The sequence below is a fragment of the Emys orbicularis genome, chromosome 20 (genome assembly GCF_028017835.1).
Source record: "Emys orbicularis isolate rEmyOrb1 chromosome 20, rEmyOrb1.hap1, whole genome shotgun sequence".
NCBI lineage: Eukaryota > Metazoa > Chordata > Testudines > Emydidae > Emys > Emys orbicularis.
In genome coordinates, this window is record NC_088702.1 from 23,263,306 (window position 1) to 23,384,121 (window position 120,816).

The following is a 120,816-nucleotide window of genomic DNA, read 5'->3' on the forward strand; positions in this document are numbered from 1 at the left end:
CCACAAGTACTCCTGTTCTTTTTATTTAGAGTATATGAAATCAGGACAGCTGTTGCCAAGCATTTCAACCAATAGAATGAGTGCAGTATGCAAATAAACTAAAGTTAACTAGATGTGATTGACTGAGTTACTGCTGTCCACGTACATATGGATCTAATATAACTGTCCTAAAATAACTTTTTTTTAAATGTGCGTCTTCCTCTCCAATGTCTGTGTCTGTCTGTGTGTTTAACAAAGCGATGTGTACAAAACAAATATGCAAATTCTCACCCAAAGCTTTGGCACTGACTCTCGCTGGTGCCTTTCCACTTCCATTGTCTGAATTCTCTTGGCCAAAGAAATATAAATTAAATATAAGAACACAATTCAGGAGGTTTGTTTCAAACATTTATTATTTTCAGTGTCATATAGGTACGGCCCTTTGTTATTAGTATTTACTGATTTCCTTCACTCTTCCCCCCGCCCCCAACCACAAAAAATTCCTGGGTTTTTGAAAAAGTCAGTATTTGGGTTTTACTGACTTCTGACTCCCTCCCCCTTCTTCCATAAATGTTGACTTTTTCAAAAAACAAAAAACAGGATTTTTTTGCAGGGGAAGCTCCTGGGACAGAACTGGAGGGCTGGGGTCAGCATAGGGCTGTGAGCAGCAGGGGGTGGGGAGGGAGAGAGTTTAGGGGGTTTCAGTACTCCTGGGGTAAAGCCTTCTGCTCCCCTCCGCGCAACCCCATTCACTTCCTCTGAGTAGTGGGGCAGCGAGACTAGCAGCTGAGACCGACCAATTGCTGCAGCAACAGGCCTGTGGGGAGCAGAAAGGTGCACTCCACGAGTACTGCTCCCCATTCCCTTGCGGCTGCATTTCTGCACTTCACAGAGCCCTCTTCTGACCCCGGTCCCTCAGTGCAGCTGCAGTCACTTCCTCTGTGCAGGCGGGGAGTGAGAAGGACAGGGAAATGGGTTCCAGCAGCTGAGACCGTCCAACCTCTGTAGAGAGTGGAAGGCTTCCTCAACTGCCACGTGGTGAGTCCTGGGCACTCCTGCTCCTTGCCCTTTGTTCTCTGCCTTTACCAAGTTTTCTCTCCATTTTTAAACAAATCACAATACATTCCTTGGAAATTAAAAAAAAAAGTGAAGGCTTGTATGTATAGGGAGCCCCCTACACCGCTGGGCTCCCTCTAATCCAACCCTACCCTGGTGCAATGGAACTATGCGGCGAGAGAAGCTATAGGCATGGAAGGGAGAGTGGATTTCCCCCCACCAGCTGAATGTACTTAACAATGGGAAGTGGTTTTGTTCTGGTTTGTTTTTGTTTTGTTGAAGTTGCTGGACAAAACCTATATGCTGCTCCAGAAAGTTCAGGCTAAATTTTCTTCTCCATTCAATCTCCTTTGTGCCACTCCTGGGGAGGACGAATTCTCAGCTGGCACAAAAGCTGATGTACCAACATCTTGCACTACCTCCTCTACTTACATCCAATGTTGGGGGTCTGCAATGGGTGGGGAGGTTCAGAGTGCAATGCATTCCAGTTATCCCCCGTTGGCATACTATGCTTTAGGGACCATTGCCAGTTGGGGTAAGTTAGAGCAGCCCATTAGCAAGGCACAGCACAGTTGTACCATGAAAATCAGGATCCACAACTCTGACTTGGTTCCTGCCAATTCAGTATTTTGGCTTCTCCTGGGGCCTACAACCCAATAATACTCTTTAATAAATAACCTATTTGTGTTCTTGGTCCACATTTGATAAGTTAGAGTGTTTGTTTAAATCAAAGTGCTTATGATTTTGCTTAAATTTTCAAAAAAATAATTGGGTCTATGTACTGGAAGATGCAAGAAGAAGTATAAAAATTAAGTTAGGGTTGCATTTGTGCGGCTCATGCACTGCATCAGAAGATCTTTTTGTTTAGTGAGATCTTGGAGAGCTGGAGACATTTTTCAGAATTTGCCTTCAATGACTGATTTTCTTTTGGAGATTTTTTCACAGAAGGACCATTAGATCATCTAGTCTGACCTTCTGTATAACACAGACCAGTAACTTTCACCCAGATACCCCTATAAAGCCCAAAGACTTTAATTAGACAAGACCATTTTAGGTGCAAATATGTAATGCCCTAAGGGGCATAGGAGCACAAATAAATGCCCTAACTTTTGAGATCAGAGGTGAGTCTGAATCAGAACCTTTCCTCTGCTCACTCCTTTGCCTTCCCTGTCAAACATTGACAATTCAGATAAAATGAAATTTGAAGATATGAAGTGCCCTTGATATTTTTAGGTTTTGCAAAACCAAAACTGGATTCTCAAATTTTGTACAAACCAAAACCCACCCTTCTTGGCTCATCTTGGCTAAAAATTATACCTTTTCTATGAATAGACTGGTCATGTCCAATAGCATACCATTAATATTTAACTTTCTTCATATATTTGATGGTATCCCTTTCCCTCCACGCATGTAATTAGTCTTCTTAGATTGTAAACTCTTTGGGGCAGAGACCATGTCTTCATATATGTTTGTATAACACCAAGCCCAATGAGGCCCTGATCCTGACCAAGGCCTGCCTGCACTACAGTAATATTTGTATTAAAAACAAATAAATGTAACATTCCTATTGACATACATGGGAGTTGTGTTCAAAGACTGTGTGTAGATCATAGCCCATAGTTTGCATGGTTTATACGATGTGATAATAGACTATGACAATAATATGGCATATTGATGTTAATTCACCTCAAATGCTAACTTGCAATACTCTGTGAACACATTGGGGCAGGGTAGAGGAACAAACAGAATCTTTTAGAACAGACACCTAAAGGGCATTATTATTGTTGTTGTTTATTATTTGTATTATCTTGGCAGTGACTATAAGACTATCTGAAGGCGACCTGATGATCTACATGAAATTAATTTGATTCATTCCAGCTCATAGGGGGCAAGTGCACATTAAAAAAACAGGTTTCAAAGTAGCAGCCGTGTTAGTCTGTATCCGCAAAAAGAACAGGAGTACTTGTGGCACCTCAGGGTATGTCTACACTACGGGATTAATCCGAATTTATATCATTCGAATTTTGGAAACAGATTGTATAAAGTCGAATGTATGCGGCCACACTAAACACATTAATTCGGTGGTGTGCGTCCATGTACCGGGGCTAGCGTCGATTTCCGGAGCGTTGCACTGTGGGTAGCTATCCCATAGTTCCCGCAGTCTCCTCCGCCCATTGGAATTCTGGGTTGAGATCCCAATGCCTGATGGGGCCAAAAACATTGTCGCAGGTGGTTCTGGGTACATCCTCCCCCATCTCTAGGGAAGCAACGAAAGACAACCGTTTCGTGCCTTTTTCCTGGGGGAACAGTGCAGACGCCATACCACGCCAAGCATGGAGCCCGCTCAGCTCAAGACAGCAGTCATGAACATTGTAAACACCTCGCGCGTTATCATGCAGTTTATGCTGAACCAGAACTTGCAAAACCAGGCGGCAAGGAGTAGGCTACGGCAGCGCGGCGGCGAGAGTGATGAGGACATGGACATGGAATTCTATCAAACCGCAGGCCCCGGTGCTTTGGAGATCAAGCTGTTAATGGGGCAGGTTATAGCCGTGGAACACCGATTCTGGGCCTGGGAAACAAGCACAGACTGCTGGGACCGCATAGTGTTGCAGGTGTGGGACGAAACTTTCGCATGCGTAAGGGCACTTTCTTGGAACTTTGTGACTTGCTTTCCCCTGCCCTGAAGCGCCAGAATACCAAGATGAGAGCAGCCCTCACAGTTGAGAAGCGAGTGGCGATAGCCCTGTGGAAGCTTGCAACACCAGACAGCTACCGGTCAGTCAGGAATCAATTTGGAGTGGGCAAATCTACTGTGGGGGCTGCTGTGATGCAAGTAGCCAAAGCAATCACTGAGCTGCTGCTACGAAAGGTAGTGACTCTGGGAAATGTGCAGGTCATAGTGGATGGCTTTGCTGCAATGGGATTCCCTAACTGTGGTGGGGGCGATAGATGGAACCCACATCCCTATCTTGGCACCGGAGCACCAGGGTACCCAGTACATAAACCGCAAGGGGCACTTTTCAATGGTGCTGCAAGCACTTGTGGATCACAAGGGACGTTTCACCAACATCAACGTGGGCTGGCCGGGAAGGGTTCATGACGCTCGCGTCTTCAGGAACACTAATCTGTTTAAATGGCTGCAGCAAGGGACTTACTTCCCGGACCAGAAAATAACCGTTGGGGATGTTGAAATGCCTATAGTTATCCTTGGGGACCCAGCCTACCCCTTAATGCCATGGCTCATGAAGCCATACACAGGCAGCCTGGACAGGAGTCAGGAGCTGTTCAACTACAGGCTGAGCAAGTGCAGAATGGTGGTAGAATGTGCATTTGGCCATTTAAAAGGTCACTGGTGCTCGTTACTGACTCGGTCAGACCTCAGCCAAACCAATATCCCCATTGTTATTGCTGCTTGCTGTGTGCTCCACAATCTCTGTGAGAGTAAGGGGGAGACCTTTATGGCGGGGTGGGAGGCTGAGGCAAATCGCCTGGCTGCTGATTATGCGCAGCCAGACACCAGGGCGATTAGAAGAGCACACCAGGAAGCGCTGCGCATCAGAGAAGCTTTGAAAACCAGTTTCATGACTGGCCAGGCTACGGAGTGAAAGTTCTGTTTGTTGAAAACCCGCCCCCTTGATTGACTCATTCCCTGTAAGCAAACCACCCTCCCCCCTTAAATCACAGCTTGCTTTTAAAGGAAATAAAGTCACTATCATTTAAAAATCATGTATTCTTTATTAATTGATTATAAACATAGGGAGAGAACCGACAAGGTAACCTGGGTGAGGTTTGGGAGGAGGATAGGAGGGAAGTAAAAGGCCACTGAAAAAATTCAATATAATGACAGCCTTTTGGTTGGGCTGTCCACTGGGGTGGAGTGGGAGGGTGCACGGAGCCTCCCCCCCTCCCCCCCCCGGGTTCTTACACGTCTAGGTGAGGAGGATATGGAACATGGTGAGGGGGGAGGGAGGTTATACAGCGGCTGCAGCGGCAGTCTGTTATCCTCCTGCCGTTCCTGAAGCTCCACCAGACCCCGGAGCATGTCCGTTTGATCACGCAGCAGCCCCAGCGTTGCAGCCTGCCACCTCTCATCTCAAGCGTCCCTCATGACCTCACGTTCACTGGCATCTTTCCTGTATTTAGATACCGTGTGCTTCCACTCATTCAAATGAGCTCTTTCATTGCGGGTGCATTCCATTATTTCCGAGAACATCTCATCTCGCGTCCTCTTTCTCCGCCGCCTTATCTGAGATAGCCTTCGGGACGGAGGAGGGAGGCTTGAAAAATTTGCAGCTGCTGGAGGGAGGGATGAAAAAAAGGAGAGAAGTTTTTAAAATGATACATTTTACAGAACAATGCTTATACTCTTTCATGGTGAACAACACTATTCACATTACATAGCACATGTGATTTCAGTACAAGGTCGCATTTTCCATCTTAATATTGAGTGCCTGTGGCTTTGGTGTTAGAGATCACAGACGCAGGTCCGGGCAACAGAATTCAGCTTGCATGCGGCCATGGTAAGCCATTGTCTTTCGGCTTCTGCGCCCTCCTTTCCCACATACCAAGCAAAGCCCGTTGACTGCTGCGGTTTTCCTGTTAACCTTCAGCAGCAGAAAACAAACTAACCCCCCCGCATCCAATTCTCTGGATGATCGCTTTATCCCTCCCCCCACCGCGTGGCTGGTATCAGGGAAGATCCCTGCTAGCCAAACGCGAAAAGCTCAGGGCCAATTCCCCGCCCCCCCCCCCCCCCCCCCCCGTGCTTGGCTAACTGCAGGGAAGGATTTCTTTTCAGCCACAGGCAAACAGCCCAGTAGGAACGGCCACCTCTGTCCCCTTAATTAAATTCCCATATTTCAACCAGGTTACCATGAGCGATATCACTCTCCTGAGGATTACACAGCGAGATAAAGAACGGATGTTGCTTGAATGCCAGCAAACACCGGGACCATACGCTGCCAGGCTTTGTCATGCAATGATACCAGATTACTTGCTACTAGCATGGCGTGGTCAAGTGTCCTACCATGGAGGACGGAATAAGGCTGCACTGCCCAGAAACCTTGTGGCAAGGCTTTTGGAGTATCTCCAGGAGAGCTTCATGGAGATGTCCCTGGAGGATTTCCGCTCCATCCCCAGACACGTTAACAGACTTTTCCAGTAGCTTTACTGGCCGCGAATGCATCCCAAGTCCTCAGGGCAAAGTAATCATTAAAAAACGCTTGCTTTTAAAACAAGTTTTATATTTTAAAAGGTAAACTCACCTGAGGTCCCTTCCATTGGGTCATGGTCTTGGATACTAGGTTGGGAGGGTACTTCAGTCAGGCTGAGAAAAAGATCCTGGCTGTTGGGGAGAACGGAGTGCTGTGTGCTCTCCGCAAGCTCGTCCTCCTCCTCCCCGTCCGCAGAATCCTCAGGTATAGCTGATGAGATTACCCCCGCCTCGGAATCCACGGTCAGAGGTGGGGTAGAGGTGGCGGCCCCCCCTAGAACTGCATGCAGCTCGGCGTAGAAGCGGCATGTCCGCGGCTCTGACCCGGAGCGACCGTTTGCCTCCTTTGTTTTTTGATAGGCTTGTCTGAGCTCCTTGACTTTCACGCGGCACTGATCTGAGTCCCTATTGTGGCCTCTCTCCATCATGCCCTTGGAGATTTTTTCAAAAGTTTTGGCATTTCGTCTTTTCGAACGAAGTTCTGCTAGCACTGAATCCTCTCCCCATATAGCGATCAGATCCAGTACCTCCCGTACGGTCCATGCTGGTGCTCTTTTTCGATTATCGGCCTGCATGGTTACCTGTGCTGATGAGCTATCTGTGGTCACCTGTGCTCTCCATGCTGGACAAACAGGAAATAAAATTCAAATGTTCGCGGGGCTTTTCCTGTCTACCTGACCAGTGCATCCGAGTTCAGATTGCTGTCCAGAGCGGTCACAATGGTGCACTGTGGGATAGCTCCCGGAGGCCAATACCATCGAATTGCGGCCACACTAACCCTAATTCGAAATGACAATATCGATTTGGGCGCTACTCCGCTCGTCGGGGTGGAGTACAGAAATCGATTTTAAGAGCCCTTTATTTCGAAATAAATGGCTTCGTTGTGTGGACGGGTGCAGGGTTAATTCGATTTAACGCTGCTAAATCCGAATTAAAGTCATAGTGTAGACCAGGCCTTAGAGACTAACAAATTTATTTCAGCATAAGCTTTCGTGGGCTACAGCTCACTTCTTCAGATGCATTTAGTCTCTAAGGTGCCACAAGTACTCCTGTTATTAAAAAAACAGACAGCACAAAGACAACCCCCTCCCCCCATAAACACATTACCACCACAATTGACACTGTTAATGGCAGCATTAACAGAGAGATTAAGGATTGAACAAAGCAATGGGACTGAACTAACTTTTAAGTCATAGAAGCTGCCCCTAAATCAGGCACGTGGGTGGGGGGATGGCAGTTGTACATTTCAGCACTGAGCTTTTTCCTGTTGATAAAGAACTTCAGTTTCTTTTCTAGTGCTGCTAAACTGGCACATTTCACCAGGACTAAAGGGGAGATTTGGAAAGGTACAAAGCTCAGTTAGGCGCCCAATTTTCATTGACTTTCAGTGTCAGTTGGGCACTTAATTCCCATTTGTGCCTTTTGAAAAGCTCCTTCTAAACTCATTTTAAAATGTAACTAGTGAAAGGACTATAGACTTAACAAGGAGACCTGGCAAAGGATTTGTTGTTGTTCATAGGTAAAGGAGGGCTTAAATTTCCTTTAAAGATTTCTTACTGCTTGTTTTTATCTTAGAAAAATCAAGACGGGCAAGTGTGGTCTGCCTTGGTTTTGCTTGGAGGCCTATAGAATGTTTATTGTCCAAACTTAACTGAAGGGATGATAGAGAGAGTTGAAGCTCTAATAAAGGCTTCCTTTATTCAAAATGTTAACTAGTAATTAACAGTTAAACAGGTATTATTTAAAAACAAACAAACAAACAAACCCTACCCTGTTTGACACAAACTTCCTTCCCCTCTCAATTGCTCAACTTTTACTCTCTTAACAAATGTTACCAATGGTCTAGTTCTCCAGGCTTCTTGTGGCACATACAGGACCAGATCTTTTTGTGTGTTTAATAAAACAAGCAATAAAACAAAGAGAAAGCAAAAACCTAGCCACCTCTGTACCATAAAGAAGGAAACACGTAAGAATCACACATGCAAACATTTTCCTTCCTTTGCATATCACCTTTTAAAAAAATAAAGGCAGAGACACGAAATCTTCACAGAGTATGAACCTCTCAGAGATTGAAGTTTGAGATGCTTCCATTTAGCTTGTAACCTTTATTTGTCATATCAGAATGCACAGGTCTTCTGTGTTGTGGATTTGAATGCATCATCTCATAGCAAAGGGAAAGTGATCATTACTGAAGCAAGGAGAGGAAGTGGGGCCGCTGAAGCATGCAGATGGAGTGGAGATTAAGGATAATCTAGGCATGGCACAATATCTAAATGATTATTTTGCGTCGGTCTTTAATAAGGCTAATGAGGGGCTTAGGAATAGAGGGAGCGGGACAGAGGGGAATAAAGGAGGGGCGATTGACATTACAGTATCAGAGGTGGAAGCCAAACTTGACCAGCTAAATGGGACTAAATCGGGCGGACCAGATGATCTTCATCCTAGAATATTGAAGGAGCTGGCGCGAGACATTGCAAGCCCTTTGGCGATAATTTTTAATAAATCTGTAAACTCGGGGGTGGTACCGATGGACTGGAAAATAGCTAATGTGGTTCCTATTTTCAAGAAGGGGAAAAAAAGTGACCCGGGTAACTACAGGCCTGTTAGTTTAACTTCTGTAGTATGCAAGGTCTTGGAAAAAATTTTGAAGGAAAAAGTAGTTAAGAACCTTGAGGTGAATGGCAATTGGGACAAATTACAACATGGGTTTACGAAAGGAAGATCGTGCCAAACCAACTTGATCTCCTTCTTTGAGAAAGTAACAGACCTTCTAGATAAAGGAAATGCGGTGGATCTAATTTACCTAGATTTTAGTAAAGCGTTTGATACTGTGCCGCACGTGGAATTATTGGTTAAATTAGAAAAGATGGGGATCGATATGAAAATCCAGAGGTGGATAAAGAACTGGTTAAAGGGGAGACTGCAGTGGGTAGTACTGAAAGGTGAACTGTCAGGTTGGAGGGAGGTCACCAGTGGGGTTCCTCAAGGTTCGGTTTTGGGTCCGATTTTATTTAATCTATTCGTTACTGACCTCGGAACCGAATGTAGGAGTGGGCTGATAAAGTTTGCGGATGACACAAAGTTGGGAGGTATTGCCAATTCGGAGAAGGATCGGGATATTCTGCAGGGAGACTTGGATGACCTTGTAAATTGGAGTAACAATAATAGGATGAGATTTAATACTGAGAAGTGTAAGGTGATGCATTTAGGGATGACTAATAAGAATTTTAGTTATAAGTTAGGGACGAATAGGTTGGAAGTGACGGAGGAGGAGAAGGACCTCGGAGTCCTGGTTGATCGCAGGATGACTATGAGTCGGCAATGTGACGTGGCTGTGAAAAAAGCTAATGCGATCTTGGGATGCGTTAGGCGAGGTATTTCTAGTAGGGACAGGGAGGTGCTGCTTCCGTTATACAAGGCGCTGGTGAGACCTCATTTGGAGTACTGTGTGCAGTTCTGGTCTCCTATGTTTAAAAAGGATGAACTCAAACTGGAACGGGTACAGAGAAGGGCCACTAGGATGATCCGAGGAATGGAAAACCTTTCCTATGAAAGGAAACTCGAGGAGCTCGGTTTGTTTAGCCTAACCAAAAGAAGGCTGAGGGGGGATATGATTGCTCTCTTTAAATATATCAAAGGGATTAATACCAAGGAGGGAGAGGAATTATTTCAGCTCAGTAGTAATGTGGACACGAGAACGAATGGATATAAACTGGCCGTGGGGAAGTTTAGGCTTGAAATTAGACGAAGGTTTCTAACCGTCAGAGGGGTGAAATTTTGGAACAGCCTTCCGAGGGAAACGGTGGGGGCGAAGGACCTCTCTGGCTTCAAGATTAGGCTTGATAAGTTTATGGAGGGAATGGTTTGATGGGATAACGTGATTTTAGTCAATTAGGCATTAATGTGCCATCGCGGGTAAAATGAGGGTCCGGCCGTAGAATCTTGCCTGTATGCTCGGGGTTCTGCTGATCGCCATATTTGGGGTCGGGAAGGAATTTTCCTCCAGGGTAGATTGGCAGAGGCCCTGGAGGTTTTTCGCCTTCCTCCGCAGCATGGGGCAGGGGTCGCAGGCTGGAAGATTCTGTTGTGGGTGGGTCAGCTTTTGTGGCCTGCATCATGCGGGAGGTCAGACTAGATGACCATATTGGTCCCTTCTGACCTTAAAGTCTATGAGTCTATGAGTCTATGAGTTGTTTTCAATTTAGCAGTTGTCTTCTATGTCAGATTTGTAATTTCATTTAAAGTTTGCATTGCTTCCATCCTGTGAGAAGCCCAGTGACTTAGAAAAATGCAGGGGACTTTTTCAATAGCAGAAGATCAAATGATGTTGATCAGGCAGTGTGACCTAATCCTTTAATTCATCTGTCTTTTTACATTAGAAACTTTCTGAGCATGTAGGATTGATTTGCTCTTAAATTTAGTTTTTTGTTCTCTTTCCTCAAGGTCTTCTGGTAACCTCACCTTTTATCCACTCCACTGTTACTCCTCTGTATACATAGGAAACGGCAACTTTTTTTTTCTTTCATAGGTCATGGTAACTTACTCCTTAACTGTCCTGATAAAATCAGAGGGTTAGAATCTCCATCTATTCCCCCCTCTTCTCCTCCCGTCCATGTTCTCATGTGGCAGTGATCAGAAGGACACTTTGCTCCATGCTAATCATCATGCATGTTTCTGTTACTATGTCACCTGCAGGTAATGCAGTTTCCTAAATGATTGTTGGATACAATAACACTACATGCAGGAGGTTTGAAGTGCAGGCAAGGATCTCAGGAACATGTTAAACAGCAGCCAGGGTTGGCGGGTTATATGGGCCCGTGGTGCCTGTGGTCCAGCAATATTCAGGGCCCGGGGGCCTGGCTCCACCAATGTTCGGGGCTGGGTCTCTCCCCCGGCCCCGCCTACTGCCCTGCGCGCCTCCCCCAGAGCATTGTCCAGCCCCGCCTGCCACCCCCGCTTGCCTCCCCTGGAGCATCCCTCCCTGGGCAGTGGGTGGCCGCTCTGCGCTCCATCGCTGGCCGCCGCTGCTGCTGCTGCTGGCTACAAAAGGGAGCGGTGCTGGCAGCAGGCTGAGGCAGCGGCTGAGCCGCTGCCTGCGGAGGGAGGGGGTGCACACGTGATGGCAGCCCCCACCCTGGCACCCACCACAGGGGAGCAGGGGAGGCGAGGAGGCTTCCTGGACCTGAGAGGTGCTCTAGGAGCACATGCAGGGTGTGTGTGCTACCAGGGGGAGAGGAGCCTCCCCCCCCCCCCCCCACCGAGCTCGCTGCTGTTGGCAGGGAGAGGGCTGGGGGGAGTCGTCCTCTCTGGCCCCAGGCCCAGGGCAGCCTGCCTGCACCTCAAACTCCTCATCCCTGGCCCCGCCCCACAGCCCGCACTCCTAGCCAGAGCCCTCACCCCTCCCCACACCCCAACCCTCTGCCCCAGCCCTGAGTCCCCTCCTGCACCATGAACCCCTCATCCCTGGCCCCACCGTCCACCCCAATCCTCTGTCCTAGCCCTGAGCCCCTCCCACATCCCAAACCCCTCTCATGGGGGGGAAGAGGGAGTGGGCCTTGGACCCGTTCTGGGCACCACCAAAAATTATACAAATCTGCCGCCCCGACAGCAACTACAGAAATTAGCATTTTTAAATCAGCAGGTCCAGACAACTTGCACCCAAGAGTTTTAAAAGCTGTCTGTAGAGCTTCCTGGACCATTAATGTTGATTTTCAATAAGTTTTGTAAGACTAGGGAAGTTCCAGAAGACTGGAAGAAAGTTAATGTTGTGTCAATATTTAAAAAGGGTAAATGGGATGACCCGGGTAATTATAGGCCTGTTAGTCTGATATCGATCCTGAGTAAGATAATGGAGTGGCTGATATGGGACTCAATAAAGAATTAAAGACGGCCAATATAATTAATGCCAATCAACATGGGTTTGTGGAAAATAGATCCTGTCAAACAAACTTGATATCTTTTTTTGACGAGATTATAAATTTGATAAAGTTTTGATTGATAAAAATTTGATTGATATTAGTGCTGATGTAACAGACTTCTGTAAGGCATTTGACTTGGTATCGCATTTTGATTAAAAAACTAGAAAAGATATAAAAACACATGAAATGGATTAAAAACTGGCTGATAGGTCTCAAAATGTAATTGTAAATGGGGAATCATCATTGAAATGGGTGCGTTCCTTGTGTGGTCTTGAAAGGATCAGTTCTTGGCCCCACGCTATTTATAACTTTTGTAATGACTTGGAAGAAAATATCAAATCATTCCTGATAGATTTTGTAGATGACACAAAAATTGGGGGAGTGGTAAATAATGAGAGGGCAGGTCACTGATAAAGAGCAATCTGCATTGCTTGGTATGCTGGCCACAAGCAAGCAATATGCATTTTAATATGGCAAAATGTGAGTATAGACATGCACATATGTAGGTAATACTTATACTTACACAGGTCTAAATGGTGTATATCACCTATATACAGCTTGACTATACTGAAGCACTGCACAGGATCTTTGACTATCTTCAGTCCTAGCTTTAATGGGCACAACTCTATGGAAGTCAATGAAGTTGCACCCATCTATATCAAGACTGAACTTGGCCTGGTATCTACAAAAGGCATTACTGTACATTAATGCTCTGCAGCTGTTCTATGTGGCATGGACATTTTCCACATCGTAACATTAACTTTGCCTACCTGCCTGCCCTGCAACGCTCCACCCCCATCAGAGGGGTCATCATAACAGAGTTATGCAGAGATGACTGCAAAGGGAAGAGCCAATATATGAAGCACCACAGATGTAAGGCCAGCCATGCTACTAGCAGTAAGGTGCGGATAGGGGGAGATCAGAGCCACATCACTTATATGTGTAAGGCCTGGTATCCATATTACTTGGCCTGTTTGCACCTGCGGATTATTGGAATAAACAGATTTTGCGTTAATCTCTTATGCACTGTTGCTGAGATTGCCTCACGAAAGGAATAACACAGCACTACTGTGGGAAGTAAAAGACTGCAGCGAGCGTCTTCTTCAATGCTTTTTTAAATGCAGGATGAGAGGCTATTGCCCCTGGTTATTAAAGCCTATGAGATATCATCATAACATGATATATAACAAACTAGATAACCTCCCTTTCTGTCAACTGGCAACAAATGATTCCAAATGCCTTTTTTTCATGAATCTCATCAGGGAACAGTTAGATATATCCATAATTGCCGTATACAGAGTTTTTAGCCTCTGGCTTTGCTTTTGGGGCTTCTATATATTGTTTGAAACGTGTAAAGCACAAACCAAAGTTATTTTGTTAGAAGGATTAAAAAGTGATTTAAACCTGGTAGTCTTGTGACAGCTAGTAGATATCTGAGGTAAAGATCTGTTGGCAGAGAGCGCCATCTGTCATCATTAAACACGAATTACCTCAGCACAAAGCACTGGGTTAAAAACTTGAATATTGCATTTTGGTATTTCTTCATCTGATGTTCTCTTTATTCAAGAAGAAGCAAAAAATAAAAATAATCTGGGATTAAAGAAACAAGAATGAGCCTTAAACCTTTCAATTATCTTTACTGCCTGTAGGGAAAACTTTAAAGTCCACTGCCAAGGTTTCTGCATTAAGTAGCACATTAATCACAAGAAACCAGAAACCCTGACTGTGTTTCTATTGTTAGGTTACCCAGCTCAGAAATTGGGTTTCACATGAATAGGGAGCTGTCACATGCAGAGAGGAGAATATGCTGTGCTCAGTAGATAATGCAGCATGTACACTCTACCTACACACTCTGGAGTTCAGAGAGAGGTTGTGCCTCCCTGGCCTTCTTTACACTAGATATTTTTCTTATTATTTCCCACAGGTGCCGGTACTGATCCTCTGAGGGCTAGTGTAGTCCAGATGCTAATAAGCACTGACATTTTAACCACGTCATCCTGATTGAACAGGTTTAGACGACATAGTAGTTAAAGTGCTAGTGGACAGTCAACATTAGCATTCTCATCATCACTACCATTGGTGCAGAGGTTGCAATGAAGAGGACTTTAAAGAAAAAAATGTCTAGTGTAGACTCATCCCCCAAAACACAAGTCCTCCTGGAACTTAGCCCAGCATTAGCCCAGGTCAGTGCTCTTCATGGCAAATTCAGGGCCTGTAGAATTAAATAAGGGTACCTTAAAAAGAAAAGAAGCTGGGGATTTTCAAAAGGATAATGATTACTGGGCATTGCCTTTCTCTGAATGCAGCATCAGGACCTATACTTATAAAGACTTAAGTATAATGTGATTAACTTTAAGCATGTGAGAAGTTCCATTAAGTTACATGGAATTACTCACATGCATAAAGTTACAGACTTACTAAAATCTGTGTGTGATTTGACCAAGAGCAGATCGGAAAAAAAATGCAATTTTGCTTACATACAAGTTGTAAAGAATATTAATTACAAGCATATTTCACATGCTTTTCAAGGCAATTTTATCCTACATAAGTTGCATATGTGTTTTAATTGATATAAACTTTGGAAGACTAGTTTTATTAAACACTTTAAAAAAATCCGTGATTTTGCTGTTTAAAGGAAATGGATTTATTTCCTTCTGTAAAGTGATGAGAGAAATTGGTCACAGCAGTGGCAGTGCTGTTAATAGCTACCCTTAAAGATAAAACAGGGTTGAATGAGACACATCAGCCTGGCCAACCTCATACTATTACATTCCATGTCACTTCATAACAGCCTAGAATTCAGAATGTACTTGACAAGTTTACAGAGAATGGGGGAGATTTGGCTTGTGTCTCGTGTGACTCTGTAAGAAACATGAAAATCTAGTGAAAATGAAGTCAAATATGATGGCCTTTGGGTCTATGATTAGAGTGACCAGATCGCAAGTGTAAAAAATCGGGATGGAGGTGGGGGGTAATAGGTGCCTATATAAGAAAAAGCCTCCAAAATTGGGACTGTCCGTATAAAATCGGGACATCTGGTCATCCTATCTATGATACATGGCCTCTACTTGATGGAGTGACAACATTTAAAGGATTGACTCTATAAAAAAATAAAATAAAACTTGGATTTTATAATTCATTCAGGAGCACTGTTTAAATATGCATGCAAGCAACAACAACAACAACAAAAAGCGTTACCATCTGTTGATGGCTGGATATTTAGAAAAAAACAGATCCAACTTCATCAAACTGTTCGTGAAAGCTAGTGTTCTGTTTTAAAACCCGGAAAAAAATTGCCACATGCAGACCATTGTCTGACATTTTAATTAGTAATGTGAAATTTAGCAAAGAAATCTGAGGGCTTAAAACATATTGAGTGTGAGGTAAAATAGTGTATTTATTTCAGTTTATAGAAGTGCTAAAAAGGATGCCTGTAAGGAATGTATTGTAAGGAAACAGACAAGGAGCACTTGCTCACTTGCTTTTCCCCTTGATGTCCTATTTTTTTTAATCTAAACTGTTTGTTCCCCCATCAATACTGTCTTTTCCCTGTATTATTATTAACTAGGTGCCAGCGCATTAGATGCTTGACATTGTACAAAGAATGTAAAGAGACATTGTCCTAGCTCTAGGGTGACCAGATCACAAGAGTGAAATATCAGGACACATTGGGCAAGCGGGGCGGCGGGAGGGGAGAGGACGACAATGACAGACACAGGTGCACAGAGCCATAAGAGGGGGCCCTAGGAAGCTGCGAGAGGGGGCCCTAGGAAGCTGCAAGAGGGGTTGTACGGCCCCTGCTGCAGCCCGCACCACAAGCCACAGGGCAAGGACACCTATTGAATTCAATGAGAATTTTGCATGTGAATTGATGTACCTAGTTATGATATTATAAAGCCAGAAGGGATCCGGTGATCACCTGGTCTCACCGCCTGTATAGCACAGACATAGAACTTTCCCAAAATAATTCCTAGAGGATAGCTTTTAGAAAAAGCTTTTAGAAAAACACCATGACCCTTAGTATATTGTTAATCGTTAATTACTCTTACCATTGAAAAGGTATGCCTTATATCCAGTCTGAATTTGTCTAGCTGCAACTTCCAACTGTTGGCTCATGCTCTACCTTTCTCTGCTAGACTGAAGTGCCCATTATTAACTATTTGTTCCCCATGTAGATACTTATAGTCTATAACCAAGTCACTTCTTAACCTTCTTTTTGTTAAGCTAAATAGATTGAGGGCCTTGAGTCGATCACTATAAGGCATGTTTTATAATCCTTTAATCAGTCTTGTGACTCTTCTCTGAACACTCTCCAATTTATCAATATCCTTCTTAAATTGTGCACACCAGAACTGGACACAGTATTCCAGCAGTGGTTGCACCAGTGCCAAATACAGAGATAAAATAACCTCTCTACTCCTGCTTGAGATTCCCCTATTTAGGCATCTGGTCACCCTATTTCTGTATGCATTTCCCCAGGTGTTTTTGTAAAAATCAAAACTGAACTGCCCCAGAAATTCTGTCATGTGGAATCATCATGAAACTCGCATGGCTCCAACCCTACCGATGAACCTTTAGATCCACTGCACAGACTTCTGCCACTTGAGTTAATGGAGTAAGTGATGGCAGAGGCAGTAGGTTGTCATCCTATATGTGATAGATCAGCTCTATAGGGGGATGAGACACTTTTTGCCACTGGGTTTCACAGATATCTGCTGACAGAAGAGGAACTGTGAAACTCAGGAATCCTGGGTCTATTCCAGGCTCCTGAACGGAGTGGTTTCTAGTAGTCAAAGACCCTTCTTCCCCGTCCCCTCCAGTCTATGTCTATCCTATTGCTGTCTAACCCGCCCCAGCTCCTCATCTGATTTCAACTGCCCCCCACTACCGCTCTGGATTCCTTGTCCCAGTTTCCTGGTCCTGTCTCACTCTCTTCTCTCCCCGCCCCCATCCCTCAGATGGGATGTTCGTTACAGACTGGCAAAATTATAAGGCTTCCCAACATTTCAACACTTCCCATTCTAAATTTTTGGTTGCTTAACTATAGGCTAGCTCTGCCTACAACAAAGCATATTCAGAACCTCCGCGCTGAGAGCTCAGCTGCGCGCTGCCCCAGGGCCCAGGGGGAGGAAAGGTGAGTGGCGCCGGTGGCGCCGGCTTGCTGCGGTCCCCCTCATATAGGGTGACCAGACGTCCCGACCAACATAAGGTCGGGACGCGGGACAAGTCCCCTAAAATTGGGACTGTCCCGATAATATCGGGATGTCTGGTCACCCTACCTAGCTCTGAGAACCTTACACTTAATACTGGCAATTTTAATCATCCTCTTGCCCTTTCTGATTTAGTGGTCTATTGTATAGTCCCCTAGTAATTTGCTTCAAATAATACTACCTAATTTCAGTCCCACTCTGCTTCCTGGATGCTGTCCACCTCTGCTCCTTTTTTCTTTGACATGTAAAGATTTCCCCCTTTCATTTTGTGGCCCCAGTGTTTAACTGTACTTGACTCCAACATATTTCAGTTTTATGCTCAGAATAACAGCACAGTTCTTATTTTTTGCATATTGTAAGGAAGGAACCTTAACTCAAATGACAAGAGCCAACTAGTTAAAACAATAGGATCAGATCCACAAAGGGATTTAGATGTCCAAGTCCCAGTTTTAGTCACCACTGTGATCCACACAACCCCTGCTCAGCTGCCACCTGACCCTGTACATGCCTAAATTGTTACAGTAAAAGTCCCTCTGGGCATGCATCCAGACACCTGTCTCCTGCCTAAACCCCAGTGTGACCCTCTAATCAGGGGAAGATAGGAATTCCTCTGTTCAGCTTGTCTGTGGAGTTAGGAGTGCTCAAAGCATGGCTAACTCCACACAAAATGGGTGAGTACCCTAACCACTGAGCTAAATTCCCTCCCCGACCATTTTGTGTGGAAGTAGGCAGGTGCCTATGCTGTTTCTTGCAAGGGCCTAGGTGCAACCATCTGACTCCAGGGGAGGGGTTCCCAGCTGTGGATCACAAGCAGAGATAGGTGTCTCCCTGCAGCCCAGATATCAGGTTGCCAACTGTCCTGTATTATAAGGGATGTTCCTTGTTTAACTAAAAAATGGTTTGTCCCTTACTAAATCAGTATGGGATGCCATTTCACCCTTATTTCAGCCAGGGGTGTTGTGGTACTGGAGCATCGAGCTGGCATCTGAAATCCAGGATGGCGCAGCAGTCCGGCACTTTGCAAAGTGCTGCTGGCTGGCAACTTGACAAAGGCTCCTTGTCTAGGCACCGACCCTGGGGCTGGAGCTACAGGCACCAACTTCCCAATGTGCCAGGGGTGCTCACTGCTCAACCCCTGGCTCTGCCACAGGCCCTGCCCCCACTCCACCCCTTCCCTGAGCCTGCCATGACCCCGCTCCTCCCCATCAGAGCCTCCTGCACGCCACAAAACAGCTGGTCGGGAGGGAGGGGGAGGCTCTGATCTGCAGGACTGCCAGTGGGTGGAGCTGATGGGGGGCTGCTGACCTATTACTGTGGCTCTTTGGCAATGTACATTGATAAATTCTGCCTCCTTCTTAGGCTGGCCACCCCTGGTTTAGTCCATTCGCCACTGATCCGAGCTGCATTATAACCCTCTGTTATTACACACTGGTAACTTTCTGCAAAGGTCGGCTTTGGTTAGGGCGGAAATGTTCCACCCTTGGTGTTCAGTTTCCCAGCAGATCGGTGCAAAATGTGCTCAGCCACTTCTGGGGGCCGGGAGAGGAGCCCAGCAGTTCTTCAGGTCCGCGGTCACAAGAGCGTGGGGCGGGCGCAGGGGGCGGCCCGGCGGCTCTCTGGCGGGCGGGTCCTCACCGGCCCGCCCCAGCCCTGCACTAGGGTTTGTCGTGTCTCGGCCATTGGTGGGCTCCCCGCCTCGTCTTCCAGGCAGCAACGTCTCGCTGCAGGGGGCGGCTGGGCCCAGCGGCCTTCAGCGGGGGGAGAAGGCGCCGGCGGGTGCTTGAGCTCGCCCGGGACAAAGCGGAAGGGGAGGGGCTCGGTCCCCCCCGGTGCAGCGCGGGAGGCGGTGACTAGCTCGGGGCGAGCGGGGAGGCGGGTCCCGGCAGCAGCTGCAGCCCCGCGCGAGGCGGACTCCGCGAGCCCCGCTGCTTCTTCCTCGGCCCGTTCCGCCGGCAGCCCCATGGCCGCGGCCCCGCTGGGCGGCGCCGCCGGGAGCCTGCTACAGTTCCTGAGGCTGGTGGGGCAGCTCAAGGTGATGGCGCTCAGGCCGGGGCGGGGGGAGGCCCTGACCAGAGGGAGGGAAGTCCAGGGCCCGGAGATCCGGGGGTTTAGCTCAGCCACCCGCGCTCAGGATGGAAACCAAGCCCTGCGAGACTCGCTGCCTGCCTGGACTTTTTAGCTGGGCCTCGCCAAGTGCCCGCCGGGTCAGTGTGCTCGGTACGGGGCTTAATCCGCCGGTAGCAATGCCCGGGCCAGGCTCCAGACTGCCCCGCGAGGGGGTGCTGGGTATCATCGCCTCCCCTTCGCTGCCCGGGGGGAGCGGAACTGACTTGGCCCAAGGCCACAAAAGCGAGTCGGAGGCAGAGCTGAGGCTAGAATCGGGAGCTCTGGGTTCCCAGTCTTGTGCTCAGTTAACCAAAGCCTGGTGCCTGGTTTCCTGGTCAGTTAATAGACCCCTGCGAGGAATTTGCTGCAGGATCACACTTGAGTCCACATCCCTTTCTCCATCGACTCCCATTTAAAATGTCGGTAGGTGGGTCTTTTCTAGCGCTCTTGAGCTAAATGTCAGTGCAAGTCTCTGGGTAAAAAAATGAAATCAGTCTGTGATCTGTTAGAGAAAATTCTGCTTGAGAACCCCACTGCTGCTGTATCTCATTTTGTATGTTAGTTTGTTAGCTTCCAGGGAAGGCTGAGTGCAGCAGCCCATGTCGTCTTTTCCTGCAGGAGTTTGTGTGCTTGAGCCTGCCTGAAGCATATGCTGCTCCTAGGTTTCCTTGACTCGTTTGTGTTGCCTGCACCACTGGTCTTGTGACACCTCAGGGGGTTATAGGACTACAGCCTGGATCCAAGTCCCTATAGATAGCTACACACATGCAATATATTTTTCTCTGGACTTGGCTTTAACTACCATGTCGTATTAAAATATGAGATCAATTGAAAAATTCTTTAGTCCCAGCTTTAACGTTTTTAGCCCAACCCAAAGATTTTTGCTCCCAGTATAGAACAGAGTGGTCCTGGCAAAAACCATTTGAAGCAGAAACACGTGCAGGTTGGCAGACAGCTGAGGGATGGAAGGCTGATCCAAAAAGTGTCATTGACTGAGCATGGGGCTTACCTCAGAAGCTCTTGAATCTAAGGCTACGTCTACACTACGGGGGGAGGGGGGGATCGATTTCAGATACGCAAATTCAGCTACGGGAATAGCGTAGCTGAATTCGACGTATCTGATCCGACTTACCCGCTGTGAGGACGGCGGCAAATCAACCGCTGCAGCTCCCCCGTCGACTGCGCTTACTCCTACCTGTGCTGGTGGAGTACGTGCTTCGATTCGGGGATTGATTATCGCGTCCCGACGAGAAGCGATAAATCGATCCCCGAGAGATCGATTTCTACCCGCCGATCCGGGCGGGTAGTGAAGACAAACCCTAATTCTAGTTCCTCTGAACAAGTAATTTAACTGTACCTAGTATCAATTTCCACCTCTGTAAAATGGGGATAATACAAATTACACCTACATTGCAGAGATGGAGTGAAGATTAATTACAGTAGTTAATGTGTGACCAATGCTTTGAAGAGGTATAGTGCTATTTAAATGCTGAATATTATTTATTCATACTGAATGCGTGTGGTTAATCAAGCTGAAATGGTCTCTGAAAGCTGAAAAGGACAGATTTTCTGGTGGTGTGTGCTGTGTGTGTAGTATATTGCAATAGAGTTTTTCACAGGATCAATTGCCTGTACTTTCAAACTAACTCTGGCTTTGTAACATTTATTTTTCACTAACATTGAGGCTTCATTTATGCATGAGAAGGAAATGGTTACCCTTAATGGAACAAATTTCCATTGGTATCTCTTAAGCTAAATTCTTCAGAACGTTTATTCAAATGTTTTATATTGTTAAAACTATCTCCAAGCAGAGAGTACCACGAACAGGCTGGGTGTACAGGAATGTAGAGAAACCAGAGAGTGTATCAGATCATATGTACAGGATGGCAGTCATGGCTTTGGTAACTGAAGATAAACAACTTAATTAAGACAGGTAAGAATACTAATGGTAATGATCAGGCCTGTCTGGAGATTTGGGAACTGAGAACTAATTATTCATTACACCCTGGCAAGGAGTTTTAGAATACAGAGGGGGAATCAAAATTGATATTTTTTCCATTCTTTCACAAGTTGCTATGTGCCTTCTGGAGTTGAAGACTGAGGAGTTGTTTTATTAGCTAAAAGTGGAGGCTTGGACAGGCTGCTAACACAGAATAGTTCCAGCTTGATTTCTCTCAAGAGATGTACATAAGAAGGCTGAAGAATCCCGTTCAAAGAGGAGTTTGAAGTGCATGGTGAAGCAAAATCCATATTTTATGTAGTTTTTGACAGAGATTCTAACAACACTTGAGAGAAATAAAAAATGTAATTAATTTAGCATATAAAGGAAAACAGAATTAGCATTGTATCAGCTGTCAAGAGTGGTACAGTATCATATTTGCTTTGTCACCTTTCTGAAGTGATGATAATAGACTTCTGTAACTTGGAACTCATCTTTTCTAATGAAGCTTCAGGAAGTATAAACCACTTTAAATCATGTTACTGACACTGACTCCTGCACTGCCCACCAGAATGGTCCATTGGCCTAGCAGAGAACATGCATGGCTCCTTTTTCAATGGATAACTCAGAAACACAGGGCCTGATTGTCTACTGCCTTATACGTTGTGTAGTTATTGACATCAGTGAGAAGTGAGTGTGAAAAGGTTATAAAACAATAGCATCAGAATGGTAGCATTTTAGACTTGCTTTGCACAGGTGTCAATAAATTTGAGGTGCAAGGCACTGTAGAATCAGGCCCAGAGAGTTGACTGACATGGCAGAAGTTCCATAGCTAATTTGTGGCAGAGGTGGAACAGATTCTTGATTTCCTCCTACGGGCTGGGGGAGAGCCAACAGGTGCAGAGGAGCACACAGTTTGGACAGAGGCATCCCTTAGGAGATGCTCTGTTAACGGGGACACTCTAAATCCTAGTGAAGAGGAGAGGAGAGGATAGAAGTTGACAAAATACAGATAGGAACTGAAGAGAAACAAAGGGAAAAGTCCCATTCATCTCCACATGGAGGCAGACAACTACATACTGACAAATTTTATAAGTGCTTGTATACAAATTCTAGAAGTCTAAATACTAAGGTGCGTGTACCTGAATGACTGGTATTAAATGAGGATATGGATATAATAGGCATCACAGAAACTTGCTGGAATGGAATGTGGTAATACCAGGGTACAAAATATATAGGAATGGCAGAGTAGGTCGTGCTGTTGGAAGAGTGACACTATACGTGAAAGAAAGCATAGAGTCAAATATAGTATAAATGGGAAAAAAAAGGTGAATCAAACTATACCATAGAAACTCTATGGATAGAAATTCCATGCTTGAATAACAAGAGTATAGCAGTAGGAATATACTACAGTAAAACCTCAGAGTTACGAGCTGACCAGTCAACCACACACCTCATTGGGAACCAGAAATATGCAATCAGGCAGCAGCAGAGATCAGAAAAAAAACCCCACCCAAATACAGTACAGTACTGTGTTAAACATAAATTACAAAAAAAAGGGGGAGGAGGGAAGCAGCATTTTTCTTCTGAAGTAAAGCATCAAAGTTGTATTAAGTCAATATTCAGTTGTAAACTTTTGAAAGAACAATCCTGTTTTGTTCAGAGTTGTGAACATTTCAGAGTTACAAACAACCTCCATTCCTGAGGTGTTCGTAACTATAGGTTCTACCGTGCCGACAACCTGACCAGGGTGGTAATAGTGATTGTGAAATGCTCAGGAAGATTAGAGAGGCTACAAAAACAGAAAATGTAACAATAATGGGGGATTTCAACTATCCCCATATTGATTGGGAACATGTCACCTCAGGATGGGATGCACAGATAAAATTTCTAGACACCAATAATGACTGCTTCTTGGAGCAGCTAGTCCTAGAACCCCCACGGGGAGAGGCAATTCTTGATTTAGTTCTAAGTGGAGCACAGGATCTGGTCCAAGATGTGCAGTAATAGTGACCATAATGTAATTAAATTTAACAACCTGGGGGGGAGATATACCAAAGAAACCCACCACAGTAGCATTTAACTTCTAAGAGGAGAAGTACACAAAAATGAGGAAGCTACTTACATGGAAATGTAAAGGGACAGTCACAAGAGTGAAATGCCTGCAAGCTGCATAGAAACTTTTAAAAAATTCTCTCAAACTAAATGTATTTTCCTGCCTCTCTTCTCCTGCCCCTCCCAACCCCCCAAAAAGCAAGAGGGCCAAAAAAATTCAAACAAAAAAAGCCACCATGGCTAAACAACAGGGTAAAAGAGGTGGTGAAACCAAAAGACATCTTTTAAAAACTGGAAGTCAAATCCTACTGAGGAAAATAAAAAGGAGCATAAATTCTGGCAAGTCAAGTGTAAAAGTATAATTAAGCAGGCCAAAACGAATATAAAGAGCAACTAGCTAAGGATACAAAAACTAATAGCAACATTTTTTTTTATGTGCATCAAAAGCAGGAAGCCTGCCAATAAGTGGGGCCACTGGATGCTTGAGGGTACTAAAGGGCGCTCAGGGAAGAGAAGGCCATTGGGGAGAAGCTAAATTAATTCTTTGCTTTGGTCTTCACTGCAGAGGATGTGAGGGAGATAAAATTGAGGACTGTCCCAGATTGAGGTGTCACTAGAGGAGGTTTGGGAACAAATTGATCAATTAACCCGTAATCAGTCACCAGGACCAGAAGGGATCACCCAAGAGTTCTGAAGAAACTCCAATGTGAAATGGCAGAGCCACTAACTGTGGTATGTAACCTAGGGTTACCATACGTCCGGATCTCCCCGGACATGTCCGGCTTTTTGGTCCCCAAATCCCCGTCCGGGGGGAATGGCCAAAAAGCCGAACATGTCCGGGGAAAGAGGGAGGCTAGGAGCTCCGAATTTGTGTGTGGGGGTCGCCCGCTGTGACATCATCTCTGTGCGATACTCGGCTCCTGCCCGGGGCATGCTGGGGGCTGTAGTCCGGCCGGGCCTCACGCTCCAGGGAGAGCTGGGAGAGAGGAGCGGCCGAGAACTACAACTCCCAGCGGCCCCTGCGACGCGACCAGCCTGCCCCTGTGAGGCAGCAAGCCGTCGGGGGAGGGGGGGCGCGGGCCCCTGTCCTTTGGGTGGGGGGTGTCTCTGGGCGCCGCTCGGCAGCCATCGCAGGGCCGGGGGGCGCCCCCGGGTGGGTGGGTGGGGGGGGCGGGTGTGGACGCCAGCGCGTTGCGGGGAGCCGGCACTGTCCGGATTTGCGTCCCCCTGGGGCTGGAGCTGCGCCCCCGGCCCCGGGCCCCAGTCACGGGGCGAGCTGGAGGGGCCGGGGCGGCTGGAGAGCCTGGGGCATGAGAGGAGCCGCTAGTCGGGTTGAGCTGCCTGGAGGATGTTGTTGGGGTGTGTCTGTCTGCGGGGCAGGATCCCGCCCTTCCCCCCCGTGTCTCCGTTTACTTTCCTGAATGGAACTGGTTAGGGTTACCATACGTCCGGATTTCCCCGGACATGTCCGGCTTTGGGGGACTCAAATCCCCGTCCAGGGGGAAATCCCCAAAAGCCAAACATGTCCGGGAAAATCCGGCGCCGCTGGGCCGGGGGCTGGCCCGGGGCCAGGGGTGCTGGGGGGCCGGGCCGCCAGGGGCCGGCGGTGCTGGGCGGCCGGCGGCCGGGCCGCCGGGGGTGCTGGGGGGCCGGCGGTGCTGGGCGGCCGGGGGGTGCGCCGGGCTGCCGGGGGCCGGCGGTGCTGGCCCGGGGGTGCTCGGCCGGGGGCTGGCCCGGGCCGGCACCCCAGGGCCCGAGCCGAGCCAAGCTGGAGACGCCGGGGCCGGCCGCCAGAGGGGGCCAGACTGGGCCGCGCCTCCCCCCCCCGGCAGCTTACCTGCTGCCTGCTTCAGGCTTCCCGCGAATCAAATGTTCGTGGGAAGCAGGGGAGGGGGCGGAGTTGGGGCGGGGACTTTGGGGGAAGGGGTGGAGTTGGGGCGGGGCCGGGGCCCCGTGGGGTGTCCTCTTTTTGGACACTCAAAATATGGTAACCCTAATGTAACCCATCACTTAAATCAACCTCTATACCACATGACTGGAGGATACCCAATATAAATGCTGATTCTTAAAAAAGGTTCCAGAAGTGATCCTGGCAATTACAAGCTGGTAAGCCTAATTTCAGTACCAGGCAAAAGAGATGACGAAGGGGGGGGGGATGTGATAGAGGTCTATAAAACCATGACTCGTGGAGAAAGTGAATAAGGAAGGTTTATTTACTCCTTCACATAACACAAGAACCAGGGAGTCGCCCAATGAAATTAATAGGCAGCAGATTTAAAACAAACATAAAAAAGTACTTCTTCGCACAACTCACACTCAGCCTGTGGAACTCATTGCCAGGGAATGTTTTGAAGGTCAAAAGTATAACTGGGTTCAAAAAAGAATTAGATAAGTTCATGGAGGATAAGTCCATCAATGGCTTTTAGCCAAGATCATCAGGGATGCAACTCCCTAAGCCTCTGACTGCCAGAAGCTGGGACTGGATGCACTTGATAATTGCCCTGTTCTATTATCATGCTCAGCACAGTAGTATCTCAGTGGGTTAAGCAACATTACTAACAGCTGTCACATGTTTTTCTTCTCGTTCTTTCCTAGGGGGGAAGTGCGTGCAGTGGAGTGTTTTGGTTTGGAGTTTTTTAAAAATAAAATATACATTTTTTTTCTCCCTCCTCTTCCTCCACCTCCTGGCCCCGCTCCCACTATAGGTATATGCTAGAGAAGGCAAAGTGGGGGGAAAAATGTGCCTTGCATGTAGATCGGAAGGTGGTGAGGTTTGTGATGGTTCTTAGATTCTGGGGGAGTTCATTCCACAGTCTTGGGCAGGACCCTGAGAAGCTCTGTCTTCTGCATGAGCAAGCTTCACCCTTATTTCATTGTGCCAGAGGAATGAATGAACTTGAAGCCAACTGAAAAATCAGACTAGTAATACTTACCCACCATTGTAAAGTGCTTTGAGATCTACAGGATGTGGTCAGAGCACAAAGCATCATTGACAGCCACGTTTTTTTGGATGAGGTTGCTACGGCACAGAGAGGATCACTGACTTGGCTGGAAGCCTGTGAGCCCTAGTGCATTACGTAGATCTGTGTTCTAGTCTTGCAACTTGCACTTAATTTGCTGATTGCTTTTAATGCTTTTTACTGCACTCTGTTAAAGAAGGCTGGGCTGTGCCACCATGAGTTGCTAACTTAGCTACATAATATATGTGTATTTTGTCAGGTGGCATTTTGAATTTGGCAGGGCTCCTTATATCTTTATACTTAGTAAATGCAAACATTGTTATCATGTGAGTAGTGTATAATGGATAATATCCTTAGCTTTTATGCGGTAGGGATTGGTAAATGATATGCTAGGTAACTACACTGTTGTCACTTAGTATCTTTTGCTTCCCCCCCCTCCACCCGCACACCTCCCCCAAACAAGGCTTTCTGGTTTTGGATATCTATCCAAATATCTTTTCATACATAACAGTAACTAGAAATTGGGATTCAAATATACTATGGGATGGAAAATTATTTCACTAATACTGATCTATTATAATATAAGGGGGAGGGAGAGTTTATCAATACTGCTTATTAATAAACAAAGTGTAACTATAAAGTTTATTGGCTAATCATGCAGTGTTTCTCTCCTTATCAGATGTGTACGGCTAGCTCTGGTTCATGATATGGCTGAATGCATTGTTGGAGATATAGCACCTGCAGATAACATCTCCAAAGAGGAGAAACATCAGCGAGAGGAGGTTGGTATGGTTGCAGATGCAGCCTGGTACTCTGTAGAACTTTGTAAAGGCTTTGCACTTTATTTGTAGAGGTGAACAACTAGTTATTGGGGAGACCCTCAAAACAACATAATACAGAACATGAATTTGTGCATGTATGCCACGGAGTAGCACTAAAAAACCCTGCTAATTTGACTTGTCTACATAACACCACAAAGTGCAGGATAATAAAAGGGAAGTTTTTTGAAAGAACCCAGCCACCTGCCAAATGAATTGACTGGATTTTCAGTAGTCTGAGATGTTAGTGAAGTTGCTCATGTATGTCCATGCTTATTTTCTGGGGAGTAGAGGCACAAGTCAGAAGAGAGAGGGACAGATAGTTAATACTTGACACATGGCACTAGACCAGTGGTTTTCAAACTTTTTGTATTGTTGACCCCTTTCAAATAGCAAGCCTCTGAGTGTGACTTCCCCTTATAAATTAAAAATGAAGTGGGGGTAACAACCCCCAGTTTGAGAACCCCTGCACTGGACACTTCCAAAGTATCATACACACTTTACCTGTTTATTCTTACAGTACGTCTGTGTGGCAGGTAATCAGTGAGCCTGACAAACAAATGCAACTGTCTGAGTACATAGTCTTTGGCTTTAATGATGGCCACAAACATATCCATCAGGGCCGGCTCTAACTTTTTTGCCACCCCAAGCGAAAAAAAAGAGTGCCGCCCTCCATAGCGCTGCCATAACACAGACCCTCACCACCGCCGCCACCCCCCCCCCCCGCGGAGCGCCGCGCCGCCGAATTCCCCCAGCCCCCCACAGAGTGCCACGCCGCCGAACCCCCCAAACCCCCATGGAGCGCCGCACCGCCGAACCCCCCAGTCCCCTTCAGAGCGCCGCGCCACCGAACCCCCCAGTCCCCCGCAGAGCGCCGAACACCCCCCCCCCCCGCGGAGCGCCGCCAAATCCCCCAACCCCCCGCGGAGTGCTGCACCGCGCCACTGAACCCCCCCTGCTGAGTGCCGCCCTGCCGAACCCCCCCACCGCCACACACACCTCCCGCCGAGCGCCGCGCCGCCATACACCCCCACCGCCGAGCCGCGCTGCCGAACACCCCGCCCCGCGGAGCGCCCTGCCGCGCCGCCACCCCCCCCCCCGCAGAGCGCCGCTGCTGAATTCCCCCCCCAGCACCCCCAGCCCCCAAAACAAAAACAACCCACCCCACCCCCAGCGCCGCCCGACCGAACCCAAAAAACAACAACAAAAAACCCTGAGCGCCCCTCCCACCACCCCAAGATTGGCCGCCCCTTACCAGGTGCCGCCCCAAGCACGTGCTTGGTTGGCTGGTGCCTGGAGCCGGCCCTGATATCCATTAATCACAGTTTTGTCATTTCTGGCTCTCTGTATTATTTAAAGCTAAAAGGGAAAAGTTTTCCTACAATTACAGCTAGAGGGCACCACCTTACTTAACAATCTTTTCCAAGGGATACAAATAAGTTGTTTAAAGAGTCTAAAAGAAAAACAGTCTTACAGTGAATTCTCTGCCACTCTGATGCTTACTGTTTTATTTAGATTTTTAAAAAAAATAATTCTAGCAATATGTTCCTGGTGAAAAGAAGATTGGACTTAAAAGATTAAATGGCTATTCAGAGTTCTTTAAATGCTATCTTTATTCACTGTAACATTGACTGTTCTGTTCTATTATGTACCTGTTTGGAGTGTGCTCTTTTTAAAAATATATATATATATATAAAAAAATGGTTTCCCTAATGCCTGCTGGGAATGTTTCTCCACCAAGGGCCAGACTAAGGGCATTTAGGTGCTTAAAGATGCAGGTAGGTGCCTAGTAGGAAAAGGGCCTAGGGAGCTGTCTGCATCTTTAGGACACCAAATACCTATACAAATCTGGCCCTACGTGCCTGTTGCTCCTCCTGGTCCCATTAAAGCAAACAGGAGTCTTGTCATTGATTTCTTCGGGTGCAGGATTGAGCCCTAAATATTTATACTTCTTAAGTGCTATCTTTGTATAAAATAACACCTTGAGTGGTAAGTTTCGACATAACTGTATATTGGCATAAAACTTGGCCTTGCTTTTATTGTTATTTGTTTCCAATTAGGACCCAAGTATTACTGGGGAAACAGAGTAGGACTAGAATGAAATTGATTAGTTGGAACAACATGCAAAGAGGATTCCACTGTTCATACCAATAATTTGGTATTGCATCAAAACAGTGTTAAACAGTATCTGGTACCTGGGGTCAGTGGATGGTGCTTCAGATTATTTTCTGCTGCTTGGGGCTAGTCCTCTGCAATTTATTGAGCAGGTCTGGGGTGCAGAAGCTATTCTGTACCCATTGCTTTTATTGTTCCATTAGCAGAGTTAGTACTGTACGTGTGCAGCTGTGGAGAGAGAGATGATTCACTGTTTATACAAAGGTGGTGGTGGACAAATTGTTTTCCAGAAAACAAAGGAAAAGATATTGTACTCAGATAATGGCCAAATGAAAGCAGGAGTCTGTCTTTCAGGCAGCTATGAAACATTTGACCCAGCTGCTATCAGAAGGTCTGAGAAAAGAAATCTATGAACTCTGGGAAGTAAGTATAAATCACTTGCATTTATTCCACATTATTGCTGACAACAGGACCAACCAATTGTCTTATTTTCATGGTGTTTGGTGCCTAGTGAAGTTCATAATCTTTATTCTAAAATCTTTAGAGCAAGATGGGTTTGGAATTGTTCTTTGGGGGTACGTTTGTATGCCAGCAACTTTCTGAACTCTTTTTCATAAAGGAAACAAAATAATTCGGTATAATGACCGAAATTGTGCTCTTATACCTGTGTAGCCCCACTGCATTTGAGGGATTGATTTACATAACAGGGTGGGATTTGGCCCAGTATGTGTATTTACCTGGTCAGACAGTGCTGTTCCATAAGCAACATAACCTTAAAAAGGACTATGGTTTTAACTTCGACAGTGTCTTAAATGAGAATTTCAACTAAATGAAATATGAATTGGGAAGTAATACAGTGAAATAGTAGGTGGTATTTGAATTAAATTAAAATATGGATTAAATTGAAAAATGACCATGTTGACCTGAAAATATCTTATCTTTATACTAGAGAATCTGTTATACATACAGAGGTGATATGTTAGAATATTGTTGTGACGGGTTGGATCACAGAAACCCCCTTGGGAGCTGCCACCCGATGTGCAAAGACTACCTCTGCTCCTGTTTTCCCTGCCAGCTCAGGACTCCAGCACCCTGTCTTGCTGAGCCAGACACTCCCGTCTGCTCCAACACAGACCCAGGGTCTGAATCACTTGTCCCAGAGCTGCAAGTTTACCCGAAAACAGCTCACAGAAGTGTGCTTGTCTTTAGCACTCAGATGCCCAACTCCCAATGGGGTCTAAACCCAGATAAATCCGTTTTACCCTGCATAAAGCTTATGCAGAGTAAACTCATAAATTGTTCGCCCTCTATAACACTGATAGAGAGATATGCACAGTTGTTTGCTCCCCCAGGTATTAATACATACTCTGAGTAAATTACTAAATAAAAAGTGATTTTATTAAATACAGAAAATAGGATTTAAGTGGTTCCAAGTAGTAACAGACAGAACAAAGTAAGTCACCAAGCAAAATAAAATAAAATGCATAAATCTATGTCTAATCAAGCTAAATACAGATAATCTCATCCTCAGAGATGCTTCAGTAAGTTTTTCTCAGACTGGACACCTTCCAGGCCTGGGCACAATTCTTTCCCCTGGTACAGCTCTTGTTCCAGCTCAGGTGATAGCTAGGGGATTCTTCATGATGGCTCCTCTCTTGTGGGTGGAGACCCCCTCTCCTCCCTCCTATGCAAAGTCCAGCTCCAGGATGGAGTTCTGGAGTCACCTGGGCAAGTCACATGCCCCTGCATGACTCAGTCTTTACAGGCCGAAGCCATTGTCCACCTGGTATCTTGCATGTCTCCAGGAAGACTTCTTATGTGGATTGGAGCATTCCAAGATGCATTGTTCCCCAAGTGTTTCCTGATCAGGTACTTAACCTGGCGAATTCCTTCCTAAAGAAGCTGACCAAATGCCTCACAAAGCTTACTTAGAAACCAAGCAAGCATACAGCCCATATTCTTAACCTCAAGTAGAAAATGATATATATGTACAAATAGGATGAAAAGATATAGTAGACCATAACCTTTACGGAGATATGTTACATGGCACAGGCAGCACAAAACATATTCCAGTTATATCATACATACATTTATAACCCCCCCCCCATAAAGCCTTATGGGGTACGCTGTCACAATTGTGATCTTGCATTAACTGCAAGTCAGGAAACATTAGGCTGCTTTCCCCCAAAAATTTGTGTTGGGGGGAAAAAAAGCGATTATTTCCCCCAACATATAGTAACTTTCCCTCACCAATTGTCTGCTTTTGTATATTTTATTGTAAGCAGGTAGGTGTGCAGTCCTTGACCTCTGTAACCTGAGGCTGCACTTAATACTGATCTTCTTCCTGTTCCACTTGAATTGTATTTAAATAGGGTTCCAGATATTTGAAGATAAATTCTGCCCACAGTTATATCTCCATTGATTTTAATTGGGTTGTATTGGTTTAAGTGACAGCAGAACTGGATTTTCAAAGTTACATTCCAAGGTTAAAATAATGAATCATGGAAAACTATAGTGTATTCATAAAATTAGCCCTTTCCTTTAGCCTTTTTCACTGGAAAACTCCTCTAGCAGACAGGCAGGAAGTCATTATAGAAAGAGTTGAACTATACCATGGGATTTCTCGCATACTTTTTTTTTTTTTTTTTTTGGCCTTGGGCTCCTGTCCTGACTTGTACAGGAGCTGATTCCCCATCCCCACCTCACCTAACGACAGCACACATTCGCTTTTTACCTTTCTCATTAAATATCATTTCTCATATGCACATTTTGTAGTTCATATTGTTATTTGTATCATTTATTTTTGTTTCTGCCTTCAGGGTAACTTAATCAGCATGGGGTTTCATGCATAGGAGTATCAGTGAACCACACTGAAAGTAGACACAAACCCTAGCCTTCACTGCTGCTAAGCAGCTAGTGCTGTTTAAAAAAAAAAAAAAAAAAAATCTCTGAAATATTCAATCAAAAATCTACTGTTCTACAAAGGCAATACCATTGACTTCAGTGTTCCCTATGGAAAGTGAGAATGAATTAGCACAGGTTTGAGCTGGGGATAGGGTGGACAGGGGTTGTGGAAGATCCTCCCACAGCTCTGACAGTACAGCTGGTTCCTGACTTGTGACATCCTCATTAGCTTGGTCACTTGTTTCCGTTTGTGCCAACCGGATGGATGGTTTTGAAGTGTGAAGAAAGAGGTAGCAGAAGGAGACCACCAAAGCTGTTTTCACTTTGTCAACTAATTTAGGACGTGAATATAACTCACTGGAGGCAAATGAGGACATTAGCACACTGAGTTACTTCCCTCTTTCCCCACTAGTTTTAATTTTTAATGTGTACAACTACAATAGTCATAATTTAAGTCAATAGCTACTATTCTATGTTGTCTGAGAAACCAATTACTTCCTGTTAGAAGTATAGGGAAATTCAAATACTCGCGTGGAGACACTGTACATGTAATTACAATATGGTACAGTGCTTCATTAGAGTAAACTGACCTGCAATGTGAGCAGCCCCCATTGTACTATGTGCATGAGGAGGCAAGTATAAAATTATTCTCAATTGATCAATGTTACCCATGATTAATATATTGCACTGAGACAGACATTTCTGAGCAAGAAGACACCATGATAAAGTTATCATTTATGATACTGCCAAACAAAAACGTGAAGTTTACTGACAGAATGGATAAAACGCAGAATATGAAAATAATAGGATTAAATAGATTCACGAAAATGAGAGGCAGTGTTGAACAGCATTTTAAATATAAATGTGAATTGAAGAAAAGCCCTAGACTTAAAAAATAAAAATAAAAAAAAATAAAAAAAAGTGGGGTGGGGGGATATAAAAATGTTAAAATGAAGACTTCAAATCAACTAATAATTAAAGCTTAATTGAAATTTCAAAATGTAATTTGAATTCAAATTGATTCTTACACTAGTATTTCACGGCTGTCAAAATCCAGATCCCCGATTACCCTCTGTGTTAATAAATTATGCCTTATTACTAATCTGACTTTGTCTAGCTTAAACTTCTAACCACTGGATCTTGTTATACCATTTGCTGCTAGACTGAGGAGCCCATTGTCAAGTATTTGTTCTCTATATCGGTACTTACAGATGACCAAGTCACCCCTTAACCTTCTCTTTGTTAAGCTAAACAGATTGAGCTCCTTGAATCTCACTATAAGGCATGTTTTCCAAACCGTCAGTCATTGCTGTGGGTTTTTGCTCAACCTTTTCCAGCTCTTCTTGAACTGTGAGCACCAGTTCCAAATCCAGAGTATAAAATGGAATTAATGCCCATTACATCCCCCTGCAGTCAAACATGAACCTTAAGTTTAAATACCATCCTGAATCAGGATCCATAGCATGAATTTTTAATATTTAGACTCTTCCTCCCTCCAAATAGTATATGGAACAGGATACACTCTAGAATCATAGAATCATCGATTATTAGGGTTGGAAGGGACCTCAGGAGATCATCTAGTCCAACCCCCTGCTCAGTAGAACTAAGAACTTCTTCAAAACTCCCCCCACTGGGGCTTGTCCCTCCAACCTTCGTCTGAAATATGGCAAATAAGGGAAGAAAACAGTGATTTTTCTCATTCCATTCTGCTTATTTCCCCTCCCCCCCCAAAAAACCTCAATGTTTCGTTTTAAAAGAAAGTTGACTGACTTTTCTACGGAGATAGAGGAAGCAAATGTTCTCATACCCTGCAGCGTAGGTAGCACTTCAAAGCATACACTGGGCTTGTATTCAGAGCTTTTGATACTTTTGTCTTTTAACTACACAACATTCTAAATATCAAGGCTGAGCTTTTCAAAGCTGCCTATGGTATTTGGAAATTAAGTGCCCATTACATTAAATGGGAACTGAGCATCCAAATCATTTAGGTGGCTTTGAAAATTTAACCTTAGTATGGGTGTGTGTGTGTGTGTGTGTGTTATTTTAATGAGTATGTTCTGTTTGTTGTATTTCTCTATAGGACTAGATTTTTTCCTCCCTTGAATATGTTGAGTTGCAGCTCACTGTGTAGTTAAAGCAAGGGCTCTCTGTTCAGAATAAGATACCACTCAATGTAGGTAATGGTGGCAGAATTGGGCAGTGAATAGATGTTGTTACCCATTGAAGTCAACAGAATCAATTTGATAACTGGAGAAAACAATTAAAACTGGGTTAAGGGCCTTTAAAAAAAATCAGATCCAAGTTCGTTTAAATTTGCTTTCTGTATAAAATGCTAAAATAAGTCCCATGAATGAGGCACCTGAGGGAAGTGCCCAGCATCAACCTGTCTCCAGGGCCATGGATTATGGAGAAATAGGGAGTATAAGAACTAAAAATAACCAACTAACTATGCTAAAATCTTGTCAGGAAAATGCTGCTTCAAAGCAGTTTTATACAAAGGCTAGGATGTTTAATCTGTAAATAAAGCTTTGGCAAACCATAGCACATTTGTCCCCCTCACCCAAGCAGTTGCCTTCTTTAACCACTCCTCCGCTGGACAGCAGATTTAGATTTAATTAAAGAAGGACTTTCATAAGAGCTGCTTTGAATTAACAGGAGAGTGTCCCTTAGTTCTGGCCTGGGCATCACTTCTGCAAGTGGATTCAGGTCTGTGGATAGAGCAGGATATTTTTCCCCCCTTCCACAGCTGAAGGTGAAAGAGAAAAGCTGCTTTACTGGATTCCCCTAGCTGAGATCCAGTGTGTAGTTCATAGAACCATAGGTTTAGAAAGGACCACAAGCGTCATCTAGTCAAACCCCTCTGGATCCTTTCCAGTTTCTCTACATCCTTCCAAAATGCGGGCCTTTTCCAGACTCTCAGCCAAGTGAATGCTTAGGGAAAGGATTATAATTAAATGGACTCTGTGCCCTTTGTCTCCAAAGGGTTAATCCCATGTAATCCTTTGTTTCATTTGCTGATACATGATGAAGAGCAGGATCAGCTTGTCTAGTTTGAGAGAGCTATAAAATAAAGTAACAGGATTGTAAGTACCTTGCCCTGAACAATACAGGCCCCAGATGGAAAATCTGTCTGAATTCTAGGAGAGTTTACAAAACATTCCCTCTTTATTGATATTTGCAAATGGTAATAGATGAGATATCAAAAAAAAAAAAAAAAAGTTGGCTGACTATAGATATGGAGACATATTATGAACAGGAAGCAGCTGCTCCATGATTAAGATTACAACTGAGTTTCCATTATAAGCCTTATTTTGGACCCACTTCTGAAATCCACAAGTCATGTTGGCCTGAGATCTGGGACTGATGTAGAATTTTTCAGCAAAATTTTAAGCAACTCAGAATTTGGACACCCTAAAAACACAGCTGTTAAATATATTTACAATTATTTTCTTTTTTTTTTGTCCACTCTGTAGCTAAAAAACAGAAATAAGGTGAAAGATAAAATCTGCTTTACTGGATTCCCCTAGCTGAGATCCAGTGTGTAGTTCATAGAACCATAGGTTTAGAAAGGACCACAAGTGTCATCTAATCTAACCCCTCTGGATCCTTTCCAGTTTCTCCACATCCTTTTTATACATTGGTGACCAAAATTGGACAGTACTCCAGCGGAGGCCTAACCAGCGCCGCATAGAGTGTTTCTATCGCCTCCTGTGATTTGCAATGCTATGCCTCTGTTAATGCAACCTAAAGCTTCATTTGCTTTTTTTTTGCAAAACCATTGCATTGTTGAGGTTGTGATCTACCACAACTCCCAGATTCTTCTCAGCAGTGCTGCTGCCAAGCCAATTATCCCCCATTCTGTATTTGTACATTTAGTTTTTCTTCCCAAGTATAGCACCTTACATTTGTGGCTGTTGAATTTCATTTTGTTGTCTATAGCCCAGTTCTCCAATTTATCAAGATCCCTTTGAATTTGAGCTCTGTCCTCCAGAGTGTTGGCAACTTGCCCCTCCCCCCACTGCTTTGTCATCTGCAAATTCTGATTGATTTTCAAAGGAGCTCCAGGGAGTTAGATGCCCAGCTCCTATTGATTTTCAGTGAGAGTTGGGCAATAACTCTCAGGCCCCTTTGTCCTGCCTAATGTCCAATTTCAAGGTTATTAAAATTTGATTTAGTGGGATCACCAAGGAACATCAGCTCTGGCACTCTTACAACAGGACATCACAAGACTGCTGGAGACCTATGTTTGCTATTTAAAACAAATAAAAACATGGCTCCAACCCTTTTCTTTGCAGGAAGCAGCATAAGGAAGTTCTCCCCTCTTCAAGATCTCATTAGGTCACTGTAACTGCTCTCCTCCAGACCCACTCCCTGGAAAGTCTGCTGCTGTTGAAAGTAGAGGAGCTCTGCCCTTGCAGACCTTAGGTTATCTGAAGATGTATGGGAAGAGAGGCACTTGATACAGCTATCACCACCACCCTCATCACCATGGTGTTGAAAAATCATGGCTCAGTTTTTTCCTCTTGTTCCTTTGTGCCAAGGGAGAAAAACAATGCTGAGATTCGTGTTTGCCATGAGAGCTTGGCATGGACTTCAGTGTTGCTCTGGATACAGGAGCTGACCCATTACCTAGGACTCTGGGGTTAGGGGACCTCAATTGTGAGACTGAAGAGCTCCTAGATGGTGGTTTACTTGCACCCTCAGCACTCAACATGGGATGATTTAGCTAAGGCCCTGTTTGCCTACTTGTTCCAAACTCAGCAGAATGAGATCAGGATCTCTGCCTGTTTCTCAGGCAGATCAGTGTCAGAGGATGATGCCTTCAGAACTGCCTTTAAGAAGTGAGCTGAGATGGCTTGCCTGCATTCGTTTGGTGTAGTTGACACACTGGGCCCTGGCTGAAGCAGACCCTGAATACATTTGACAGTGATGGAGCAGCAGGAGGTGCACAGCTTTCAACTAGTAAACTTGGCTGTGGCCATCTTAGGTAGGCCCTCAACATTGCAGGAATGGCTTAGTGGAGCCTTAACAAGGAGTATAAATACTGAACAGGGCTAAAAAGCGTAACTGTAGCTCTGGTAACTACCCTCACTATAAGCAAATAATTATGTACAAAACCCACTAATCTTTCTTGATGAGAACAATGGAGACCCCATAGGATCCTGCTATGGCCTTTGGTCGTCACGGGGGCCCATATGATGGTTGCACCTCCTTGTACAAGTGTGTATGCTAGGAGCAGTGCTTAATTTGTGCCAGGGCTAAGCCCTGGCACCTCTAGGCTTGGCAGTTCAGAGCCCTAGTACCTCTAGGCTTGCTGCATCAGTTCTGAATGTAAAAAAATTACTTGAGCCCCTGCAATTAATTGCTTGAGCCTTTCATTACAAATTAAGCATAGGATGGGGGAGGATAAAGATTAAGCAGGGTGTGCACACAGCCCCAACAGACAGCAAGTCCAAGCTCACTCATGCACAATGCACAATTTTAAAAGGGTTTCTTTTGGGTGATGGTGGCAGTTGAGCACAGAGAGATAAGTGAAAGTGTAGTAGGAGGTGGAAGGATACTTAAGGCACTGGACTAGGACCCTGGAGATCTGGGTTCAGTTCCCAGGACTGGCCTTGTGTATCTTAGCTTCCTACTTGTAGAGTGAGGCTTCAGTGCAGGTAAATTCAGTAATCAGATATAGTGATGTATTGGCCATAAAAAAAACCTATAACCATAGTACTTTGAACATCTGAAAGATACAAATGACAGAACAGCTCTAAGAATTTATTGATGGAAGTGTTGGTTCTGGAGCACTCAAGGCCAAGTCCAGCCCTCCATTAACTAGGAGTTACACCCTCTTCCTCCAGGTCTGGACTGGAAATTTCTCTGCTATAACATTTCAATCACGGTGTCCATGAGACTAGATTTCCCTATATACTTGCAGCCTTGAGTTTTAGTTGCAATTTGTATTTGGGTAATAAAGCCATCTTCTTACTAACCTAAGGATATTTACCTGAGTGTCATAACAGACACTGGCACTCACGCAACAAACATTGTCAGTTCTTCTCAAGGCTGAAGGTTGATGAATATAGCTCTAGTCAGCACAAAGAAAGAATGCACTCTGTGATCCAACTGAACCTTTACACCACCCTCCGCACGGTGCAAAGGCTAGCTCCTTCTAAAGGTGCCATGCTCTGCTCTGTTAATGTGGTAGCACCAAAAGGTGCTACTGCCTCATGTCTGATATATCAACTGTTAATCATCGGGGTAGCTCAAGGTTGTCATTATAATTTACCTTTCCTTCAGTACAGACTTTTACACAGTTTTGAGGCAATCCAGAGGAAAGATTGACATTAACTGGGAAGTTAGTACTTGACATTTTAAAGAACGATTCAAAACTCTGGGCCAGATCCAACGCTGGTGTAAATCAGCATAGATCCATCCATCCATCCATCGCACCAGCTAAGCACCCGACCCTCACTGTTTCAATGGGGCATTGGTTGAGACTGTTTATTTAAGCTGACAGACAATATAGTTTGTTACTAGGCATTCCAGAAGCAAAGAAAGAATATTTCTCTGCATATTGCCTTCCTTTTCTTTCATTGCACTACAGCTCCACTAAATCCTTCATGGAAGGATGCAATCCAATCTGCCTTTGGCACAAATGACAGTGATGACTAAGCTGTCACTTTAACAAGCACAGCCACATAACACAGCTCCTAATCATTACCTTCAGGCTTGTGACAGTGGTCTCAACCTTCTCCTCAAACGATTTGAAAGTTGGAGAATTCCTAGGAGGAAAAACATGATAAAAGAAGAGAGTCAGTTCTGAACCTAATTGTGTACAGTAACGGCACGGTTTATTTGTCCAATTTCTGCTAGATAATGATCCCAGCACAAAGCGAGGACTGGTTGTCAGTATGCAACCACACATTAATAGTGTGCTACTAGCAGACGCTTGTTTTGCTGTCATTCAAATCCAATTACACTAATCTGAGTAGTATTTTTTAAGCTACACACTTGCAAGAGCAGAATCTGTGTAATAATTTAAACTGAATATTTACTATTCTCTGACAGCTACTCTATGCTGTGATACATTTATAGTATCCTCCTAAGAGCCAAGGGACTGCTGGCCCTAATTCTGCATTTCCTTGATTTTATCCATTTGTTTTGCCCCACTGAAATAAACTTTGTACTGACTATGACCCCTTACTTCAAATGCACTGTGGCCTAGTGACTAGAGCACTAGACAGCACTCAGGAGACTTAAGTGCTAGTCCGGTCTCTGCTACTGTCTTGCTGGGTGACCTTGGGTAAGTCACTGTTCTTCTCTGTGCCTCAGTTTCCCATCTCTAAAAGGGGGCTAATGCTACAGACCTCCTTTGTAAAGTGCTTTGAGATCCACTGACTGAAAGTGTTAGATAAGAGGTAGGGCTCTTTATTATCTCATGATATAGGGTGCTTTTCTTAAAGCTCCCACTGCTGGAATCAAGTGATTTATCTGAGAATCTCTGCTTTTTATTTTATTTTATTTGTTAGCACATTTTACGCCCTCCTGGTTGCAAAGAGAAGCTGGAAAATGTAAATTGAGTGCACCCTAGCAGCTCAGACATCAGAAGGCAAATGAAGAGTTCCCCAGATGATTTTTTTTTAAGATATCGTTATTTTGAAGTCAATCTCATGATTTTGGTGGGGCCCAGCTCATGGTTTGGGAATGCTTGGGCAGGCGATACCATGAAAGTTTTTCTGCACTTGTAACACTAGATTATCACTTCAGGCTGGGAGATTCTGCTTCACAAGTAGGGAAAAAATGTCCCTTGCCTGGGGGCTTGAGACTCATAAAGCTTTGAAAAGACCCAGGGTTTTCCTGGGAAATCTGATGCCCTCTCTCCTGCCTAGTTCTGAGCTCAGCAGCTCAGCCCCCATGGGCTGTTGCCGCATCCTATCTCCTGATGTAAGCACAGCATTGACAGCTCACAGGCTAGAGGGAGATTGCAGGAGGGCAGCCCCATTCTGACCTAGAGATGACATCAGCACCTGCCATCAGGTGTAGCCTAGGTACTTGCTTGGTTGCTTGGTACTTGTCTCCTGGCTGAGATACAGAATTAAGCAAGCATGCCCTGTGGTCTTAAGACCATATTAGTGCTGACCCTACTGTTATACGCCATGGCGAGGATTGCCAGAGTTGAGGTAAGTGAGAATCCTAGAGAGAGGGAAAGGCTGGATTGATGCCAGCTGAATGCAGGAACCAAACATAAGTATTTTTAAATCAGCAGGCTCGGATCATCTACACCCAAGAGTCCTCAAAGAGCTGGCTCAGGAGATTATTAGCCCACTGACATGAATTTTTAACAAATTTAGGATTCCTGAGGGAATTCCAGAAGGCTGGAAGTGTGCTAATGTTTTGTCAATTGGTAAATTGTTCCAATGGTTAATTCCTCGCACTGTTAAAAATGGACGCCTTATTTCCAGTCTGAATTTGTCTAGTTTCAACTTCCAGCCATTGGACATGTTAGACCTTTCTCTGCTAGACTGACGAGCCCATTTGTAATGATTTGTTCCCCATGTAGGTATTTATAGACTTTTCATCAAACCACCCTTAACCTCTTTAAGCGACATTGACTGAGCTCCTAGAGGCTATCACTACAAGGCAGGTTTTCTAATCCTTTAATCATTCTTATGGCTCTTCTCTGAACCCTCTGCAATTTATCAACGTCCTTCCTGAATGTTAGACACTAGAACTGGACATAGGATTCCAGCAGTGGTTGCACCAGTGCCAAATAAAGAGGTAAAATAACCTCTCTCCTCCAACTTGAGATTCCCTGTTTATGCATTCAAGGACCGCAGGACGTTTGGATTAAAAAATTAGCACTATACAATATCAATGGAGCACAGGTTACATGGATTGAGACCAGGCTAATGGCTAACTGACAGATCTCAAAAAGTAATTGTCAAAGGGCTCATCGAATGTGGGTGTTTCTAATGGGGCTCTGCAGGGATCAGTACTAGGTCTGATGCTATTCAATATTTTTATCAATGACTTGGACGTAAATATAAAATTGCTGCTGATAAAAATGTGCTGATGACACAAAGATTGGCAGAATGGGAAATAACGAAGAGGACAGGGCAGTCATACAGAGAGCTCTGGAGAGTTTGTTTGGCAAATGGCAACAGAGGGTCCTGTGGCACCTTTAAGACTAACAGAAGTATTGGGAGCATAAGCTTTCGTGGGTAAGAACCTCACTTCTTCAGATGCAAGTAATGGAAATCTCCAGAGGCAGGTATAAATCAGTATGGAGATAACGAGGTTAGTTCAATCAGGGAGGGTGAGGTGCTCTGCTAGCAGTTGAGGTGTGAACACCAAGGGAGGAGAAACTGCTTCTGTAGTTGGATAGCCATTCACAGTCTTTGTTTAATCCTGATCTGATGGTGTCAAATTTGCAAATGAACTGGAGCTCAGCAGTTTCTCTTTGGAGTCTGGTCTTGAAGTGTTTTTGCTGTAAGATGGCTACCTTAACATCTGCTATTGTGTGGCCAGGGAGGTTAAAGTGTTCTCCTACAGGTTTTTGTATATTGCCATTCCTGATATCTGACTTGTGTCCATTTATCCTCTTGCGTAGTGACTGTCCAGTTTGGCCAATGTACATAGCAGAGGGGCATTGCTGGCATATGATGGCATATATAACATTGGTGGACGTGCAGGTGAATGAGCCGGTGATGTTGTAGCTGATCTGGTTAGGTCCTGTGATGGTGTTGCTGGTGTAGATATGTGGGCAGAGCTGGCATCGAGGTTTGTTGCATGGGTTGGTTCCTGAGTTAGAGTTGTTATGGTGCGGTGCGTGGTTGCTGGTGAGAATATGCTTAAGGTTGGCGGGTTGTCTGTGGGCGAGGACTGGCCTGCCTCCCAAGGTCTGTGAAAGTGAGGGATCATTGTCCAGGATGGGTTGTAGATCACTGATGATGCGTTGGAGAGGTTTAAGCTGAGGGCTGTAGGTGATGGCCAGTGGAGTTCTGTTGGTTTCTTTTTTGGGCCTGTCTTGTAGCAGGTTGCTCTTACAGGCCCAGCTCAGCATGTGACATCTACCCTGTCTTTCCATCCAGACTCCATGGAAGACTGGAGAACTGAGCAGGATTATGACATCACAGGTATCAAGGATGTCAATACTGAACAGCAATAACATAAGAATGACCATACTGAGTCAGACCAATGGTCCAGCTAGCCCACTATCGTGTATTCCCACAGTGGCCAATACCAGGTGTTTCAGAGGGAATGAACAGAACAGGGAATCATCAAGTGATCCACCCCCCATTGCCCATTCCCAGCTTCTGGCAAACAGAGCCTAGGGACTCTCAGGGTATGATATTGCATCCCTGCCCATCTTGGCTAATAGCCATTGATGGACCTATCTTTCATGAACTTATCTAGTTCTTTTTTGAACCCTGTTATAGTCTTGGCCTTCACAACATCCTCTGGCAAGGAGTTCCACCGGTTGACTGCGCGTTGTGTGAAGAAATACTTCTTTTGTTTGTTTTCAACCTGCTGCCTATTCATTTCATTTGGTAACCGCTAGTTCTTGTGTTATGAGAAGGCGTAAATTACACTTCCTTGTTTACTTTCTCACCACCAGTCATGATTTTATAGACCTCAATCATATCCCCCCTTAGTCGTCTCTTTTCCAAGCTGAATAGTCCCAGTCTTATTAACGTCTCCTCATACAGAAGCTGTTCCATACCCCTACTCATTTTTGTAGCCCTTTTCTGAACCTTTTCCAATTCCAAGATATCTTTTTTTGAGATGGGGAGACCACATCTGCACGCAGTATTCCAGATCTGGGTGTACCATGGATTTATATAGAGGCAATAGGATATTTTTCTGTCTTGTTATCTATCCTTTTCCTAATGATTCCCAACTTTCTGTTTCCTTTTTTGACTGCCACTGCTGATTGAGTGGATGTTTTCAGAGAACTCTCCACAATGCCTCCAAGAGCTCTTGTTGAGTGGCAACAGCTAATTTAGCCCCCATGATTTTATCTGTAGAGTTGGGAGTAAGCTTTCCAATGTGCATTACTTTGCATTTATCAACCTTGAATTTCTTCTGCCATTTTGTTGCCCAGTCATCCAATTTTATGAGATCACTTTATAACTCTTCACAGCCTGCTTTGGACTTAACTATCCTGAATAGTTTTGTATTGTCTGCAAATTTTGCCACCTCACTGTTTACCCCTTTTTCCAGATCATTGATGAATATGTTGAATAGGACTGGTCCCAGTACAGACCATTGGGGGACACCACTATTTACCTCTCTCCATTCTGAGAAATGGATTATTTATTCCTCCCCTTTGTTTTCTATCTTTTAACCAGTTACTGATCCATGAGAGGACCCTCCCTCTTATCCCATGACAGCTGACTTTGCTTAAGAGCCTTTGGGGAGGGACCTTGTCAAAGGCTTTCTGAAAATCCCAGTATGTCAGTGCACTGTGTCTGCAAGGCCTTCAGTGGCTTTTAAACTTTCCCACGGGGACATCGGAGACATGGTCCAGTTAACTTGTGTTCAGGCTTAACAAGAGCCTGCTGTGAGAAACTCGTTTTAACAATGATGCCCCTGTGCCAGCACAGGTCACAGGCCAAAATGTGTCACTTCAACAACTATGGCATTGGGAGAGCCCAAAATAACCACCACACACCACAGGAATGTACTGACTATGACCCCTTACTTCAAATGCACTGTGGCCTAGTGACTAGAGCACTAGACGGCACTCAGGAGACTTAAGTGCTAGTCCGGTCTCTGCTACTGTCTTGCTGGGTGACCTTGGGTAAGTCACTGTTCTTCTCTGTGCCTCAGTTTCCCATCTCTAAAAGGGGGCTAATGCTACAGACCTCCTTTGTAAAGTGCTTTGAGATCCACTGACTGAAAGTGTTAGATAAGAGGTAGGGCTCTTTATTATCTCATGATATAGGGTGCTTTTCTTAAAGCTCCCACTGCTGGAATCAAGTGATTTATCTGAGAATCTCTGCTTTTTATTTTATTTTATTTGTTAGCACATTTTACGCCCTCCTGGTTGCAAAGAGAAGCTGGAAAATGTAAATTGAGTGCACCCTAGCAGCTCAGACATCAGAAGGCAAATGAAGAGTTCCCCAGATGATTTTTTTTTTAAGAGATCGTTATTCTGAAGTCAATCTCATGATTTTGGTGGGGCCCAGCTCATGGTTTGGGAATGCTTGGGCAGGCGATACCATGAAAGTTTTTCTGCACTTGTAACACTAGATTATCACTTCAGGCTGGGAGATTCTGCTTCACAAGTAGGGAAAAAATGTCCCTTGCCTGGGGGGCTTGAGACTCATAAAGCTTTGAAAAGACCCAGGGTTTTCCTGGGAAATCTGATGCCCTCTCTCCTGCCTAGTTCTGAGCTCAGCAGCTCAGCCCCCTTGGGCTGTTGCCGCATCCTATCTCCTGATGTAAGCACAGCATTGACAGCTCACAGGCTAGAGGGAGATTGCAGGAGGGCAGCCCCATTCTGACCTAGAGATGACATCAGCACCTGCCATCAGGTGTAGCCTAGGTACTTGCTTGGTTGCTTGGTACTTGTCTCCTGGCTGAGATACAGAATTAAGCAAGCATGCCCTGTGGTCTTAAGACCATATTAGTGCTGACCCTACTGTTATACGCCATGGCGAGGATTGCCAGAGCTGAGGTAAGTGAGAATCCTAGAGAGAGGGAAAGGCTGGATTGATGCCAGCTGAATGCAGGAACCAAACATAAGTATTTTTAAATCAGCAGGCTCGGATCATCTACACCCAAGAGTCCTCAAAGAGCTGGCTCAGGAGGTTATTGGCCCACTGACATGAATTTTTAACAAATTTAGGATTCCTGAGGGAATTCCAGAAGGCTGGAAGTGTGCTAATGTTTTGTCAATTGGTAAATTGTTCCAATGGTTAATTCCTCGCACTGTTAAAAATGGACGCCTTATTTCAGTCTGAATTTGTCTAGTTTCAACTTCCAGCCATTGGCCATGTTAGACCTTTCTCTGCTAGACTGACGAGCCCATTTGTAATGATTTGTTCCCCATGTAGGTATTTATAGACTTTTCATCAAACCACCCTTAACCTCTTTAAGCGACATTGACTGAGCTCCTAGAGGCTATCACTACAAGGCAGGTTTTCTAATCCTTTAATCATTCTTATGGCTCTTCTCTGAACCCTCTGCAATTTATCAACGTCCTTCCTGAATGTTAGACACTAGAACTGGACACAGGATTCCAGCAGTGGTTGCACCAGTGCCAAATAAAGAGGTAAAATAACCTCTCTCCTCCAACTTGAGATTCCCTGTTTATGCATTCAAGGACCGCAGGACATTTGGATTAAAAAATTAGCACTATACAATATCAATGGAGCACAGGTTACATGGATTGAGACCAGGCTAATGGCTAACTGACAGATCTCAAAAAGTAATTGTCAAAGGGCTCATCGAATGTGGGTGTTTCTAATGGGGCTCTGCAGGGATCAGTACTGGGTCTGATGCTAGTCAATATTTTTATCAATGACTTGGACGTAAATATAAAATTGCTGCTGATAAAAATGTGCTGATGACACAAAGATTGGCAGAATGGGAAATAACGAAGAGAACAGGGCAGTCATACAGAGAGCTCTGGCGAGTTTGTTTGGCAAATGGCAACAGAGGGTCCTGTGGCACCTTTAAGACTAACAGAAGTATTGGGAGCATAAGCTTTCGTGGGTAAGAACCTCACTTCTTCAGATGCAAGTAATGGAAATCTCCAGAGGCAGGTATAAATCAGTATGGAGATAACGAGGTTAGTTCAATCAGGGAGGGTGAGGTGCTCTGCTAGCAGTTGAGGTGTGAACACCAAGGGAGGAGAAACTGCTTCTGTAGTTGGATAGCCATTCACAGTCTTTGTTTAATCCTGATCTGATGGTGTCAAATTTGCAAATGAACTGGAGCTCAGCCAGTTTGGCTTTGGAGTCTGGTCTTGAAGTGTTTTTGCTGTAAGATGGCTACCTTAACATCTGCTATTGTGTGGCCAGGGAGGTTGAAGTGTTCTCCTACAGGTTTTTGTATATTGCCATTCCTGATATCTGACTTGTGTCCATTTATCCTCTTGCGTAGTGACTGTCCAGTTTGGCCAATGTACATAGCAGAGGGGCATTGCTGGCATATGATGGCATATATAACATTGGTGGACGTGCAGGTGAATGAGCCGGTGATATTGTAGCTGATCTGGTTAGGCCCTGTGATAGTGCTGTTCGTGTAGATATGTGGGCAGAGTTGGCATCGAGGTTTGTTGCATGGGTTGGTTCCTGAGTTAGAGTTGTTATGGTGCGGTGCATGGTTGCTGGTGAGAATATGCTTAAGGTTGGCGGGTTGTCTGAGGGCGAGGACTGGCCTGCCTCCCAAGGTCTGTGAAAGTGAGGGATCATTGTCCAGGATGGGTTGTAGATCACTGATGATGCGTTGGAGAGGTTTAAGCTGAGGGCTGTAGGTGATGGCCAGTGGAGTTCTGTTGGTTTCTTTTTTGGGCCTGTCTTGTAGCAGGAGGCTTCTGGGTACACGTCTGGCTCTGTTGATTTGTTCCTTTATTTCCTTGTGTGGGTATCTTGGTTTTGAGAATGCTTGGTGAAGATCTTGTTGGTGTTGGTCTCTGTCTGAGGGGTTGGAGCAGATGCGGTTGTACCTCAGTGCTTGGCTGTAGAAGATCTTCACCAAGCATTCTCAAAACTACGATACCCACACAAGGTAGTGGGATCTATCTACAAGGCACCATATCCCAATGACTGCTGCTGGGCTGGGCAGAGAACCAGACTCAGCAACAGCACTTCTATTCTCTCCTGCAATGCTTATAAACTCTGCAGGCTCCTGGTACCAGCCATCCCTGTTTCTCCAACCCCTGGATTATTCCAGTGACCCCTGTTATGGGTTGTGCTGTGTGCCGTATATTGGCTGCATCATAGGAAAGCACAATGCCTACCCATGATGCCTCATAGTGCAATACTCTCCCACAAGGAAAAACTTCCCTCTGGCCCCACATGGCAATCACCTCTGGCTCATTGTTATCCCCGTTTTATTGAGGAGTTCTCTTATAACCCTCAGGTTACGGTCGAGGCGTCGCTGAAAAGACGACAAAAGTAGAAAGCCAAAGGTAAGCAGCCCCTGACCCCGCAGTTGTGGTGGTGATTCTGCCCTTTATACCCATGCAACATGCACGGGGACAAGAAGGGCACATGCACCATCCTGATTAGATATTGCTGACTGGAAAATTCTCCAACTCAGGTGTACTGGAGGTTCAATCTCCTAATGTGGAACATGTGTATGGACTTGCGTAGTGACTGTCCAGTTTGGCCAATGTACATAGCAGAGGGGCATTGCTGGCATATGATGGCATATATAACATTGGTGGACGTGCAGGTGAATGAGCCGGTGATGTTGTAGCTGATCTGGTTAGGTCCTGTGATGGTGTTGCTGGTGTAGATATGTGGGCAGAGCTGGCATCGAGGTTTGTTGCATGGGTTGGTTCCTGAGTTAGAGTTGTTATGGTGCGGTGCGTGGTTGCTGGTGAGAATATGCTTAAGGTTGGCGGGTTGTCTGTGGGCGAGGACTGGCCTGCCTCCCAAGGTCTGTGAAAGTGAGGGATCATTGTCCAGGATGGGTTGTAGATCACTGATGATGCGTTGGAGAGGTTTAAGCTGAGGGCTGTAGGTGATGGCCAGTGGAGTTCTGTTGGTTTCTTTTTTGGGCCTGTCTTGTAGCAGGTTGCTCTTACAGGCCCAGCTCAGCATGTGACATCTACCCTGTCTTTCCATCCAGACTCCATGGAAGACTGGAGAACTGAGCAGGATTATGACATCACAGGTATCAAGGATGTCAATACTGAACAGCAATAACATAAGAATGACCATACTGAGTCAGACCAATGGTCCAGCTAGCCCACTATCGTGTATTCCCACAGTGGCCAATACCAGGTGTTTCAGAGGGAATGAACAGAACAGGGAATCATCAAGTGATCCACCCCCCATTGCCCATTCCCAGCTTCTGGCAAACAGAGCCTAGGGACTCTCAGGGCATGATATTGCATCCCTGCCCATCTTGGCTAATAGCCATTGATGGACCTATCTTTCATGAACTTATCTAGTTCTTTTTTGAACCCTGTTATAGTCTTGGCCTTCACAACATCCTCTGGCAAGGAGTTCCACCGGTTGACTGCGCGTTGTGTGAAGAAATACTTCTTTTGTTTGTTTTCAACCTGCTGCCTATTCATTTCATTTGGTAACCGCTAGTTCTTGTGTTATGAGAAGGCGTAAATTACACTTCCTTGTTTACTTTCTCACCACCAGTCATGATTTTATAGACCTCAATCATATCCCCCCTTAGTCGTCTCTTTTCCAAGCTGAATAGTCCCAGTCTTATTAACGTCTCCTCATACAGAAGCTGTTCCATACCCCTACTCATTTTTGTAGCCCTTTTCTGAACCTTTTCCAATTCCAAGATATCTTTTTTTGAGATGGGGAGACCACATCTGCACGCAGTATTCCAGATCTGGGTGTACCATGGATTTATATAGAGGCAATAGGATATTTTTCTGTCTTGTTATCTATCCTTTTCCTAATGATTCCCAACTTTCTGTTTCCTTTTTTGACTGCCACTGCTGATTGAGTGGATGTTTTCAGAGAACTCTCCACAATGCCTCCAAGAGCTCTTGTTGAGTGGCAACAGCTAATTTAGCCCCCATGATTTTATCTGTAGAGTTGGGAGTAAGCTTTCCAATGTGCATTACTTTGCATTTATCAACCTTGAATTTCTTCTGCCATTTTGTTGCCCAGTCCTCATAAAATTGGATATCACTTTATAACTCTTCACAGCCTGCTTTGGACTTAACTATCCTGAATAGTTTTGTATTGTCTGCAAATTTTGCCACCTCACTGTTTACCCCTTTTTCCAGATCATTGATGAATATGTTGAATAGGACTGGTCCCAGTACAGACCATTGGGGGACACCACTATTTACCTCTCTCCATTCTGAGAAATGGATTATTTATTCCTCCCCTTTGTTTTCTATCTTTTAACCAGTTACTGATCCATGAGAGGACCCTCCCTCTTATCCCATGACAGCTGACTTTGCTTAAGAGCCTTTGGGGAGGGACCTTGTCAAAGGCTTTCTGAAAATCCCAGTATGTCAGTGCACTGTGTCTGCAAGGCCTTCAGTGGCTTTTAAACTTTCCCACGGGGACATCGGAGACATGGTCCAGTTAACTTGTGTTCAGGCTTAACAAGAGCCTGCTGTGAGAAACTCGTTTTAACAATGATGCCCCTGTGCCAGCACAGGTCACAGGCCAAAATGTGTCACTTCAACAACTATGGCATTGGGAGAGCCCAAAATAACCACCACACACCACAGGAATGTACTGACTATGACCCCTTACTTCAAATGCACTGTGGCCTAGTGACTAGAGCACTAGACGGCACTCAGGAGACTTAAGTGCTAGTCCGGTCTCTGCTACTGTCTTGCTGGGTGACCTTGGGTAAGTCACTGTTCTTCTCTGTGCCTCAGTTTCCCATCTCTAAAAGGGGGCTAATGCTACAGACCTCCTTTGTAAAGTGCTTTGAGATCCACTGACTGAAAGTGTTAGATAAGAGGTAGGGCTCTTTATTATCTCATGATATAGGGTGCTTTTCTTAAAGCTCCCACTGCTGGAATCAAGTGATTTATCTGAGAATCTCTGCTTTTTATTTTATTTTATTTGTTAGCACATTTTACGCCCTCCTGGTTGCAAAGAGAAGCTGGAAAATGTAAATTGAGTGCACCCTAGCAGCTCAGACATCAGAAGGCAAATGAAGAGTTCCCCAGATGATTTTTTTTTTAAGAGATCGTTATTCTGAAGTCAATCTCATGATTTTGGTGGGGCCCAGCTCATGGTTTGGGAATGCTTGGGCAGGCGATACCATGAAAGTTTTTCTGCACTTGTAACACTAGATTATCACTTCAGGCTGGGAGATTCTGCTTCACAAGTAGGGAAAAAATGTCCCTTGCCTGGGGGGCTTGAGACTCATAAAGCTTTGAAAAGACCCAGGGTTTTCCTGGGAAATCTGATGCCCTCTCTCCTGCCTAGTTCTGAGCTCAGCAGCTCAGCCCCCTTGGGCTGTTGCCGCATCCTATCTCCTGATGTAAGCACAGCATTGACAGCTCACAGGCTAGAGGGAGATTGCAGGAGGGCAGCCCCATTCTGACCTAGAGATGACATCAGCACCTGCCATCAGGTGTAGCCTAGGTACTTGCTTGGTTGCTTGGTACTTGTCTCCTGGCTGAGATACAGAATTAAGCAAGCATGCCCTGTGGTCTTAAGACCATAATAGTGCTGACCCTACTGTTATACGCCATGGCGAGGATTGCCAGAGCTGAGGTAAGTGAGAATCCTAGAGAGAGGGAAAGGCTGGATTGATGCCAGCTGAATGCAGGAACCAAACATAAGTATTTTTAAATCAGCAGGCTCGGATCATCTACACCCAAGAGTCCTCAAAGAGCTGGCTCAGGAGGTTATTGGCCCACTGACATGAATTTTTAACAAATTTAGGATTCCTGAGGGAATTCCAGAAGGCTGGAAGTGTGCTAATGTTTTGTCAATTGGTAAATTGTTCCAATGGTTAATTCCTCGCACTGTTAAAAATGGACGCCTTATTTCAGTCTGAATTTGTCTAGTTTCAACTTCCAGCCATTGGCCATGTTAGACCTTTCTCTGCTAGACTGACGAGCCCATTTGTAATGATTTGTTCCCCATGTAGGTATTTATAGACTTTTCATCAAACCACCCTTAACCTCTTTAAGCGACATTGACTGAGCTCCTAGAGGCTATCACTACAAGGCAGGTTTTCTAATCCTTTAATCATTCTTATGGCTCTTCTCTGAACCCTCTGCAATTTATCAACGTCCTTCCTGAATGTTAGACACTAGAACTGGACACAGGATTCCAGCAGTGGTTGCACCAGTGCCAAATAAAGAGGTAAAATAACCTCTCTCCTCCAACTTGAGATTCCCTGTTTATGCATTCAAGGACCGCAGGACATTTGGATTAAAAAATTAGCACTATACAATATCAATGGAGCACAGGTTACATGGATTGAGACCAGGCTAATGGCTAACTGACAGATCTCAAAAAGTAATTGTCAAAGGGCTCATCGAATGTGGGTGTTTCTAATGGGGCTCTGCAGGGATCAGTACTGGGTCTGATGCTAGTCAATATTTTTATCAATGACTTGGACGTAAATATAAAATTGCTGCTGATAAAAATGTGCTGATGACACAAAGATTGGCAGAATGGGAAATAACGAAGAGAACAGGGCAGTCATACAGAGAGCTCTGGCGAGTTTGTTTGGCAAATGGCAACAGAGGGTCCTGTGGCACCTTTAAGACTAACAGAAGTATTGGGAGCATAAGCTTTCGTGGGTAAGAACCTCACTTCTTCAGATGCAAGTAATGGAAATCTCCAGAGGCAGGTATAAATCAGTATGGAGATAACGAGGTTAGTTCAATCAGGGAGGGTGAGGTGCTCTGCTAGCAGTTGAGGTGTGAACACCAAGGGAGGAGAAACTGCTTCTGTAGTTGGATAGCCATTCACAGTCTTTGTTTAATCCTGATCTGATGGTGTCAAATTTGCAAATGAACTGGAGCTCAGCCAGTTTGGCTTTGGAGTCTGGTCTTGAAGTGTTTTTGCTGTAAGATGGCTACCTTAACATCTGCTATTGTGTGGCCAGGGAGGTTGAAGTGTTCTCCTACAGGTTTTTGTATATTGCCATTCCTGATATCTGACTTGTGTCCATTTATCCTCTTGCGTAGTGACTGTCCAGTTTGGCCAATGTACATAGCAGAGGGGCATTGCTGGCATATGATGGCATATATAACATTGGTGGACGTGCAGGTGAATGAGCCGGTGATATTGTAGCTGATCTGGTTAGGCCCTGTGATAGTGCTGTTCGTGTAGATATGTGGGCAGAGTTGGCATCGAGGTTTGTTGCATGGGTTGGTTCCTGAGTTAGAGTTGTTATGGTGCGGTGCATGGTTGCTGGTGAGAATATGCTTAAGGTTGGCGGGTTGTCTGAGGGCGAGGACTGGCCTGCCTCCCAAGGTCTGTGAAAGTGAGGGATCATTGTCCAGGATGGGTTGTAGATCACTGATGATGCGTTGGAGAGGTTTAAGCTGAGGGCTGTAGGTGATGGCCAGTGGAGTTCTGTTGGTTTCTTTTTTGGGCCTGTCTTGTAGCAGGAGGCTTCTGGGTACACGTCTGGCTCTGTTGATTTGTTCCTTTATTTCCTTGTGTGGGTATCTTGGTTTTGAGAATGCTTGGTGAAGATCTTGTTGGTGTTGGTCTCTGTCTGAGGGGTTGGAGCAGATGCGGTTGTACCTCAGTGCTTGGCTGTAGAAGATCTTCACCAAGCATTCTCAAAACTACGATACCCACACAAGGTAGTGGGATCTATCTACAAGGCACCATATCCCAATGACTGCTGCTGGGCTGGGCAGAGAACCAGACTCAGCAACAGCACTTCTATTCTCTCCTGCAATGCTTATAAACTCTGCAGGCTCCTGGTACCAGCCATCCCTGTTTCTCCAACCCCTGGATTATTCCAGTGACCCCTGTTATGGGTTGTGCTGTGTGCCGTATATTGGCTGCATCATAGGAAAGCACAATGCCTACCCATGATGCCTCATAGTGCAATACTCTCCCACAAGGAAAAACTTCCCTCTGGCCCCACATGGCAATCACCTCTGGCTCATTGTTATCCCCGTTTTATTGAGGAGTTCTCTTATAACCCTCAGGTTACGGTCGAGGCGTCGCTGAAAAGACGACAAAAGTAGAAAGCCAAAGGTAAGCAGCCCCTGACCCCGCAGTTGTGGTGGTGATTCTGCCCTTTATACCCATGCAACATGCACGGGGACAAGAAGGGCACATGCACCATCCTGATTAGATATTGCTGACTGGAAAATTCTCCAACTCAGGTGTACTGGAGGTTCAATCTCCTAATGTGGAACATGTGTATGGACTTGCGTAGTGACTGTCCAGTTTGGCCAATGTACATAGCAGAGGGGCATTGCTGGCATATGATGGCATATATAACATTGGTGGACGTGCAGGTGAATGAGCCGGTGATGTTGTAGCTGATCTGGTTAGGTCCTGTGATGGTGTTGCTGGTGTAGATATGTGGGCAGAGCTGGCATCGAGGTTTGTTGCATGGGTTGGTTCCTGAGTTAGAGTTGTTATGGTGCGGTGCGTGGTTGCTGGTGAGAATATGCTTAAGGTTGGCGGGTTGTCTGTGGGCGAGGACTGGCCTGCCTCCCAAGGTCTGTGAAAGTGAGGGATCATTGTCCAGGATGGGTTGTAGATCACTGATGATGCGTTGGAGAGGTTTAAGCTGAGGGCTGTAGGTGATGGCCAGTGGAGTTCTGTTGGTTTCTTTTTTGGGCCTGTCTTGTAGCAGGTTGCTCTTACAGGCCCAGCTCAGCATGTGACATCTACCCTGTCTTTCCATCCAGACTCCATGGAAGACTGGAGAACTGAGCAGGATTATGACATCACAGGTATCAAGGATGTCAATACTGAACAGCAATAACATAAGAATGACCATACTGAGTCAGACCAATGGTCCAGCTAGCCCACTATCGTGTATTCCCACAGTGGCCAATACCAGGTGTTTCAGAGGGAATGAACAGAACAGGGAATCATCAAGTGATCCACCCCCCATTGCCCATTCCCAGCTTCTGGCAAACAGAGCCTAGGGACTCTCAGGGCATGATATTGCATCCCTGCCCATCTTGGCTAATAGCCATTGATGGACCTATCTTTCATGAACTTATCTAGTTCTTTTTTGAACCCTGTTATAGTCTTGGCCTTCACAACATCCTCTGGCAAGGAGTTCCACCGGTTGACTGCGCGTTGTGTGAAGAAATACTTCTTTTGTTTGTTTTCAACCTGCTGCCTATTCATTTCATTTGGTAACCGCTAGTTCTTGTGTTATGAGAAGGCGTAAATTACACTTCCTTGTTTACTTTCTCACCACCAGTCATGATTTTATAGACCTCAATCATATCCCCCCTTAGTCGTCTCTTTTCCAAGCTGAATAGTCCCAGTCTTATTAACGTCTCCTCATACAGAAGCTGTTCCATACCCCTACTCATTTTTGTAGCCCTTTTCTGAACCTTTTCCAATTCCAAGATATCTTTTTTTGAGATGGGGAGACCACATCTGCACGCAGTATTCCAGATCTGGGTGTACCATGGATTTATATAGAGGCAATAGGATATTTTTCTGTCTTGTTATCTATCCTTTTCCTAATGATTCCCAACTTTCTGTTTCCTTTTTTGACTGCCACTGCTGATTGAGTGGATGTTTTCAGAGAACTCTCCACAATGCCTCCAAGAGCTCTTGTTGAGTGGCAACAGCTAATTTAGCCCCCATGATTTTATCTGTAGAGTTGGGAGTAAGCTTTCCAATGTGCATTACTTTGCATTTATCAACCTTGAATTTCTTCTGCCATTTTGTTGCCCAGTCATCCAATTTTATGAGATCACTTTATAACTCTTCACAGCCTGCTTTGGACTTAACTATCCTGAATAGTTTTGTATTGTCTGCAAATTTTGCCACCTCACTGTTTACCCCTTTTTCCAGATCATTGATGAATATGTTGAATAGGACTGGTCCCAGTACAGACCATTGGGGGACACCACTATTTACCTCTCTCCATTCTGAGAAATGGATTATTTATTCCTCCCCTTTGTTTTCTATCTTTTAACCAGTTACTGATCCATGAGAGGACCCTCCCTCTTATCCCATGACAGCTGACTTTGCTTAAGAGCCTTTGGGGAGGGACCTTGTCAAAGGCTTTCTGAAAATCCCAGTATGTCAGTGCACTGTGTCTGCAAGGCCTTCAGTGGCTTTTAAACTTTCCCACGGGGACATCGGAGACATGGTCCAGTTAACTTGTGTTCAGGCTTAACAAGAGCCTGCTGTGAGAAACTCGTTTTAACAATGATGCCCCTGTGCCAGCACAGGTCACAGGCCAAAATGTGTCACTTCAACAACTATGGCATTGGGAGAGCCCAAAATAACCACCACACACCACAGGAATGTACTGACTATGACCCCTTACTTCAAATGCACTGTGGCCTAGTGACTAGAGCACTAGACGGCACTCAGGAGACTTAAGTGCTAGTCCGGTCTCTGCTACTGTCTTGCTGGGTGACCTTGGGTAAGTCACTGTTCTTCTCTGTGCCTCAGTTTCCCATCTCTAAAAGGGGGCTAATGCTACAGACCTCCTTTGTAAAGTGCTTTGAGATCCACTGACTGAAAGTGTTAGATAAGAGGTAGGGCTCTTTATTATCTCATGATATAGGGTGCTTTTCTTAAAGCTCCCACTGCTGGAATCAAGTGATTTATCTGAGAATCTCTGCTTTTTATTTTATTTTATTTGTTAGCACATTTTACGCCCTCCTGGTTGCAAAGAGAAGCTGGAAAATGTAAATTGAGTGCACCCTAGCAGCTCAGACATCAGAAGGCAAATGAAGAGTTCCCCAGATGATTTTTTTTTTAAGAGATCGTTATTCTGAAGTCAATCTCATGATTTTGGTGGGGCCCAGCTCATGGTTTGGGAATGCTTGGGCAGGCGATACCATGAAAGTTTTTCTGCACTTGTAACACTAGATTATCACTTCAGGCTGGGAGATTCTGCTTCACAAGTAGGGAAAAAATGTCCCTTGCCTGGGGGGCTTGAGACTCATAAAGCTTTGAAAAGACCCAGGGTTTTCCTGGGAAATCTGATGCCCTCTCTCCTGCCTAGTTCTGAGCTCAGCAGCTCAGCCCCCTTGGGCTGTTGCCGCATCCTATCTCCTGATGTAAGCACAGCATTGACAGCTCACAGGCTAGAGGGAGATTGCAGGAGGGCAGCCCCATTCTGACCTAGAGATGACATCAGCACCTGCCATCAGGTGTAGCCTAGGTACTTGCTTGGTTGCTTGGTACTTGTCTCCTGGCTGAGATACAGAATTAAGCAAGCATGCCCTGTGGTCTTAAGACCATATTAGTGCTGACCCTACTGTTATACGCCATGGCGAGGATTGCCAGAGCTGAGGTAAGTGAGAATCCTAGAGAGAGGGAAAGGCTGGATTGATGCCAGCTGAATGCAGGAACCAAACATAAGTATTTTTAAATCAGCAGGCTCGGATCATCTACACCCAAGAGTCCTCAAAGAGCTGGCTCAGGAGGTTATTGGCCCACTGACATGAATTTTTAACAAATTTAGGATTCCTGAGGGAATTCCAGAAGGCTGGAAGTGTGCTAATGTTTTGTCAATTGGTAAATTGTTCCAATGGTTAATTCCTCGCACTGTTAAAAATGGACGCCTTATTTCAGTCTGAATTTGTCTAGTTTCAACTTCCAGCCATTGGCCATGTTAGACCTTTCTCTGCTAGACTGACGAGCCCATTTGTAATGATTTGTTCCCCATGTAGGTATTTATAGACTTTTCATCAAACCACCCTTAACCTCTTTAAGCGACATTGACTGAGCTCCTAGAGGCTATCACTACAAGGCAGGTTTTCTAATCCTTTAATCATTCTTATGGCTCTTCTCTGAACCCTCTGCAATTTATCAACGTCCTTCCTGAATGTTAGACACTAGAACTGGACACAGGATTCCAGCAGTGGTTGCACCAGTGCCAAATAAAGAGGTAAAATAACCTCTCTCCTCCAACTTGAGATTCCCTGTTTATGCATTCAAGGACCGCAGGACATTTGGATTAAAAAATTAGCACTATACAATATCAATGGAGCACAGGTTACATGGATTGAGACCAGGCTAATGGCTAACTGACAGATCTCAAAAAGTAATTGTCAAAGGGCTCATCGAATGTGGGTGTTTCTAATGGGGCTCTGCAGGGATCAGTACTGGGTCTGATGCTAGTCAATATTTTTATCAATGACTTGGACGTAAATATAAAATTGCTGCTGATAAAAATGTGCTGATGACACAAAGATTGGCAGAATGGGAAATAACGAAGAGAACAGGGCAGTCATACAGAGAGCTCTGGCGAGTTTGTTTGGCAAATGGCAACAGAGGGTCCTGTGGCACCTTTAAGACTAACAGAAGTATTGGGAGCATAAGCTTTCGTGGGTAAGAACCTCACTTCTTCAGATGCAAGTAATGGAAATCTCCAGAGGCAGGTATAAATCAGTATGGAGATAACGAGGTTAGTTCAATCAGGGAGGGTGAGGTGCTCTGCTAGCAGTTGAGGTGTGAACACCAAGGGAGGAGAAACTGCTTCTGTAGTTGGATAGCCATTCACAGTCTTTGTTTAATCCTGATCTGATGGTGTCAAATTTGCAAATGAACTGGAGCTCAGCAGTTTCTCTTTGGAGTCTGGTCTTGAAGTGTTTTTGCTGTAAGATGGCTACCTTAACATCTGCTATTGTGTGGCCAGGGAGGTTGAAGTGTTCTCCTACAGGTTTTTGTATATTGCCATTCCTGATATCTGACTTGTGTCCATTTATCCTCTTGCGTAGTGACTGTCCAGTTTGGCCAATGTACATAGCAGAGGGGCATTGCTGGCATATGATGGCATATATAACATTGGTGGACGTGCAGGTGAATGAGCCGGTGATGTTGTAGCTGATCTGGTTAGGCCCTGTGATAGTGCTGTTCGTGTAGATATGTGGGCAGAGTTGGCATCGAGGTTTGTTGCATGGGTTGGTTCCTGAGTTAGAGTTGTTATGGTGCGGTGCATGGTTGCTGGTGAGAATATGCTTAAGGTTGGCGGGTTGTCTGAGGGCGAGGACTGGCCTGCCTCCCAAGGTCTGTGAAAGTGAGGGATCATTGTCCAGGATGGGTTGTAGATCACTGATGATGCGTTGGAGAGGTTTAAGCTGAGGGCTGTAGGTGATGGCCAGTGGAGTTCTGTTGGTTTCTTTTTTGGGCCTGTCTTGTAGCAGGAGGCTTCTGGGTACACGTCTGGCTCTGTTGATTTGTTCCTTTATTTCCTTGTGTGGGTATCTTGGTTTTGAGAATGCTTGGTGAAGATCTTGTTGGTGTTGGTCTCTGTCTGAGGGGTTGGAGCAGATGCGGTTGTACCTCAGTGCTTGGCTGTAGAAGATCTTCACCAAGCATTCTCAAAACTACGATACCCACACAAGGTAGTGGGATCTATCTACAAGGCACCATATCCCAATGACTGCTGCTGGGCTGGGCAGAGAACCAGACTCAGCAACAGCACTTCTATTCTCTCCTGCAATGCTTATAAACTCTGCAGGCTCCTGGTACCAGCCATCCCTGTTTCTCCAACCCCTGGATTATTCCAGTGACCCCTGTTATGGGTTGTGCTGTGTGCCGTATATTGGCTGCATCATAGGAAAGCACAATGCCTACCCATGATGCCTCATAGTGCAATACTCTCCCACAAGGAAAAACTTCCCTCTGGCCCCACATGGCAATCACCTCTGGCTCATTGTTATCCCCGTTTTATTGAGGAGTTCTCTTATAACCCTCAGGTTACGATCGAGGCGTCGCTGAAAAGACGACAAAAGTAGAAAGCCAAAGGTAAGCAGCCCCTGACCCCGCAGTTGTGGTGGTGATTCTGCCCTTTATACCCATGCAACATGCACGGGGACAAGAAGGGCACATGCACCATCCTGATTAGATATTGCTGACTGGAAAATTCTCCAACTCAGGTGTACTGGAGGTTCAATCTCCTAATGTGGAACATGTGTATGGACTTGCGTAGTGACTGTCCAGTTTGGCCAATGTACATAGCAGAGGGGCATTGCTGGCATATGATGGCATATATAACATTGGTGGACGTGCAGGTGAATGAGCCGGTGATGTTGTAGCTGATCTGGTTAGGTCCTGTGATGGTGTTGCTGGTGTAGATATGTGGGCAGAGCTGGCATCGAGGTTTGTTGCATGGGTTGGTTCCTGAGTTAGAGTTGTTATGGTGCGGTGCGTGGTTGCTGGTGAGAATATGCTTAAGGTTGGCGGGTTGTCTGTGGGCGAGGACTGGCCTGCCTCCCAAGGTCTGTGAAAGTGAGGGATCATTGTCCAGGATGGGTTGTAGATCACTGATGATGCGTTGGAGAGGTTTAAGCTGAGGGCTGTAGGTGATGGCCAGTGGAGTTCTGTTGGTTTCTTTTTTGGGCCTGTCTTGTAGCAGGTTGCTCTTACAGGCCCAGCTCAGCATGTGACATCTACCCTGTCTTTCCATCCAGACTCCATGGAAGACTGGAGAACTGAGCAGGATTATGACATCACAGGTATCAAGGATGTCAATACTGAACAGCAATAACATAAGAATGACCATACTGAGTCAGACCAATGGTCCAGCTAGCCCACTATCGTGTATTCCCACAGTGGCCAATACCAGGTGTTTCAGAGGGAATGAACAGAACAGGGAATCATCAAGTGATCCACCCCCCATTGCCCATTCCCAGCTTCTGGCAAACAGAGCCTAGGGACTCTCAGGGCATGATATTGCATCCCTGCCCATCTTGGCTAATAGCCATTGATGGACCTATCTTTCATGAACTTATCTAGTTCTTTTTTGAACCCTGTTATAGTCTTGGCCTTCACAACATCCTCTGGCAAGGAGTTCCACCGGTTGACTGCGCGTTGTGTGAAGAAATACTTCTTTTGTTTGTTTTCAACCTGCTGCCTATTCATTTCATTTGGTAACCGCTAGTTCTTGTGTTATGAGAAGGCGTAAATTACACTTCCTTGTTTACTTTCTCACCACCAGTCATGATTTTATAGACCTCAATCATATCCCCCCTTAGTCGTCTCTTTTCCAAGCTGAATAGTCCCAGTCTTATTAACGTCTCCTCATACAGAAGCTGTTCCATACCCCTACTCATTTTTGTAGCCCTTTTCTGAACCTTTTCCAATTCCAAGATATCTTTTTTTGAGATGGGGAGACCACATCTGCACGCAGTATTCCAGATCTGGGTGTACCATGGATTTATATAGAGGCAATAGGATATTTTTCTGTCTTGTTATCTATCCTTTTCCTAATGATTCCCAACTTTCTGTTTCCTTTTTTGACTGCCACTGCTGATTGAGTGGATGTTTTCAGAGAACTCTCCACAATGCCTCCAAGAGCTCTTGTTGAGTGGCAACAGCTAATTTAGCCCCCATGATTTTATCTGTAGAGTTGGGAGTAAGCTTTCCAATGTGCATTACTTTGCATTTATCAACCTTGAATTTCTTCTGCCATTTTGTTGCCCAGTCATCCAATTTTATGAGATCACTTTATAACTCTTCACAGCCTGCTTTGGACTTAACTATCCTGAATAGTTTTGTATTGTCTGCAAATTTTGCCACCTCACTGTTTACCCCTTTTTCCAGATCATTGATGAATATGTTGAATAGGACTGGTCCCAGTACAGACCATTGGGGGACACCACTATTTACCTCTCTCCATTCTGAGAAATGGATTATTTATTCCTCCCCTTTGTTTTCTATCTTTTAACCAGTTACTGATCCATGAGAGGACCCTCCCTCTTATCCCATGACAGCTGACTTTGCTTAAGAGCCTTTGGGGAGGGACCTTGTCAAAGGCTTTCTGAAAATCCCAGTATGTCAGTGCACTGTGTCTGCAAGGCCTTCAGTGGCTTTTAAACTTTCCCACGGGGACATCGGAGACATGGTCCAGTTAACTTGTGTTCAGGCTTAACAAGAGCCTGCTGTGAGAAACTCGTTTTAACAATGATGCCCCTGTGCCAGCACAGGTCACAGGCCAAAATGTGTCACTTCAACAACTATGGCATTGGGAGAGCCCAAAATAACCACCACACACCACAGGAATGTACTGACTATGACCCCTTACTTCAAATGCACTGTGGCCTAGTGACTAGAGCACTAGACGGCACTCAGGAGACTTAAGTGCTAGTCCGGTCTCTGCTACTGTCTTGCTGGGTGACCTTGGGTAAGTCACTGTTCTTCTCTGTGCCTCAGTTTCCCATCTCTAAAAGGGGGCTAATGCTACAGACCTCCTTTGTAAAGTGCTTTGAGATCCACTGACTGAAAGTGTTAGATAAGAGGTAGGGCTCTTTATTATCTCATGATATAGGGTGCTTTTCTTAAAGCTCCCACTGCTGGAATCAAGTGATTTATCTGAGAATCTCTGCTTTTTATTTTATTTTATTTGTTAGCACATTTTACGCCCTCCTGGTTGCAAAGAGAAGCTGGAAAATGTAAATTGAGTGCACCCTAGCAGCTCAGACATCAGAAGGCAAATGAAGAGTTCCCCAGATGATTTTTTTTTTAAGAGATCGTTATTCTGAAGTCAATCTCATGATTTTGGTGGGGCCCAGCTCATGGTTTGGGAATGCTTGGGCAGGCGATACCATGAAAGTTTTTCTGCACTTGTAACACTAGATTATCACTTCAGGCTGGGAGATTCTGCTTCACAAGTAGGGAAAAAATGTCCCTTGCCTGGGGGGCTTGAGACTCATAAAGCTTTGAAAAGACACAGGGTTTTCCTGGGAAATCTGATGCCCTCTCTCCTGCCTAGTTCTGAGCTCAGCAGCTCAGCCCCCTTGGGCTGTTGCCGCATCCTATCTCCTGATGTAAGCACAGCATTGACAGCTCACAGGCTAGAGGGAGATTGCAGGAGGGCAGCCCCATTCTGACCTAGAGATGACATCAGCACCTGCCATCAGGTGTAGCCTAGGTACTTGCTTGGTTGCTTGGTACTTGTCTCCTGGCTGAGATACAGAATTAAGCAAGCATGCCCTGTGGTCTTAAGACCATATTAGTGCTGACCCTACTGTTATACGCCATGGCGAGGATTGCCAGAGCTGAGGTAAGTGAGAATCCTAGAGAGAGGGAAAGGCTGGATTGATGCCAGCTGAATGCAGGAACCAAACATAAGTATTTTTAAATCAGCAGGCTCGGATCATCTACACCCAAGAGTCCTCAAAGAGCTGGCTCAGGAGGTTATTGGCCCACTGACATGAATTTTTAACAAATTTAGGATTCCTGAGGGAATTCCAGAAGGCTGGAAGTGTGCTAATGTTTTGTCAATTGGTAAATTGTTCCAATGGTTAATTCCTCGCACTGTTAAAAATGGACGCCTTATTTCAGTCTGAATTTGTCTAGTTTCAACTTCCAGCCATTGGCCATGTTAGACCTTTCTCTGCTAGACTGACGAGCCCATTTGTAATGATTTGTTCCCCATGTAGGTATTTATAGACTTTTCATCAAACCACCCTTAACCTCTTTAAGCGACATTGACTGAGCTCCTAGAGGCTATCACTACAAGGCAGGTTTTCTAATCCTTTAATCATTCTTATGGCTCTTCTCTGAACCCTCTGCAATTTATCAACGTCCTTCCTGAATGTTAGACACTAGAACTGGACACAGGATTCCAGCAGTGGTTGCACCAGTGCCAAATAAAGAGGTAAAATAACCTCTCTCCTCCAACTTGAGATTCCCTGTTTATGCATTCAAGGACCGCAGGACATTTGGATTAAAAAATTAGCACTATACAATATCAATGGAGCACAGGTTACATGGATTGAGACCAGGCTAATGGCTAACTGACAGATCTCAAAAAGTAATTGTCAAAGGGCTCATCGAATGTGGGTGTTTCTAATGGGGCTCTGCAGGGATCAGTACTGGGTCTGATGCTAGTCAATATTTTTATCAATGACTTGGACGTAAATATAAAATTGCTGCTGATAAAAATGTGCTGATGACACAAAGATTGGCAGAATGGGAAATAACGAAGAGAACAGGGCAGTCATACAGAGAGCTCTGGCGAGTTTGTTTGGCAAATGGCAACAGAGGGTCCTGTGGCACCTTTAAGACTAACAGAAGTATTGGGAGCATAAGCTTTCGTGGGTAAGAACCTCACTTCTTCAGATGCAAGTAATGGAAATCTCCAGAGGCAGGTATAAATCAGTATGGAGATAACGAGGTTAGTTCAATCAGGGAGGGTGAGGTGCTCTGCTAGCAGTTGAGGTGTGAACACCAAGGGAGGAGAAACTGCTTCTGTAGTTGGATAGCCATTCACAGTCTTTGTTTAATCCTGATCTGATGGTGTCAAATTTGCAAATGAACTGGAGCTCAGCAGTTTCTCTTTGGAGTCTGGTCTTGAAGTGTTTTTGCTGTAAGATGGCTACCTTAACATCTGCTATTGTGTGGCCAGGGAGGTTGAAGTGTTCTCCTACAGGTTTTTGTATATTGCCATTCCTGATATCTGACTTGTGTCCATTTATCCTCTTGCGTAGTGACTGTCCAGTTTGGCCAATGTACATAGCAGAGGGGCATTGCTGGCATATGATGGCATATATAACATTGGTGGACGTGCAGGTGAATGAGCCGGTGATATTGTAGCTGATCTGGTTAGGCCCTGTGATAGTGCTGTTCGTGTAGATATGTGGGCAGAGTTGGCATCGAGGTTTGTTGCATGGGTTGGTTCCTGAGTTAGAGTTGTTATGGTGCGGTGCATGGTTGCTGGTGAGAATATGCTTAAGGTTGGCGGGTTGTCTGAGGGCGAGGACTGGCCTGCCTCCCAAGGTCTGTGAAAGTGAGGGATCATTGTCCAGGATGGGTTGTAGATCACTGATGATGCGTTGGAGAGGTTTAAGCTGAGGGCTGTAGGTGATGGCCAGTGGAGTTCTGTTGGTTTCTTTTTTGGGCCTGTCTTGTAGCAGGAGGCTTCTGGGTACACGTCTGGCTCTGTTGATTTGTTCCTTTATTTCCTTGTGTGGGTATCTTGGTTTTGAGAATGCTTGGTGAAGATCTTGTTGGTGTTGGTCTCTGTCTGAGGGGTTGGAGCAGATGCGGTTGTACCTCAGTGCTTGGCTGTAGAAGATCTTCACCAAGCATTCTCAAAACTACGATACCCACACAAGGTAGTGGGATCTATCTACAAGGCACCATATCCCAATGACTGCTGCTGGGCTGGGCAGAGAACCAGACTCAGCAACAGCACTTCTATTCTCTCCTGCAATGCTTATAAACTCTGCAGGCTCCTGGTACCAGCCATCCCTGTTTCTCCAACCCCTGGATTATTCCAGTGACCCCTGTTATGGGTTGTGCTGTGTGCCGTATATTGGCTGCATCATAGGAAAGCACAATGCCTACCCATGATGCCTCATAGTGCAATACTCTCCCACAAGGAAAAACTTCCCTCTGGCCCCACATGGCAATCACCTCTGGCTCATTGTTATCCCCGTTTTATTGAGGAGTTCTCTTATAACCCTCAGGTTACGGTCGAGGCGTCGCTGAAAAGACGACAAAAGTAGAAAGCCAAAGGTAAGCAGCCCCTGACCCCGCAGTTGTGGTGGTGATTCTGCCCTTTATACCCATGCAACATGCACGGGGACAAGAAGGGCACATGCACCATCCTGATTAGATATTGCTGACTGGAAAATTCTCCAACTCAGGTGTACTGGAGGTTCAATCTCCTAATGTGGAACATGTGTATGGACTTGCGTAGTGACTGTCCAGTTTGGCCAATGTACATAGCAGAGGGGCATTGCTGGCATATGATGGCATATATAACATTGGTGGACGTGCAGGTGAATGAGCCGGTGATGTTGTAGCTGATCTGGTTAGGTCCTGTGATGGTGTTGCTGGTGTAGATATGTGGGCAGAGCTGGCATCGAGGTTTGTTGCATGGGTTGGTTCCTGAGTTAGAGTTGTTATGGTGCGGTGCGTGGTTGCTGGTGAGAATATGCTTAAGGTTGGCGGGTTGTCTGTGGGCGAGGACTGGCCTGCCTCCCAAGGTCTGTGAAAGTGAGGGATCATTGTCCAGGATGGGTTGTAGATCACTGATGATGCGTTGGAGAGGTTTAAGCTGAGGGCTGTAGGTGATGGCCAGTGGAGTTCTGTTGGTTTCTTTTTTGGGCCTGTCTTGTAGCAGGTTGCTCTTACAGGCCCAGCTCAGCATGTGACATCTACCCTGTCTTTCCATCCAGACTCCATGGAAGACTGGAGAACTGAGCAGGATTATGACATCACAGGTATCAAGGATGTCAATACTGAACAGCAATAACATAAGAATGACCATACTGAGTCAGACCAATGGTCCAGCTAGCCCACTATCGTGTATTCCCACAGTGGCCAATACCAGGTGTTTCAGAGGGAATGAACAGAACAGGGAATCATCAAGTGATCCACCCCCCATTGCCCATTCCCAGCTTCTGGCAAACAGAGCCTAGGGACTCTCAGGGCATGATATTGCATCCCTGCCCATCTTGGCTAATAGCCATTGATGGACCTATCTTTCATGAACTTATCTAGTTCTTTTTTGAACCCTGTTATAGTCTTGGCCTTCACAACATCCTCTGGCAAGGAGTTCCACCGGTTGACTGCGCGTTGTGTGAAGAAATACTTCTTTTGTTTGTTTTCAACCTGCTGCCTATTCATTTCATTTGGTAACCGCTAGTTCTTGTGTTATGAGAAGGCGTAAATTACACTTCCTTGTTTACTTTCTCACCACCAGTCATGATTTTATAGACCTCAATCATATCCCCCCTTAGTCGTCTCTTTTCCAAGCTGAATAGTCCCAGTCTTATTAACGTCTCCTCATACAGAAGCTGTTCCATACCCCTACTCATTTTTGTAGCCCTTTTCTGAACCTTTTCCAATTCCAAGATATCTTTTTTTGAGATGGGGAGACCACATCTGCACGCAGTATTCCAGATCTGGGTGTACCATGGATTTATATAGAGGCAATAGGATATTTTTCTGTCTTGTTATCTATCCTTTTCCTAATGATTCCCAACTTTCTGTTTCCTTTTTTGACTGCCACTGCTGATTGAGTGGATGTTTTCAGAGAACTCTCCACAATGCCTCCAAGAGCTCTTGTTGAGTGGCAACAGCTAATTTAGCCCCCATGATTTTATCTGTAGAGTTGGGAGTAAGCTTTCCAATGTGCATTACTTTGCATTTATCAACCTTGAATTTCTTCTGCCATTTTGTTGCCCAGTCATCCAATTTTATGAGATCACTTTATAACTCTTCACAGCCTGCTTTGGACTTAACTATCCTGAATAGTTTTGTATTGTCTGCAAATTTTGCCACCTCACTGTTTACCCCTTTTTCCAGATCATTGATGAATATGTTGAATAGGACTGGTCCCAGTACAGACCATTGGGGGAACCACTATTTACCTCTCTCCATTCTGAGAAATGGATTATTTATTCCTCCCCTTTGTTTTCTATCTTTTAACCAGTTACTGATCCATGAGAGGACCCTCCCTCTTATCCCATGACAGCTGACTTTGCTTAAGAGCCTTTGGGGAGGGACCTTGTCAAAGGCTTTCTGAAAATCCCAGTATGTCAGTGCACTGTGTCTGCAAGGCCTTCAGTGGCTTTTAAACTTTCCCACGGGGACATCGGAGACATGGTCCAGTTAACTTGTGTTCAGGCTTAACAAGAGCCTGCTGTGAGAAACTCGTTTTAACAATGATGCCCCTGTGCCAGCACAGGTCACAGGCCAAAATGTGTCACTTCAACAACTATGGCATTGGGAGAGCCCAAAATAACCACCACACACCACAGGAATGTACTGACTATGACCCCTTACTTCAAATGCACTGTGGCCTAGTGACTAGAGCACTAGACGGCACTCAGGAGACTTAAGTGCTAGTCCGGTCTCTGCTACTGTCTTGCTGGGTGACCTTGGGTAAGTCACTGTTCTTCTCTGTGCCTCAGTTTCCCATCTCTAAAAGGGGGCTAATGCTACAGACCTCCTTTGTAAAGTGCTTTGAGATCCACTGACTGAAAGTGTTAGATAAGAGGTAGGGCTCTTTATTATCTCATGATATAGGGTGCTTTTCTTAAAGCTCCCACTGCTGGAATCAAGTGATTTATCTGAGAATCTCTGCTTTTTATTTTATTTTATTTGTTAGCACATTTTACGCCCTCCTGGTTGCAAAGAGAAGCTGGAAAATGTAAATTGAGTGCACCCTAGCAGCTCAGACATCAGAAGGCAAATGAAGAGTTCCCCAGATGATTTTTTTTTTAAGAGATCGTTATTCTGAAGTCAATCTCATGATTTTGGTGGGGCCCAGCTCATGGTTTGGGATGCTTGGGCAGGCGATACCATGAAAGTTTTTCTGCACTTGTAACACTAGATTATCACTTCAGGCTGGGAGATTCTGCTTCACAAGTAGGGAAAAAATGTCCCTTGCCTGGGGGGCTTGAGACTCATAAAGCTTTGAAAAGACACAGGGTTTTCCTGGGAAATCTGATGCCCTCTCTCCTGCCTAGTTCTGAGCTCAGCAGCTCAGCCCCCTTGGGCTGTTGCCGCATCCTATCTCCTGATGTAAGCACAGCATTGACAGCTCACAGGCTAGAGGGAGATTGCAGGAGGGCAGCCCCATTCTGACCTAGAGATGACATCAGCACCTGCCATCAGGTGTAGCCTAGGTACTTGCTTGGTTGCTTGGTACTTGTCTCCTGGCTGAGATACAGAATTAAGCAAGCATGCCCTGTGGTCTTAAGACCATATTAGTGCTGACCCTACTGTTATACGCCATGGCGAGGATTGCCAGAGCTGAGGTAAGTGAGAATCCTAGAGAGAGGGAAAGGCTGGATTGATGCCAGCTGAATGCAGGAACCAAACATAAGTATTTTTAAATCAGCAGGCTCGGATCATCTACACCCAAGAGTCCTCAAAGAGCTGGCTCAGGAGGTTATTGGCCCACTGACATGAATTTTTAACAAATTTAGGATTCCTGAGGGAATTCCAGAAGGCTGGAAGTGTGCTAATGTTTTGTCAATTGGTAAATTGTTCCAATGGTTAATTCCTCGCACTGTTAAAAATGGACGCCTTATTTCAGTCTGAATTTGTCTAGTTTCAACTTCCAGCCATTGGCCATGTTAGACCTTTCTCTGCTAGACTGACGAGCCCATTTGTAATGATTTGTTCCCCATGTAGGTATTTATAGACTTTTCATCAAACCACCCTTAACCTCTTTAAGCGACATTGACTGAGCTCCTAGAGGCTATCACTACAAGGCAGGTTTTCTAATCCTTTAATCATTCTTATGGCTCTTCTCTGAACCCTCTGCAATTTATCAACGTCCTTCCTGAATGTTAGACACTAGAACTGGACACAGGATTCCAGCAGTGGTTGCACCAGTGCCAAATAAAGAGGTAAAATAACCTCTCTCCTCCAACTTGAGATTCCCTGTTTATGCATTCAAGGACCGCAGGACATTTGGATTAAAAAATTAGCACTATACAATATCAATGGAGCACAGGTTACATGGATTGAGACCAGGCTAATGGCTAACTGACAGATCTCAAAAAGTAATTGTCAAAGGGCTCATCGAATGTGGGTGTTTCTAATGGGGCTCTGCAGGGATCAGTACTGGGTCTGATGCTAGTCAATATTTTTATCAATGACTTGGACGTAAATATAAAATTGCTGCTGATAAAAATGTGCTGATGACACAAAGATTGGCAGAATGGGAAATAACGAAGAGAACAGGGCAGTCATACAGAGAGCTCTGGCGAGTTTGTTTGGCAAATGGCAACAGAGGGTCCTGTGGCACCTTTAAGACTAACAGAAGTATTGGGAGCATAAGCTTTCGTGGGTAAGAACCTCACTTCTTCAGATGCAAGTAATGGAAATCTCCAGAGGCAGGTATAAATCAGTATGGAGATAACGAGGTTAGTTCAATCAGGGAGGGTGAGGTGCTCTGCTAGCAGTTGAGGTGTGAACACCAAGGGAGGAGAAACTGCTTCTGTAGTTGGATAGCCATTCACAGTCTTTGTTTAATCCTGATCTGATGGTGTCAAATTTGCAAATGAACTGGAGCTCAGCAGTTTCTCTTTGGAGTCTGGTCTTGAAGTGTTTTTGCTGTAAGATGGCTACCTTAACATCTGCTATTGTGTGGCCAGGGAGGTTGAAGTGTTCTCCTACAGGTTTTTGTATATTGCCATTCCTGATATCTGACTTGTGTCCATTTATCCTCTTGCGTAGTGACTGTCCAGTTTGGCCAATGTACATAGCAGAGGGGCATTGCTGGCATATGATGGCATATATAACATTGGTGGACGTGCAGGTGAATGAGCCGGTGATATTGTAGCTGATCTGGTTAGGCCCTGTGATAGTGCTGTTCGTGTAGATATGTGGGCAGAGTTGGCATCGAGGTTTGTTGCATGGGTTGGTTCCTGAGTTAGAGTTGTTATGGTGCGGTGCATGGTTGCTGGTGAGAATATGCTTAAGGTTGGCGGGTTGTCTGAGGGCGAGGACTGGCCTGCCTCCCAAGGTCTGTGAAAGTGAGGGATCATTGTCCAGGATGGGTTGTAGATCACTGATGATGCGTTGGAGAGGTTTAAGCTGAGGGCTGTAGGTGATGGCCAGTGGAGTTCTGTTGGTTTCTTTTTTGGGCCTGTCTTGTAGCAGGAGGCTTCTGGGTACACGTCTGGCTCTGTTGATTTGTTCCTTTATTTCCTTGTGTGGGTATCTTGGTTTTGAGAATGCTTGGTGAAGATCTTGTTGGTGTTGGTCTCTGTCTGAGGGGTTGGAGCAGATGCGGTTGTACCTCAGTGCTTGGCTGTAGAAGATCTTCACCAAGCATTCTCAAAACTACGATACCCACACAAGGTAGTGGGATCTATCTACAAGGCACCATATCCCAATGACTGCTGCTGGGCTGGGCAGAGAACCAGACTCAGCAACAGCACTTCTATTCTCTCCTGCAATGCTTATAAACTCTGCAGGCTCCTGGTACCAGCCATCCCTGTTTCTCCAACCCCTGGATTATTCCAGTGACCCCTGTTATGGGTTGTGCTGTGTGCCGTATATTGGCTGCATCATAGGAAAGCACAATGCCTACCCATGATGCCTCATAGTGCAATACTCTCCCACAAGGAAAAACTTCCCTCTGGCCCCACATGGCAATCACCTCTGGCTCATTGTTATCCCCGTTTTATTGAGGAGTTCTCTTATAACCCTCAGGTTACGGTCGAGGCGTCGCTGAAAAGACGACAAAAGTAGAAAGCCAAAGGTAAGCAGCCCCTGACCCCGCAGTTGTGGTGGTGATTCTGCCCTTTATACCCATGCAACATGCACGGGGACAAGAAGGGCACATGCACCATCCTGATTAGATATTGCTGACTGGAAAATTCTCCAACTCAGGTGTACTGGAGGTTCAATCTCCTAATGTGGAACATGTGTATGGACTTGCGTAGTGACTGTCCAGTTTGGCCAATGTACATAGCAGAGGGGCATTGCTGGCATATGATGGCATATATAACATTGGTGGACGTGCAGGTGAATGAGCCGGTGATGTTGTAGCTGATCTGGTTAGGTCCTGTGATGGTGTTGCTGGTGTAGATATGTGGGCAGAGCTGGCATCGAGGTTTGTTGCATGGGTTGGTTCCTGAGTTAGAGTTGTTATGGTGCGGTGCGTGGTTGCTGGTGAGAATATGCTTAAGGTTGGCGGGTTGTCTGTGGGCGAGGACTGGCCTGCCTCCCAAGGTCTGTGAAAGTGAGGGATCATTGTCCAGGATGGGTTGTAGATCACTGATGATGCGTTGGAGAGGTTTAAGCTGAGGGCTGTAGGTGATGGCCAGTGGAGTTCTGTTGGTTTCTTTTTTGGGCCTGTCTTGTAGCAGGTTGCTCTTACAGGCCCAGCTCAGCATGTGACATCTACCCTGTCTTTCCATCCAGACTCCATGGAAGACTGGAGAACTGAGCAGGATTATGACATCACAGGTATCAAGGATGTCAATACTGAACAGCAATAACATAAGAATGACCATACTGAGTCAGACCAATGGTCCAGCTAGCCCACTATCGTGTATTCCCACAGTGGCCAATACCAGGTGTTTCAGAGGGAATGAACAGAACAGGGAATCATCAAGTGATCCACCCCCCATTGCCCATTCCCAGCTTCTGGCAAACAGAGCCTAGGGACTCTCAGGGCATGATATTGCATCCCTGCCCATCTTGGCTAATAGCCATTGATGGACCTATCTTTCATGAACTTATCTAGTTCTTTTTTGAACCCTGTTATAGTCTTGGCCTTCACAACATCCTCTGGCAAGGAGTTCCACCGGTTGACTGCGCGTTGTGTGAAGAAATACTTCTTTTGTTTGTTTTCAACCTGCTGCCTATTCATTTCATTTGGTAACCGCTAGTTCTTGTGTTATGAGAAGGCGTAAATTACACTTCCTTGTTTACTTTCTCACCACCAGTCATGATTTTATAGACCTCAATCATATCCCCCCTTAGTCGTCTCTTTTCCAAGCTGAATAGTCCCAGTCTTATTAACGTCTCCTCATACAGAAGCTGTTCCATACCCCTACTCATTTTTGTAGCCCTTTTCTGAACCTTTTCCAATTCCAAGATATCTTTTTTTGAGATGGGGAGACCACATCTGCACGCAGTATTCCAGATCTGGGTGTACCATGGATTTATATAGAGGCAATAGGATATTTTTCTGTCTTGTTATCTATCCTTTTCCTAATGATTCCCAACTTTCTGTTTCCTTTTTTGACTGCCACTGCTGATTGAGTGGATGTTTTCAGAGAACTCTCCACAATGCCTCCAAGAGCTCTTGTTGAGTGGCAACAGCTAATTTAGCCCCCATGATTTTATCTGTAGAGTTGGGAGTAAGCTTTCCAATGTGCATTACTTTGCATTTATCAACCTTGAATTTCTTCTGCCATTTTGTTGCCCAGTCATCCAATTTTATGAGATCACTTTATAACTCTTCACAGCCTGCTTTGGACTTAACTATCCTGAATAGTTTTGTATTGTCTGCAAATTTTGCCACCTCACTGTTTACCCCTTTTTCCAGATCATTGATGAATATGTTGAATAGGACTGGTCCCAGTACAGACCATTGGGGGACACCACTATTTACCTCTCTCCATTCTGAGAAATGGATTATTTATTCCTCCCCTTTGTTTTCTATCTTTTAACCAGTTACTGATCCATGAGAGGACCCTCCCTCTTATCCCATGACAGCTGACTTTGCTTAAGAGCCTTTGGGGAGGGACCTTGTCAAAGGCTTTCTGAAAATCCCAGTATGTCAGTGCACTGTGTCTGCAAGGCCTTCAGTGGCTTTTAAACTTTCCCACGGGGACATCGGAGACATGGTCCAGTTAACTTGTGTTCAGGCTTAACAAGAGCCTGCTGTGAGAAACTCGTTTTAACAATGATGCCCCTGTGCCAGCACAGGTCACAGGCCAAAATGTGTCACTTCAACAACTATGGCATTGGGAGAGCCCAAAATAACCACCACACACCACAGGAATGTACTGACTATGACCCCTTACTTCAAATGCACTGTGGCCTAGTGACTAGAGCACTAGACGGCACTCAGGAGACTTAAGTGCTAGTCCGGTCTCTGCTACTGTCTTGCTGGGTGACCTTGGGTAAGTCACTGTTCTTCTCTGTGCCTCAGTTTCCCATCTTTAAAAGGGGGCTAATGCTACAGACCTCCTTTGTAAAGTGCTTTGAGATCCACTGACTGAAAGTGTTAGATAAGAGGTAGGGCTCTTTATTATCTCATGATATAGGGTGCTTTTCTTAAAGCTCCCACTGCTGGAATCAAGTGATTTATCTGAGAATCTCTGCTTTTTATTTTATTTTATTTGTTAGCACATTTTACGCCCTCCTGGTTGCAAAGAGAAGCTGGAAAATGTAAATTGAGTGCACCCTAGCAGCTCAGACATCAGAAGGCAAATGAAGAGTTCCCCAGATGATTTTTTTTTTAAGAGATCGTTATTCTGAAGTCAATCTCATGATTTTGGTGGGGCCCAGCTCATGGTTTGGGAATGCTTGGGCAGGCGATACCATGAAAGTTTTTCTGCACTTGTAACACTAGATTATCACTTCAGGCTGGGAGATTCTGCTTCACAAGTAGGGAAAAAATGTCCCTTGCCTGGGGGGCTTGAGACTCATAAAGCTTTGAAAAGACACAGGGTTTTCCTGGGAAATCTGATGCCCTCTCTCCTGCCTAGTTCTGAGCTCAGCAGCTCAGCCCCCTTGGGCTGTTGCCGCATCCTATCTCCTGATGTAAGCACAGCATTGACAGCTCACAGGCTAGAGGGAGATTGCAGGAGGGCAGCCCCATTCTGACCTAGAGATGACATCAGCACCTGCCATCAGGTGTAGCCTAGGTACTTGCTTGGTTGCTTGGTACTTGTCTCCTGGCTGAGATACAGAATTAAGCAAGCATGCCCTGTGGTCTTAAGACCATATTAGTGCTGACCCTACTGTTATACGCCATGGCGAGGATTGCCAGAGCTGAGGTAAGTGAGAATCCTAGAGAGAGGGAAAGGCTGGATTGATGCCAGCTGAATGCAGGAACCAAACATAAGTATTTTTAAATCAGCAGGCTCGGATCATCTACACCCAAGAGTCCTCAAAGAGCTGGCTCAGGAGGTTATTGGCCCACTGACATGAATTTTTAACAAATTTAGGATTCCTGAGGGAATTCCAGAAGGCTGGAAGTGTGCTAATGTTTTGTCAATTGGTAAATTGTTCCAATGGTTAATTCCTCGCACTGTTAAAAATGGACGCCTTATTTCAGTCTGAATTTGTCTAGTTTCAACTTCCAGCCATTGGCCATGTTAGACCTTTCTCTGCTAGACTGACGAGCCCATTTGTAATGATTTGTTCCCCATGTAGGTATTTATAGACTTTTCATCAAACCACCCTTAACCTCTTTAAGCGACATTGACTGAGCTCCTAGAGGCTATCACTACAAGGCAGGTTTTCTAATCCTTTAATCATTCTTATGGCTCTTCTCTGAACCCTCTGCAATTTATCAACGTCCTTCCTGAATGTTAGACACTAGAACTGGACACAGGATTCCAGCAGTGGTTGCACCAGTGCCAAATAAAGAGGTAAAATAACCTCTCTCCTCCAACTTGAGATTCCCTGTTTATGCATTCAAGGACCGCAGGACATTTGGATTAAAAAATTAGCACTATACAATATCAATGGAGCACAGGTTACATGGATTGAGACCAGGCTAATGGCTAACTGACAGATCTCAAAAAGTAATTGTCAAAGGGCTCATCGAATGTGGGTGTTTCTAATGGGGCTCTGCAGGGATCAGTACTGGGTCTGATGCTAGTCAATATTTTTATCAATGACTTGGACGTAAATATAAAATTGCTGCTGATAAAAATGTGCTGATGACACAAAGATTGGCAGAATGGGAAATAACGAAGAGAACAGGGCAGTCATACAGAGAGCTCTGGCGAGTTTGTTTGGCAAATGGCAACAGAGGGTCCTGTGGCACCTTTAAGACTAACAGAAGTATTGGGAGCATAAGCTTTCGTGGGTAAGAACCTCACTTCTTCAGATGCAAGTAATGGAAATCTCCAGAGGCAGGTATAAATCAGTATGGAGATAACGAGGTTAGTTCAATCAGGGAGGGTGAGGTGCTCTGCTAGCAGTTGAGGTGTGAACACCAAGGGAGGAGAAACTGCTTCTGTAGTTGGATAGCCATTCACAGTCTTTGTTTAATCCTGATCTGATGGTGTCAAATTTGCAAATGAACTGGAGCTCAGCAGTTTCTCTTTGGAGTCTGGTCTTGAAGTGTTTTTGCTGTAAGATGGCTACCTTAACATCTGCTATTGTGTGGCCAGGGAGGTTGAAGTGTTCTCCTACAGGTTTTTGTATATTGCCATTCCTGATATCTGACTTGTGTCCATTTATCCTCTTGCGTAGTGACTGTCCAGTTTGGCCAATGTACATAGCAGAGGGGCATTGCTGGCATATGATGGCATATATAACATTGGTGGACGTGCAGGTGAATGAGCCGGTGATGTTGTAGCTGATCTGGTTAGGCCCTGTGATAGTGCTGTTCGTGTAGATATGTGGGCAGAGTTGGCATCGAGGTTTGTTGCATGGGTTGGTTCCTGAGTTAGAGTTGTTATGGTGCGGTGCATGGTTGCTGGTGAGAATATGCTTAAGGTTGGCGGGTTGTCTGAGGGCGAGGACTGGCCTGCCTCCCAAGGTCTGTGAAAGTGAGGGATCATTGTCCAGGATGGGTTGTAGATCACTGATGATGCGTTGGAGAGGTTTAAGCTGAGGGCTGTAGGTGATGGCCAGTGGAGTTCTGTTGGTTTCTTTTTTGGGCCTGTCTTGTAGCAGGAGGCTTCTGGGTACACGTCTGGCTCTGTTGATTTGTTCCTTTATTTCCTTGTGTGGGTATCTTGGTTTTGAGAATGCTTGGTGAAGATCTTGTTGGTGTTGGTCTCTGTCTGAGGGGTTGGAGCAGATGCGGTTGTACCTCAGTGCTTGGCTGTAGAAGATCTTCACCAAGCATTCTCAAAACTACGATACCCACACAAGGTAGTGGGATCTATCTACAAGGCACCATATCCCAATGACTGCTGCTGGGCTGGGCAGAGAACCAGACTCAGCAACAGCACTTCTATTCTCTCCTGCAATGCTTATAAACTCTGCAGGCTCCTGGTACCAGCCATCCCTGTTTCTCCAACCCCTGGATTATTCCAGTGACCCCTGTTATGGGTTGTGCTGTGTGCCGTATATTGGCTGCATCATAGGAAAGCACAATGCCTACCCATGATGCCTCATAGTGCAATACTCTCCCACAAGGAAAAACTTCCCTCTGGCCCCACATGGCAATCACCTCTGGCTCATTGTTATCCCCGTTTTATTGAGGAGTTCTCTTATAACCCTCAGGTTACGGTCGAGGCGTCGCTGAAAAGACGACAAAAGTAGAAAGCCAAAGGTAAGCAGCCCCTGACCCCGCAGTTGTGGTGGTGATTCTGCCCTTTATACCCATGCAACATGCACGGGGACAAGAAGGGCACATGCACCATCCTGATTAGATATTGCTGACTGGAAAATTCTCCAACTCAGGTGTACTGGAGGTTCAATCTCCTAATGTGGAACATGTGTATGGACTTGCGTAGTGACTGTCCAGTTTGGCCAATGTACATAGCAGAGGGGCATTGCTGGCATATGATGGCATATATAACATTGGTGGACGTGCAGGTGAATGAGCCGGTGATGTTGTAGCTGATCTGGTTAGGTCCTGTGATGGTGTTGCTGGTGTAGATATGTGGGCAGAGCTGGCATCGAGGTTTGTTGCATGGGTTGGTTCCTGAGTTAGAGTTGTTATGGTGCGGTGCGTGGTTGCTGGTGAGAATATGCTTAAGGTTGGCGGGTTGTCTGTGGGCGAGGACTGGCCTGCCTCCCAAGGTCTGTGAAAGTGAGGGATCATTGTCCAGGATGGGTTGTAGATCACTGATGATGCGTTGGAGAGGTTTAAGCTGAGGGCTGTAGGTGATGGCCAGTGGAGTTCTGTTGGTTTCTTTTTTGGGCCTGTCTTGTAGCAGGTTGCTCTTACAGGCCCAGCTCAGCATGTGACATCTACCCTGTCTTTCCATCCAGACTCCATGGAAGACTGGAGAACTGAGCAGGATTATGACATCACAGGTATCAAGGATGTCAATACTGAACAGCAATAACATAAGAATGACCATACTGAGTCAGACCAATGGTCCAGCTAGCCCACTATCGTGTATTCCCACAGTGGCCAATACCAGGTGTTTCAGAGGGAATGAACAGAACAGGGAATCATCAAGTGATCCACCCCCCATTGCCCATTCCCAGCTTCTGGCAAACAGAGCCTAGGGATTCTCAGGGCATGATATTGCATCCCTGCCCATCTTGGCTAATAGCCATTGATGGACCTATCTTTCATGAACTTATCTAGTTCTTTTTTGAACCCTGTTATAGTCTTGGCCTTCACAACATCCTCTGGCAAGGAGTTCCACCGGTTGACTGCGCGTTGTGTGAAGAAATACTTCTTTTGTTTGTTTTCAACCTGCTGCCTATTCATTTCATTTGGTAACCGCTAGTTCTTGTGTTATGAGAAGGCGTAAATTACACTTCCTTGTTTACTTTCTCACCACCAGTCATGATTTTATAGACCTCAATCATATCCCCCCTTAGTCGTCTCTTTTCCAAGCTGAATAGTCCCAGTCTTATTAACGTCTCCTCATACAGAAGCTGTTCCATACCCCTACTCATTTTTGTAGCCCTTTTCTGAACCTTTTCCAATTCCAAGATATCTTTTTTTGAGATGGGGAGACCACATCTGCACGCAGTATTCCAGATCTGGGTGTACCATGGATTTATATAGAGGCAATAGGATATTTTTCTGTCTTGTTATCTATCCTTTTCCTAATGATTCCCAACTTTCTGTTTCCTTTTTTGACTGCCACTGCTGATTGAGTGGATGTTTTCAGAGAACTCTCCACAATGCCTCCAAGAGCTCTTGTTGAGTGGCAACAGCTAATTTAGCCCCCATGATTTTATCTGTAGAGTTGGGAGTAAGCTTTCCAATGTGCATTACTTTGCATTTATCAACCTTGAATTTCTTCTGCCATTTTGTTGCCCAGTCCTCATAAAATTGGATATCACTTTATAACTCTTCACAGCCTGCTTTGGACTTAACTATCCTGAATAGTTTTGTATTGTCTGCAAATTTTGCCACCTCACTGTTTACCCCTTTTTCCAGATCATTGATGAATATGTTGAATAGGACTGGTCCCAGTACAGACCATTGGGGGACACCACTATTTACCTCTCTCCATTCTGAGAAATGGATTATTTATTCCTCCCCTTTGTTTTCTATCTTTTAACCAGTTACTGATCCATGAGAGGACCCTCCCTCTTATCCCATGACAGCTGACTTTGCTTAAGAGCCTTTGGGGAGGGACCTTGTCAAAGGCTTTCTGAAAATCCCAGTATGTCAGTGCACTGTGTCTGCAAGGCCTTCAGTGGCTTTTAAACTTTCCCACGGGGACATCGGAGACATGGTCCAGTTAACTTGTGTTCAGGCTTAACAAGAGCCTGCTGTGAGAAACTCGTTTTAACAATGATGCCCCTGTGCCAGCACAGGTCACAGGCCAAAATGTGTCACTTCAACAACTATGGCATTGGGAGAGCCCAAAATAACCACCACACACCACAGGAATGTACTGACTATGACCCCTTACTTCAAATGCACTGTGGCCTAGTGACTAGAGCACTAGACGGCACTCAGGAGACTTAAGTGCTAGTCCGGTCTCTGCTACTGTCTTGCTGGGTGACCTTGGGTAAGTCACTGTTCTTCTCTGTGCCTCAGTTTCCCATCTCTAAAAGGGGGCTAATGCTACAGACCTCCTTTGTAAAGTGCTTTGAGATCCACTGACTGAAAGTGTTAGATAAGAGGTAGGGCTCTTTATTATCTCATGATATAGGGTGCTTTTCTTAAAGCTCCCACTGCTGGAATCAAGTGATTTATCTGAGAATCTCTGCTTTTTATTTTATTTTATTTGTTAGCACATTTTACGCCCTCCTGGTTGCAAAGAGAAGCTGGAAAATGTAAATTGAGTGCACCCTAGCAGCTCAGACATCAGAAGGCAAATGAAGAGTTCCCCAGATGATTTTTTTTTAAGAGATCGTTATTCTGAAGTCAATCTCATGATTTTGGTGGGGCCCAGCTCATGGTTTGGGAATGCTTGGGCAGGCGATACCATGAAAGTTTTTCTGCACTTGTAACACTAGATTATCACTTCAGGCTGGGAGATTCTGCTTCACAAGTAGGGAAAAAATGTCCCTTGCCTGGGGGGCTTGAGACTCATAAAGCTTTGAAAAGACACAGGGTTTTCCTGGGAAATCTGATGCCCTCTCTCCTGCCTAGTTCTGAGCTCAGCAGCTCAGCCCCCTTGGGCTGTTGCCGCATCCTATCTCCTGATGTAAGCACAGCATTGACAGCTCACAGGCTAGAGGGAGATTGCAGGAGGGCAGCCCCATTCTGACCTAGAGATGACATCAGCACCTGCCATCAGGTGTAGCCTAGGTACTTGCTTGGTTGCTTGGTACTTGTCTCCTGGCTGAGATACAGAATTAAGCAAGCATGCCCTGTGGTCTTAAGACCATATTAGTGCTGACCCTACTGTTATACGCCATGGCGAGGATTGCCAGAGCTGAGGTAAGTGAGAATCCTAGAGAGAGGGAAAGGCTGGATTGATGCCAGCTGAATGCAGGAACCAAACATAAGTATTTTTAAATCAGCAGGCTCGGATCATCTACACCCAAGAGTCCTCAAAGAGCTGGCTCAGGAGGTTATTGGCCCACTGACATGAATTTTTAACAAATTTAGGATTCCTGAGGGAATTCCAGAAGGCTGGAAGTGTGCTAATGTTTTGTCAATTGGTAAATTGTTCCAATGGTTAATTCCTCGCACTGTTAAAAATGGACGCCTTATTTCAGTCTGAATTTGTCTAGTTTCAACTTCCAGCCATTGGCCATGTTAGACCTTTCTCTGCTAGACTGACGAGCCCATTTGTAATGATTTGTTCCCCATGTAGGTATTTATAGACTTTTCATCAAACCACCCTTAACCTCTTTAAGCGACATTGACTGAGCTCCTAGAGGCTATCACTACAAGGCAGGTTTTCTAATCCTTTAATCATTCTTATGGCTCTTCTCTGAACCCTCTGCAATTTATCAACGTCCTTCCTGAATGTTAGACACTAGAACTGGACACAGGATTCCAGCAGTGGTTGCACCAGTGCCAAATAAAGAGGTAAAATAACCTCTCTCCTCCAACTTGAGATTCCCTGTTTATGCATTCAAGGACCGCAGGACATTTGGATTAAAAAATTAGCACTATACAATATCAATGGAGCACAGGTTACATGGATTGAGACCAGGCTAATGGCTAACTGACAGATCTCAAAAAGTAATTGTCAAAGGGCTCATCGAATGTGGGTGTTTCTAATGGGGCTCTGCAGGGATCAGTACTGGGTCTGATGCTAGTCAATATTTTTATCAATGACTTGGACGTAAATATAAAATTGCTGCTGATAAAAATGTGCTGATGACACAAAGATTGGCAGAATGGGAAATAACGAAGAGAACAGGGCAGTCATACAGAGAGCTCTGGCGAGTTTGTTTGGCAAATGGCAACAGAGGGTCCTGTGGCACCTTTAAGACTAACAGAAGTATTGGGAGCATAAGCTTTCGTGGGTAAGAACCTCACTTCTTCAGATGCAAGTAATGGAAATCTCCAGAGGCAGGTATAAATCAGTATGGAGATAACGAGGTTAGTTCAATCAGGGAGGGTGAGGTGCTCTGCTAGCAGTTGAGGTGTGAACACCAAGGGAGGAGAAACTGCTTCTGTAGTTGGATAGCCATTCACAGTCTTTGTTTAATCCTGATCTGATGGTGTCAAATTTGCAAATGAACTGGAGCTCAGCCAGTTTGGCTTTGGAGTCTGGTCTTGAAGTGTTTTTGCTGTAAGATGGCTACCTTAACATCTGCTATTGTGTGGCCAGGGAGGTTGAAGTGTTCTCCTACAGGTTTTTGTATATTGCCATTCCTGATATCTGACTTGTGTCCATTTATCCTCTTGCGTAGTGACTGTCCAGTTTGGCCAATGTACATAGCAGAGGGGCATTGCTGGCATATGATGGCATATATAACATTGGTGGACGTGCAGGTGAATGAGCCGGTGATGTTGTAGCTGATCTGGTTAGGCCCTGTGATAGTGCTGTTCGTGTAGATATGTGGGCAGAGTTGGCATCGAGGTTTGTTGCATGGGTTGGTTCCTGAGTTAGAGTTGTTATGGTGCGGTGCATGGTTGCTGGTGAGAATATGCTTAAGGTTGGCGGGTTGTCTGAGGGCGAGGACTGGCCTGCCTCCCAAGGTCTGTGAAAGTGAGGGATCATTGTCCAGGATGGGTTGTAGATCACTGATGATGCGTTGGAGAGGTTTAAGCTGAGGGCTGTAGGTGATGGCCAGTGGAGTTCTGTTGGTTTCTTTTTTGGGCCTGTCTTGTAGCAGGAGGCTTCTGGGTACACGTCTGGCTCTGTTGATTTGTTCCTTTATTTCCTTGTGTGGGTATCTTGGTTTTGAGAATGCTTGGTGAAGATCTTGTTGGTGTTGGTCTCTGTCTGAGGGGTTGGAGCAGATGCGGTTGTACCTCAGTGCTTGGCTGTAGAAGATCTTCACCAAGCATTCTCAAAACTACGATACCCACACAAGGTAGTGGGATCTATCTACAAGGCACCATATCCCAATGACTGCTGCTGGGCTGGGCAGAGAACCAGACTCAGCAACAGCACTTCTGTTCTCTCCTGCAATGCTTATAAACTCTGCAGGCTCCTGGTACCAGCCATCCCTGTTTCTCCAACCCCTGGATTATTCCAGTGACCCCTGTTATGGGTTGTGCTGTGTGCCGTATATTGGCTGCATCATAGGAAAGCACAATGCCTACCCATGATGCCTCATAGTGCAATACTCTCCCACAAGGAAAAACTTCCCTCTGGCCCCACATGGCAATCACCTCTGGCTCATTGTTATCCCCGTTTTATTGAGGAGTTCTCTTATAACCCTCAGGTTACGGTCGAGGCGTCGCTGAAAAGACGACAAAAGTAGAAAGCCAAAGGTAAGCAGCCCCTGACCCCGCAGTTGTGGTGGTGATTCTGCCCTTTATACCCATGCAACATGCACGGGGACAAGAAGGGCACATGCACCATCCTGATTAGATATTGCTGACTGGAAAATTCTCCAACTCAGGTGTACTGGAGGTTCAATCTCCTAATGTGGAACATGTGTATGGACTTGCGTAGTGACTGTCCAGTTTGGCCAATGTACATAGCAGAGGGGCATTGCTGGCATATGATGGCATATATAACATTGGTGGACGTGCAGGTGAATGAGCCGGTGATGTTGTAGCTGATCTGGTTAGGTCCTGTGATGGTGTTGCTGGTGTAGATATGTGGGCAGAGCTGGCATCGAGGTTTGTTGCATGGGTTGGTTCCTGAGTTAGAGTTGTTATGGTGCGGTGCGTGGTTGCTGGTGAGAATATGCTTAAGGTTGGCGGGTTGTCTGTGGGCGAGGACTGGCCTGCCTCCCAAGGTCTGTGAAAGTGAGGGATCATTGTCCAGGATGGGTTGTAGATCACTGATGATGCGTTGGAGAGGTTTAAGCTGAGGGCTGTAGGTGATGGCCAGTGGAGTTCTGTTGGTTTCTTTTTTGGGCCTGTCTTGTAGCAGGTTGCTCTTACAGGCCCAGCTCAGCATGTGACATCTACCCTGTCTTTCCATCCAGACTCCATGGAAGACTGGAGAACTGAGCAGGATTATGACATCACAGGTATCAAGGATGTCAATACTGAACAGCAATAACATAAGAATGACCATACTGAGTCAGACCAATGGTCCAGCTAGCCCACTATCGTGTATTCCCACAGTGGCCAATACCAGGTGTTTCAGAGGGAATGAACAGAACAGGGAATCATCAAGTGATCCACCCCCCATTGCCCATTCCCAGCTTCTGGCAAACAGAGCCTAGGGACTCTCAGGGCATGATATTGCATCCCTGCCCATCTTGGCTAATAGCCATTGATGGACCTATCTTTCATGAACTTATCTAGTTCTTTTTTGAACCCTGTTATAGTCTTGGCCTTCACAACATCCTCTGGCAAGGAGTTCCACCGGTTGACTGCGCGTTGTGTGAAGAAATACTTCTTTTGTTTGTTTTCAACCTGCTGCCTATTCATTTCATTTGGTAACCGCTAGTTCTTGTGTTATGAGAAGGCGTAAATTACACTTCCTTGTTTACTTTCTCACCACCAGTCATGATTTTATAGACCTCAATCATATCCCCCCTTAGTCGTCTCTTTTCCAAGCTGAATAGTCCCAGTCTTATTAACGTCTCCTCATACAGAAGCTGTTCCATACCCCTACTCATTTTTGTAGCCCTTTTCTGAACCTTTTCCAATTCCAAGATATCTTTTTTTGAGATGGGGAGACCACATCTGCACGCAGTATTCCAGATCTGGGTGTACCATGGATTTATATAGAGGCAATAGGATATTTTTCTGTCTTGTTATCTATCCTTTTCCTAATGATTCCCAACTTTCTGTTTCCTTTTTTGACTGCCACTGCTGATTGAGTGGATGTTTTCAGAGAACTCTCCACAATGCCTCCAAGAGCTCTTGTTGAGTGGCAACAGCTAATTTAGCCCCCATGATTTTATCTGTAGAGTTGGGAGTAAGCTTTCCAATGTGCATTACTTTGCATTTATCAACCTTGAATTTCTTCTGCCATTTTGTTGCCCAGTCATCCAATTTTATGAGATCACTTTATAACTCTTCACAGCCTGCTTTGGACTTAACTATCCTGAATAGTTTTGTATTGTCTGCAAATTTTGCCACCTCACTGTTTACCCCTTTTTCCAGATCATTGATGAATATGTTGAATAGGACTGGTCCCAGTACAGACCATTGGGGGACACCACTATTTACCTCTCTCCATTCTGAGAAATGGATTATTTATTCCTCCCCTTTGTTTTCTATCTTTTAACCAGTTACTGATCCATGAGAGGACCCTCCCTCTTATCCCATGACAGCTGACTTTGCTTAAGAGCCTTTGGGGAGGGACCTTGTCAAAGGCTTTCTGAAAATCCCAGTATGTCAGTGCACTGTGTCTGCAAGGCCTTCAGTGGCTTTTAAACTTTCCCACGGGGACATCGGAGACATGGTCCAGTTAACTTGTGTTCAGGCTTAACAAGAGCCTGCTGTGAGAAACTCGTTTTAACAATGATGCCCCTGTGCCAGCACAGGTCACAGGCCAAAATGTGTCACTTCAACAACTATGGCATTGGGAGAGCCCAAAATAACCACCACACACCACAGGAATGTACTGACTATGACCCCTTACTTCAAATGCACTGTGGCCTAGTGACTAGAGCACTAGACGGCACTCAGGAGACTTAAGTGCTAGTCCGGTCTCTGCTACTGTCTTGCTGGGTGACCTTGGGTAAGTCACTGTTCTTCTCTGTGCCTCAGTTTCCCATCTCTAAAAGGGGGCTAATGCTACAGACCTCCTTTGTAAAGTGCTTTGAGATCCACTGACTGAAAGTGTTAGATAAGAGGTAGGGCTCTTTATTATCTCATGATATAGGGTGCTTTTCTTAAAGCTCCCACTGCTGGAATCAAGTGATTTATCTGAGAATCTCTGCTTTTTATTTTATTTTATTTGTTAGCACATTTTACGCCCTCCTGGTTGCAAAGAGAAGCTGGAAAATGTAAATTGAGTGCACCCTAGCAGCTCAGACATCAGAAGGCAAATGAAGAGTTCCCCAGATGATTTTTTTTTTAAGAGATCGTTATTCTGAAGTCAATCTCATGATTTTGGTGGGGCCCAGCTCATGGTTTGGGAATGCTTGGGCAGGCGATACCATGAAAGTTTTTCTGCACTTGTAACACTAGATTATCACTTCAGGCTGGGAGATTCTGCTTCACAAGTAGGGAAAAAATGTCCCTTGCCTGGGGGGCTTGAGACTCATAAAGCTTTGAAAAGACACAGGGTTTTCCTGGGAAATCTGATGCCCTCTCTCCTGCCTAGTTCTGAGCTCAGCAGCTCAGCCCCCTTGGGCTGTTGCCGCATCCTATCTCCTGATGTAAGCACAGCATTGACAGCTCACAGGCTAGAGGGAGATTGCAGGAGGGCAGCCCCATTCTGACCTAGAGATGACATCAGCACCTGCCATCAGGTGTAGCCTAGGTACTTGCTTGGTTGCTTGGTACTTGTCTCCTGGCTGAGATACAGAATTAAGCAAGCATGCCCTGTGGTCTTAAGACCATATTAGTGCTGACCCTACTGTTATACGCCATGGCGAGGATTGCCAGAGCTGAGGTAAGTGAGAATCCTAGAGAGAGGGAAAGGCTGGATTGATGCCAGCTGAATGCAGGAACCAAACATAAGTATTTTTAAATCAGCAGGCTCGGATCATCTACACCCAAGAGTCCTCAAAGAGCTGGCTCAGGAGGTTATTGGCCCACTGACATGAATTTTTAACAAATTTAGGATTCCTGAGGGAATTCCAGAAGGCTGGAAGTGTGCTAATGTTTTGTCAATTGGTAAATTGTTCCAATGGTTAATTCCTCGCACTGTTAAAAATGGACGCCTTATTTCAGTCTGAATTTGTCTAGTTTCAACTTCCAGCCATTGGCCATGTTAGACCTTTCTCTGCTAGACTGACGAGCCCATTTGTAATGATTTGTTCCCCATGTAGGTATTTATAGACTTTTCATCAAACCACCCTTAACCTCTTTAAGCGACATTGACTGAGCTCCTAGAGGCTATCACTACAAGGCAGGTTTTCTAATCCTTTAATCATTCTTATGGCTCTTCTCTGAACCCTCTGCAATTTATCAACGTCCTTCCTGAATGTTAGACACTAGAACTGGACACAGGATTCCAGCAGTGGTTGCACCAGTGCCAAATAAAGAGGTAAAATAACCTCTCTCCTCCAACTTGAGATTCCCTGTTTATGCATTCAAGGACCGCAGGACATTTGGATTAAAAAATTAGCACTATACAATATCAATGGAGCACAGGTTACATGGATTGAGACCAGGCTAATGGCTAACTGACAGATCTCAAAAAGTAATTGTCAAAGGGCTCATCGAATGTGGGTGTTTCTAATGGGGCTCTGCAGGGATCAGTACTGGGTCTGATGCTAGTCAATATTTTTATCAATGACTTGGACGTAAATATAAAATTGCTGCTGATAAAAATGTGCTGATGACACAAAGATTGGCAGAATGGGAAATAACGAAGAGAACAGGGCAGTCATACAGAGAGCTCTGGCGAGTTTGTTTGGCAAATGGCAACAGAGGGTCCTGTGGCACCTTTAAGACTAACAGAAGTATTGGGAGCATAAGCTTTCGTGGGTAAGAACCTCACTTCTTCAGATGCAAGTAATGGAAATCTCCAGAGGCAGGTATAAATCAGTATGGAGATAACGAGGTTAGTTCAATCAGGGAGGGTGAGGTGCTCTGCTAGCAGTTGAGGTGTGAACACCAAGGGAGGAGAAACTGCTTCTGTAGTTGGATAGCCATTCACAGTCTTTGTTTAATCCTGATCTGATGGTGTCAAATTTGCAAATGAACTGGAGCTCAGCAGTTTCTCTTTGGAGTCTGGTCTTGAAGTTTTTTTGCTGTAAGATGGCTACCTTAACATCTGCTATTGTGTGGCCAGGGAGGTTGAAGTGTTCTCCTACAGGTTTTTGTATATTGCCATTCCTGATATCTGACTTGTGTCCATTTATCCTCTTGCGTAGTGACTGTCCAGTTTGGCCAATGTACATAGCAGAGGGGCATTGCTGGCATATGATGGCATATATAACATTGGTGGACGTGCAGGTGAATGAGCCGGTGATGTTGTAGCTGATCTGGTTAGGCCCTGTGATAGTGCTGTTCGTGTAGATATGTGGGCAGAGTTGGCATCGAGGTTTGTTGCATGGGTTGGTTCCTGAGTTAGAGTTGTTATGGTGCGGTGCATGGTTGCTGGTGAGAATATGCTTAAGGTTGGCGGGTTGTCTGAGGGCGAGGACTGGCCTGCCTCCCAAGGTCTGTGAAAGTGAGGGATCATTGTCCAGGATGGGTTGTAGATCACTGATGATGCGTTGGAGAGGTTTAAGCTGAGGGCTGTAGGTGATGGCCAGTGGAGTTCTGTTGGTTTCTTTTTTGGGCCTGTCTTGTAGCAGGAGGCTTCTGGGTACACGTCTGGCTCTGTTGATTTGTTCCTTTATTTCCTTGTGTGGGTATCTTGGTTTTGAGAATGCTTGGTGAAGATCTTGTTGGTGTTGGTCTCTGTCTGAGGGGTTGGAGCAGATGCGGTTGTACCTCAGTGCTTGGCTGTAGAAGATCTTCACCAAGCATTCTCAAAACTACGATACCCACACAAGGTAGTGGGATCTATCTACAAGGCACCATATCCCAATGACTGCTGCTGGGCTGGGCAGAGAACCAGACTCAGCAACAGCACTTCTATTCTCTCCTGCAATGCTTATAAACTCTGCAGGCTCCTGGTACCAGCCATCCCTGTTTCTCCAACCCCTGGATTATTCCAGTGACCCCTGTTATGGGTTGTGCTGTGTGCCGTATATTGGCTGCATCATAGGAAAGCACAATGCCTACCCATGATGCCTCATAGTGCAATACTCTCCCACAAGGAAAAACTTCCCTCTGGCCCCACATGGCAATCACCTCTGGCTCATTGTTATCCCCGTTTTATTGAGGAGTTCTCTTATAACCCTCAGGTTACGGTCGAGGCGTCTCTGACAAGAAAGACCCCAAAACCACAGAAGTAGAAAGCCAAAGGTAAGCAGCCCCTGACCCCGCAGTTGTGGTGGTGATTCTGCCCTTTATACCCATGCAACATGCACGGGGACAAGAAGGGCACATGCACCATCCTGATTAGATATTGCTGACTGGAAAATTCTCCAACTCAGGTGTACTGGAGGTTCAATCTCCTAATGTGGAACATGTGTATGGACTAGCACTCGAAGAAGCGCTTTTGCTGCTCTACTGGTTCCACTGAGGGAGGACATCAGTTTCCAATGTTCATCTAGCACCTTATGTAAGCACTAGAATTTTAAACCAAAGGAAAAGCAGCCATGCATTTTACTCCCAAACAGCCAATCCACAAATTAACATTTATGCAAGACTAGCACAGTTGATGTGACAGACTGGAAGAGGAGGCCCTTGAGAATGGAGGGGGGGGGAATTAATCAGATTTTTTTTTCCCCCTTCAAACAGAAAAGTTCAGAAAATGATTGTTTTCCACAGCACGGGCAGTAAAATGAGTGCTCCAGAGTCATCCTGCCTCCTCACCCCCAACTTCATTTTTTCCCCTTGAACTTTAATTTTCATATTAGCAATTTAATGACTGAATGCTGGCAGAGGAAGAGTTGGGCTGTGCAATTCAAACACACAAGTTTCCATTAATTGTTCCACAGGACTAATGGAAAATATTGCTGCTCCAAACAAAACACAGCATTAAAACAAACAAAAACACAAAAAAATCAGTTGTATCCAGTGCTGAAACTGGAAAAAAAATGGATAAAACACACAAACCACACACAGGAGAGGGGGAAGGGAAAGATAAGAGTTTTAAAACTATGATGTATAAAAGTTGGCTTGAAAGACTGTCAAATTCTAAATTCAAACACATCAGTTTACAATCTGGAACAGACCATGTTTGCAAAGTTGCTTTTTCTTGTGCAAGAAACTGGATGTATTCACTACTAATGCTACCAGCAAATTCATATTAAAAAGGAAAGCACTTTTTCAGGTTTCAGAGTAGCAGCCGTGTTAGTCTGTATCCGCAAAAATAACAGGAGTACTTGTGGCACCTTAGAGACTAACAAATTTATTAGAGCATAAGCTTTTAACTTCATAAGTTTTTTTTCTCTTACTTAATTGGCCTCTCAGAGTTGGTAAGACAACTCCCACCTGTTCATGCTCTCTGTATGTGTGTGTATATATATCTCCTCAATATATGGTTCACTCTATATGCATCCGAAGAAGTGGGTTGTAGCCCACGAAAGCTTATGCTCTAATAAATTTGTTAGTCTCTAAGGTGCCACAAGTACTCCTGTTATTTTTGCGGATACAGACTAACACGGCTGCTACTCTGAAACCTGTCATTATGCAAGGCACTGCATTTAGCCGTATGGAGTGGAAATCCATCAACTTCATGAAAAAACTCGTACAGATACAGACAGACATCATCTTCCTTTCCAAATGCAAGCAGATGGACATCATACCAAAAGGACTAAAGGTAAAAAATCCATTACAATCTACATATCACACAGACTATGCTGAGAGACTGTGTCACACACTCTCAAAGAAACTGCGAAACCACCTGATCAGCATCCTATACAACAAACAGGGAAAGATTAAGAATGAGCTCTCAAAACTGGATACTCTCATAAGAAACCAACCTTCCACACAAACTTCCTCATGGATAGACTTTACAAAAACTAGACAAGCCATTTACAAGACAAACTTTGCCTCTCTACAAAGGAAAAAGGACACTAAACTATCTAAACTGCTACATGCCACAAGGAGCCACAACAGTAGTTCCCTTAACCCACCCAGCAATATTGTTAACCTTTCCAGCTATACTCTTAGCCCAGCAGAAGAGTCTGTCCTATCTCGGGGCCTCTCCTTTTGTCCCTCCAGACCCACGAACATGATACAGTTCTGCGGTGACCTAGAATCCTACTTTCGACGTCTCCGACTCAAAGAATATTTCCAACATACCTCTGAACAGCATACTAACCCACAGAATCCCCCCTACCAGCACTACAAACAAAAGGATTCTGCGTGGACTCCTCCGGACGGTCGAAACAACAGACTGGATTTCTACATAGATTGCTTCCGTCAACGTGCAAAGGCTGAAATTGTGGATAAGCAACATCACTTGCCCCATAACCTCAGCCATGCTGAACACAACGCCATCTACAGCCTCAGAAACAACCCTGACATCATTATCAAAAAGGCTGACAAAGGAGGTGCTGTCGTCATCATGAATAAATTGGAATATGACCAAGAGGCTGCTAGACAGCTCTCTAACACCACATTCTACAGGCCATTATCCTCTGATCCCACTGAGGATTACCTAAAGAAACTACACCATCTACTCAAAAAACTCCCTGACAAAGCACAGGAACAAATCTGTACAGACACATGCCTAGAACCCCGACCAGGGACATTCTATTTGCTACCCAAGATCCATAAACCTGGAAATCCTGGACGCCCCATCATCTCAGGCATTGGCACCCTAACATCAGGCTTGTCTGGTTATGTGGACTCTCTCCTCAGACCCTACGCTACCAGCACTCCTAGCTATCTTCGAGATACTACTGACTTCCTGAGGAAACTAGAATCCATCGGTGATCTTCCAGAAAACACCATCCTGGCCACTATGGACGTAGAAGCCCTCTACACCAATATTCCACACACAGATGGACTACAAGCTATCAGGAACAGTATCCCCGATAATGTCACAGCTAACCTGGTGGCTGAACTCTGTGACTTTGTCCTCACCCACAACTATTTCACATTTGGGGACAATATATACCTTCAAGTCAGCGGCACTGCTATGGGTACCCGCATGGCCCCGCAGTATGCCAACATTTTTATGGCTGACTTAGAACAACGCTTCCTTAGCTCTCGTCCCCTAACGCCCCTACTCTACTTGCGCTACATTGATGACATCTTCATCATCTGGACCCATGGAAAAGAAGCCCTTGAGGAATTCCACCATGATTTCAATAATTTCCATCCCACCATCAACCTCAGCCTAGATCAATCCACACAAGCGGTCCATTTCCTGGACACTACTGTGCTAATAAGCGATGGTCACATAAATACCACCCTGTACCGGAAACCTACTGACCGCTACACTTACCTACATGCCTCCAGCTTCCATCCAGGACACACCACACGATCCATTGTCTACAGCCAAGCTCTAAGATATAACCGCATTTGCTCCAATCCCTCAGATAGAGACAAGCACCTACAAGATCTCTATCAAGCATTCTTAAAACTACAATACCCACCTGCTGAAGTGAAAAAACAGATTGACAGAGCCAGACGAGTACCCAGAAGTCACCTCCTACAAGACAGGGCCAACAAAGAAAATAACAGAACACCACTAGCTGTCACCTTCAGCCCCCAACTAAAACCTCTCCAGCGCATCATCAGAGATCTACAACCTATCCTGAAAGATGATCCTTTACTCTCACAGATCTTGGGAGACAGACCAGTCCTCGCTTACAGACAACCCCCCAACCTAAAGCAAATACTCACCAGCAACCACACATCACTGAACAAAAACACTGACCCAGGAACCTATCCTTGTAACAAAGCCCGATGCCAACTCTGTCCACATATCTATTCAAGTGACACCATCATAGGGCCTAATCACATCAGCTATACCATCAGTGGCTCGTTCACCTGCACATCTACCAATGTGATATATGCCATCATGTGCCAGCAATGCCCCTCTGCCATGTACATTGGCCAAACCGGACAGTCTCTACGCAAAAGAATTAATGGACACAAATCTGACATCAGGAATCATAATACTCAAAAACCAGTGGGAGAACACTTTAACCTGTCTGGCCATTCTTTGACAGACCTGCGGGTGGCTATCTTAAAACAGAAAAACTTCAAAAACAGACTCCAACGAGAGACTGCTGAGCTGGAATTGATATGCAAACTAGACACAATCAACTCAGGGCTAAATAGGGATTGGGAATGGCTGAGCCATTACAAACATTGAATCTATCTCCCCTTGTAAGTATTTTCACACTTGCTTCTTATCAAACTGTCTGTACTGAACCATCTTGATTATCACTTCAAAAGTTTTTTTTCTCTTACTTAATTGGCCTCTCAGAGTTGGTAAGACAACTCCCACCTGTTCATGCTCTCTGTATGTGTGTGTATATATATCTCCTCAATATATGGTTCACTCTATATGCATCCGAAGAAGTGGGTTGTAGCCCACGAAAGCTTATGCTCTAATAAATTTGTTAGTCTCTAAGGTGCCACAAGTACTCCTGTTATTTTAGCACTTTTTCAGTCTCCCACTACCAATTCGCTGACTCAGAGCCATCATTGTTTTGAGTTCATTCACCGGTAAAGTAGTTTCTGCAGGTATGAAATAATTACAGCACAAAATAGTTGGGCTCAAAAATATTAATGCCATCTATCTGCTAAATCCTGTGCCTCCGGAATGAGTAATTTCAATGTATGCACGGCTGCAATGCAAAGAAACAAACAATGTTTTGTTCTAGCAATCTGCTTTATGATATTTATGCATCATCCCATCCAGATGAAATGGAAAGGAGAGGACTGGGGAGAGGAAAAAAAGTTTCTCTGGAGTAAGTCTCAGGATACCGTGCACACACACACAACCCCTTTGAAACCAGAGATCACATTCTGCTTCACAGCTGCTACAAGCTGCCTTCTTTTGAAGGGTTAGCAACATTAAGCTAAAAGGTAATCACCCATTACAGGTTTGCTTTGTGTTTAGTATGCGGCCAAGTGACAACACTCTTCTTGGTCAAAAACACCACCATGGCAACTGTGCAGTCACGTTGGGGTTAGTTTAAGACCCTCGTGGGCTTCCCTTCATGTCTGCCACTCATGATCATTTCAAACAGCAGGAGTTTAGAGAGGCACATAGATTCCTGGATCCCCAAAAACCCCATCCGAAACAATGTTGCTATAATTTTCACAAATATGAAACCTGCAATTTTACAGCTTATATACAAACCATCAAAGGCTACAGAGACATATATGAGAATACCCTGCAGCTGCTCAAAATTCAAGCTATAATATACCTGGAATAGGTTTTCTTTAAAAGAGACAAAGATCTTATATACACAGACTGTTTTTATCTGTTGTAAATTTTATATTGTGGTTATAGTACTGTATTTTTTAATTGACTAAATATGAAAAATAATCAATTTCTGACAGCACTCTTTAAATAACAGTGTGAGGTTTTTATTTTTGAACTTGTTTTAATGGGGGATTTTTGTTGCCGTCTAGGGGTTAATATACATTTTATAAAGGATTTTTTTAAATGAGAGAAACTGAACTCACTATAGGTTTGAGCATTGGCCTGCTAAACCCAGGGTTGTGAGTTCAATCCTTGAGGGGGCCACTTAGGGATCTGAGGCAAAATCAGTACTTGGTCCTGCTAGTGAAGGCAGGGGGCTGGACTCGATGACCTTTCAGGGTCCCTTCCAGTTCTAGGAGATATAATAAATAATAATATATGGAGATATCCTAACTAATTTTTCAGCTATTCCTAGTAATCTTATTAGGTTTAACCTTTCAAATAGCAATGTGATTTAAGTAAACTGTGTCCTTTTGAATTGTTTTTATTATATTCTATAGGTCTCTGAATGCAGATACAGAGGAAGACCGTAAACAACTTCATAAGAGTATTCATGAACAGATGTGAAGATGGAACAAAACTCCTAAGCTATAAGCCAGGCCTGCACAACTCGTAAAGCGGCGAGGGCCATATTACTCCAAAGAAAATAGCCGAGGGCCAAAACCCCCCGGCCGTACTGAAATGCCCCCCCCCCCAGCGCCACCCAGCCCCGCCGAACCCCATCTCCCCCCCCAGCGCCGCCCAGCCCCCGTGTAAGCAAGCAGGACTCACCCCGGCGGCGCCTCCTGCTGGTCTTCTCGGGAATTAGCTCATCCAGCCGTTGGAGCGACCTCTGCAGGCCGGTGTCCCACTGCCGCTGGCTCTGTGTCCCTCCTGGACCCTGGTGCCCTTTGATCTGGGGTGCTGGTGCCCTCTGGCTCTTGGTCTCCTCTCGCTGGGGAACCCCCAATCCTCTAATCCCCACCTCACCTCAGTATAAGGCTACTGCCAGTCACTAACTAGCCCCCGCGCCCTGGGGTATATCAGCCACTCATCACAGGCAAGGTTGGGTTTGGACCTGCTGCCTCCCTCTATAGCTGGGCTGCCCCTCTGCAGCCCTGGTACTGGTCTTAGGCCCTTAGCTAGGTCTGCAGCTTGGGGGTTTTCCAGGCTGGAGTTCCCCAGCTCCTCTAGCCTTCCCCAGCCCTGCTCCACTCCCAGTACCCTGCTCAACTCCCTAGCAGCCAGACCCTTCTCTCTCTACAAGCAGAGAGAGACTTCCTCTGGCTCACAGCCTTTTTATACAGGCCAGCTGGGGCCTGATTGTGGCATGGCCCAGCTGAAGCGGCTTCCCCAATCAGCTCAGCTTTTCCCCTGCCACAGCCCTCCCCCAAGGCTGTTTTAAGCCCTTCAGGGCAGGAGCGGGGTAACCACCCTGCTACACCCCCCGAAACACATCCCCCACCCCAGCGCCGCCCTCACCGCGGAAACAAACCCTCCTTCCCCAGCGCCGCCCTGCCGAAACAGCTGTGGGCCGAAAAGGAAGGGGTTTTTTTGGGGGGGGGGGAGAGAGTGTGATACTTTATTAAGAATTTTTCAATTAAAGCAAACAATTTTTTAAATTATTTTAATTTTTTTTATGAATCATGGAAAAATGAAAAACACCTGTTCCGTTGAAAGAAAACATTTGTACTTTTCATAATTATCTTGCAAATTTAATGAGAGATATTACATCTCTTTTCGGCAACAAGCTTGTCATATTCAGGGGTCATATTTGAAGTGGATATTTTCATAATGTCTTCCAAATGGTCGTCAGTCAGAGAAGAACGTTGCTTGTTTTTATTCATGTTCATGATGGAAAATGTTTGTTCACATATGTAAGTGCTTCCAAAAATGCTGAACGTTTTCAGTGCAACTTCAATAAGATTCTTGTATTTTTCATCGTCCAGACTTTTGTAGAAGTCCCACAGGCTGCTTTCTCTGTGCTTATTTCGGTAAACTGCCGAACATTGAAGTTCAATAACCTCCAACTGCAAATCTTGTGTCACTTCCTCTGGATCCACAGAAAAGGGATCTTCAATCAGCTTCAACTGGATGTCATCATCTTTAGACAAAGTAAGTCTTCTGTCAAATTCTTCAATCAAAAGATTGATGTGCTTTGCGTATTTTTCTCCTAACTCGGCGTGTTTGTTCTGAGGGATACGCTGTGCACAAGTGGGAAAGTGACACATTTCACCTTTTGACAGCTGACTGTCAAGCACAAGCGACCAGGGAGCTTTGTGAACAGGGGCTGCTAACAGGGAGTTTCGCAAGGGAGTTTGGAAGGGGAGTGGGAAGGGAGTGGGAGTCCCTCGCCAGCCGTAACCCCATCCCCGTGGCCCCCCCCTAAAACCTATAAACCAAACCACATTCCAAAACTCCCTTCTGTAAACCACCCTTTCACTAACTAGGATACAATGCAGGCAGAAGCCCAGCAGCAGAGTGGGGGCTATCCAGTTTATTGCACCGACTGTTGCATGTATGATTACCTGCCCCGTGGGCGGGTGGCGTATGTGTGCAGTCGGTGCAAGGAGCTCCTGGCCCTCAGAGACCATGTACGGACTTTGGAGGCCAGGGTGGCGGAACTGGAGGAGCTGAGAGAGGCACAGAGGTATGTTGATGAGGCTTTCCGGGACACTGTAGAATTGTCCCACCTCTGCTTAGACAGCACCTGTGCTGTTAAGGAGGAAGAAGGGCCCAGGGAAGTAGAGCAGTCAATGGGAGCAGAGGGAAACTTTCCCGTAGTTGGGACCCTCCTTCCAGATGGTTCTGGGGTTGCCTCTCGCACTGAGGTTGCCTCTCCGGGGGAGGGAACTCCAGTTTCTAGGAAAAGGCAGGTGTTAGTAATGGGAGATTCGATTATTAGAAATGTAGATAGCTGGGTCTGTGATGACCGGGAGAACCGTATGGTGACTTGCCTGCCTGGTGCGAAGGTTGCGGATCTCTCGAGGCATCTAGATAGACTTATGTGTAGTGCTGGGGAGGAGCCGGTGGTCGTGGTACATGTAGGTACCAATGACATAGGGAAGGGTAGGAGAGATGTCCTGGAAGCCAAATTTAGGCTGCTAGGGAAGAGACTGAAATCCAGGACCTCTATGGTGGCATTTTCAGAAATGCTCCCAGTTCCACGCGCAGGGCCAGGTAGGCAGGCAGAGCTTCAGAGTCTCAATGCGTGGATGAGACGATGGTGTAGAGAGGAGGGGTTCACGTTCATTAGGAACTGGGGAAACTTCTGGGATGGGAGGAGCCTATACAGGAGAGATGGGCTCCACCTAAACCAAAGTGGAACCAGACTGCTGGCACTAAACATTAAAAAGGTTGTAGAGCAGTTTTTAAACTAGGAGATGGGGGAAAGCCGACTGCTGCAGAGGAGCGTGTGGATCGGACACAGACTTCTCTTAGGGGAGAGTCTGATATTAGAGAATCTCCAGGTTATAGTCAGGAGCAGAGGACTGAAAAGTATAATGTAAGGGCCGGATCAGATGATAAACAGTCACATAAAAAAGAATCTGGCACATCAGAAAAAGGCAGGCTAATAAACAGGGACAAGTTTTTAAAGTGCTTGTACACAAATGCCAGAAGTCTAAATAATAAGATGGGTGAACTAGAGTGCCTTGTGATAAAGGAGGATATAGATATAATAGGCATCACAGAAACCTGGTGGACTGAGAGCAATCAATGGGACACAATCATTCCGGGGTACAAAATATATCGGAAGGACAGAACAGGCCGTGCAGGGGGAGGAGTGGCACTATATGTTAAAGAAAGTGTAGATTCAAATGAAGTAAAAATCTTAAGCGAATCCACAGGTTCCATAGAGTCTCTATGGATAGAAATTTCATGCTCTAGTAAAAATATAACATTAGGGATCTATTATCGACCACCTGACCAGGACAGTAATAGTGATGATGAAATGCTAAGGGAAATTAGAGAGGCTATCAAAATTAAGAACCCAATAATAGTGGGGGATTTCAATTATCCCCATATTGACTGGGAACATTTCACTTCAGGACGAAATGCAGAGATAAAATTTCTCGATACTTTAAATGACTGCTTCATGGAGCAGCTGGTACGGGAACCCACAAGGGGAGAGGCGACTCTAGATTTAATCCTGAGTGGAGCGCAGGAGCTGGTCCAAGAGGTAACTATAGCGGGACCGCTTGGAAATAGTGACCATAATACAATAGCATTCAACATCCCTGTGGTGGGAAGAACACCTCAACTGCCCAACACTGTGGCCTTTAATTTCAAAAGGGGGAACTATACAAAAATGAGGGGGTTAGTTAGACAAAAGTTAAAAGGTTCAGTGACTAAAGTGAAATCCCTGCAAGTTGCGTGGGCCCTTTTTAAAGACACCATAATAGAGGCTCAACTTCAATGTATACCCCAAATTAAGAAAAACAGTAAAAGAACTAAAAAAGAGCCACCGTGGCTTAACAACCATGTAAAAGAAGCAGTGAGAGATAAAAAGACTTCCTTTAAAAAGTGGAAGTCAAATCCTAGTGAGGCAAATAGAAAGGAGCACAAACACTGCCAACTTAAGTGCAAGAGTGTAATAAGAAAAGCCAAAGAGGAGTTTGAAGAACGGCTAGCCAAAAACTCCAAAGGTAATAACAAAATGTTTTTTAAGTACATCAGAAGCAGGAAGCCTGCTAAACAACCAGTGGGGCCCCTTGATGATCGAGATACAAAAGGAGCGCTTAAAGACGATAAAGTCATTGCGGAGAAACTAAATGGATTTGCTTCAGTCTTCACGGCTGAGGATGTTAGGGAGATTCCCAAACCTGAGCTGGCTTTTGTAGGTGACAAATCTGAGGAACTGTCACAGATTGAAGTATCACTAGAGGAGGTTTTGGAATTAATTGATAAACTCAACATTAACAAGTCACCGGGACCAGATGGCATTCACCCAAGAGTTCTGAAAGAACTCAAATGTGAAGTTGCGGAACTATTAACTAAGGTTTGTAACCTGTCCTTTAAATCGGCTTCGGTACCCAATGACTGGAAGTTAGCTAATGTAACGCCAATATTTAAAAAGGGCTCTAGGGGTGATCCCGGCAATTACAGACCGGTAAGTCTAACGTCGGTACCGGGCAAATTAGTTGAAACAATAGTAAAGAACAAAATTGTCAGACACATAGAAAAACATAAACTCTTGAGCAATAGTCAACATGGTTTCTGTAAAGGGAAATCGTGTCTTACTAATCTATTAGAGTTCTTTGAAGGGGTCAACAAACATGTGGACAAGGGGGATCCGGTGGACATAGTGTACTTAGATTTCCAGAAAGCCTTTGACAAGGTCCCTCACCAAAGGCTCTTACGTAAATTAAGCAGTCATGGGATAAAAGGGAAGGTCCTTTCATGGATTGAGAACTGGTTAAAGGACAGGGAACAAAGGGTAGGAATTAATGGTAAATTCTCAGAATGGAGAGGGGTAACTAGTGGTGTTCCCCAAGGGTCAGTCCTAGGACCTATCCTATTCAATTTATTCATAAATGATCTGGAGAAAGGGGTAAACAGTGAGGTGGCAAAGTTTGCAGATGATACTAAACTACTCAAGATAGTTAAGACCAAAGCAGATTGTGAAGAACTTCAAAAAGATCTCACAAAACTAAGTGATTGGGCAACAAAATGGCAAATGAAATTTAATGTGGATAAATGTAAAGTAATGCACATTGGAAAAAATAACCCCAACTATACATACAACATGATGGGGGCTAATTTAGCTACAACGAGTCAGGAAAAAGATCTTGGCGTCATCGTGGATAGTTCTCTAAAGATGTCCACGCAGTGTGCAGAGGCGGTCAAAAAAGCAAACAGGATGTTAGGAATCATTAAAAAGGGGATAGAGAATAAGACTGAGAATATATTATTGCCCTTATATAAATCCATGGTTCGCCCACATCTCGAATACTGTGTACAGATGTGGTCTCCTCACCTCAAAAAAGATATTCTAGCACTAGAAAAGGTTCAGAAAAGAGCAACTAAAATGATTAAGGGTTTAGAGAGGGTCCCATATGAGGAAAGATTAAAGAGGCTAGGACTCTTCAGTTTGGAAAAGAGAAGACTAAGGGGGGACATGATAGAGGTATATAAAATCATGAGTGATGTTGAGAAAGTGGATAAGGAAAAGTTATTTACTTATTCCCATAATACAAGAACTAGGGGTCACCAAAAGAAATTAATAGGCAGCAGGTTTAAAACAAATAAAAGGAAGTTCTTCACGCAGCGCACAGTCAACTTGTGGAACTCCTTACCTGAGGAGGTTGTGAAGGCTAGGACTATAACAATGTTTAAAAGGGGACTGGATAAATTCATGGTGGCTAAGTCCATAAATGGCTATTAGCCAGGATGGGTAAGAATGGTGTCCCTAGCCTCTGTTCGTCAGAGGATGGAGATGGATGGCAGGAGAGAGATCACTTGATCATTGCCTGTTAGGTTCACTCCCTCTGGGGCACCTGGCATTGGCCACTGTCGGTAGACAGATACTGGGCTAGATGGACCTTTGGTCTGACCCAGTACGGCCTTTCTTATGTTCTTATGTTCTTATGACTTCTGAAAAGTTTCAATTTCATTTTGAAAGCTTTCACTGCTGCACACATTTGAAATATAAGTTGATTTTTTCCCTGAAGTTGAATGTTGAGATCATTCAGGTGTGCTGTAATGTCACAAAAGAAAAAGAGATCTTGATTCCAGGACTCATTTTCAAGCTCCGGGAATTTTATTGGCCCATTTTCTAGGAATTTTGCTATCTCCTCTTTCAAAGCAACGAAACGCTGGAGCACTCTTCCTCGACTCAACCACCTCACTTCCGTATGGTAGATTAAGTCGCTGCACTCGGCGTCTTCCCCTTCAAGAAAGGCTCGAAATGTCCTATGTTTTAGTCCTCTAGAACGGATGAGGTTTACAATGGAAACTACCACTGACATTACATCCTCAAATTTTAAGACTTTGCTACACAAAACCTGCTGATGTATAATGCAGTGATGTTTGGTTATTTGTCTCCCGATAAATTCTTCAAGAAGAGTAACTGCTCCAACATTTTTTCCACACATAGCTGGAGCACCATCAGTACAAATGGCCACCAAGTTTGTGAAATCTACTCCCAACTTATCATTCATGCACTTTATCACTTCACTGGAGATTTCTTTTCCAGTTGTGCGACCCATCATGGAGCACATGCCAACAAGTTCTTCAGTAATTTCAAAGTTTTTATCAATACCTCTAATAAAAATAAGAAGTTGGGCGGTGTCTTTTAAATCGGTGCTTTCATCCATAGCTAGGGAGTAAAAGCAGAATTCACTGACTCTCTGCTTTAACTGATCACTTAGATTAGTAGAAATGTCAGCTATTCTTCTCTGTACAGTCATGCGTGATAGACTGACATTCTCAAATATTCCCCTCTTTTCTGGACATAACTCAGATACAGCAATCAACATACACTTTTTTAAAAACTCGCCTTCTGTGAAGCATTTCCCAGCAGCAGCAATTTCCTTAGAAATTTGAAAGCTTACTTTAGTAACTGTATCGTTCTCAGTGCTCACTTTCTTGAAAATTTGCTGTTCTCCACTAAGGTTTTTCACTAAACTGGCTGCTTTAATTATTTTTTCATTTGGGTTCAATTTGGCGAGATTGGGATGTTTAGTTTCAAAGTGCCGCCGAAGGTTGTATTCTTTCGGAACGGCTAACGTTTCGCGACACACAAGGCACAGTATTTTGTCTTTGGAAACAGTACATAAGTATTTATTTGTCCATTCAGTGTTGAAAACTCTGTGCTCTGATTCTATTTTTCTCTTTTTCTTTTCACTCATGGTAGCCATTATGAAGCTCAAGATTTTGTTGAATAAATTCACACACAAGGAAAACACTCAGTCACACACAAAGAGAAGAGATCTCTCACGGCGCGTGGCACACTAGCAAGGCACTGACAGTGTGTGGAAGCCTGTAGAGGGGGAAAGAAACGGTGCGCATAGGGTAACCAGATCACAGCAGTAGAATAGGACCCGCCCCCTCCCTGCTCAGCCCCACCATTACACCCCTCTTTAATCCCCAGGGGTCACTATATTACTGCACACAGCAGTACCAAAAATTAAAATACTGAAAATGGATGCCTCCTTCCAGCCACCGACTCGCCGCTCGCCTCCTCACCTCCCCCCAAGTATAAAGCCTCGCCGCCACTACCTGCCCACCCACCCTCTCGGTTCGTCATGCCCCCATGAAATAAGGGGAGGGGAAAATGGGCACAGTTTGAAGGGATTTTCTGGGGCTATGAACTAAGCCAGGGAGAGGAAAGGGGGGCAGTGTGAAGGGATTGGATGTGACTGTCCAACACACAAACACAGGGGCTGCAGGGAGCCTGGGGGGGTGGGGAGCAATGTGATAGGGTCCAGGGAGGGGTAAGGTCCCTGGACCAGGGAAGGGGGCAGCAGTCGGGGCAGGGCAGGTGCAACACACACACACACACACACAGGGCCGCCCGGAGGGGGGGGGCAAGTGGGGCAATTTGCCCCAGGCCCCGCAGGATCCCCCATGAGAATGTTGGAGGCTCCACCCCGCCTCTGCCTTCGCCTTCCCCCATCCCCCGGTGCCTCAGTGCGCCGCGTAGGGTGACCAGATCACAGGGATGAAATATCGGGACGCGCGGGGGGGGGGGGGGGGGGGCAAAAAAAAAATGGAGGCGGAGGGAAAAAAAAAAAAAGTTTCGCAGGGTCCGGGGGCATTAGCTGCCTTCCCCGCGGAGCCTCTGGCCCCCCGGCCCGCTGGAGCGCAGCCGAGCGGGAGAGGTGCGGGGCTCCCCGGCAGCGGCAGGGAAGTTTATCGGTTTGGGGGACCCTGACCGGCTCCTCGCCCCTGTACGCCGGCCGCCCCGCCTGGGACAAGTCTCGCCCCGGCAGCCCCTCTCCGCCGCGTGTCTCTGATGGGTGGCCCACACCCCCGGGCCGCGCCGCCCACCCGGGCCCTGCCCGCTCCGCGCTGCCCCCGGACGCACCGTGCTGCCCCGTGGGCTGCAGGGCTGGAGCAGCCGCCGCGCTGCACTGCAGCGCTCCCGGCCCCGGCCGGCCATGGCCCGTGTGCCCAGGCTGCTGCACAGGGGCATCTCCTCCCCAGGCCCGGCTCGGGATCCAATGGGGCAGTGAGGGGGCGGGGCTGGGGGCAGGGATTTGGGGAGGGATCCAATGGGGGACGGAGGAGGCGGAGTGGGGCGGGGGGGGGGGTGAGAGCCCCTCCGGGCTCCGCCTGTGCGCCGGAGCAGAGGGCAAAATTGTTTGTTTGTCCAGTGTCCCGACCGAACATCGTTCGGGACGCGGGACAAACAAGCAAATATCAGGACAGTCCCGATAAAATCGGGACGTCTGGTCATCCTAGCGCCGCGTCCAGGAGCAGCCCTGGAGAGCGCTGCAGCGGCGCTGCTCCAGAGAGGCCTGAGCTCCTCCCGCTCAGAGCCGTGTGGTAAGAGGGCGGGGTTGCGAGCTGCAGCCGAGCAGCGGGAGCTCACGTCCCGCTGGAGCCAGGCCGCTGCAGCGCTGTCCAGGGCCGCTCCTGGACGCGGCGCGCTGAGGCTCTGGGAGACGGGGGAGGCGGGGGTTAGCAGCATGGTAAGGCTCTCTGAGCTGGGCATCCCCCCCCAGCCCTGACCCCCAGCTCCGAGCACAGCCCCTCTGAGCTAAGCACCCCCCGACCCCATCCCCCAGCAGCCCTGACCCCCAGCTCCGAGCACAGCCCCTCTGAGCCGGACACCCCCTGACCCCAGCCCCCCCTGGCCCTGACCCCTAGCTCCGAGCCCAGCCCCTCTGAGCTAAGCACCCCCCGACCCCATCCCCCAGCAGCCCTGACCCCCAGCTCCGAGCACAGCCCCTCTGAGCCAGACACCCCCCCGACCCCAGCCCCCCCCGGCCCTGACCCCTAGCTCCGAGCCCAGCCCCTCTGAGCTAAGCACCCCCCGACCCCATCCCCCAGCAGCCCTGACCCCCAGCTCCGAGCACAGCCCCTCTGAGCCAGACACCCCCTGACCCCAGCCCCCCCCGGCCCTGACCCCCAGCTCCGAGCACAGCCCCTCTGAGCCAGACACCCCCCTGACCCCATCTCCCCACAGCCCTGACCCCTAGCTCCGAGCACAGCCCCTCTGAGCCAGACACCCCCCTGACCCCATCTCCCCACAGCCCTGACCCCTAGCTCCGAGCCCAGCCCCTCTGAGATAAGCACCCTCCGACCCCATCCCCCAGCAGCCCTGACCCCCAGCTCCGAGCACAGCATCCCCCTGACCTCTGAGCTGGACATCCCCCTGACCCGGACATCCCCCTGACCCCAGCCCCCGTGAGCTGCGGCTAGAGCCCAGGCCGGATGCCTCCCCCCTCGCTCGGACTTACCAGGTCTGCCTCGTGCCCAGCCAGCGCTTCCCGCCTCAGCAGCCCCGGAAGTGACGCTGGACGCCAGGCAGGAGGCGCGGGTGATGGCGACGCGTGTGCGGGGGGGGGGGGGGGCGACTTCACAGCCCGCAGTGGGGGGCGGTTTCCGGGTTCACCCCCTGCCCGGGGGGCCGACCTCACAGCCCCGCGCGCCGCGCTCTGACTGCCCTGACAGTCAGAAGGGCGGCTGCCGGGTTCGCCCCCTGCCGGCGGGGGGGTGGGGGGGGCGACCTCAGCCCCACGCGCCGCGCTCTGACTGCTCTGACAGTCAGAAGCGCAGCTGCCGGGTTCGCCCCCTGCCCAGGGGTGGGGGAGGTTGGGCCCCCCTGCCCCGGCAGGGGGCGAACCCGGCAGCCGCGCTTCTGACTGTCAGGGCAGTCAGAGCGCGGCGCGCGGGGCTGCGAGGTCGGGCCCCCCGGGCAGGGGGTGAACCCGGAAACCGCCCCCCACCGCTTGCCCGCGGGCCGCACAGTGGGCCGCGTGTTGTGCAGGCCTGCTATAAGCAGACTGAATGTGGTCCAATAGAAGTATTCATATGACTAAACACACATGTAAGTTTTTGCAGGACAGAGGCCATTGTGCCAAAAAACCACTGCTCGCAATGGGGCTAAATAGGAAGTGTTCTCCTACAGGTTTTTGTATATTGCCATTCCTGATATCTGACTTGTGTCCATTTATCCTCTTGCGTAGTGACTGTCCAGTTTGGCCAATGTACATAGCAGAGGGGCATTGCTGGCATATGATGGCATATATAACATTGGTGGACGTGCAGGTGAATGAGCCGGTGATGTTGTAGCTGATCTGGTTAGGTCCTGTGATGGTGTTGCTGGTGTAGATATGTGGGCAGAGCTGGCATCGAGGTTTGTTGCATGGGTTGGTTCCTGAGTTAGAGTTGTTATGGTGCGGTGCGTGGTTGCTGGTGAGAATATGCTTAAGGTTGGCGGGTTGTCTGTGGGCGAGGACTGGCCTGCCTCCCAAGGTCTGTGAAAGTGAGGGATCATTGTCCAGGATGGGTTGTAGATCACTGATGATGCGTTGGAGAGGTTTAAGCTGAGGGCTGTAGGTGATGGCCAGTGGAGTTCTGTTGGTTTCTTTTTTGGGCCTGTCTTGTAGCAGGTTGCTCTTACAGGCCCAGCTCAGCATGTGACATCTACCCTGTCTTTCCATCCAGACTCCATGGAAGACTGGAGAACTGAGCAGGATTATGACATCACAGGTATCAAGGATGTCAATACTGAACAGCAATAACATAAGAATGACCATACTGAGTCAGACCAATGGTCCAGCTAGCCCACTATCGTGTATTCCCACAGTGGCCAATACCAGGTGTTTCAGAGGGAATGAACAGAACAGGGAATCATCAAGTGATCCACCCCCCATTGCCCATTCCCAGCTTCTGGCAAACAGAGCCTAGGGACTCTCAGGGCATGATATTGCATCCCTGCCCATCTTGGCTAATAGCCATTGATGGACCTATCTTTCATGAACTTATCTAGTTCTTTTTTGAACCCTGTTATAGTCTTGGCCTTCACAACATCCTCTGGCAAGGAGTTCCACCGACTGACTGCGCGTTGTGTGAAGAAATACTTCTTTTGTTTGTTTTCAACCTGCTGCCTATTCATTTCATTTGGTAACCGCTAGTTCTTGTGTTATGAGAAGGCGTAAATTACACTTCCTTGTTTACTTTCTCACCACCAATCATGATTTTATAGACCTCAATCATATCCCCCCTTAGTCGTCTCTTTTCCAAGCTGAATAGTCCCAGTCTTATTAACGTCTCCTCATACAGAAGCTGTTCCATACCCCTACTCATTTTTGTAGCCCTTTTCTGAACCTTTTCCAATTCCAAGATATCTTTTTTTGAGATGGGGAGACCACATCTGCACGCAGTATTCCAGATCTGGGTGTACCATGGATTTATATAGAGGCAATAGGATATTTTTCTGTCTTGTTATCTATCCTTTTCCTAATGATTCCCAACTTTCTGTTTCCTTTTTTGACTGCCACTGCTGATTGAGTGGATGTTTTCAGAGAACTCTCCACAATGCCTCCAAGAGCTCTTGTTGAGTGGCAACAGCTAATTTAGCCCCCATGATTTTATCTGTAGAGTTGGGAGTAAGCTTTCCAATGTGCATTACTTTGCATTTATCAACCTTGAATTTCTTCTGCCATTTTGTTGCCCAGTCATCCAATTTTATGAGATCACTTTATAACTCTTCACAGCCTGCTTTGGACTTAACTATCCTGAATAGTTTTGTATTGTCTGCAAATTTTGCCACCTCACTGTTTACCCCTTTTTCCAGATCATTGATGAATATGTTGAATAGGACTGGTCCCAGTACAGACCATTGGGGGACACCACTATTTACCTCTCTCCATTCTGAGAAATGGATTATTTATTCCTCCCCTTTGTTTTCTATCTTTTAACCAGTTACTGATCCATGAGAGGACCCTCCCTCTTATCCCATGACAGCTGACTTTGCTTAAGAGCCTTTGGGGAGGGACCTTGTCAAAGGCTTTCTGAAAATCCCAGTATGTCAGTGCACTGTGTCTGCAAGGCCTTCAGTGGCTTTTAAACTTTCCCACGGGGACATCGGAGACATGGTCCAGTTAACTTGTGTTCAGGCTTAACAAGAGCCTGCTGTGAGAAACTCGTTTTAACAATGATGCCCCTGTGCCAGCACAGGTCACAGGCCAAAATGTGTCACTTCAACAACTATGGCATTGGGAGAGCCCAAAATAACCACCACACACCACAGGAATGTACTGACTATGACCCCTTACTTCAAATGCACTGTGGCCTAGTGACTAGAGCACTAGACGGCACTCAGGAGACTTAAGTGCTAGTCCGGTCTCTGCTACTGTCTTGCTGGGTGACCTTGGGTAAGTCACTGTTCTTCTCTGTGCCTCAGTTTCCCATCTCTAAAAGGGGGCTAATGCTACAGACCTCCTTTGTAAAGTGCTTTGAGATCCACTGACTGAAAGTGTTAGATAAGAGGTAGGGCTCTTTATTATCTCATGATATAGGGTGCTTTTCTTAAAGCTCCCACTGCTGGAATCAAGTGATTTATCTGAGAATCTCTGCTTTTTATTTTATTTTATTTGTTAGCACATTTTACGCCCTCCTGGTTGCAAAGAGAAGCTGGAAAATGTAAATTGAGTGCACCCTAGCAGCTCAGACATCAGAAGGCAAATGAAGAGTTCCCCAGATGATTTTTTTTTTAAGAGATCGTTATTCTGAGGTCAATCTCATGATTTTGGTGGGGCCCAGCTCATGGTTTGGGAATGCTTGGGCAGGCGATACCATGAAAGTTTTTCTGCACTTGTAACACTAGATTATCACTTCAGGCTGGGAGATTCTGCTTCACAAGTAGGGAAAAAATGTCCCTTGCCTGGGGCGCTTGAGACTCATAAAGCTTTGAAAAGACCCAGGGTTTTCCTGGGAAATCTGATGCCCTCTCTCCTGCCTAGTTCTGAGCTCAGCAGCTCAGCCCCCTTGGGCTGTTGCCGCATCCTATCTCCTGATGTAAGCACAGCATTGACAGCTCACAGGCTAGAGGGAGATTGCAGGAGGGCAGCCCCATTCTGACCTAGAGATGACATCAGCACCTGCCATCAGGTGTAGCCTAGGTACTTGCTTGGTTGCTTGGTACTTGCTTGCTTAAACTTGGTTTAAGAGTGTCTGCTTCCACAGTCATAGAATTCTGTGTCTAAGCCCGGGGACATGTCCTGCTGCATAGATATCCTGATAGTCACGCTGCTGGTACTCCTCTTGTGTGATGTGCTGAGGTGCGCCAGATTTGAGGTAAGTGAGAATCCTAGAGAGAGGGAAAGGCTGGATTGATGCCAGCTGAATGCAGGAACCAAACATAAGTATTTTTAAATCAGCAGGCTCGGTTCATCTACACCCAAGAGTCCTCAAAGAGCTGGCTCAGGAGATTATTAGCCCACTGACATGAATTTTTAACAAATTTAGGATTCCTGAGGGAATTCCAGAAGGCTGGAAGTGTGCTAAAGTTTTGTCAATTGGTAAATTGTTCCAATGGTTAATTCCTCGCACTGTTAAAAATGGACGCCTTATTTCCAGTCTGAATTTGTCTAGTTTTAACTTCCAGCCATTGGCCATGTTAGACCTTTCTCTGCTAGACTGACGAGCCCATTTGTAATGATTTGTTCCCCATGTAGGTATTTATAGACTTTTCATCAAACCACCCTTAACCTCTTTAAGCGACATTGACTGAGCTCCTAGAGGCTATCACTACAAGGCAGGTTTTCTAATCCTTTAATCATTCTTATGGCTCTTCTCTGAACCCTCTGCAATTTATCAACGTCCTTCCTGAATGTTAGACACTAGAACTGGACACAGGATCCAGCAGTGGTTGCACCAGTGCCAAATAAAGAGGTAAAATAACCTCTCTCCTCCAACTTGAGATTCCCTGTTTATGCATTCAAGGACCGCAGGACGTTTGGATTAAAAAATTAGCACTATACAATATCAATGGAGCACAGGTTACATGGATTGAGACCAGGCTAATGGCTAACTGACAGATCTCAAAAAGTAATTGTCAAAGGGCTCATCGAATGTGGGTGTTTCTAATGGGGCTCTGCAGGGATCAGTACTAGGTCTGATGCTAGTCAATATTTTTATCAATGACTTGGACGTAAATATAAAATTGCTGCTGATAAAAATGTGCTGATGACACAAAGATTGGCAGAATGGGAAATAACAAAGAGGACAGGGCAGTCATACAGAGAGCTCTGGAGAGTTTGTTTGGCAAATGGGGCCCATTCAAACAAAATGTGATTTCATACAGCCCAACACAAAGTTCTACATCTAGGAACAAGGATTGCATATTCAGCTTTGGATTGAACAATCTTTAGTTTTGTATCATCTGCAAATCTGGTCACTTCACTGTTTCCCCCCTTTTCTAGATCATTTATGAATATGTTGAACAACTCTGGTCCCAGTACAGATCCTTGGGGGACGTTGCTATTTATCTCTCTTCCAAAAACTCACCATTTATTCCTACCTTTTGTTTCCTATCTTTAAAACCAGTTACTGGTCCATGAGAAGACCTTCCCTCTTATCCCCTGACAAGTTACTTTGCTTAAGAACCTTTGGGGAGGGATCTTCTTAAAGGCTTTCTGAAAGTTCAGGTACACTATATCCACTGGATCGCCCTTGTCCACATGCTTCTTCACCCCTGTGACATTACGCCCTATATTCTTCATAGAGATATTGTTCTATGAATATGGCATAACTAAGGAATGTTTTATGCAAGATGGGTCATGTGAGATATCATTGGAAAGGTTCTGAGTTACTGAATGTGATTATCCTATTTGTATGGATGTATCATTTCTGTATCTGAAGTTAGGAATATGGGCTCTGTATCAATTACAAAAGTGATTGCACCAGGGGAATGCCCACCAAACAGTAGGCATTCAGCCTGGATGGGCCATTAGGACTTTGAAGATACTAAACTTCCTCCTTCCTGAGAAGTTTCCTGGGATGCTGCTTTGACACTGCAGGGTCATGTGATCATGTCACCTGGTACTGGACATCATTTTGGATTGGTGGTATTTTTCCACTAAGAGGGAGCGGGGGGGTCAAACTGGGAGACAAAGGATTCCTGTCATATCCAAATCCTATTGAAGGCTTGGAAGTGAGTTAATCTAGGTTCTTCTCCACCACCTCCATGCCCAAAAAGGAAGACTGCTGAAAACACCTGGAGAATCAAAGGAACTAAACTGTGGGGGAGGAGGGCAGGGGCTGAGCCCAGGCAAGAAAGCTCTAGCCCGTGGTAGGAATACCTGGATATTTAAGCTGCAAGCAGTGCAGTTTACCTTCAAGAAATTTTGCAACCTGCACAAAACAACATTTAGGGTGAGAATGTGCTACTATTAACCAGTTAATTTAGTGTATTAAGCTTAGGTTGCGTGTTTTGTTTTATTTGCTCAGTAATCTGCTTTGATCTGTTTGCTATAATCTCTTAAAATTTACCTTTTGTAGTTAATAAACTTGGTTTTGGTTTATTCTAAAAACCAGTTTGTGCAATTCGTAACTGCCGGGGGGGGGGGGGGGGAGGGGAGCTATGCATATCTTCTTCCACATTGAGGGAGGGAGAGAATGTCATGAGCTTACGTTGTATAGATCTCTGTACAGCGCAAGACAATATAATTTTGGGTTTACACTCCAGAGGGTGTGTGCCCCTGAGTGCTGGGCAATCCCCGAGCTGAGTCTTCTAAAACAGAGCTGACTGCAGACTCTGTGTGATTGTGCAGCTGGGTGTGTCCCTGCCAGTGTGTGTTTGCAGCAGGACAGGGTGAGGGAGCCCAGGCTGGTGGAACAGATGGGCTCAGTGGGACCCCAGTACATCAGGTGGCACCCCGGAATGGGGGTCCAACCCCTCCCAACCCCCTCCAAGAATTCTAGTAGATTGGTGAGGCATGAGTTCCCTTTTCAAAAGCCGTGTTGACTCTTCCCCAACAAATCGTGTTCATCGATGTATCTGATCATTCTGTTCTTTACTATAGTTTCAACCAATTTGCCTTGTATTGAAATTAGGCTCACTGGGCTGTAATTGCCAGGATCGCCTCTGGAACCTTTTTTAAAAATCAGCATTACATTAGCTACCCTCCAGACATCTGATACAGAGGCTGATTTAAGCAATAGGTTAAATACCACAGTTAGTAGTTCTGCAATTTCATATCCGAGTTCCTGCAGTACTCTAGGGTGAATAGGGAGTGCCTTCTCTAAACCATTCATTTAGTCAAACACAAGTTATTGGACTCAATAGAGGATGAAATGTTCTGGCCAGTGTTATACAGTAGGTCAGACTAGATGAGCCAATGGTCCCTTCTAGCCTTAACTGCTATGAATCTATGATTGATTTTGTACCTCTAGCATGTTCCCTCTTGAAATAGTCCCAGGCTTTTCAGTCTCTCTCTGGATACAGGAGTCTTTCCAGGCCTTTAATCCTTTTGGACCCTCCTATTTCAGCTCATGACAGGGTGCCCCACCCTTCCCCACTGCCCCGGAAGGGGAGGTTAAAGTGCTTTGGAATGCAGGAAAAGTACCTTCCACACCCCAAAGGGGTGGGCCCTGATGACAGCTGGGTCTGCGTAAGAAGCTCCTTCAAAGGAAGATTTTGAGCCACGGGAGAAGTCCTTGCTCCCAGAAAGAAGCACACTCAGTCTGGGCCTGGGTTGAGAATACTTGTCCTACCGAAAGGACCCAGAACTGAGCAGAGTGATGCACTCTGAACTCAGGGTGCTTGGTACTCTTAGGACTGTCTGAACAGTCCCCGGTCAACCAGGGACCCTTTGTTGTGAGTTAATGCCCCAAGAGGGTGAAATAAGACCTGCAGTGGGTATGTAGCTAAGTGTTTGAACCCTGACGTTGGCAGACCTTCATCAGCCCTATTGGGGCTGGCAGGTGTGGTGGCAGTGGGATCTACAAGGCACCATATCCCAATGACTGCTGCTGGGCTGGGCAGAGAACCAGACCCAGCAACAGCACTTCTATTCTCTCCTGCAATGCTTATAAACTCTGCAGGCTCCTGGTACCAGCCATCCCTGTTTCTCCAACCCCTGGATTATTCCAGTGACCCCTGTTATGGGTTGTGCTGTGTGCTGTATATTGGCTGCATCATAGGAAAGCACAATGCCTACCCATGATGCCTCATAGTGCAATACTCTCCCACAAGGAAAAACTTCCCTCTGGCCCCACATGGCAATCACCTCTGGCTCATTGTTATCCCCGTTTTATTGAGGAGTTCTCTTATAACCCTGCTGCTTTCTCTGTGTGTGGCAGGCTTCTCCGAGGAAGACGAGGCACAGACCCCAAAGGAAGAAACCGAAAGGTAAGCAGCCCCTGACACCCAGCTGCGGTGGCAGACTCGGGCCCCACGCAAAGCAGAGAAATAGGGTCTATTCCCCCTCCTGCCTCCCCTCTTCCTGCGAAGGCACAGTCATGCAGAGGTGCTGGCTGGGGCCCCTGAAATCTGGGGCTCTAGGGCGCTAGGAAGCAGAGGGTGCCCAAGCAGCTCAATGTCTCCTTTATGTCTCACTTCTGGCAGGTTTTGGACGCTATGAGGAGGAGGAGGATTTGGAGGATACTTGTGCACCCCGAGAGACATGGTAAGCAATGCCCCCCTCCGTAAATCTGCAGTGGGTCAGTCCCCTCCTCTCGCGTCATGCAGCTCATCCCCCCCCAGGGGCAGTAGCCCTAGTAATCCCTCCCCTGCCCCGACCTATAGACCAGGCAAGCAACTATTCTCCTTAGAATCATGCAATTCATCCCCACCCAGCAGAAGTTGCCATCTCTAATCCACCCCCATGCGTCGTACAGTGGGTCATTCCCTTCCTCGAGCATCATGCGGCTCATTTAACCTGGGGGGGGGGGAGGTGGTAGATTGTGTCGACTGGACTGGACCATCCTCCCCTCCCAAGAGGGGGAGAACATGTTTCCTGGGAGCAGCCCCGTGCACACCAGGGAGGTGAGGTGGAGAGTTCAGGGAGGAAGGTTGGCCTTTCTGGTACGGTGAGTAGGGTGAAAGGGATCCGGCAGCACCTGTGTAATGGCCCCTCCTCCAGTCCCCCAGCATGGGTTCCCAGTGGGATTTGAACCCTGGACCTTCAGCTCTGCAGCATAAAGCACTCCTTAGAGCTAAAGAGGGAGCTGCATTAGTTGGTAGCTGTAGTAGGCCGTTATCCTATATGTTGATTAGCTTCTGCAGAAGGGACATGACACACACGCTGCCAGCAGGATACACTCTCCCCTTCTCTGCACTAGACAGGGGTCACCTAACAATCCAGCTAACCCAAAACCCGAACATCCAAGGCCTGGGTATTGCAGGGGAGGAGGCTGCCTCAGTGGAGAATGGGACAGGGAGCCTTTCAGTGCCGCACCTCTGGGTAAAAGAGGGCCTGAGGGCAGGGCCTGCACTCAGCTATCTGCTCTCTCTGTTCCACAGCTCCCGCATGCCCCTGAAGAAGCGCACCGTGGCTCACAACCTCAGGATTGTTGAGAGGAGGATAGAGTACGTGGACAGATACCGGGATGAAGTTCTGATACCGTAAGGCAACTGACCGGGGGGCACCACACTGGGGGCTGGGTGGAAGGGGATAGTGAATGGAGAGAGGAGGGAGCAGGGAAAACCAGACACTCCAGGATCCTAAAATCAGAGGGAAAAAGCCACTAAGAGGCTTTAGCTTCCAAGGTGAGATACCAGTGACAGTGAGGTGAGGGATTATTAGAAATTAAATGCAGAGACCACAAGCTGGGTTGTGAGTAGGATCAAATCCTTCTGTCCGGCAATATCTCCCAGCAGGCGAGTGTCTAGAACCTGCCCCTGCTCCCTGCTGTGTTTGAAAGAAACAGCAATCAGATGACACCCTGGGATGGGGTGTCCACCCCACAGAGGACTGGAAGGGGCTAAGGTGGCCAGGCAGACCCATTAACTCTACATGGTGTCCCTGGAGGAAGAGCCAGGGAGCAGGGAATTGATTGCAAGCAGGCTCAGCTGGGCAGGAATAGGCGGGGCCTATAAAGCCAGGAAGCTGGCAACAGACAGGGGCTGCTGCTGGGAAAGTAGGGTTACCATATTTAAAAAATAAAAAAAGAGGACACTCCACGGGCCCTGGCCCCGCCCCTTTCCCCACCCCCGGTCCCGCCCCAACTCCGCCCCTTCCCCGCCCCTTCCCCAAAGTCCCCGCCCTAACTCCCCCTCCTCCCTCCCAGCCACGCGAAAAGGGCTGCCCGAGCGCTACCGGCTTCACGGTTTGCCGGGCAGCCTCCAGACCCTGCGCCCCCGGCCGGCGCTTCCCCAGCACAGCTGGAGCCCGGGAGGGGAAGCGCCCAGCCGGGGGCGCAGGGTCTGGAGGCTGCCCGGCAAACCATGAATCCGGTAGCGCTCGGGCTTCGGGCAGCCCCCGTGCCTCCGGACCCTGCGCCCCCGGCCAGGCACTTCCCCTCCCGGGCTCCAGCTGTTCTGCTCCTCCCCTGACTCAGACTTCGGCTCTGTTTAAGAGCCAAGCTGCCCGAGCCAGCGCTACCGGCTTCAGGCAGCCCCCGTGCCTCCGGACCCTGCGCCGCCGGAGCAGAGCAGCTGGAGCCCGGGAAGGGAAGTGCCCGGCCGGCGGCTGGGGTCCGGAGGCACGGGGGCTGCCCGAAGCCGGTAGCGCTGGCTCGGGCAGCTTGGCTCTTAAACAGAGCCGAAGTCTGAGTCAGGGGAGGAGCAGAGCAGCCGCGGGAGAGGAAGTGCCCGGCCGGTATTTTTCCCGGACATGTTCGGCTTTTTGGCAATTCCCCCTGGACGGGGGTTTGATTGCCAAAAAGCCGGACATGTCCGGGAAAAACCGGACGTATGGTAACCCTATGGGAAAGGGCAGCCCCTCCCTGGGAAGAGGGGGACGTGTTTGGAGCTGGTGCACCCAGAGCAAGGAGGGGAACCAGGAGTAGTAGGAAGCAGTCCAGGGAAGTAGCAGGGAAGGCTGGGAGAGGAAAGCCCAGAACTGCTGGGTTGAGGGTCCCTGGCCTGGAATCTGCTGTAAAGTTCTTTTTTGACCCCTGTTTATGGTCTTGGCCTTCACAACATGCTCTGGCAAGGGTTACACACACATGCTCACATCTTCCTCACCCAGACCAATTTTTGTTAGCTAATCTTTCTATTAAAATAGCACTAGGTCCCCAGTCATGCTCAAGGCCCCATTGTGCTAGGTGCTGCACATGTGCGTGTGACGAAGGGGTTATCGTTATAGATCAAATGAGTGCCAGCTCTCCCCTCAGTCCTTCGTTAGCCAGAGTGTGGTGTGCCATGCATGCCTAGGCACTGCCCCATTGCACTACTGTTGGAAGGCTGTGCCCAAGCCCCGCCTTTGCTCAGCAGGGCTATGTCCCATCTGTCCCTGTCTGCTCTCTCCCACAGGCCGAGTGTGATGACATCTGCGGCGAGCCAGTTCTCCTCTATGGAATCCATCCCCTCTTCCTCTATGGAATCCATCCCCTCTTCCCTCTGGAGTCACAGCTTCTTTTCCCTGGGAGAAGCCTCCGTGACTCGGTCAGAGCCCCTCTGCCGCACAAGGGAGATCATGCCTGTCGCGGGCTGGGAAGGATCCACTCATCCCATCCAAGCCCAGCCTCTCCCCAGGCCTCCTGCCCACAGCAGACAAGACCGGCGAGAGCAGACCACGGGTCTGGACCAGACGTCAGCCCATGGCTCAGACTTCAACATCCGACAGAAGCGTCTGCAGAGCCAACTGGGGGCACCTACCCTATCCACTGAGTCGCTGGCCAAGGTGATCCCTAACGCCCCTGCTCTGCGCCCACCGGACAGAGACACCAGGGCGAAGCTCAACATGAGCAGTGGCCCTTTCCTAAGCGATGAAGTCTGGGAGGAGCTGGACTGTCACGTGCACTCAAAGAGACTCCAGCACGAGCAGGGCTTACCCCTCACCCCCCAGAAACCCCACACGGCTCTTCTGCCTCCAGCTCCACAAACCCCCATCCCGGGGGAGCCATTGCTGGGGGAGCGGGACACCAAGCAGCAATGGGAATTCAACACAGATCGGCCCAAATGTGGATTTACAGCCAAGGTCCCAACGCCCCTGAGATCTGATGACGGCCCTCAGCGTGCCCAGGAGATCCAGGAACCATGTGTGTGCCCCTCGGGATCCCTGCCCCAAAAGGCCCACAGGATCATGGCATCCCCTGATGCCATCCTGGCCAGGCTTGTGCCCACGGCGGTGGTCAAGCTGCAGGATCACGTGGCGCAGAAATGCTCGGAGATCCAAGTGAAGGCGTTTCCTAAGATGGTGAGAGAGTCACACAGAGATGCTCCCCTCCTGAGAGAGACTGCCCTGCCTGGGCCACTCCGCCCCCCTAGGGAGCCAGGCAAGCCCAGGACAGCGGCATTGCCAATGATGGGACAACAGCCTGCCCACCCTATCGAATGCCACATAAGGCGTAAGCATCTCGTCATGCAGCGGGGGCTGCTCACCCTGGACCCAGAGCCCCCGGCAAAGCTGCCTCACGCCGTCCCAGCCAGGGGAGCTGGGGTGGAGTTCACTGAGATGGAGACCGATTTCCTGCTCGATGAGGTCAGGGAGAACTTGAACTGGCACACGCAGCGGAAGAAGCTGCAGCAGGAGTGGGGTTTGCCGGATGCCCAGTGGAAATCCCTGCAGGCTTTCCTACCCCCAGTTCCCAAGCTGTGCTCCCTGAAGGCAAAGCCCGAGGTTGAGGTGGTTCCCATCCTTGGGGAGCTGCTCTTCCTTGGGAGGGATGTTAAAAAGCAGCTGGAGTTCCACATTACAAAGATGCAAGTGCAGCAAAGATGGGAACTGCCCATGAGGATCCAGGATTCCCTGAGGAGGTTCATGTCTCCTTCCCCAGAGAGAGGCCGGCTCTCTCATCCTACGTGCGGGGGCATCGTGACTCCGTACCGGTCACCGTTTCAGCTGCGTTCCAAGAAGGCTTGGTCTAGTCAGTTGCCTCTAAGGGCCCCCAGTCAGAGGTGGCTGGAGGATGTACATGCCCTACCCACCGACAGAAGGCAGCAAATGGCCAGGTCTTACTCCTGGAAGCATCCTGGGGCAGCAGCATCGAAAGGGAAAGAAACCCCAGACCATCGCAGCACATTGCAGACAGGGAAGCAAAGCACAAGCTCCTCTTGTTCCACACGTCCTCCAACACCAGTGGAAGATACCACCATGGAGATGGGCAGGAGTGATGGCGCAGCAGGAAACCAGATTAATCCAGATCGCTGCACTCTGCCAGCAGGAGTGGATCTGACATCGCCACCTCCAGGAACCGCAGTAACAGAGAAGACGCTCGCAGTGACACTCGACATTTATAAGAGCGAGTTGAGAAAGCCCCTTACCAGTGTGAGTGGCACCAAAGGGACTGAAGAGAAGCTAGAACTGCACATGGAGAGGAAGGTTAACTTGGGAGAAGGCTCCTGCCTGAGGCCAGGGGCACAGGCAGGTGAGGGCAGGGCAGATCTTCTCAGGACCCAATGCCACCAGGTTGCCCCAGAGGCACCAGGCTCTGAGCAGCTGACAAGATCCATCCTTGACTCTCTCATTGCTGGGCAGGCTGCGCACGACCGGCAGATCAAGCACCTGATGGAAATGTTGAGCAGCTCCTGCCCCTTGGCGGGCCAGGTCTCAGTCTGCCAGCTGTGCCGCAAGGCACATCCAGGAAAAATGATGGGTAAGAAAACTCAGGAGGAGACACAAGTATCTGCTGAGCTGCATGGTCTTCAAGACATCACGGCTCCACACGGGTTCATTGGAAGTGTGAATTCAAAGCTCTCCAGGGACCAGCCACCAATCACAGTCTGCAAGAAGTGTGATAAGGTTCGACAGAAGAGACCAGCTGGGTCTGCAGGTGCTGACTTGCCCAGAATTCCACAGCGATGGACTCCAGGAGACTCCTCAGCATCATCCAACCTCAACAAGATGCCAGTGGTGTGGCTCCTTCCAGCAGACGGGCGCAAGACGCAGGATGGAATGGGGAAAACGGCCCCCACCATGCAACCAAAGATGGTATCCGTTGCTACGAGTACAACAGGGCTTTCGCAAGCCGGGGAGAAAGCAACTGGGAGTCCTGGCGGTTCTCCTCCAAAGCCAGCAAAGGCCTCCAGAGCTAGGACACCATCCCCTTCAAGGAGCAAAGATCCAGTTCTCAAACGGATCTTAATATGCCTCAAGAAAAACTTCTCCAAGCTTCAAAACAAAGTGAAGTCCCAAATGTCCAAGGACTCTCGTTCAAGACCTGATACTAAATTTACAAAGCCACCCTTTTGGAAGGCAAGGGCCTCCAAGGGTGTCTGGTAGTAGTATAAAGCCCAACCATCAACCCCGCCCCTTGACCCCTTAATCCCCGACCACCTGTCACCGGAAGTCCCACCCATGGGGGGTATTACTTCCGGGGTCAAGGCGGGCACATGACCGGAAGCAAAGTGTGTCATGTGACCCCTATAAGAACTCCTCCCACTGCCCTCTACCAATCAGAATGGGTTTCGTCCGCGTAGGCCTGCCCCGAGAGGAGATTTGACCAATATGGGGGAGTTCCAGGGTGGGGTGACCCATCCAGAAGGGGTTCATGTGACCCCTCTAAGAACTCCTCCCACCTCCCTCTGCCAATCAGGAGGGGTTTCAGCCACATAGGACTGCCCCAAGAGCAGATTTGACCAATCGGGGGTGTCCCGGGGTGGGGTGACCCATCCGGAAGTGGATAATGTGACCGCTCTAAGAACTCCTCCCACCGGCCTCTACCAATCGCAATGGGTTTCGGTCGTATAGGACCGCCCCGAGAGCAGATTTGACCAATCGGGGGTGTTCTAGGGTGGGGTGACCCACCCAGAAGAGCGTCGTGTGACCCCTCTAAAAATTCCTCCCAGCGCCCTCTGCCAATCAGAGTGCAGCACCATCACCCCATAAGTCCCAGCGCCGGGGCAGAAGGGGCCATCTTTTATCAGGAACGCGTGCTTTAGAAATCGTGGAAACATGGACTCCCGTGAGAACTTCGGACTTTGTTTTAGCCCCGAGGGCCTTTGACCATCCGCGGAGAAAGCGCTACATCAGCGACAGTTCCGAGGAGGAGGAGGGAGCGACCGAGGAAGGCCCTTTGGCTCAGCCGTTGACGGATACGCCGGAACCTGAAACCCAACTGCTTGTGAGACACCCCGATGAGCGTGGTGGCCTCTTGTTGTCCACCCCCCTGGAGGAGGAAGGTGAACACAGCTCGTGGGAGTCACCGGAGGACAAGGTGAATGGAAAAGACGTCACTCAGGTAAATGAATTATTAAGGTTGATGATGGGGTGTAATGGGGTTAGGAACCGGGGGGAGGGGGTGGGTTGTGTAAATTTAAAAACAAGCAGTAGGAATTTACACTGTTTCTTTTCTGAAAATCTCTCGACAGCTCGATGATGCCTTTCTAGAGGACCAGGAGGCTCTGGACAGCGTTGCAGCAAGCAGCGAAGATGAACTGGGCCCACCTTGGTTTTGCTCAACGCCGATACAAATTGTTGAAGAGGACTCCGAGGATGACAGCTATGAGGAGTTTAGGAGGAGGCTTGGCATGGAACTAACTGAGCCAGTGCCACGTCGTGAGCGTAAAAAAGTCCTGCGGACTATTGTACGCGTTGCTGTTTATGCTGTCCTTAATCACTGCCTTAGGGAAAAGCTTTTTGAAGATTGTGAGGGCTGTGTCATAGATGCGCCAGCCCAACAGCACCATGATTGTGTGACTTGGACTTCAGTGGATATAAACTGCAAGCTCCGGGGCCTGTGTGCTGAGCTGTGTTTGGAAATCCTATTAAACACTGTTATTGCCATTGGTTATGCTATGCAATGTCTGTGCCTAACCCAAGAACATTCAGCGCAAGGGGTGACCTTGATAAAAGACAAGCCTCAAGACATTCATTGATATCTGCAAAGGGCCCCCACTTGGAATGGGCACTGTAAGATGCCCTACAGAAAAATGTATTTGAACTAAAAGAAAAAAAAAAGAAAAGAAAAGCAGCCCAGTTGTGCAGACAACTTATTCCCCCACCCCAGATCACAAAAGGGAATGCTAGGGAGGCGTGATCCAATCAACCTGCTGACTATTTTGAAACAAAGAGTTAGGATGGTATAAAAACCTCAGGTAGCTTGGAGCCTGTCTCTTTCAACAGAAACGCTCTTGAATTGCTGCTGGACTGCAAGAGGAGGTATGCGCCCTGTTTTTAACTCTGAAAATAGATATTATATAATGCCATTCTTTGGCCATGCTGTCTCAGTAAATAATGGTGCCTATCTTTATTGCAGTGTGATCTGTTTAGCGTGGAACCAGGAACTTTAAGCTGCATTTCACCACCAGGCCAAGGTAAAAACCATTTTAACTATAGATGTGCTTAATACTGTTAAATTAAAAAAAAAAAAACTTCAGGTATTACACAGGTTGTATAGGGATTTGGGGGTAATCCTAACTTAACATTTTTGCTTGTTCTTTAACCTGAAGGCCCAAACACACATTGGGGGTGGGGGTGGGGGGACAGGACGGACAGAACAACCTTGTGCCTTTTAAATGCATGTGGGTTTATTGAAAAGTATTTGATTGCAAACTCTTGGTGTTTTTAAACTGCTGGTGTGTGTGTGTGTGTCCGAGTTTGTGTAAAACATAGGTGGGTTTTTAAAAGTATTTGGTTGCAAACCTGGTTTGGTGTGTTTTAAACTAACAAGGGTTTTTGTGCAAAATGTGTTTTAAAATGGATTTTAAAAGCAGTTTGGTTTTTATTTTGCAAAATGAGATGTCTTTTTAAAAAACGTTTGTGGGTTTGCTTTTTAAAGTGGTAGAAATAAACTCAAAACCTGTGTTTGTTGTACAGCCTGAAATGGATGATTTTGTTTTAAAGCTGTGACTTTTCAAATAGAAAAACACCCTTACAAATATTTTATTTTTTTAAGTTTACAAGACAGTTTCATGTGTTTTATTATAATGTTGTTTGCTTCACAGTATGGTCAAAACATGAGTGGGTAAACAAGCTCAAAAGAAAAAGGAAAGAGACAGCTGAAAAGGAAAATTCACCAGCATCAATGACTGATGGATGGATGAAGCTCGGTAAATATATTTTGCTTATTTGTTTGGTTGTTTCATGAGGTTTTGTATTTTAAGTAAATACATAGGTGTGGGTGAGAAAGATGGTAAAGTTCAGTTTGGTAAAATGTTTTTTCTCCCCCCTCATAGGCCCGGGCAGCTTTCCTGACAATGCTGGAGTCGAAGCTACAGGGACACCTCCACCAGAACCGCCAAAGAACCAGGAATCTGCTTTGAGACCTTTAACAACGCTAACACAAAACAGCACAAGCAGGAGCGCCGCCAGCTTTTCTGCCGCCCTAGGCAGCGGAAGGTCCCGCCCTGAAATGCCGCCCCCCCACAGAGGTGGCAGAAGGTCCCGCCGCTGAAATACCGCCGCGGTCGCCGCCCCCCAAATTGTAGCGCCCTAGGCGACCGCCTAGGTCGCCTAATGGGTTGCGCCGGCCCTGAGCACGAGAGTGCAGATGAAGCATCATGGCAGTCCAAACCTCATATACGTGAAACCCAAGGACAAAACAAAAGACTCTGGTAAAGACCAACCACGCAAACACAACTCCAGTTCCTCAGTGGCCACCACCACACCAAGCCCTGAGAAAACTGAGCAAAAACGCTCACATTCACAAACCCAGAGCACGCGTTCTAGGGGTTGTGAACGTGAGCAAAACCACACACATTCACAAACCCGGAGCACGCGCTCTAGGGGTTGTGAATAAAAAACCAAGGACTGACAAACCATTCTCCCAACACCATAAGCTCGTCACAGCTTCCCCAGATTCTAGTATTTGGTGCTTCATTCAGAAAACTGATGAAGATTTGGGGAAAATATGAGGTTTTGTTCAGAATATTGGTGGCTGCTATATCCTCAGGGGGTCTAAAAGAAAGGAGAGCTGGAAAGCACGTCAAAAATGCAAAAGCTCTGGCGGGTGACTTTTTGAAAAATGCTTCAGTTTTTCCAAAAGGGGGCTCTGAGCAGGCGTGACTAGCCGTGGAAAGGGGCCTGGGTAAAAAGGGCACCCTCAAGGGTACACATCAGCTCAGGTGTAAACAAAAGGGGGGACAGCTCTTGGTGGACAAACAAATGGCGGCCAAAAAGTTCCAGGCCAGGGTCTCAGTAAAAATTTAAAAAAAGGCTAAAGAGGTAATGAGGAAAAAACCAAAAAGAGATGCCCCCTACTGGAGGCTCTCAAACTGGCTTGTCTGAAAATGGGAGGTGGAACCCGACTCTCACACAGAGTCTGGTTTAGAAAATTCCCCAGAGGGCTCTCTAGAAGGTCCCCGTCTGCTCCTGAT

The 120,816-nt window shown here is 46.4% G+C and overlaps 1 pseudogene; it reads left to right on the forward strand.

Moving 5' to 3' along the window:
- Positions 1-19,305: 19,305 nt before the first annotated feature.
- LOC135892462 (5'-deoxynucleotidase HDDC2-like) lies at positions 19,306-87,627 on the forward strand (annotated as a pseudogene).
- Positions 87,628-120,816: the final 33,189 nt, after the last annotated feature.